This window comes from Callithrix jacchus, chromosome 7 (genome assembly GCF_049354715.1).
Source record: "Callithrix jacchus isolate 240 chromosome 7, calJac240_pri, whole genome shotgun sequence".
Taxonomy (NCBI): Eukaryota; Metazoa; Chordata; class Mammalia; order Primates; family Cebidae; genus Callithrix; species Callithrix jacchus.
The window spans coordinates 25,211,284-25,332,759 of NC_133508.1; the positions used below are offsets into that span (position 1 = coordinate 25,211,284).

Genomic DNA, 121,476 nt, shown 5'->3' on the forward strand with positions numbered 1-121,476 from the left:
GGGATTACAGGCATGAGCCAGTGTGCCTGGATTCAGGTGTCTTCTAGATATAAGCTTTTATTTCTCTTGGGTAAATACCCAGGCATGGAATGGAATGGCTGAATCATATGGTAAGTGTATATTTAACTTTGTAAGAAAAACAATCAAAGTGGTTGTATTATTTTATTTATCTTTTCTCTAAACATGGTACAGGAAGGCTGTATCGTTTTAGATTACCATCAACAGTGTATGGTGACGGTAATCTAAAACAGTGACTCATGTCTGTAAATTTAGCACTTTGGGAAGCCAGGTGGGAGGATCACTCAATGGTGAGACCCGCCTCTACCAAAAAAAAAAAACAAAAGGAACTATAGTCATCAAATTTATAGGCATATAATATTGGTAATATTTTCTTATTTAAAAAAGTAGAGATGGAGTCTCACTATGTTGCCCAGACTGGTTGCAAACTCCTGGGCTCAAGGATCCCAGGCCTCCCAAAGTGTTGGGATTACAAGCATGAACCACTGCATTTGTCCAATATGTTTTTATAATCTGTACAATCCGTAGTAATGTCACCTCTTTCATTGTTGATATTAGTAACTTGTGCTGTATTTTATCAATTTTTATTCATCTTCTCAATGAACCAGTTTTTGCATTCATTATTTTTTTCTAGTCTTTATTTTCCATATCACTGATTTTTCTAACATTTATTATTTCCTTTCCTTTATTCTATATACTTTGTAATTAATTTGTGCCTTTTTTATTGTTTTTTTTTTTTTTTTTAATTTGTTGGTTTTTAAGAAACAGATCTTGCCCTGCCTTGCCAAGTGTGTGGGAGCTGGGTGAGGCTTACAGCCGCCTGCTACTCCCCAGTCCCTGCATAAACTCTTCTGTGCAGCAGACGCAGTTATGCTCCTTCCTGGAATATTGCCCTAGTGGCCCAAGGACAGCTCTCCTGACCCCAGAGTGGCCTCTACCTACCCTGCATAAGAGCCAGAGCTCAGACCTGCCTGACCCAGCCCCCACTGGCTTAACCCCTCCACTCACCCTGGAGGACAGAAATTTTTGGGAGCCCCATGGCCCTGCCCATCACCTGAGATACCAGAATACCTCCCTTAGGTAACAGAAGGCAAACAAATCCTACTGCTGCTACCACAGCTGTGCTCTTTTTGCAAGCTTTTTTTTTTTTTTTTTTACCAACATGGCCCATTACAGCATCGCCAGGTAGAAGATCACTGCACCCAGAAAGGAGAAAACATGTGTATGACCTTGCTATCACCACTGCCTGCACCACCCTGGCTAACCAGGAGTTCCTGAGCCTGCCTACTACAACAGGCAACTGAGAAAGCCATTGTGCTAAGACTATTTAGACTACAACCAAGGAATCTCAGAGTCCACGTCACTCCCCTACGACCCTCATCAGAGCAGGTGCTGGTACCCGCTGCTGGGAGATTTGAGGAAAGGTTACATTATTGGATCCCTTGCAGATATTCCCCAGTACCAGTCGAGTATGGCAGCCCCAGCGGGGGCTAGATCCAGAAGAGGAACAGCATTCCCCGTAATTTGACTATTAGGGACTCCTACTCCTAGAGGAAGGAAGAATGCACCACATCAAAGGAACACCCCAAGGGACAAAAGAATCTGAACAGCAGGACTTGATTCTCAGATCTTTTGCTGGTAGTAAATTTCTTACAACAGAGACACAGCGGGGAAAGTCTGTAGCTCTGTCTCAACAGACAGGCAGCCCTGGTGCTTGAGCAGGGTCTTGAAGGAGACTTTTTTTCCTTCTTTCCGCCACTGCAGAAACAACTGGGGCTTCTTGCAGGGGAGCTCGACGTGGGTGGACCTATGTATACACAGCCTCTCTGGAACACTTCAGGGTGGCTGCATTCCCACCGGTGGAGCACCCTCCAGGTGTAGGCTGGCAAGAGAGGTAGCGTCACTCTATTCCTCTACCTCTTGGAACATCAACGTTCCTGCAGGTGAAAAGAGGTTCCTGTCTGTTCTGAATAGCTGGAACACTGGGTCAGAAGTATGTCTGGTGGTAGATTGCTTTCCCACTGGCCTGACCGGGAAGCTGAAGTGGCTTCTACCCTTCCCCCGATAAGATCTCAGTGCATTTCACTGAGAGCTCCCTCAGACACCTCTGTCAAGACCGGGACATCCGCCCACCATTGTATTGCATTTACCTACCTGCTTTCTCCACAACCAATTTCTATCCAGGTACACCTCCCCCACTGGCCTAAAGCCTGAATTATTCAACTCAGTAAATAAAATTCTGGGGAAATAAAAAAGTGTACACCATGGGTGAACAAGGTGAGTTTCAAGAGACCTCTGCCATTCTAACCCCATGGCAGGTGGTGAATTTGCTCACACATTAAGTGCATTGCTACTACAACCAGTATCTGAGAAAGCCATCATATGAAGACTCTATAACCAAGGAACTTGTACAGAATCTTCAACCCTGAAAGCACCAAGAGCCAAACTAGGCTATAATAAACTACAAACTTGAAAGTCACATCCTGGCCAGGCAAGGTGACTCATACCTGTAATCCCAGCACTTTAGGAGGCCGAGATGGGCGGATCACCTGAGGCCAGGAGTTTGAGACCAGCCTGGCCAACATGGGAAACCCTATCTCTACCAAAAATACAAAAATTAGATGGGCGTGGTGGCAGGTGCCCTAGTAACCCTAGTAAGCCTAGCTACTCAGGAGGCTGAGGCACGAGAACAGCTTGAACCTGGGAGGTGAAGGTTGCAGTGAACCAGATCATACCACTGCACTCCACCCTGGGTGACAGAGCAAGACTTGGTCTCAAATAAATAAATAAATAGAAAATAAAATAAAAATAAAGTCACATTTTTAAGTGGGGGGAAGGGGGAAGAAATAAAAAAAAAAACCCACAGTCAAACCAAAGATAAATTTAAGAATAAGAAAAATAGTTCTGGTAATATAACAAACAGCCTTCTATAATACCTTCAGAAGATCACAACAGCTCTCTGACAATGAATCCAAGCCAGGATGAAATCTTTGAAATACCAGAAATAAAGAATTCAAAAGGGTGATTATTAAGCTACTCAAAGAGATACTAGAGAAAATCGAAAACCAACATAAAGAAATTTAAGGCGGGGCTCCATGGCTCAAGCCTGTAATCCCAGCACTTTGGGAGGCCGAGGCAGGCGGGTCACCTAAGGTCAAGAGTTTGAGACTAGCCTGGCCAACATGTACTAAAAATACAAAACATAAGCTGGGGTGGTGGTGGATGCCTGTAGTCCCAGCTACTCGGGAGGCTGAGGCAGGAGAATTGCTTGAACCTGGGAGGCAGAGGTTGCAGTGAGCCGAGATCATGCCGTTGCACTCTAGCCTGCCATTACACTCTCTTTGAACAAGAATGAAACTCCATTCCATCCCCCCCCAAAAAAAGGCTGGGCAGGGTGGCTCACAGCTGTAATCCCAGCACTGGGAGGCCGAGGTGGTGGGATCACGAGGTCAGAAGATCAAGAGCATCCTGGCCAACATGGTGAAACCCCGTCTCTACTTAAAAAAAAAAAAAAATTAGCTGGGTTTGGTGTCGCACACCTGTAGTCCCAGCTACTCGGGAAGCTGAGGCAGGAGAACTGCTTGAACCCAGAAGGCGGAAATTGCCGTGAGCGGAGATTGTGCACTACAGCCTGGGTGACAGGACAGTGTAAGTCTCCGTCTCAACAAAGAAAAAGAAAATAAATAAATAAATAAATAATAAAGCCTCAAGATACAAAATGTTATTAGTCATAAGGAAAAACGGAGCCCTTAGACAAAGGATTTCTTAGCAAAGCAAATTTATTCTTGTGCAGGAGGGTGTTTCTTGCATGGCTGGTTGCTCTGGAGCACACAGAACAAAGGAGAGTAGAAGCTTTTATTTATTTATTTATTTATTTATTTTGAGGAGTTTCGCTCTTGTTGCCCAGGCTTGAGTGTAGTGGCCCGTTCTCAGCTCACTTCAACCGCCGCCTCCAGAGTTCAAGGGATTCTCCTGCCTCAGCCTCCTGAGGAGCTGGGATTATAGGCAAGTGCCACCACGCCCGGCTATTTTTTAGTAGAGACAGTGTTTCTCCATGTTGGTCAGGATGGTCTCAAACTCTCGACCTCAGGTGATTCACCTGCTTCTGCCTCCCAAACTGTTGGGATTACAGGCATGATCCCTGCGCCCAGCCCAAGAAGTTTTTATTTCTAACGTGACTCTCGACTTTGTGTCTTTTCCTTGTGAGCTGGGGTCGGACTACATAATCTAAACTGGACTTGATTGGCTAAACATTTCAACTTTCTTAGATAAGGTGGGCACGTGATGGGAGAGAGAGGAGGAAGGGGTCATCTGCGGTGAACTAGAGAGCCAGTATTTCCTAAATAAGGAAAGGAACCTGAGCTGATGCTGGTAATGCCACTGGTTCTGTGGTGTGCTTGGGCGTGTAGTAATTACAGTCAGAAAGAAGAAAAGAAGAAGAAAGAGGGTGGCCAGTATTGGGAATTAAAGAATAAAAGGTTGAGCAGGCTGTTGGAAAAGAAATTTTGCTATATCTCACATAAAGGAAAAATTTTCTTTTTCTTTTTTTTTTGAGAAGGAGTCTCACTCTGTAGCCCAGGCTGGAGTGCAGTGGCACCATCTCGGCTCACTGCAATCTCTGCCTCCCAGGTCCCAGTTCAAGCAATTCTCCTGCCTCAGCCTCCCAAGTAGCTGGGACTACAGGCACGTGCCACCATGCCCAGCTAATTTTTGTATTTTTAGTAGAGACGGGGTTTCACCATGTTGGCCAGGCTGGTCTGGAATTCCTGACCTCCTGATCCTCCCGCCTCCGCCTCTCAAAGAGCTAGGATTATAGCTGTGAGTCACCACACCTGGCAAGAAAAATTTTCTAAAGAGATAGTTTGAAGAAAAGCCAATCAGAACTTCTGGAAATGAAAGACACATTTAGTGAATTATGAAATGCAATGTAAAGTTTTAACAATAGACTAGAACAAGTAGAAAAAAGAATTTCAGAACTTGAAAACAAGGCTTTCAAATTAATTTAATCAGACAAAAACAAAGAAAAAGGAAACAAAAGAACAAAGTCTCCAAGACATATGAAATCATGTAAAACAGTCAAACCTAAGAATAATTGGTGTTCCTGAGGGAGAAGAGAAAGCAAAAAGTTTTGAAACTTATTTGAGAGAATAATTAAGGAAAACTTCCCTGGCCCTGCCAGAGATTTAGCTGTTCAAATATAAGAAGCTCAAAGACTTCTGGGAGATTTATCACAAAGACAACTTCATCAAGGTATGTAGTCATCAGGCTATCTAAAGTCAATGTGAAGAGCACGTAAAGGCAATGTGAGGCTGGGCATAGTGGCTCATGTCTGAAATTCCAGCACTTTAGGAGGCCGAGGCAGGTGGATCATCTGAGGTCAGGAGTTTGAGACCAGCCTGGCCAACGTGGCAAAACTCCCTCTCTACTGAAAATACAAAAATTAATCAGGCATGGTGGCATGCACCTGTAGTCCCAGCTACTTGGGAGCCTGAAGCATGATAATCGCTTGAACCTGGGGAATAGAGGTTCCAATGAGCCAAGATCATATCACTGCACTCCAGCCTGAGTGACACTGAGACTCCATCTCGAAAAATAAAACTACAAAAATAAAGACAATGTGAGAACAATGTGACAAAAGTACCAGGTAATCTGTGAAGAAAAATCTATCAGACTAACAACAGACTTTTCACCAGAAACCTTACAAGATTGAGAGATTGAGGTCTTATTTTTAGCCTCCTTAAACAGAATAACTGTCAGCCAAGAATTCTGCATGCAAGAAAATTAAGTTTCAAGATCATGCCACTGCACTCCAGCCTGGGCAATCGAGTGATGCTCTGTTTCAAAGAAAAAGTGTTCCCTTCTCACCACATCCATGCCAACATCTATTGTTTCTTGACTTTTTAAATAATGGGCTTTACTGAATTTGTTTATCAAATCTAGGAGTCTTTTGGAGGAGTCCTTACGGTTTTCTAAGTATGTGATTATATCATTGGCAAACAGCAACAGTTGACTTCCTCTTTTCCAAGTTGGGTGCCCTTTCTTTCTTTCTTTTGCCTGGTTTCTCTGGCTAGGACTTCCAGTAATACGTTGAATAGAAGTGGTGAATGTGGGCGTCTTTGTCTTGTTCCAGTTCTCAGGCGCATGCTTTCAACTTTTTCTTATTCGGTATGACATTAGCTGTGGGTTTGTCATATATGGCTTTTACCATTTTGAGATAAGTCCCTTCTATGCCTACTTTGTTGAGTGTTTTTATCATAAATGATGCTGATTTTTATCATATGCTTTTTCTGTACCTATTGAAATGATTATAGGGTTTTTGCTTTTAATTCTATTTATGTCATGTATCCCATTTATTGACTTGTGTGTGTTAAACCACTCATCCATTCCTGGGATAAAAGTCACTTAATTATGGCGCATTATCTTTTTGATATGCTGTTGGATTCTGTTAGCTAGTATTTTGTTAAGCATATTTGGATCTATATTCATCAGGAATATTAGTCTGTAGTTTCTTTTTTGTTATGTTCTTTCCTGGATTTGGTATCAGGCCGAGAATGTATTAGGGAAGATTCCCTCTTTCTCAATCTCTTGGAATAGTTTCAGTAGGATTGGCATCAATTCCTCTTTGAATATCTGGTAGAGTTCAGCTGGGCTTTTTTTTTCTGATTCAATTATGCTGCTTGTTATTTGTCTGTTCCAGGTTTCTGTTTCTTCTCAATTAATTCGAAAGCGTTGTGTGTTTTTGGGAATTATTTTCATTTCCTCTAGACTTTCTAGTTTGTGTGCATAAATGTATTCATAGTAGTCCCGAATTACCCTTTGCATTTCTGTGGCGTCAGGTGTACTGTCTCCAGTTTCACTTCTAATTGACTTTATTTGAATCTTCTTCTTTTCTTGGTTAGTATAGCTAATAGTCTATCGACTTTGTTTATCTTTTCAAAGAAGCAGCTTTTTGATTCGTTGATCTTTAGTATTGGTGGTGTTGTTTCAATTTCATTTAGATCTGCTCTGATCTTTATTTCATTTCTTCTGCTAGCTTTGAGTTTACTCTTGTTTCTTTAGTTTCTTGAGGTATTACATTAGTTGTCAACTTCTGATCTTGAAGACTTTCTGATGCAGCCATTTAGTGCTTGAACTTTCCTCTTAGCACTGCTTTTGCTGTATCCCAGAGGTTTTGACAACTTGTATCACTATTATCATTCATTTCAAGGAATTTTTAAATTTCCACCTTGATTTTATTATTAACCCCAAAAACATTCAGGAGCAGATCATTTAATTTTCATGTATTTGTATGCTTTTTAAAAAAATGTTCCACATTTGTATGCTTTTAAGGGTTCCTTTGATAGTTGGTTTCTAGTTTATTCTACTGTGGCCTGAAAACATACTTGTTATGATTTTGATATTTTTAAATTTATTGAGACTTGTTTTGTGGCTGGAGAGGATGTCAGAGAATATATCTTGCATAACTTAAATTTCTTAACAAGTTCTGAGACTTGTTTGACCACATAGAATACAGATGTTCCACATGCCCTTGAGAAGAATGTGTATTTTGTACTTGTTGAATAATGTTTGCTAAAAATATTTATCAGGTCGTGTTGATCTACAGTGTTATTCAACTCCACCATATTCTTACCGATTTTAGCGTTTTATATATAAAGGACTTGAGCATCTGCAGTTTTTGGTGTCCTTGAGGGTCCTGGAACCAGCCCCTGTGGACACTGAAGGATGACTGTATACTTTAATCTGGTCTCATTTTTTCCTCTGCTTAAAGAACTTTCTTTAACGTTTGGTAATACAGGTCTGCTGATGATGAATTTTTTCAGCTTTTGTGTTTCTGAAAACATCTTTATTTCACCATCATATAGGAATGTAGGTTGACAGATTTTGCTTTCAGTCCTTAAAGATGTACTCATTCTCTTCTGTGGATTTTTAAAAAATGTCTTTATACTTGGATTTATTGAACTTGGGTGTATAGTTTTCATCAAATATGAAAAAATTTTGGCCATAATTTCTTCAAATATATTTTCTGTGCCACATCTTTTTCCTATTCTTGGGGATTTCAGCTGCACCTGTATTAAGCCACTTAGATCTTATGATGCTCTGTTAATTTTTAAAAATTCTTTTTTTCTCTGTATGTTTCATTTCAGATAGACTTCTTTTGTTATGTTTTAAAGTTCACGAATCTTTTCTTCAAGAAATCTAATCTAGCAGTCATCCCATCTGGTGTATTTTTCAAACCAAACATTATTTTTACTCTGGAAGTTTGATTTGGGTCTTTAAAATGTATATTTTATGTCTCCACTTAGCTTTAATATTTTTAAATATCTGGAACAGTTTTAGTAGATGTTTTAATAACCATGTCTGCTAAATCTTTTTTTTTTTTTTTTTTTTTTGAGTCTGAATTTCGCTCTGTCTCCCAGGCTGAATTGCAGTGGTGTGATCTTGGCTCACTGTAACCTCCACCTCACAGGATCAAGTGATTCTCCTGCCTCAGCCTCCTGAGTAGCTGGGATTACAGGCATGGGTCACCACACCTGGCTAACTTTTGTATTTTTAGCAGAGATGGGGCTTTGCCATGTTGGCCAGGCTGGTCTCAAACCCCTAGCCTCAAGTGATCCACTTGCTTCTGCCTCAAAAAGTGCTGGGATTACAGGTGTGAAGCACTGTGCCCGACCCTGTCATAGGTGTTTCTATCAGACTCCCTCAGTACATGGATCCTAGACTTTCTCCCCATTCTTTGCACTTCACAAGGTACTAAATATAAAATCTCAGGTTTGAATCCTCTGAGATGCAATACTGGATGCAAGATGGTGAACAAATAGTATGTGTTCACTTATTGAAGAGAAAGGACACTGAGCCTAGAATTTTATATTGATGTGGTTTAGATTTGTGTCCCCTTACAAATCTCATGTCAAATTGTAATCCCTAGTGTTGGAGGAGGTGCCTGGTGGGAGGTGATTGGATCATGGAGGGGATATCCCCCTTTCTCTTCTGGTGATGGTGAGTGAGTTCTCATGAGATCTGGTTGGTTGAAAGTGTTGTAGCACCTCCGCCTTCTCTCTCTTTCTCCTGCTCCGGCCATGTAAGATGTGCCAGCTTCCTCTTTACCTTCTGCCATGATTGTAAGTTTCCTGAGGCCTCCCCAGCCATGCTTCCTGAATAGCCTATGGAACTGTGAGTCAATTAAACCTGTTTTCCTTATAAATTACCCAGTCTCAGGGAGTACTTTATAGCAATGTGAGAAAAAACTAATACAGATAGCCGGTAAATATATCATTCAAATATGAGAACACAATAAAAATATTCTTAGGCATACAAAATCTTAGAATTCATCACAGGAAGATCACATTGGAAATATGCTTGAAAGAAGTATTCCTATATGCAGTCATGCAATACATAATAAAAATTCAGTCAACAACAAACCACATATGTAATGAGGGTCCCATAAGATTATATTATCATTATTTCTCCTGTACCTTGTCTATAGTTACATACATGAATACCACTGTTACAATTGCCTACAGCACTTACTACAGTAAAACTGCTGTACAGGTTTGTAGCTTAAGAGCAATAGGCTGTCATGTGGCCTGGGTGTGTAGCAGGCTCTACCACCTAGGTTTGTGCAAGTCGATGATGTTCAGACAATGAGGAAATCACCTAACAATGCATTTCTCAGAATGTATTCCTGTTATTAAGCATTGCATGATTGCTTATAAATATTATGTGATGAAAAGGTTGGGAGATCACTGTTTTAATGGTCTCTAATGTTTACCCCATTTTGTCTGATCCATACTTTGCTAATTAGGGCTTTCTAGTGTTTTTCTTGTACACTTATGCAGTGACACTCTTTCTCTGTTGTATTGTTTTTTTCAATAGTAAATGGTTTTACATTTGTCCTTAATGAACTTCATCCCTTTTTTTCCTTCCTGATTCTACTCTTGTAAGGGTCATTTAGAATTTTGATCCTGTTCCCTTAGACTGATGAATGACTAGAGTATTATCTGTATTAAAATCTTTGGAGAAGATGAAGGGATTGTTAAAAATGGAGGTTTTCACTTAGGTCTACTTAATCTACACCTCTAGGGATAGGTCCAAGTAATTTATATTTATTCGTCTCCCAAGTGACTGGTAAACATTAGAAGCTTGAGAATTCTGTGCTAAGTGCAATCTTTCTGGAATGTTTTCGCTTTCCATCAACAAGTTCTCCAGTTCTCTGGACACCAAGTGGATGTTCAACAATTTAATTCAGTTCTAACACTAGCTACCTGGAGTTAGCATCAGACTCCAGAGGTCTGAAAGCTCAGTTCCCTAAGACTGCCTTCACTCCAGAGACCAGTCACAAATATCGGGTCCCCAGGTTATCCACCCTTCTACTCAACTTGGCTACAAATCTGTGGGTTCCCATATGCCCTAAGTTTCCATAATTTGCTAGAACAGCTCAGATAACTCAGGAAAATGTTTTTCTTATATATATAAAAGGAAAGATTTATTATTAAAGATACAAATCAAGCCATGCCGCCTTCCCTTCAGGTCACTGTGTTAACCAACGTGGAAACTCTCTGAATTTTCTTGTCTGAGAGTTTTTATAAAGGTCAGTCTCTAGTCCCCCAGCCCAGACTCTGGAGCTCAGTGGGTGGGTCTGAAACTTCCAACCCTGTAATCACTTGGTCTCTCTGGTGACGAACTCCAACCTAAGTCACCTCATTAGCATAAACTCTTAAGGGGTTTCTTACGAATAACAAAAGATGCTCCTATAACTCAAGACAATTCAAGTGTTGCAGGAGCTCTGTGCCAGGGACTGGGAGCAAAGACCAAATATATTTCCTATTGTATCATACCATTCTTTTATATCCTCATCTGAATGCCATCTGTATGTCTGTCTATACACTTTCTATGGTTTTATTAGTCTGCTTTCACACTGCTATAAAGAACTACCTGAGTCTGGGTAATTTATGAAGAAAAGGTTTAATTGCCTGACAGTTCCACATGCTGTACAGGAGCCATGGCAGGGAGGCCTCCGGAAACTTACAATCATGGCAGAAGGCAAAGGAGAAACAAGCACATCTTCACATGGCCTACGAGAGAGAAGGAGAGAGGGGAGAAGGTGCTGTGCACTTTCAAACAACCAGGTCTTGGGAGAACCCTATCAAGAGACAGCACTGGGGGAATGGTGCCAAACCATTAGAAATTGCCCTCATGATCCAATCACCTCCCACTAATCAACACCTCCAACATCAGGAATTGCAATTCAACATGAGATTTGGGTGGGACATAAACCCAAACTAGCTGTACATGATGGTTAGCCCTGTGTGGTGACGTGAGTACTAACTCAGAAGCCCAATAGCATTAGTTCAATCTGGCTTTGAACAAAGCTGTGTGACCCAGGGTAAGTGATTCAATCTCTCTGACACTTACTTATCTCTAAAATGGAGATGCCAAGTCCTATCTCAACGTTTTGTGCTAAGTACTCAATTAAGAGTTATTAAGTTTTCAGGCTGGACATGGTGGCTCATGCGTATAATCCCAGCACTTTTAAAGGCTGAGGCAGGAGGATCATCTGAGCTCAGGGGTTTGAGACCAGCCTGGGCAACATAGGGAGACCCCCATCTCCACTAAACTTTTTTCTAAAAATTGGCCGGGATGGTGATGTGTACTTATGGTCCCGGCCACTTGGGAGGCTAAGGTGGCTAGGAGGTTGAGACTGCAGTGAGTTATGATGATGCCACTGCAGTCCAACCTAGGTGACAGAGTGAGAACCGTCTAAAAAAAAAAAAAAATTATTGTTAAGTTTTTGTACAGTGATGAGTGCATGATCCACAGAAGATGCAACCAAATTGCTCATGAAATGTCAACAAACTTGAGGGCCTAGGCTTGAATCTTTCACAATATGCTTCGCTATGCTCAGGACAGATGTCTTTTGAGTACAACTATAAAGATTTGTGCAGTCACCCAGGAGCTATGTAGTGTAAGTTAATTTCTCAGGCAATGAAGAATATTCTTCACAGGGCACAAACTTGTTAAAGATAAAACAGATTACATCCATTTCTTTTTTCAGTCAACCAACTCTACCACTCAATATTAGGAGATGAGAGAAATCGCAGAGAGCCATTTTCATTGTAAAACTGTGTTGTTAGTTGTCAATAATCTGGTGTTTTAAAAATGTTTATTAATTGATTTGGGATTGTTTCCAGGTATAACATTAAATATATTATTATATAAGGTTCAGTTCACTCAGTTACATTTACTGTATTTAAGGAAGGCCCACTCTAGATTAGTTTCTTGCCCAAATTATTATGCAATTTCTTTCTATAAACATAGAAGTGCTTCTAAAATTTCAGTATGAGTTTACACTTACAGAATGCTTGACAAGTAGACAAGCAAAAATGATTTTCCTAAACTTTTCTACATTGCAAACTTACACAACGTAGAAATAAATCTTCTCTTTCTTTTTCTTGAGATGGAATTTCACTCTGTAACCCAAGCTGGACTACAGTGGTGTGATCTTGGCTCACTGCAACTTCCACCTCCTAGGTTCAGGTGATTCTCCTGCCTCAGCCTCCTAAGTAGCTGGGTCTACAGGCACGTGCCACCTTGCCTGGCTAATCTTTGTATTTTTAGTAGAGACGGGGTTTCAACATGTTGGCCAGACTGGTCTCAAACTCCTGACCTCAGGTGATCCACTCCCCTCGGCCTCCCAAAGTGCTGAGATTACAGGGGTGAGACACCACACCCAGCCTAAATCTGCTCTCTTAATGTCTTCGTAATCTATTCCAAACACTATCAGTAGGCAAACATGTATGTGTGCACAGTCTCGTGTTCTTTCTGTCATCTCCTAGATAGTATTCTGTAATTATAAAATCTATGCAAGCAGGCTTGTTTTCATAATTACATATTATGACCACTGAATAATCAACTCCTTCAGTAATTGTATTAATAAAAAATGTGCACGTCTTTGGGAGGCCAAAGTGGGAGAATCACTTGAGGCCAGGGGTTGGAGACCAGCCTTGGCAACTTAGTGAGACTCCATCTCTATACAAAATAAAAAGAAAATAATAGATTTTTAAAAAAAGAAAACGTGAAGAGCACATAACTTTTCTGTGTCAGATTGTATTTTCTGTCGGTCACCACCAATATACATCTTATTCGACTTGCTCTTCTTACAATGCGATGCTGCTGTTCTTCCATCAAGTGATGCCAGGCTGTGTTCCCTCCCCTTGAACTCTGGCAAAACTTTGTAACTGCTTTGACTAACAGAATACGGCAGAAGTGAGCCTGCTACATAAAAGGCAACATGGCTTCCACCTCCTTCTATCTCCCTCCACTTTGGAACCCAACCACCATATTATGAGGAAGCCCAGACCACATGGAGAGGCCACATGTTAGAGTTCCAACTGACAGCCTCAGCTAAGGTTCCAGCTAACAGCTAACATTAATCACTAGACAAAAACAAAGCCTTCCGACTAGAGCTTTCCGTAAATCATTCTATGATAATGGAAATGTTCTGTCTTCACTGTCCAATATGGTTGGTAACTTACGACCACATCAGGCCATCGCACAGTTCTAACATAGCTAGTGTAAACGAGGAAGTAAATTTTAAATTTTACTTGACTTTAGTTAATTTAAATAACCACATAATTGCTGCCACGTTGTGCAGTTCCGTTTCTGTTGGTTGCAGCCATCAGCCTTGGAGTCTTCCATCTGAAGCACCGCACGTCACCGAGCAGAAGCAGACTACCTCCAGTATGCCTTTTCTGCATTCCTAACTCTTGTTGACCCTTAAAGAGAGTAACTAATTACTGCTAATTTAAACTACTCAGTTTTGGAATGATTTGCTACAAAGCAATCAACAACATTTATTTATTTATTTTTTTACTATTTTTTAAAGACAAGGTCTTGCTCTGTTGCCCAGGCTGGAGTGCAGTGGTGTGATCATAGCTCACTGCAGCCTTGAACTCCTGGGCTCAAGCAGTCCTCCTAACCTCACCCCCCACCCTCCGAGTTGCTGAGACTACAGGCACATGCCGCTACCCCCGGATAATTAAAAAAAAAAATTTTTTTTTAGAGGTAGGGTCTTGCTATGTTGCCCAGGTTGGTCTTAAACTCCTGTGATTATCCCTCAAGTGATTATCCCACCTCAGCTTCCCAAAGACAGGCAAGAGACATTCCCAGCCCCTACCCCCAATTAACAAGGAATACACTTCCTCTGGTTTTTGTGGCTGTTCTCTACAGCAAATAAAAACTTGCAAGTCTTTCCCATCATTTTTTTCCCCAAGTGAGTTCACAGGAATCTCCCATCTTTTAAAAGCCTGCCAGCTATGACTGTATATGTCTTCTCTTCACAGCCAGGCTTCTTGAGTGACTCCGTAACAGCTTCCTCACTCACAGCTTACTTTGCTCCAGGCTCCCTAGGCTCTGGACGCAAAGGAGGTCACGGTAACGTTAGTTCAGGCTTCTTTCTCCCACTTGGGCAATGTAGGGCTTCATCACCCCACCCTGTCTTAAAAAGCCACTCCCTCCTGGCTGAGAAATTGCAAAAACCTATCTTTCTGAGAGGACTAGAAAAAGACCATCTTTTTAGGAAAAGGCACCTCTTTCTGAGGGCTGATGCAGTGCTCAGCCAGGGTCCACGGCTCCCTTTGACTTGATGTTTTTGTGAGGGCACCAGTAGTGCGGGTGCACAACCTATTGCCGTAACTGGGTTTCTGGGGTGCTCTAAGCTTTTTGGACCTTGTCTATCCACATTCCTCTCACGTGGCCTCTGGTCTCCTTGTGGATGTCTGTGGTGCATGACACCTCTGGAGGTTGGCATCTTGGGAAGTGCCCGCTCACCCACGGTGCTCCCCAAACTGCAGAGCTTGGGGTGCTAGCACAGAGCTACTTTCCTGCTTCTTCCCACCCCAAAATCCCCCCGTGCTCCTCAATGAAATGTGCAGAGTGGCTGGCCTGTCAGCTTTACTATGCAGCACAAAGATAACCATGAATACAGCTGTTTTTTTTTGTTGTTGTTTTTGGACAGAGTCTTGCTCTGTTGCCCAGGCTAGAGTGCAGTGGTGCGATTCAGCTCACTGCAACCTCCCAAGTTCAAGTGATTCTCCTGCTTCAGCCTTGAGAGTAACTGGGATTACAAGCACCTGCCGTTGTGCCCGCCAATTTTTCTTTTTTTGTATTTTTAGTAGAGATGGAGTTTCACTATCTTGGCCAGGCTGGTCTTCAATTCCTGACGTCATGATCCACCAGCATTGGCCTCCCAAAGTGCTGGGATTACAGGTGTGAGCCACCCTCTTCCCATCTCTGCACACCTCCTGTCAGCAGCTTGCAAAGTCTCCTCCTGGGATCCCCTTCTTCCCTTCCTGAAACTAGTTTATTGCCAGCTCTCAAGTGTCATCTTGGGATCCAGAGAAGCTTCATGAAAAGTGCCAAATGCTAAGTTTGCCCAAATTAGTCAGACAACTGGGTGGAGAGCGTGGTTTCGGGTTTCAATTTCCTAGAACACACTACCTCTATTACAAAAGGGAGGGCATATTTCCATGACTCCAGGTCTCTAGACGTGGGATAGCCTGCTTTTTCTCTCCATTGAGAAAACACAAGATGATTTCATAGGAGGCTGTTCAAATGCCTGACTGTGCTCTGAAAGTCTGTTTTCATAGTCTCAAAAGGCCTGAAACATGGCAAACCATCCTTTTTTTTTTCTTTTTTTTAATTGCATTTTAGGTTTTGGGGTACACGTGAAGAACATGCAAGATTGTTGCATAGGTTCACACATAGCAGTGTGATTTGCTGCCTTCCTCCCCTTCACCTATATCTGGCATTTCTCCCCATGCTATCTCTCCCCAACTCCCCACCCGCTGCTGTCCCTCCCCTATTCCCCCCAACAGACCCCAGTGTGTAGTGCTCCCCTCCCTGTGTCCATGTGTTCTCATTGGGCAAACCATCTTATATGCAAAAATTAAACAAGGTACAATGGGATTTGACTATTTGCCATTTACATCTTGAGGGTCCATGGGTCAGCAATGAGTACATTCCAGTCCCTATAAGGAAGGACCCATTTATGATGGGTTCTAATTTGTTTGGAAAATCCTAGAGTATTACTAATTATGTTGATTATAACTGACTCCAAACTTCCCAATGAAATACACACATACACACACACATATACACACACACGCAAACTCAGACATTTTCCACCTTACAAATCAGCTTTGGAACACTAAATTCATAATGGATTTGTTGTTAATCAAGTAATAAGTTTTTGCATTTTTGGTTCAGAGTGAATAAACTTGGTGATATTAACTAGACAGGAGTTTTGCAAGAGAAAAGGAAATACTATTTTTCCCGAGATGACTTCCTTGGATATCGCTGTTAAAATATTGTCTAGTAGGAAAAAATTGCAAGCATGATTAAACTTCTTGTGTCTTTAGTGAATGTTCAGCATTAACCGTACAAGTCCTCACACTCTTGTGAAGTGGATCAATTTCCTTTCTAATTTGAATAAACAGACTCTTCTCAGAAAGGATACTGAAGCTTACTAAAATTCAACACTTTTAAGAAAATATTTTCATACTATATACTCTATGGGTAATTTTACATTTAGATCCAAATGTGTGCCTGGATTTTTTCTAGGTCCTCTTACATAAACGTGGCATTGTGGAAAAAAAAAAAAAAACCATGCTCAGAATATTAATTTTGATATTTCAAGAAATTCGCCAGTCAGACACAATTATAAAGCTAAACCTGGGTACCAATGCTTCTGTGAAACAAAGCTAGAAGAGATTCCTTTTGCTGACTTATCCCTTGGGATATAGGGGTGTGGCTTGTTTTCGTCTCTGACTGAAACAAAGATATGCTGGAAAATCTTCTTTTACAACTAAAATTCTTTGTTCTTACAAGCAAGCTTAGGGAGAAAAAGGCAGCAGATCTAGCCGGGCTTAATCATTTGGTTATACTAGTACATATACTGGAGTTCATCCAAGTTAACAAAAATAAACTTACTGGATAGGTGCAGGCAGTCGTATATTTAAGCTACTGATTCACATACATTTTAATGGCTGAAAGTGTTTTAAAAATATGAAGGCAGGAAGAAAAACAGTAAGCAGTGATAAAACGTAAAAAGTTTTTTTATTCTTTATTAGTTTAAAGGAAGCTAGAACCTAATAACAATACGCCACATATGGTTCAGAACCAAACAAAAGCTGCTTAGTTATTTATTTTGCATTTGCATTTTGTAGGAAGTGAGAAGAAACCAGCTCTGTTGGCACTCATGTTTATTTTCAATTAAAATCCCCATGAATTAGGAAACGTCTCATAAACGAAGAAATTGGAAAAAACGCGATTCAGGAAAAACTTTCTTAAGGATGCTTTTTTCTTGTAGCACTTTGGATTTTGTGATCAGTCTTTTAAAGATATTTTAAAAAATAATTCATCCTCTGTCTTCACATTTATGGTGGAACGTAGCAGTGTCTTGTCCTTTCATGCAAATGAGAGGAAAAATTTATACTTGCTTAGTTTGGAGCATTGAAAGCACTCGCCCTTAATTCTGCCATTTGTTCATGTCCCACATGATTGAAAGGATACAGCTTAGAAACCAGGGCCTCGCTGCTATTGTACTTTTTTCTAATTAAAATTCAGAGAATTAAACACAGTTGAGTACATCCATGCATACATGACATACCTTCATCACATACCGGAAGCTCCAATCAAGAGCCCTGAGCAAAACCCGTTTCATAACATCATTAAGATTCATTGTACATTGAGTTTCAGAAAGGCGTTGTCAAAGAGGATAATAACGGCCTGTCAGAAATGCGCAAACAGAAATTTATATTAAATTGTCCTTTCCCTCCTTTTAAAATACAGCAGTCTATTAGTAGTTGCATTCCTGCTATATGGGGCTCAAGGCTTCAGTTAAAAAAAAAAGGTATCCAGCTTCTTACTATTGTAAGCTTATTACCGAAATAGAGTATACAAAGTTAAGTGAAAAATATTTGAGTAACTAGGTGGGGGTATTCCTGGGAATAGTAATCAAACATAATGTCTGAATCGAAACAAAGGAAGGCGGAGCTCAGGAGTTCGAGAGTAGAGAGTATTGCTGAGTCACAAGGCGGAGTGTTTAGTTTGCAACAAGTCAAATAAAAGCACTGCTTTCTTTTCCTTAAAAACCTTTGATACTCTTTATATTAACCTCAGAACATAAAGCGCTCTCATTAGAAGATTTTTTTCTTTTATATCCTGCTGAGTGAAGACGCCTGGGGAGACAACGTTGACAGCCGGCTTCCCGAGTACAATCGTATGTATGACGGTATCTGGGACTCGGGTGCCGAGAATTCATGTTTTTAGACTCGATATTTTTCTTTACCGTGCTCGTTGATCACGCATATGTGCTGAAACAATAAAGCCCCCATCAGTTTCTCTACAAAATATGAGACAGAAAAGGTGATGCAGTAATAAACAAATACCATCCTGTAATTGGCTATTGATCATTTAAATATAAATGTGTGTATTTATATGTGTGGGTAAAATCTAAAGAGACCCATTCAAATGCTAGACAAAAGGTTCTTTGTGGTTTTAGTTTGGAGCCCTATTCTGAAGCTGGCTCCCCAGGTCCCTAAAACCCAGAAATGCTGAGGGAGCAGTATGTTTAGTCCTGCTAGAAACAGAAGTCTCCTACTGGTAAGATGACAACTGGGTGAATGGAGAAATAACAGTGGCAAGCACAACATGGGCTCTTATTCAACCCTTTTCGGGTGACAAGAAATGGGTTAGGAATATTTTGATTGAAAGCAACAGAAACGGGGCCAGGCTAATGTAAGCAAAAAAGAAGGATTTGGCTGGGCATGGTGGCCCCTATCTGTAATCCCGGTACTTTGTGGGGCTGAGGTGGGAGCATTGCTTGAAGCCAGGGGTTCAAGACTAGCTTGGACGGCACAGTAAGACCCCATCTCTGCAAAAAGTAAAAATATTAGTCAGGCATAGTGGCGTGTACCTGTAGTCCCAGCTACTCAGGGGGCTGAGGTGGGAGGATCGCTTGAGCCTGAGACTTTAAGGCTGCAGTGAGCTATGACTGAGTCACTGCACTCTAGCCTAGGTGAGACCCTGGAGCGAGACTCTGTGTCTTTAAAAAGGGGGAAGGGAGAATTTATTGGTAGAATACAGGGGTAGCTCTCAGAATCAAAGGATGAGCTGGGCAATGAAGCAGCCGGAAGGCAGGAACAAGGGCAACTCCAGAGACTTTCGCCCATGGTGCCATCCTAGTGGCTGAAGTCTGAACACACTCAGTCTCTGTGACTTTTGGTTTAAGTTTCTAATTTCCAGGAGAGAGAGAGACTGATTGGTCCACTTTGGGTAAGCTGTCTACCTCTAGATCATGCAGTGTTGGTCGGGGTCACACAGCTGGGGTCCACGCTGGGGGTCCACGTTTGTGTGTTGAGATCCTTTACCCCAAAGAGGGAACCGTTATGAGCTGCATGCCACTGTAATTGAAACCTGCTAGAGTTCAAGCACGGACACAAACCAGTGTAGAGAATGTTGGCTATTGTTATGGTTGGTTGGGCACAGTCAATGACTATGGAGAAGAATCAGTGTCAAACCATAGTTCTGCTTTTAGCTTCCTATGTCTTTAGCACAAAACAGAGATAATCGTAATTTGCCTCCATCATCCCAATACCTACCTTGCAGAATAGTAGTGGGACTTAATTGGGAGTATGGATGCAACGTGCTCCCATAGTCCTGACACGGAAGATGATCAATAGCAGACATCACTAACTCGCATTCAATACTTTATTAAATTGTTAAGTTCTTATAAAAAGGGGGGTTAGGGTTTGCATGCAAGACTTACATTCAGATCTCTGAAGTATTCGTTGTAATCTAAGGCATATCCCACCACAAATAAGTTTGGAATCTCAAATCCAGCATCTTAGCAGAGAGAGAAAGAGAGAAAAAAAAGGAACAAAATTTAGATTATGTAAATGCACCATATGCTGCTGTCAGCAGTCAAACTAGAGGACCTTTCATTGAGGCAGGAGGGAGTGAGAAATGGTGAGCAATGCACAGGATGAGCCCGACAGGGACCTGGACCAGAAGAAGTACTCGGGAGGAAGGAGGGAAGGCAAACAAGCCAGCCTACAACGAAGAGTGGCTGATCCAGCGTGTAGAGTTGAGAAAGGCCTCAGGAAGCCCAGTGCATAACAAGAAATATGCATAAGTGAGTCACGTGGCCCTTGTGTTCTAAAGCAAGCAGTTTGCAGTGATACGATGCCAAAGGAAACACTCTCAACAACACAAAGGAAAGTTCAAGCCCAAGGCGTTACGATGCTGCATTATGTGAACAGGTGTGCGGGCCACAGCAACCAAAAAGCGGTTCTCCTGCTGTACTCAGTGTCTTAGCTGTTTAAAGGGCTGGAAAGCAAAACCTGGACAACAGATGAAAGGCGAGGGGATTGTTCAACTTGATTAAGAGAATGTGAAGTTTACGTTAATGCTGGTCTTTGGGTTCATGATGCAGAGGACATTAATGAGCTCTCTGTCAAGGGCAGAATGAGAGGAAATGGATTTATGCACAGTTCAAGGTACTTACAATAAGCAAAAGAAGAATTCATTGAAAAGATGATGATTTTTATCAGAGAGGATTCTCTTTTTTTTCCCTTTGAAACCGAGTCTTGCTTTTTCATCCAGGCTGGAGTGCAGTGGCATGAGTTCAAGTGATTTTCCTGCCTCAGCCCCGCGAGTAGCTGGGATTACAGATATGAGGCATCATGCTCGGCTAAGTTTTGTATTTTTAGTAGAGACCGGGTTTCACCATATTGGCCAGGCTAGTCTTAAACTCCTGACCTCAAGTGATCCATCTGCCTCGACCTCCCAAAGTGCTAGGATTACAGGCTTGAGTCACTGCACTTGGCTATTTTTTGAGAAAGGGTCTCACTCTGTTGCTCAGGCAGAGGTGCAGTGGTGTGATCATGGCTCACTGCAGCCTCTACATCCACAGGCTCAGCTGATCCTCTCCCCTCAGCCTCCTGAGTAACTGGGACTACAGGCATGCACAATTATGCCTGGCTAATACTTATTGGTGAGAATTCTTAAGGAACAGACGATAGCTCTCCTTCTTCAGAGGTCTTGAAACAGAATAAAGGGGCATTGGTCCAATGATTTTCAAACTTTTCAGTGTTTTGGAATCTTACAAGTTTGTTGATTACAGCATTATAGGTGAGAGATTTCACTGCTTACTTTGCGTGGAACTGTATCTGGGCAAAGTGATCTCCATGGTGATTATGACCAACGATGCTTTCACAAGAAGAAAACAACTGTTCCTGCTTACAGAAAGTACTGGAGGTGAGGGACTTATTTTCTAGGGGGTTGCATTACGGAGCCCCTTCCCAGGAAGCCTGTCTGATTCCTCCAAACTACAGAATTTCTTGAAAAAAAGAATCAGAGAGGAGAAGCAAGAGCAGAAGAGGTCAGACGTTACATTGAGCATCAAATGAAGAATCAGGAGAAAGGAACACAAAGTACACAGCCTCATAAATCCAGAGAGAAAGAAGGAACAGAGGCTCTGAGCTAAAGAATATGAAGCCGGGGTGCACCTGCAGTCCCAGCTATTCAGAAGGCTGAGGCAGGAGGCTTGAGGCCAGGAGATCGAGATCAGCCCAGGCAACAAAGAGATCCCATTTCAAAAACAAAAAAAAAGGGTGGGCGTGGTTGCTTATGGCTGTAATCCCAGCACTTTGGAAGGCGGAGGTGCATGGCTCACCTGAGGTCAGGAGTTCAAGACAGGCCTGGCCAACAGGGTGAAACCCCATCTCTACTAAAAATACAAAAAGTAGCTGGGCGTGGTGGCGGGTGCCTGTAGTCCCAGCTACTTGGGAGGCTGAGGCAGGAGAATTGGATGAACCTTGGAGGTGGAGGTGGAGGTGGCAGTGAGCCGAGATTGTGCCACTGCACTGGGCGACAGAGTAAGACTCCATCTCAAAAAATAAATAAATAAATAAAAGAAAAAGCAAAAGAAAAAATATATATGAGCAAATCCCAAGAAACCCTGTTTGTAATCAGGGTTGTAATAATGACTCGACAGGGAGCAATGCAATCCTTCCTTTAGGCAGGGCAACTCACACTGGGAAAATGAGAGCCCAGCGCCTATTTAGAAGACCAAACCTTGTGATGTCATAGCAGAAAAGAAGGATGATGGATCAGTAGGACAATCAGGAATCAAAGTGACCTATCCTTAGCTGGGAAATGCGGGCAGCTCCTACACTTACAATTGAAATAGCACATGTTACTTGTAGATCTAGTGCAAGAGTCAGGGCAGTGACTGGAACCAGATTGCCTGGCTTAATACTCGCCTGACACTTACAGCTACAAGACCTTGGCAACCTATTTAGCTGGCTGTGCTCAATTTCCTCATCTGAAAAATAAGTATAACAGCAGCTCCTACCTTTAGAGAGCTATTGTGAAGATGAAATGAGCTCATCTCTGTGTAGCTCTTAGAATAGTCTGGCACATCACAACCCTTCTTAGTGTTAGCTGCTATTCTTTTATTACTGTTGTTATTATAAGAAATTTGTCACTAATCGGATATGTTTGAAGAAAATGTTTTTCAACTTCAGTTAAAATCTTATCTATACATTGAGTATCCTGTACTATTTCCTTAGACAGTTTCTGCTTAGTAACCTCGTGCAACCTTCTCTTCATCTAGATAATACCTTTGATACTAGTAATACATGCGATTGGGTCTCTCTGCCCAGAACTGACATGGTCTAGAGTGAACACATCCAGCACATGAATGAAACTTGTTTTTAGAATGTAGAGTCACTGGCTAAATGTCGCTGGCCTGTCACCCATCCATTCTGTGCTTCTCTTTTGCTAATGTTTGTTCAGCTTGCTGAAGAGAACTGTAGCCAAATTGTCCCAGGGGCTTTGGAGCAAATGTAAGTTATAAAAATCAAGCTGAAGTCTGCCTATGCAAGTGAAAAAAAAAATCGCCTCTAGTATTAGAATAATAAACAATCAGGCTGGGTGTTTATCCTTCTCTGGGTTAGAACCGGGCTTATTATGGGGAGAAGCGAGGAGAGTGTCCTAGATGAGGAAGCCCTGCAGAACACACATCTGAAGTCAAGTGTGAAGATTATATCTAGAGATGTGTGCTCTGCTAATTCTCTGTGTTACAGAGCTTTGGTTTGGAGGTGGTAGGAAGCTGTCTTAGATTTCCCCTTCTGTGCATTGAAATTCAGGCTTGCTAAAGGTCACCATTGTGCATTGTCTGGTAACAGTTCCTGATGATGGCATGAGAATCCCTCTAAACCCCTAGAGCACCTCTCCTCGCCTGACCGGTGAGAACAGAGGCCAAGGTGGGATGCTATGTGACTGAGTCAGTCCAGCGGGATCAGGTCTTTCTCTACTCCCTGAAACTTTTCAGCTGACTTCTCTGAAGTATATTTTATGTGAAACATACAAATAAAAATACCCAATGCACAGAACAGAGTTCCTGTGAAAGATACAAATTAGAACATTGAAGACCCTCATTTTAAAGCGTTCTGTTTTCCCTACTAAGGTGGGGGAGACCATGAGGAATCTGTGGAACTGTCAGCCCAACGCGGTTTCCACTCCACATGTAGTGCTGTCAAATAGGAAACCAAAGATTCCTAAACATAAAATGAAACAATACAAGCATAAAGCAAACAAACAAAAACCCAAAAAAAACACTTACAGTCAGGTCTGAAGCCATCACTTCTGGGTTGTCTCTTCACCAGCAAACTACCATCAAAAAAGAAATGCTTTAGTGAAACCAATCAAATCTCTATGAATAGTAACTAGAATCAAGCACCATTAAAATATAAACTTGAAATACATTTTTCTATTGGGCACTATATAGATGGTTCTGGATAAAAAGAAGACAGCAGATGAGGCACAGTGGCGACATCTGTAATCCCGGTGCTTTGGGAGGTTAAGGCAGGAGGATCACTTGAGCCCAGAGATTCAAGACCTGCCTGGGAAATATAGTGAGACCCCCGTCTCTACAAAAAAATTTAAAAAATTAGCTGGGTATGGTGGCATAAACCTATAGTCCCAGCTACTTGGAAGGCTGCAGTGGGAGGATTATTTCAGCCCAGGAATTGAAGGCTGCAGTGAGCCATGATTGTACTACTACACTCCAGCCTAGGTGACAGAGCGAGACCCTGTCTCAAAAAATAAATAAAATATAAAAAATTTTTTTAAAAGGTAGCTGTCAGCCAGGCAGGGTGCCTCATGCTTGTAATCCCAGCACTTTGGGAGGCCAAAGAGGGCAGATCACTTGAGCTCATAAGTTTGAAACCAGCCTGGCCAACATGGTGAAACCCAGTCTTTACTAAAAACACAAAAATTAGCTGGTTGTGGTGGTGTGCATCTGTAGTCCCAGCTACATGAGAGGCTGTGGCAGGAGAATCACTTGAACCCAGGAGGCTGAGGTTGCAGTGAGCTGAAATTGCACCACTGCAGTCCAGCATGGGTGACAGAACAAGACTGTCTCAAAAAAAACAAACCAAAAAACATAGCTGTCCTAGCTACTCAGGTGGGAGGATGACTTGAGCCCAAAAGTTTGAAACTGCAGTGAGCTATGATTGAATCACTGCCCTTTAGCTTGGGCTGGGCAACAAGCAAGACCCTGTCTCTTAATAAAAGAAAAAAAAGGCCAGACGTGGTGGCTCATGCCTGTAATCCCAGCACTTTGAGAGGCTGAGGTGGGCAGATAACTTGAGGTCAGGAGTTCAAGACCAGCCTGGCCAACACGGTGAAACCCCCATCTCTGCTAAAAATATAAAAAATCAGCTGGACATGGTGGTGGGCGCCTGTAGTCTCTGCTACTTGGGAAGCTGAGGCAGGAGAATTGCTTGAACCCAGCGGGCAGACATTGCAACGAGCCAAGATTGTGCCACTGCACTCCAGCCTGGGTGACAGAGCGAGACTCTGTCTCAAAAAAAAAAAAAAAAAAAAAAAGGAAAAGAAGCGGGCAAAGCAATTGCAGGGAGGCTCATTTAGCTGCTCCTGGAAACAGCTAATGAAGGCACCCAGAAACACGGCAAAGCACGTCTTCTTCCCTTTCTTCTCTCAGGCTAGCAGTCAAGAGCTGTTTTTCAGTGTGGTCAAACTGTAATACCCCAGGGGAAAAGGGCATTAGTTTGGAATACATTATACTCTTAGAGCGTCCTCTGTTAGCATCCCTTCTGAACTTGCTTGGAAAAGCAGAAATCACCATGCTCTGAATATCCGACTCACCTGGCTACCTTAATCATGTTGGGTTTGTATTTCTCTATACTGCTGAGGAGTGCGTTCATGGTCCTCCCAGTTCCAACAACATCCTTTGTAGAAAGGACAGATACATTCAACAAAATGCATTTGAGCAGCATCACAGACTTTTCATCCAGGGAGATACTCCTGATTAATAATGCATTGTAATTAAAAATGCCATCCAATTTGGAGTCAAAGTAGTAGGAGGAGTTGGTTATGTTTTATTTAGACAAGCACTTCTTTCTGGAAGTTGAGTTTGGGGAATCTACTGGAGATTCTTTCCTCCTTGAATCCTTTAGCTGTGTGGTAGGGCCAAATTTAGCCTTTGGACAGCATGAGGGACTCCTCGTTGAGTATATTTGGACTTGTATATGCGCATTCAGGGACTAAATTTGTCCCTGAGGTTGTGTAACACAATACAAGGCGCATGAATTTTCATGGATATGTACATCTGAATACACTGAATGGATAAATGCCTCCCCCTTGTCCTCCTCCACTCAATGGGGGATTCTATGGCTGGGAAGTGAGAGGTGTCTGGACAGCAGCTGCTGACAGCCTGTGAATTCTGAGGGTCCACGGCTGCAGCGAGCTCAGGCTCATCTCTGCTGATGAGCTGCTGCACAATTAGAGGAGAATGGGCAGCGGCGATTTATTGTCCTGAGGACAGGAATCAGCTGTCGCGAGCTGATTATCAAAACAACAGGTCTGAATGTAGCCAGGGCTGGGCAATTCATTTGGTGAGAGGGTCTACTCTGTGGGTTATATGGAGCAAGAATTGCAGATACACATGGCACACACAGGCAATTGTGTAACAAAAGCTTGAAAACAGTTCCCCTGAATTTTTTGCAGTCTGATGAGACAAGTGCGCTCCTGAAGGAAATGTAGCCATTTGCTGTATTGGTCCACTACTGCCACAGGGTTCCCAAGTTGTCTTTTCTGTCTCTCTTTTTAAATAGAAAGACAAAAGAAAAAAAAAACACACACAAAAAACTATAGTTTTCCCCATAGCTTGCCATTTTAATTGATTGTGTTTATGATTTTGATGCTGAAAGTATTAGAGAATTCTCAAAATCATTAGACGTCCTTAGCAAAAACACTGAATTCAGGGTAAATGGAGTTTTAACCTTGGTTTTACTGTGAAATGAACTTGGTTTGGTGAGCTAGTTTCTTCTTCTTTAAACTTGTCTGATTCACAAAGAGGTGTAAAAATCAACACAGAGATATGTGGAACTGGATACAAAAAAGGATGAATTCCTCCACGAGCATTGTTGCAAAGCTTTTATTCTACATTATTTGAAACCCGGGATGCTAGTTGGCCCCTATTCATTAAACTTGGAGAGTGTGCACCCAGTGGGAACTCAAGAAATCCTTGGTCAATTTGATAACAAGGCTTACAGTTTACTCGCTGTTAGATTCCTTCAACCTCCAAGTGTGGAAAAGGAAATGCCAGCTTACCTCAACAATGAGAACATTCTGAAATAAACAAAACCCATGTTTTAGAATGTGATGCCAATCTGACTCAGGATACATACACATATTTTTTTTTTGCTTAAAGTTAGAATTTCACAATTTGCTTAAATGGTCCTTCCCCATCCATCTAATTCAAAGGACTAAAGGTGATCTAGGTTTTCCAGATTCATTTGAACAGGTTCCCTGGAATTAGTTGGTACAACATTAGTATCTATATTCAGGTTAGAAGCAAGCTTATCTTAGACCTGTCTGACGAGCTATCCATAAAGTCATCCCATCTCAATAATTCCTCCAAGGGCCCCCACCCCCAGCATTCCCTTGGGAGGCAAAGCTTGTTAAGAGTTTACCAGGAAAACAAAGCAACATGGACTGCTTCACTAATGGAGAGAGACTGTGCTTGGTAAACGCATCATGGGTTTGGCTGTGACAGCCTTACTCTTGCGCAGCCACCAAAATCCCTGGGGACTCAGGATTTGCTCTTGGATTGCCAACCTAGATGAAGAGGGTAGGCCAGAGAAAAGGCTTCGAGGTGCCTGGTCTGTATTTTTAGTGGGAGGGTTAGATTCCTTGCAATAAGCTCTCAAAGCATTCCTCTACTTCTCCCCTAAGAACACTGTGATATGGTTAGGATCTGTGTCCCTGCCCAAACCTCACGTTGAAATGTAATCCTCAGTGCTAGAGGTGGGGCCTCTGGTGGGAGGTGACCGGATCACGTGGGCAGGTCTCTTGAATGGTTTAGCACCATGCCCCTGGGTGTTGTCCTGATAGTGAGTTGCCCTGAAATTTGGCTGTTTAAAGGTGTGTGACACCACCCCTCTTTCTCTTGCTCCATATCTGTCTCCAGACCTGTGAAGTGCTGCTCTCCCTTTGCTTTGCCATGATTTTTTTTGTTTTGTTTTTGAGACAGGGTACCACTCTGTCATCCAGGCTGGAGTGCAGTAGAGAGCAATCTCGGCTCACTGTAACATCCGCTTCCTGAGTTCAAGCGATTCTCCCACCTCAGCCTCCCCAGTAGCTGGGATTATGGGTATCCACCACCACGCCTGGCTAATTTTTGTATTTTTAGTGGAGATGGGGTTTTATCAAGTTGGCCAGGCTGGTCTTGAACCCCTGACCTCAAGTGATCTGCCCACCTCAGCCTCCCAAAGTGCTGGGATTACAAGCAAGAGCCTCCACACCCAGCTGCCTTCTGCCATAATTTTAAGTTTCCTGAAGCCTCCCCAGAAGCAGGACAGATGTCGATATCACGCTTCCTATACATCTGCAGAACTGTGAGCCCATTACATCTTTTTCTTTAGAAATTACCCAGTCTCAGGTATTTCTTTACATTGTGAGGCTGGACTGATACACGCTGATTGTATTGCATTGGAATTTCTTGTTTGATCTCTGTCTTCCCCACTAGATTCTAATCTCCACGAGGTGGGGGAGCATGTTTACCTTGATTCCTACGACATTGCCAGAAACTAGCATAATGCCTGCATATAGATGCTTAATAAATAGTTGTTGAATAAAGCAATAATAACTAATTAAACTTATTAATGAGTTTAAACTGACCGAGTAATTGGATTAGGAGTGACCTGTCAATGCTGCCCCACCAAATTAAAATATGACTGTTAATATGGCATCCCAATTTACTAAATGGTGAGACTATTCTTTCAATGTAATGGTGTTTTTCTTTCTTTAGATGATCTTTCATTTAACCCTATGATTTGTATAATACTTTAAGAATCATGATTGGGTGCAGTGGCTCACGCCTGTAATCCCAGCATTTTGGGAGGTGAAGTGGGTGGATCACCTGAGGGCAGGAGTTTGAGACCAGCCTGGCCAACTTGGTGAGACTGCATCTCTACTAAAATATACAAAAATTAGCTGGGCATGGTGGTAGGTGCCTGTAGTCTCAGATACTCAGGAGGCTGAGACGGGAGAATCAATTGAACCTGGGAGACTGAGATTGTAGTGAGCTAAGACTACGCCACTGCACTCCAACCTGGGTGACAGAGTGAGACTCGGACTCAGAAAAAAAAAAAAAAAAATCAGATCAAATACTACACATTAGATAACTTACTTACGTTTAATGCAAGATTTAATTTAATAAAAATGTTAATCACCCACCCACCAAACCAAGCAGCAAAGAACTCTGTTAACTTTCCACCATAGGTCAAATGCATTCTTACCTGAAAGTACCTTCTTGGAACTGTTTTTCTCTCAGGTATGGCATTTTAATTCATTAAATCCATTGAAAATCTTAATATTATCATGGAAATATATAAGATTATTTTGTCCATTTTTGAAGCAGCCCATACCGTGGTACCCTCCACTCTAAGAGTCATGCTGCCGGGGAAGTCCCTTTGGTATTTTGAACACGGGTTCCTATGATCTTAATGATGAATTTGCAGCAGTTACTTGGGAGGTGCATTTTTAGTTTGATTGAGGTTTACCATAAGGCCTACAAACCAAACAGAATACTTGGAGAATGTTGTGGTTAATTTAATTTTCTGGCTCACAATCTCTTTTTGTTTCAACTTTAAAAAGAAAAACCTTTCTAAAATGTGCTAGTCTGCATTCCTGCCTAATTAGGTAGAGTGTATGTATTGATTGTAATTAAATATTATTTTGACAGTACAAAACCTTACAAAACAAGAGAGTCATCGTTGAAAAGATTAGCTTCAATTCTAAGACATAGTGGCAAGTGGGAAGTTCGGACCTGGATGTGTACTGATCCTCAGAAATGCTGTCAAAATTATTCAAATACATTTTAAAATCCAGGTAATGCAAACACTTGTTTAAAATAGATTGAGGCCAGGCGTGGTGGCTCACGCTTGTAATCCCAGCACTTTGGGCCACCGAGGTGGGCAAATCACGTGAGGTCAGGAGTTTGAGACCAGCCTGGCCAGTATATTGAAACCCTGTCTCTATAAAAAAAATACAACAATTAGCTGGGTATGGTGGCGCATGTCTGTTGCCCTCACCACTGGGGAGGCTGAGGTGAACCTGGGAGGTGAAGTAGTGCTTGAACCTGGGAGGTGAAGTAGTGAGATGAGATTGCGCCACTGCACTTCAGCCTGGGCAACAGAGTGAGACTCCATCTCAAAAAAAAAAAAATTCAAATAGATTGAAAGGTTTTAATAAGAAAACCACCCCTCCCATCACTTCACCTCTCTTCACTCCCAATTTTGTTTTCCAGAGATAGTCACTTTTAACTCTTTTAGCTATTTTTCTGGTTACTTCTTAATTTTTATTTTCTGGTTTCCTTCTTCTTATTTTAATCATTTGGTAATGATTCTTAAAGACCAAAAAATATATTTAGTAATGTTTCATATAGCTATTTCTGTACTTAAAGACATGTTTAAATCACATTGATTTTTAGGTTGCTTGTTTCTTAAAAAGGGTTTAAGTGTAAATGCACATTTTTACATTTTATTTTTATTTTTTAGAGACAGTATCTCAATCATAGCTCCCTGAAACCTCAATCTCCCAGCCTCAAATGATCCTCCCTCCTTAGCCTCCCAAAGTGATAGGATTACAGGCATGAGCCACTGTGCCCAGCTGTGTATTCATTTTTATTATAGAAAGTGCATATATTTCCTTATATATAAACATATACCTGTCAAAGAAAGTTTGTCCTTTCTATAATATATAAACAAAAAAAATTATAGAATGCTTGAAAACAGAAAAGTCTAAACATTTTCTAAATTTTTGAAACATGCTTAACTGTTTAAAGTATTTAAAAATGTTTCTGTACTTTAAAATAGATTAAAGGTATCATGACATTCTTTATTATGTGTAGCCAAAGTATTATAACATCGAACAAAAATGATGATAATTTCTTAACATCATATAAAGCTTAGGCCGGGCACGGTGGCTCATGCGTATAATCCCAGCACTTTGGGAGGCCGAGGTGGGTGGATCACGAGGTCAAGAGATCGAGACCATCCTGGTCAACAAGGTGAAACCCCGTCTCTACTAAAAATACAAAAATTAGCTGGGCATGGTGGTGTGTGCCTGTAGTCCCAGCTACTCGGGAGGCTGAGGCAGGAGAATTGCTTAAATCCAGAAGGTGGAGGTTGCAGTGAGCCAAGATTGTGCCATTGCACTCCAGCCTGGGTAACAACAGCAAAACTCCGTCTCAAAAAAAAAAATAAAATGCCTACCAGAGATTCAAATTCCCCCAGTTGTGCCTTTCTGCCCGTGGACGCCACCGAAGAAACATTGTTAAAGTCTCTCTTCTCCTTGTGGCCATGTCTAAGTCAGAGTCTCCTGAAGAGCCCGAACAACTGAGGAAGCTCTTCACTGAAGGGCTGAGCTTTGAAACAACTGATGAGAGCCTCAGGAGCCATTTTGAGCAATGGGCATTGCTCACAGACCGTGTGGTAATGAGAGATCCAAACACCAAGTGCTCCAGGGGCTTTGGGTTCATCATATACGCCACTGAAGAGGAGGTGGATGCAGCCATGAGTGTCAGGCCACACAAGGTGGATGGAAGAGTTGTGGAACCAAAGAGAGCTGTTTCAAGAGAAGATTCTCAAAGACCAGGGGCCCACTTAACTGGTCTTTGAGTGAAAAAAATATTTGTTGGTGGCATTAAAGAAGACACTGAGGAACATCACCTAAGAGATTATTTTGAACAGTATGAAAAAATTGAAGTGATAGAAATCATGACTGACCAAGGCAGTGGCAAGAAGAGGGGCTTGTAACCTTTGATGACCATGATTCTGTGGGTAAGACTGTCATTCAGAAACACCATCTGTGAATGGCCATGGCTGTAAGGTTAGGAAAGCCTTGTCAGTGCTTCATCCAGCCAGAGAGGTCCACGTGGTTCTGGAAACTTTGATTGTGGTCACGGGGGTGGTTTTGGTGGAAATGACAACTTTGTTCATGGAGGAAACTTCAGTGTTCCCGGTGGCTTGGTAGCAGCCATGGTGGTGGTGGATATGGTGGCAGTGGGGATGGCTATAATGGATTTGGTAATGATGGAAGCAATTTTGGAGGCAGTGGAAGCTACAGTGATTTTGGCAATTACAACAATCAGCTTTCAAATTTTGGACCCATGAAGGGAAGAAACTATGGAGGCAGAAGCTCTGGCCCCTATGGTCGTGGTGGCCAACACTTTGCCAAACCATGAAAACAAGGTGGTATGGCAGTTCCAGTAGCAGCAGTAGCCATGGCAGTGGCAGAACATTTTAATTAGGAAACAAAGATTAGCAGGAGAGGAGAGCCAGAGAAATAACAGGGAAGCTACAGGTCACAACAGATTTGTGAACTCATCCAAGCATGGCACCGACAGGGCCTCACTGTTACAAAGAAGATATGATTTAGACAAATACTTATGTGTATGGGCAAAAAACTTGAGGACTGTATTTGTGACCAATTATATAACAGGTTATTTTTGTTTCTGTTCTGTGGAAAGTGTAAAACATTCCAACAAAGGGTTTTAATGTAGCTTATTTTTTGCACCCATGTTGTTGATTGCTAAATGTAATAGTCTAATTGTGATGCTGAATAAATGTCTTTTTTTTTTTTTAATGGCCTTTGCGGAGGTTGCGGTGAGCTGAGATTGCGCCATTGCACTCCAGCCTGGGTAACAAGAGCGAAACTTCGTCTCAAAAAAAACGGCCTTTGTAGCTGGTTTGTCCAACCTACACTATGCATTGGATCTTCCCTTCTCTTTTAATTTAGAAAAGTCTCTTTTTCTATAAAGGAATACCATGTTTTATTACATTTCTCTCTCTCTCTCTTTTTTTTTTCTTTGCAAATGCTAGGGTGCTTAAGAATGATGCAAAATCAACTTTGTCTGTGTTATATAAATGTAACAACAAAGCCTGTTTATGCAGGCACATCTGCTTACCACATGGCTTATTGAAATGAATATTTTAAGCCTACTCTTGAGACCTACTGTGCAGAAAACAAGATTCCTTTCAAAATATTATGCTCATTAACAATCTACCTGGTCACCCAAGAGCTCTGATGGAGGTATTTACAAGGATATTATTTTCATGCCTGTTAACACAACATCCCTTTTGCAGCCCTAGAGTCATTTAGACTTTCAAGTCTTATTATTTAAGAAATATATTTTATAAGGTGAGAGCTGCCCATAGACAGTGATTCCTCTGATGGATCTGGGTAAAGTAAATTGAAAACCTGAAGAGCCACCGTTCTAGATGCCATTGAGAACATTTGTCATCCATGAAAGGAGATCAAAATATCAACACGAATAGGAGTTTGGAAGAAGTTGATTCCAACCCTCATGCATGACTTTGAGGGGCTCATGATTTCAGTGGAGGCTGAGGGTGGTGGCTCATGCAGGTAGCACTTTCAGAGGCCGAGACAGAAGGATTGCTTGAGCCCAGGAGTTTGAGACCAGCCTGGGCAACATGGCAAAATGCTGTCTTTACAAAAACTGCACAGGGAGGACCACCTGAGCCTGAGGAGGTTGAGGCTACAGTGAGCCATGACTGTGCCACTGCACTCCAGTCTGAGAGACAGAGGGGAAACTTGTCTCAAAAAAAAAAAAAAAAGACTTCAGTGGAGGAAGTACCTGCTGATGTGGCAGCAATAGCAAGAAACCTGAATTAGAAGTGGAGCCTGAAAATGTGTCTGAATTGCTGTAATCTCACAGTCAAACATGAACAGATGGGGAGTGGCTTCTTACAGACAAGCAAAGAAAGTAGTTTCTACTCTTGGTGAAGATTCTGTGAACATTGCTGAAATGACAACAAAGGGTTTAAAGTATTATATATACTTAGTTGATAAAGCAGTAGCACTGCTGGAGAGGATTAACTTCAATTTTGAAAGAAGTTCTACTGTGGGTAAAATGCTAACAAACAGCATCACAAGCTGCAGAGAAATCTTTCGTGAAAGGAAGAGTCAATGAAAGCAGCAAACTTCATTGTTGCCTTGATTTAAGAAACTGCTACAACCACCCCAACCTTCTGAAGCAACCAGCAGCCTGATCAGTCAGCCACCATCAACATCGTGGCAAGACCCTCCACCAGGAAAAATGATGACTCACTGAAGGCTCAGATGATCTTTAGCATTTTTTTAAGCAATGAAGCATTTTTTCATTAAGTTATGTATTTTTTTTTTTTTTTTTGAGACCGAGTTTCGCTCTTGTTACCCAGGCTGGAGTGCAATGGCACGATCTGGGCTCACTGCAACCTCTGCCCCCTGGGTTCAGGCAATTCTCCTGCCTCAGCCTCCTGAATAGCTGGGATTACAGGCACGCGCCATTATGCCCAGCTAATTTTTTGTATTTTTAGTAGAGCCGGGGTTTCACCATGTTGACCAGGGTGATCTCAATCTCTTGACCTTGTGATCCACCTGCCTTGGCCTCCCAAAGTGCTGGGATTACAGGCTTGAGCCACCGCGCCCGGCCTATGTATGTTTTTTTTAGACATAATGTTGCACACTTAGTAGACTACAGTATAGTATAAGCATAAGTTTTATCTGCACTGACAAATCAAAAAGTTTATGTGGCTCTCTTTAATGTGGTGATCTGGAACCAAATCCACAATAACTCTGAGATATGGCTGCACCTAAGATTAGCTCAAAGAGCTAGGGAGCCAACACTAATTTGTCTTTATATAATCAATATGTAACATTGAGGCCAGGTGCGGTGGCTCACACCTGTAATAAGGCAGGCAGATTGCTTGAGGCCAGGAGTTCGAGACCAGCCTAGCTAACATGATGAAACCCCATCTCTACTAAAAATACAAAAATTAACCAGGCATGGTGGCACACGCCTGTAATCCCAGCTACTTGGGAGGCTGAGGCACAAGAATTGCTTGAACCTGGGAGGCGGAGGTTGCAGTGAGCTGAGATGGTGTCACTGCACTCCAGCCTGGGTGACAGGGTAAGACTCTGTCTCAAAAAAACAAAACAAACAAAAATAACATGGAGACTGGCATCTAGTAGGTGCTCAGGAAATACCTGTGTAGTGAATCAACAATTTTGACCTCACTTCTTTCACTTACTCTAGTTCATTGTACTTCTGATTCATCCCCTCCATTTTTCCTTAACAGTCTGCAATTCCTCCTTAACCAAGCTATTGTCAGTGTCTATTGCTTTTCATTTTGCACGAAGCAATTTCCTAAAATTCGCATTTTTTGAGTAGGCAACTTCTCTTTTCAGCACACACTGTGCCTCCTAAACACTTCCAATCTGATAACTCTAATCAGTGCATCTGAGATGTTTGCCAGTTACTGTCTTAGTCATCACCTCACACCTAGCTCATTTCCTCCCAGAAAGCCAGTAAAATCTGCAGCCTGGGAGCTTCAGGCAATAACTCTGTGAAGAATCTCTTCAGTGTGCTTTCTCTGCTATTGCGTGATTCTGATCAAAACTAATCACAGGGGTTTCCTAACAAAAAGAAAAAGGAAGAAAGAAGAAAAGAAAGGAGGAAAGAATTGCACAAATTTACATGATATTCTTAAATGGGTTATTCTGACTTCTAGCATTTTAGAGCACACAGTGATTTGCGCCCCACACTGTCTCATCTGTAGCAGTGTAGTTTGGTGGTCGTGGTCACACTAATTAAGAGCAATGGCAGCAATGATATTGAGCTGCATCATGGACGTGGAGCATGAGTAGGAATGTGAACATAAACCCCATGGAGAAGGGAATGCAGTTTTGTGAATTTTTTGATAATTCACAAAACTTCCAGAATCATCAGTCAGTGGATATTTATTTCCATTATCTTTCTCAGCTTAGTCAGATGCAATAAAAAAAAGAATGATTTAAACAGTTAAGGCAGCCAAGGGGAACTTTTGGCAGGTTCCGATGCTTCATTCTGGCATTTAATTAGAATCTTAGGCCAGGCGTGGTGGTTCATTACTGTAATCCCAGCACTTTGGGAGGCTGAGGTGGGTGGATCACTTGAGATCAGGAGTTCGAGATCAGCCTGACCAACATGGTGAAACCCCCTCTCTACTAAAACATACAAAATTAGCTGGGTGTGGTGGTGTGCACCTGTAATCCTATCAACTCGGGAGGCTGAGGCAGGAGAATCACTTGAACCTGGGAGGCAGAGGTTGCAGTGAGCGGAGACTGCACCACTGTACTCCAGCCCAGGTGACAGAGCGAGACTCTGTCTCAAAAAACAAACAAAAACAAAACCCAAAATTATTTGTGGGTGGGTTTGGGGGTCATGTTTCCCACAATCTTGAGCTTAACCTGCACACTGTGTTCATGTTGGCAGTTTTGAGCATGTTTCCATGCATTTTATTTTATCCCACCCTTTCAGAGGTTTCTCTTGAATATGAATAAAATCCTGCTTTAATAGATAAACACATTTTATGAAGTGCCAGTATTAAATCAACTTTCAAAAAAAATCAGCCAGAGAATACATTGTATAGACAGCTTAAACACCAAATAAAATGCTTTTAACATTTTGAAGAGGCCATTTAACTTAATCATTGAGGGCTACCTTTATTCAACAGCAATGAACTATTTCGAACCATGATTCAGACAGCCTCCCTTGTGAGCCTCCTTTCCTTGGAAGGAGAGAGAGAGAGAGAGAGAGAGAGAGAGAGAGAGAGAGAGAGAGAGACAGAGACAGAAAAGAAGAGAGAGAAAGGAATTTAAAAAAGCAAAAAAAAAAAAAAAAAAGGAAGAGAGAAGAAAGAGAGAGAACAAAAAAGAAAGCAAAAGAAAGACAGGAAAAGAGAAAGAAAGGAGTTTCTCGGGGTTCAAAGTAAAAAAAACAATTATTTAAAAAAAAGAAAGAAAGGGAGAAAGAAAAGAAAGCCAGAGGTCGGGGGGTGGGGAGGCAAGGGTGGTTGTCTAGAGTCTCCTTTTTTCTAAATATTTTAATCCCATGTCTTCAAGGGCTCCAGAAAGATTATACAGTGATGGGTTCACAGTGAGTTACAGGTCCATAGTGCCCCTAACTCACAGCATGACAAGATTATATAGGTGAGCTATTTCCCCATGTTTTATAGAGTTCTTTAGTACACAAATTTAATTAAAAAAAAAATCGTTCTAGCCCTCCCTCCTTCATTTAACTCTGTCAGGGCTCCTTTGATACCACGATTCCTTCTCTTCCATTCTTACTTCGCTCCCGTAGTTCAAGTGCTCCTGCAGCCTCCGCCAACCCCACCTCCAAACTGCTCTCTCCCCTCTTTCAGCCATTCTTCCCTCTTGTCAGTTTCATTTTCCTAAAACACAGCTCCATGATGTCATCTCTGCTCAAATACTTTTGTGTCTCTTGTTTGCTTTGCTGAGCAAGTTCAACTCTTCTTTGGGACTTTGAATGTGTTGTGTACACCAAACCCCGTGTTTTCGGGGTTTTCTTTGCTTACCACTTCTCCGTTTTTGATGAATTTCCTTCAGGCATGCTGGTCCACTCCTGCCCACTGATCCTATTCTTTTCTCAATTACCCCTATTTTTATATTTTTTAAGTATTATTCTTGTTTTTATTTTTATTTTTATTAAGTATTATTCTTGTTGTAGGCTTTGTGGGATTTTCTTCAAAGTCTTCACCTATTTATGGAGGATTAGGGCTAATTTTTAGTGGGAGAGTAGGTTGCAGTATCATATTAAATTTTGGTGGGGTTTTTGAAGGTTTAATTTTGTTTTTTTGAGACAGGTTCTTGCTCTGTTGTTCAGACCGGAGTGCAGAGGCATGATCTCGGCTCACTGCAAACTCTGCCTCCCAGGTTCACACGGTTCTACTGCCTCAGCTGGGATTACAGGTGCATGCTATCGTGTCTGGCTAATTTTTGTATATTTAGTAGAGACAGGGTCTTGCCATGGTGACCATGCTGGTCTCAAACTTCTGACTTCAAGTGATCTGCCAGCCTCGGTCCCCAAAGTGCTGGGATTACAGGCGTGAGCTAATGTGTCTGGCTGGCATAACGGTTTTTAAATTTATTTGGAGGGAGTGATGGTTGTTTTTGGGTACATGACAGTGATAGCTACTGAGGAGTACCCTGAGGCTTGAGGATCAAGTGTTGCCATTTGGGGTGCCCTTCCCCTAACTTCTCTGTTAGTCACAAACCTTTCTATTCCAAGTTAAAGCTCACCCTCCCCTCTCTAAGACTATCTGAATCCTAAGGAATCCTACATTCTTCGGATTGCTTTAATCCCAAGGAAAGAGTCTTGTGTGGAAAGACCCATGGGGCTCTTCTTAGAGTGCCAAGCATTAAATAAGAGAAAGTATTTCCTGGGAACAAATTCCTGGCAGAGTAATAACATGATGATGTGTATTTTAAATGTAAGTTTACTGAATGACCGACAACTTGTATTATGACTATGGGAGAAAGGAGAAGTCACTGCGGCCTCAGCCTTCTAAGCCCAAGTGATCCTCCCACCTCTGCTCCCTGAGTAGCTGGGACTACAGGCTACACCACCGTGCCCGGCTACATTTTAAATTTCTTTTGTAGAGACGCAGTTTCACTACGTTGCCCAGGCTGGTCTCAAACTCCTGGCCTCAACAGTTCTTTCATCCAGTGCAGGTATTTATTGCAGTTTCAGCCTTGCTTCTACACCCTTTAAACAAGTACCCACTAACTGTTGGGTGCCTTTTCCTTTTGCTTTTTTTCCCAGCTAGTGTTCATGATGGAAAGATTTTGGAGCATCTCTAAAATGTATTTGTAAAATCTTGCCAATTCTTATTTAAAAAATTTTATTTTTTCATTGATACAAAATGTTGTATGTATTTATGGAGTACGTGTGAATGTTTGTTACATGCACGAAATGTATAATGAGCAGGTCAGGGCATTTAGGGTAGCCACTGCCTTGACTGTCGATCATTTCTATGTGTTGGGAACATTTCAAGTCCTCTCTTCTAGACACTTTGAAATATACAACACACTGTTGCTAACCATAGTCACCTTACCTTGTCATTGAATACTGGAGCTTATTTGTTCTATCTGACTTAATTGATAACATTTCATGCAGAGGCTGAATGAAGAATAAGTGAACAGGGTGGGCCATGTGAAGGCCTTTATTGTTTTTTATTATTTTTATTTTTTTTTTTTACCTTGTTCATGTCTCATATTTTAGTTTTTATGAAAATGGCTAACCAAAGAAGTCATTGTAGTAGCATGTTATTTATTTATTTATTTTTTAGGTGGTGGGGAGGGAGTCTGGCTCTGTTGCCCAGGCTGGAGTGCAGTGGCACAATCTCGGCTCACTGCAACCTCCACCTCCCGGGTTCAAGTGATACTCCTGCCTCAGCCTCCCAAACAGCTGGGACTTCAGGTACGCACCAGCACACCCAGCTAATTTTTTGTAGTTTTAGCAGAGACAGGGTTTTACTATATTAGTCAGGATGATCTCAACCTTCTGACGTCGTGATCCGCCCACCTTGGCCTCCCAAAGTGTTGGGATTACAGGCATGAGCCACTGCGCTTGGCCGAGCTTCCTACTATTTTAAGGCAGCAACTATAACTTAAATGCTAACAGACTCACTCCATAAGACAGAAAACCCTTCCCCAGGGCTGTAATGGGCATTTAGGTTTCTTAAACCCAGTGACAACTAATCATTTTTACTACCTATTGAATAGAAACAAATGGATTTTAACAGTGCCCCTATAGCTGAAAAACTCCACAAACAATACATAGTCTCTACCTACAGGATCTGTTGACGCATGCCAGAAATAGCTTCTAAAACACTTACAGTTGTGATGTTCAAACTGGGCTCTGGCTACTTCTGGTGGTTACTTTGTTATGCCAAGGCATATTGGCCTTTATCTTTTTAAGGAAAAGGAAATTTTAATAGCTAAGTGAATTTTTTTATTCACTCTTCCACCTCAGCTGTGTTGCATTCACTTCCTCAGTCCCCCGAATCTCTTTTTTTTTTTTCTTTTGAGATAGAGTTTCACCCTTGTCACCCAGGCTCTAGTGCAATGGCCTGATCTTGGCTCACCGCAACCTCCGCCAGCTGGGTAGAAGCGATTCTCCTGCCTCAGCCTCCTGAGTAGCTGGGACTACAGGCATGCACCACCATGCCCAGCTAATTTCGTATTTTTAGTAGAGACGGGTTTCTCCATGTTCATCAGGCTGGTCTTGAACTCCCAACCTCAGGTAAGTTTGGCCCACCTCGGCCCACCTCGTCCCACCTCGGCCTCCCAAAGTTCTGGGATTACAGGCATGAGCCACCGCACCCAACCTCCCTTTGAATCTCCTGTAAGGAAGCCCTCCTGCCTCAACAAAGAGGGTGCTCCTCCCTCACTCAGCACCTTTCTTGTCGACCTCTCAACTTAAGCAGCTGGTGGGTGTGACCAGGTGGGCTTATGTTTAGCTTTTCCCTCTGCTTTGTGTTCTCCTCCCCAAAATTAATCAAGGACTTTTTTCTAATTTCTAAATAAGAGGATTGTCCACTTGTTCAGTCACCAAATATTTACTCCAATTTGTTACGGACCAGGCAGGGTCTCTGCCCACTTCATGCTGACTTCCTGGTCAGGGAGACAGGCAAATAAAAATAAGCCCTAAGGTAAACACTGCAACTTGGGGAAAGGGCTCTAGTGGAAATAAGGTATAATATAAAGATTTTTTTAATTTAAAAATAATTTTTTTTTAAGAGACAGAGTCTTGTTCTGTCGCCCAGGCTGGAGTGCAGTGGTGCGATCATAGCTCACTGCAGCCTTAACTCTGGAGCTCAAGTAATCCTCCCTCCTCAGCCTCCCATGTAGCTGGGGTTTATTTTTGTATTTTTAGTAGAGACAGGGTTTCACCACATTGGCCTGGCAGGTCTTGAACTCCTGACCTCAAATGATCTACCCACCTCGGCCTCTGAAAATGCTGGGATTACAGGCATGAGCCACCATGCCTGGCTGTCTATGTGCAAATTTCTTCTTGGCATTCATTTGAGAATCTTAGAGTTGTCACTTTGACAGACTCCATAGCAGAAGCACAAGTAAGCTATTTCTTTTGTGAAATAAACCTGTAGGGCAATGTCCTACAATAAAATGCTAAAATGATGTATTATTTAAACACCACCCCAGGGTCGATAAAATTTACGCATTTCTTGAAATTACTTTGAGTATTTTGGCTTTCTAGCGTGTTGTTTATGCGCCAATGTAACGGTAACATCAAATGATGGCTTAGTGATGGATGCATTAACATCAGCAAGTTATTTCTGATTTTTATGGAACACAGTTTACTGCTAGACTGTATGTCAGGTCTACTATGCTGTCTTCAGAGCAGAGGAGAGTATGCTGTTTTGTAGTCAGAGTCTGAGGCGGGTGGATCACTTGAGGTCAGGAGTTTGAGACCAGCCTGGTCAACATGGTGAAACTCCATCTCTACTAAAAATACCAAAATTAACCAGGCATGGTGGTGCACGCTTGTAATCTCAGCTACTCAGGAGGCTAAGGCAGGGGAATCTTTTGAAACCGGGAGGTGGAGGTTGCAGTGAGCTGAGATTGTGCCACTGCACTCCAGCCTGGGGACAGAGCAAGACTCTGTCTCAAAAAAAAAAAGAGTCCTTGGGGCTCTATAATGATCCTAAGATTATCCCACATATTTTTATTTAATGTGGCTGCTATTCCTTTTCCCTACCCGGGCATTGCATAACAATAACAACCGCAAGAATGAGAGATTAAGCTTGTGTAATAGACTGATTCATTTTACTTAGAAAGCCGAAGCTGTTCAGGGATAAGACATACAAGCTAGGTCAGTACAGCTGAACAAAAACAAATTCCAGATTGCTTTTATTCACAGAAAACTTGCATTTCAAGTAACATTCCACAAACATCATATCCGTTAAGAAACAACCCGTCTTTCCAGTTTATTTATGTCAGAATCTAAACAGTCTTTTCACTTAATTATTAAGCACTGGCAGATTTGGAACTCCCAGTTAAAACTGGAGGTGTTCTTCCTATTATCTAATAGTTTACATTCTTCCTAATAGAGAGAAAAAGGCGAAGTGCTGAAATGCACTCTGAAGAAGTCATTTTCTCTTCCTTCCCCAAATTTTGTACATTTCAATGAACCTGTTCAAATGTCTTACTGAAGTGCCTAGGTGCGGAGGAGGGATGAGAGAAAAAAGGCATGAATAAATAAAGGAGAAAGCTTCCTTTTCAGAAGCTGCCTGGAAAGATGAGTCGAAAAGGATTAGAACAAGGTGGGCAAAGGGGTTTTGCTGTCTGAAATAAGATTGGAAGGAAGCGTGGAGAAGAAAGATTTGGTCTGCATGGTGTCTTGGAAGCATTCCAAAAAGAGCGTTTTAAAAAGGGGAGATCATTAAAAGGATTCACACAGCCATCTGTATGAATTGGAAAACCCGGGAGAGTGTCTGAAATGTCCTGTGAGTGCTGACCTGAAATGCAGGTCACCAATGCCCCCAGACATCAATGCGGCTCGAGCACAGTTACATTAACAAACCTTTCCAGCCAGTGTTGAAAGATCATCGCCTCCGATTATCTGCATCTCACCCATGGATTCGTCATTCTGCAAAAAAGGAGAAAAAAACAGGGAGATGATTTTACCACACAAGAAAACCTTTAAAGCACATTTTCTTGTCTACCCAGTTAGTGGCCGGAATGTGCCTTACAAACATAGCACAAATAGCTAATAGGGATTCATGGTTGCCTATGGTTACCAAGAGCTCTGCTCCTGCTACTGCCCTTGAGACAAAGCTTTCTAATGGCTGGCAGGGAGAGGCTGGGTGTGCAGCGAGAGTGGGAGAGTGGAGAGAGGACAGACAAACCTAACGAAGCAAAACGCTCAGGAAGGTGCCTGAGCCTCTCCTGGAGCAGAGAGAATTGGAGAAGGCAGAAATATGGAGCCCTAGGAATGGGCTGAGTATGTTAGCTTTGCCAGCAAGCCCTGACTATAGGCCTGCAGTGGAGTCAGATTCTGCTTCCCCAAGAGCCTGGAGGCCTCCTCTACTCCCCACCAGTGGAGACCCAACCCTTCATCTGGCATCCAGGGCAATTGGAACAGGCCATGAATCAAGAAGTATTGCACTTAGACCTTTTGACAGGAGTGATGAGGCCTCAGCCAGTTTCTGCAGTCCTAAGAATATGATGCTCAGAACTACATATATTCATACATACATATATAAAAATATATACTACAAAATATATGTACATATGTAAAAAATATATATGCACGTGTATGTGTATACACACACACACATATATATGTATATATATATATATTTTTTTTGAGACAGGGTCTCACTGTTGCGTAGGCTGGAGTACAGTGGTGTGCTCACAGCTCATTGCAGCCTCCATCTCCCAGGCTCAAGCAATCCTCCAGCCTCAGCTTCCCAATTAGCTGAGACTACAGACAGGCACATGCCATAATGCCTGGCTGATTTTTTTCTTAGTGTATTTTTATTTTTAGTAGAGCAAAGCTCTTGCTATGTTGTCCAGACTGGACTTGAACTCCCGATCCCTAATGATCCTCCTGTCTTGGCCTCCCAAAGTGCTGGGATTACAGGGATGCACCACCATGCCTGGCCTCAGAACCATATTTAGAAGGCTTTTCATTCTAATCCTGTTAGAGTTTACGACGATACACTTTCACGATGTTTATATATGGCATATTATGCTGTTCTAACGAAACCTCACAAACAAAATGCATTGTTGCAACGTGACCATCATAATAGAATGGCACAGAGGCAAAACAAGAAAGAGAACCACTTGTCTCCCAGCCTCGTTACAGACCCACATTAAAGGAACCAAAGCTGATATATTCAGGCAGTCGGCTTCATGACCAAGCAAGAATGCTGTGATGTTGCAATCCCTTGATTCTAACAATAACCTTGGGGAGAAAAAGACAATATAGGCACCATATGTGCTACATGCTGAACTAGGAAACATCTTTAGTTACTGCTGTGGACAGCTGTCCCTTTTGCTAGCTCAGCGCCTTCCTCCTTTATCCCGGCAAAGAGGTCCTACCTCTTCCTGGGGGGAGTCCATTTCACACAGTTCAGGTAGGGCCAGGCCTTCGCAGTGCAGGCCAACCAGCTGGGCCTGAAGCTATAGCCAACCTCAGATCTTCCAGCTACTCAAGCCAATTCCCTTAGGAATTTTCTTGGGGTGATTTGAATTGGACTCTCACTTGTAACTGAGTCTCTATCTAGAGGTACAATTACTTTGTTATGAAGTTGGTCATCTGGGAAGGGACAAAACAGCCAATCCACCAGTAGGACAGTTTTGCCAAAGAGAAACTTTTTGTCTTTTTTACCCTGCTGCTCAAACGAAAAAAAAAGACCTTAATATTTTTAACTTTTTTTTTTAAGAGACATAGTCTCACTTTGTTGTCCAGGCTGGAGATCAGTGGTAAAATCATAGTTCACTGCTGCCTCAAACTCCTGGGCTCAAGCGATCTCCTGACTCAACCTCCCAAGTAGCTGGGACTACAGGTGTGCGCCACTATGCCTGGAAAAGTATGTTTTTAACTTCTGCTTGGTAAAGCACTTACTCCTTACCGCGTGAATGGTTGGAGGGAGCCTTGTGCAGGCAAGGAGAGAGGCTTCACACACTAGCTCGCCCTGAAAATGACCCACCAAGTTAGATAAACCCAGTAATTTTCTTCTGATGGGAACTGATGTCAAAAGGAGAAAAATCAAAGGATATTCAGAATTGACAGATGTTTTGCTGTTTTCGTACATATATCATCAGATATTCACAAGTAGTCATGACAGTGGTTAAGGACTTGTCAAAAATGTCAAAGGAGAAAGTTTTCTTGTCACTGCTAGAGGTGCTGAGATCAAGGAATTAGCATAGGAAGAATTTCTGCACATTAGACTTAAATATGTTGTTAATAGCAGCAGGAAAAATCAAACTTCAGCACTCCCAGGTGACTGGGTTATACCGAATTGAATACAACTACTAAACCACCAAGTTTAATGTAACAATGAGATTTATACTCTGCCAGATCAGTGTAAATGTCACAATAATTCTACTATTATCATCTTCATTCTATTGATTAAAACCAAAAAACATCAGAAAGCTAAATGTGCTAAAAGTCATAAAGTATGCTGCCAAGCAAGTATTACTTAAGAAAGTCTTACTTCTTCCAAGTGTATAAACATGTTTTTTTTTATTTTTAATTGACCAAAAATTACCATATATATTTGATATGGTTAGGCTGTGTCCCCACCCAAATATCATCTTGAACTGCAGTTCTCATAATCCCCATGTGTTGTGGGAAACAACCCGTGGGAGGTAACTGAATCATGGGGAAAATTACCTTCATCCTGTTCTTGTAATAATGAGTGAATTCTTACGAGATCTGATGGTTTTATTAGGGGGGTTTTCCCCGACTTCACTCTGCACTTCTCCTTCCTGTCATCATGTGAAGAAGGACATGTTTGCCTCCCCTTCCACCATGATTGTAAGTTTCCTGAGGCTTCCCTAGCCCTGTGGAACTGTGAATCAATTAAGGCTCTTTCCTTTATAAATCACCCAGTCTCTGGTACATGTCATTATTAGCAGTGTGAGAATGGACTAATACAATATGTATGGGGTATGATGCGACATTATGATAGATTTTTACATTCTGGAATGATCAGATAAGGCTAATCAGCATATCCATCACTTCAGATTTTTATCATTTATTGTGTTTAGAACATTTAAAATCCTTTTTTAGCTATTTGAAATATACATTAGTATTAATTATAGTCTCTGTGATGTGCAATAGAACAACAGACCTTATTCCTCCTAACTACCTGTAACTTTGCACCCATTGACCAACCTCTCCCTTGTCCCCATTCTCCCCTGCTGCCCCCAGCCTCTGGCAAGGACTATTCTATTTCCTACTTCTATGAGTTCAACTTTTTTATATTACACATATAAGTGCAATTATATGGCATTTATCACTCTGTGCCTGGCTTATTTCACTCAGCCTGTTCTCTCAGTTCATTCATGTATATACAAGTTTTTAATATTAGATTTGTCTTTAGTTCATCTGGATTTTGTATCTTCCAAGTGTGATATTGTCAATGGTTCCAATGTCATTTATTGAATTATTATTTTTCCCTACTGGTTTGAGACATCATTTTGATCTTATCTTTATTCTTATATGTAAGGGTCAATTTCTCTATTTTTCTAATATATGATGTCTACTTCAACATGAATTCATCTAACATGTCCAATTAATTAATCTATTCCAACACCCAAATCATATTGCTATAATCATAGTTGTTTCTTTTTTCTTTTTTTTTTTCAAGAAACAGGGTCTTGCTCTGTCACCCAGCCTGGAGTGCAGTGATGTGATCACATCTCATTGCATCCTTGAACTCCTGCCTGCCAGCGATCCTCCTGCTTTGGCCTCCCAAAGTGCTGGGATTACAGGTGTGAGCCACTATGCCTGGACTTATCATAGCTTTTTAATATGCTTTAATATTTGGTAGGGCAAGTCCACTTTCCAGTTCTTTTTAAAAATTGTCTTGGGACTGAGGGTGTTGACTTGTACCTGCAGAGGCAGGAAATTTTTTTTTTTTAATAGAAATATTGGTCTCACTGTGTTGCCCAGGCTAGTCTCAAACTCCTGGGCTCAAGCAATCCTCCTGCCTCAGACTCCAAATTTCTTTTTCATCTTTCTCCCAACCTTTGACCCTGACTCAGTCCTCCCAGGAAACGGCTACTCCTCAGTCCTCCACTGGCACACAGCAATCTAGGCTCCTGGCTTAAACACTCCAGAAAAATAAGCCCTTTATTTCCCACTGGGATGGTGAAGATTAACTTAGAGGTTCAGCTTCTCCAGTCAAAGGCTTTCAACCAACCTTATTGTTTTCATTCCATTCCTTCCTTACTCCACATTCTAAGAACCTAATCCCGAACATTTCAGGAATTTTTGGCACAATACTCCTACTTCTCATTGATACTTCCCTCCGCAGGCATTTTGATGCTCACTTTCTCTGTTCAGCTCAGTCAGTGCCCCTCCTTAATCAGGCACATACCACCACGCTCAGCGAGTTTTTTTTTTTTTTCAGTAGAGATTGGGTCTCACTATGTTGCTCAAGCTGGTCTCAAACTCCTAGGCTGCAGTGATCCTCCTGCCTCAGCCTCCCCAGTTCCTGGGATTATAGGTGTGAGCCATCCCACCAGGCCTAACCATAAAACTTTTTTTAATGGTTCAAAGTCATCCTATATTTCCTGGATTGATGTTTGTGTTTTTTTAAATGAATGTCACTGGTTTGAAGATAGATGAGCAATCCCAAATAAAATAGTATAAGTAAGATTGGTCCATTGTTTTATTTTCTTTTGCTATCTTTGTGTATTTTTAAAGCAAAGTTATGCTAGCCTCATGTAATAAGTTGGTTTTTCTATGCACTAGAAGATTCTACATATAAATGGATTTAGCTGTTTTGCTAAGGTTCAGTAGAGCTCAAAGTAAGTTTTATTTTATTTTTGAGACGGAGGCTTGCTCTGTTGCACAGGCTGGAGTGCAGTGACAGGATCCTGACTCACTGCAACCTCCACCTCCCGGGTATGGGCGATTCTCTCACTTCACCCTCCCAAGTACCTGGGATTACAGGCGTGCACCACCATGATGGAGAAATTTTTGTACTTTTAGTAGAGACAAGGTTTCACCATGTTGGTCAGGCTGGTCTCGAACTCCTGGCCTCAAGTGATCTGCCTGCCTCAGCCTCCCAAAGTGCTGGGATTACAGGCTTGATCCACTGCGCCTGGCCAGAATACACATCATTTTAAGATGATTTAATGATCAAGCTAGAGAGCTCCTAATTAAAATGTTGCCAATGGCTCAAAGTGAATTTTTTTTAAAACTCTGAGCATTTGATAACAGCTCAGATAATCAGGATGGGTGAATTGATTCCAGCATTCCTAGCTTTCCAATCAGTGGTTGATGTGAGATGTGACTTGCAATTGGGTCCCTCAGTCTTTGAAGCTGCATGGAGCCAAAGTGGAAGACGATGCACAACTGGGGTTATTGAGGCTCTCGCGCCTATCCTTTGCTTCCACCAGAGCAAATCAACTTGTCTGGTTGTATATATATATATATATACAACTTGTCTTTATATATACATATACATATATACATTCACACACACACACACACATACACACACACACACACACACATATATACACACAACCAGACAAGTAGAGTTATCTCTACTTTATATATATATAAACCCCATCTCAAAATATATATATATATTCACTTTTGTCGTGCAGGCTGGAGTGCAGTGGCATGATCTTGGCTCACCCGCAACCTCTGTCCTGGGATCAAGTGATTCTCCTGCCTTAGCCTCTCAAGTAGTTGGGATTACAGGCGCGCGCCACCATGCCCAGCTGATTTTTGTATTTTTAGTAGAGACGGGGTTTTGCCATGTCAGCCAGACTGGTCCCAAACTCCTGACCTCAGATGATCCACCCGCCTCGGCCTCCCAAAGTGTTGGGATGACAGGCATGAGCCACGATGTCCAGACGTATTTATGAATTCTAAAGAAGACACTGGGGAGGAAATGTTCTGCTACCAAAAAACCTAGTTTTAAAACAATTAGGTTGGTGCAGAAGTAACTGTGGTTTTTGCCTTTTTTCAAATGGCAAGAACCGCAGTTACTTCTGCACCAACCTAATATTATGTTAATGTTTTTGTTTTTAATCCCTTGAAATTGACTTACCTTCTTCTCAGTTTCCTGTTCATTTAAATACCCATTTGCTGCTAAGATTGTTTTTGTGAACTCACGCTTGCACTCTCTGTGGGGTGAGAAGAGAGAACAGACAGCTGGTGTCCCACAAATTCAGGGACCAGGCTGCCTGGGTTCCGGCCACAAATCCACTTTTGGTCACTGACTTTGAGGAAGTTACCTAACCTTTCAGCGCTTCAGTTTCCCTATGCATAAAAAGAGGATATTCGCAGTTCCTAAGAGCATAGGGAGGATTAAACGAATTTGTACACATTAAATACCTAGAAAAGTGCCTGACATTTTATAATAAATAGTACATAAAGTATAATCTATCTTCTTGACATCTGCCTTTAGTAATTTTTTTTTCTTTTCTTTTCTTTTTTTTTTCAGACGGAGTCTTGTGCTGCTGCCCAGGCCAGAGTGCATTGGCATGAACTCAGCTCACTGCAACCTCTGCGTCCTGGATTCAAGTGATTCTCCTCCCTCAGGCTCCCAAGTAGCTGGGATTATGGGCTACTAAGCCCGGCTAAATTTTTTATTTTTTATTATTTTTAGTAGAGATAAGCTTGCGCCATATCTTTAGTCTTGCCTTTATTCTTAAGAAACATACACATCTGTGTGAATCTCCTAACACTGGTTTTGTGATTTATTCTTTGTTCATTCACATAGCAGATAACACATACATGTAAGCCGTGTGGTCTGTGGTTAGGGTTTACTGAGGTGGACTGACCCATGAGGCACATGGTTAAGGACTGCTATCTCTCCGGTGCCAGCACTCATTTGTGTGTTTCTTTGGGGTTTCTCAGTGAACCCCCAGTTCCCATGCTACAGCATCTGATGTTTACACTGAGCCATTGCCTGGGCAGAATTTCCATCATTCCACTTTGCTATTTTCTCCCCTCTTTCTTTCCTTCCTTCCTTCATTCTCTCCTTCCCTCCTTCCTTCCTTTTTTCCCTCCTTCCCTCCCTCCTTCCTCCCTCCCTCCCTCCTTCCTCCCTCCCTCCCTCCTTCCTTCCTCCCTCCTTCTCTCCCTCCCTCCTTCCCTCCCTCCTTCCTTCCCCCTCCCTCCCTCCCTCCCTCCCTCCTTCCTTCCCTCCCTCCTCCTCTCCTTCCCTCCCTCCTTCCTTCCTTCCCCCTCCATCCCTCCCTCCCTCCCTCCCTCCCTCCTTCCTTCCCTCCCTCCTTCCTTCCTTCCCCCTCCCTCCCTCCCTCCCTCCCTCCTTCCCTCCCTCCTTCCCTCCCTCCTTCCTTCCCTCCCTCCTTCCTTCCTTCCCCCTCCATCCCTCCCTCCCTCCCTCCTTCCCTCCCTCCTTTCTTCCCTCCCTCCCTCCTCCCCTCTTTCCCTCCCTCCCTCCCTCCTTCCCTCCTTCCTTCCTTCCCTCCTTCCTTCCTTCTTTCTGAGACAGAGCCTCACCCTGTCACCCAGGTAGGAAAGCAGTGGTGCAATCATAGCTTACTGCAGCCTCAGACTCTTGGGCTCAAGCAATCTCCCATTTCAGCCTCCCAAGTAGCTGGGACTACAGATGTGCACCACCACACCTAGCTAATTTTATTTTTAGAGATGGGGTCTTACTATGTTGCCCAGGCTGGTCTCAAATTCCTGGCCTCAAGTGATCCTGCTGCCTTGGCCTCCCAAAGCACCTGGCCCCACTTTGCTGTTTTCATTGTTTTTCTCAATGGACAGTGGTCACCTGGAGATCATCATGCTCTAACCCACTTTTACACTTATTGTTTCTCATTGGATCCATGTCAATTCTAGAGAGCTGTTACTTACAGTCTGTGGGGCATGGAGTGATCCTGAAACTGCTTTGCAGGTTGGAGGTAGAAGATCTGTAGTAGAATATGAGCATGGAGTTCCTGATACTTTTCCAGGTCTAGCTGCATTTTTATGTTGGGGATTAGGAGATACCCCAAATCCTTTCTATAAATCCCCCATTTTAGCTTGTGGGAATTTAAAAAAGAATTCACTGTTTGTGAGCACTCTAGTTTACAGGGAAAGTCAGTACTCCACAAATTTTGGTAAACATTGTTAAGTATCAATTCCTTGCGACCCCTCTCAGCATGGCCAATGAATACTGTTGTTCTGCACTGAGGGTCCTAGAGTTCTGGGTATAGGACATGGGGTTTGGTTCTTGGTCTTGGCTGGGCATGGCTCACACCACACCTCTCCACCTCTCTTCATGTGGGTAATTCTTATTCTTTCTTCAAGGCTCCGTTTGCGGGGGGTGGTGGCTCACGCCTATAATCCCAGCACTTTGGGAGGCTGAGGCAGGCGGATCACCTGAGGTCGGGAGTTTGAGACCATCCTGGCTAACATGGTGAAACCCTGTCTCTACTAAAAATACAAAACTTAGCCAGGTGTGGTGGCACGTGCCTGTAATCCTAGCTATTCGGGAGGGTGAGCCACGAGAATTGCTTGAACCCGGGAGGCAGAGGTTGCAGTGAGCCATAATCTCGCTATTGCACTCCAGCCTAGTCCACAGAGTGAGAATCTGTCTCAAAAAAAGAAAAAAGAAGGAAAAATAAAAGAAAAAGAAACAGACTGAGGCATCATCTCTTCTAGGAAGTTTTCCTGGACTCCGCCGGCTTCCTCTACACATGTGCCCCAATAACGCTATGCATACCTGGATGTCCGCAAAGCGCAACTGACCGAAATTTTCTGTGAATGTAGCAATTGCCGATGGAATGAAAATTCTTTCAGCACAGCAGCCAATTTCCATCCTAACTGTACCCTCCGTAGCTGGCACGTTGTAGCATTCAGCATTTGTTGAGCCAGACTGAAGCTTGTAAGTGTGCGTGTTAGCTGTATTTTTAATGCTTCTCCCTCACCCACTTTAGCCACTAAATGTTGGCAAGCAACACTTCCTCTGTTATGTCTGACCGATTCCCACCCAAACTACATTTCTTTATTCTCATTACTATTATTTTATTATCTCAGTTCCTGAAGAGCTCCTCAATATATCCTTTTTATTTTTATTTATTTATATATTTTTAGAGATGGGGGTCTCACTACGCTGCCCAGGCTGGTCTCGGACTCCTGGGCTCGGGTGGTCCTCCCAAGTAGCTGGGACTACAGGCATGTACCACCATGTTCCACATCCTCAAAACGTTAAAAAAGAAAAACCTAAATGCAAAAAGCCATGTGAATTCTGAACATTCAAAATATAAAAATATGAATTCTTGATGTTTTAATACCAGTAGTTCATTGGATAATGAGTAAAGGATACATTTTTCAAGTGAAATTAGCAATTTTAGCCAGGAAAAAAGATTATATATATATATATATAACTTATATATACATAAATATGTTTATATATAAACATATATATAATTTTATATATATACATATTTATATATAAACATCATAATATAAATTTAATATGAATATATAATAAATATCAATATAAATATTATATATATGTTCACTTGTACAATTTAGTTCATTTGAAAGTACACATTCATTTTGCATTTCCTGACTTTGGTGTGTCTAACTCTGGAAACATGATGTGACTTTCTTCCAAGCCAAAATGGCTTTCTGTCTAATGACAATGATTTATCACTCTATTGTGATTGGTGTTCTACTCCACCCAGTTTCCAAGAGGGGTCCTGGTTAGCTAAGAGTTATCCCCACTGCACAGAGAAAGGAGCTTTTCTTTATGAGAAATAAAGGGAGGATGGGTCAGAAGGAGGCACGCTATGATGGGAAGAAGCTACAGGCTAGTGGGAAGAAAGAAAGGCCACTACAAAAGAGGAAAAAGGGGAGGGGAGAAGGGAATGGATCTTTACTTCACTTTAGTTATAGATAACCCCGGGAAAGAGGAAACTCCGGGTAAAAACAGATTCAGCCACGTTGCTTTACATGAACTTTGTTTGAAACCTTGAAGCAGGATATCCTTCTGTTTTGAACCGTGGTATGGACTTCTTGTTTTGATTTAAATTATGTTTTTAAATCATGAAGCAGAAGGACAAACACACGGAGCCTCTTGACACATCTGAGTGACCCCAAAGACTCCAGCAAAGTTTATGTTTTAAAATGTGGTTGATGATATCCTAGTGGTGATCATTTCTTAATAGACCATTTGTTTTTCTTTTTTTCTCTCTCTCTTTTTTAAGACAGAGTCTTGTTCTGTTGCCCACGCTGGAGTGCAGTGGTGCAATCTTGGCTCACTGAAACCTCCGCCACTGGGTTCCAGCAATTCTCCTGCTTTAGGCTCCCGAGTAACTGAGACAATAGCCCTGTGCCACCATGCCTAGCTAATTTTTGTGCATTTCTATATTTTAGTAGAGATGGGGTTTTGCCACGTTGTCCAGGCTGGTTTAGAACTCCTAACCTAGTTGATCCAGCAGCCTTGGCCTCCCAAAGTGCTGGGATTGCAGGTATAAGTCACCACGCCTGGCTAAGAGACCATTTTCTCCACACAGTTAAAAAAAAAAAAAAAGAAGGTTTAGAATTATCACTTAAAAAAAATCAAATGAAAATGATTGTTCAACAGTAACAACATCTTAAATCAGCTCTCATGAAACTGTTTTAAGATTGCCAGGGGGTTGCCATTGTGTTGAGGAAGGACCCAGAGAGAGAAGTGGCAGCAGATTCCGTGCCATGGAGCCATGGAAACTTTCAGAACACTCACCCACCTTCGGCATTTGACTGAATCTATCTTCATTCCCACCCTACCCATATTTGGGCCCAAAAATACGTATTTGGTGTGTCACTTCTCAGCTCAAAATATTTCTGAAGATTCCCATGCCTGGAAAGTCTGATTTTGTCATAACAATGGGCAGAGCCACCCACAGAGCCAGGCAAGAGGAGCCTGCGTATCACAAATACCAAAACACAAAGACATTTATTGTTGCTGTTTTTCCTTTTGGTCTTATAAAGAAGGTTTTCTTTGGAAAGTTCTGTAACAGATTGAGCAAATGGAATTATTAAAAAGGACGTGCGTGCTGAAGTAGGCCTCCCCTCCTCTTTGCAGAGTAGAGTTTGTGTCGGGGAGAGCAGTGGTGGAGAAAAGACTGGCCTACCCGGGGACACAGGCAAAGGGAAGGGATGTTTTCCAGTTGGCCACCCTAAATCACCCAGGTAGGTGTCTCAGCAGGACGGGCCTCCCCAGATAATGATGCTCCCTTCAGCCCCTTGGGTCAGAAGGTATAGTCTTGGAGGCATCTGAGTTGGAAAAGAGGGGCATGGAGGAGAAGGACCTAGGTGCCCCAGAGCTCTGACAAGTTTCCTGGGTGAGTCCCATCCAGGGTGCAGGAAGGTCCTGTCCCCACCTGGGAGCCCTGTCTTCAGCTCACGCCCAACCTTCCCCAGCAGATACCGTGGTCTGCGCAGGCTCGCAGCCTGTAGGGTTGAGCCTGGCTCCTTTAGTCAGTCTCCAGATCAAGTGAAAACCTAAACTTGGCCATGAACAAAGTTATCAAGTTTCAAAACCTCAACTATTTCGGCATAGGGTATGTGGATCTGCCATTGTACTCTTGTCCTGGGCCCTATAAATGTTAGGGTCAAGGCTGACTCTCAGAATCATTTATTGGGCATTGAAATTTACCAAATGCCTGGCATGCTGGTAAGCATATTACTTCCATGAATCCTGACACAATCCTATGAGGTAGGATCCAGCAATCACACTCCTTAATATGTATCCAAATGAGTTGAAAACTTATGTCTGCAAAAAATTACCTAGATGTTTTTAGTAGCTTTATTTATTTATCTATTTTGAGACAGAGTCTCGCTCTGTTACCCAGGCTGGAGTACAGTGGCATGATCTTGGCTCACAGCAACATGCACCTCCCAGGTTCAAGTGATTCTCCTGCCTCAGCCTCCTGAGTAGCTGGGATTACAGGTGTGTGTTATCATGGTAGGCTAGTTTTTGTATTTTTAGTAGAGATGAGGTTTCACCACATTGGCCAGGCTGGTCTTGAACTTCTGACCTCAAGTGATTTGCCTGCCTTGGTCTCCCAAGTGCTGCGATTACAGTCATGAGCCCCTGTTCCTGGCCAACAGCTTTATTTGTAATTGCTAAATTGGAAGCAACCCAGAGGTCCTTCAGTAGGTGAATGGATGAATGAACTGTGATGCATCCATGCAATGAATTATTATTCAATGTAAATAAGAGATATCAAGCCATAAAAAGACACGGGGGAAACTTAAATACATATTACCAAGTGAAAGAAGCCAATCTGAAAGGCCACATAGTGTAAGATTCCAACTAAATGACATTCTAGAAAAGGCAAAACTATGGAGACAGTAAAAAGATCAGTGATTGACAGGGGTTAGGTGGGAGGCAGGGCTAAAGAGGCAAAGCAGGATTTTCAGGGCAGTGAAACCACCTTTCTGATACTACTCCAGTGCATTGATATCATCATACAGATCTAAACTCGTAGAATGTATATCACCAAAAGTGAACCCTAATGTAAACTATGAACTTTGGGTGATAATGATGTGTTAATGCAGGTTTTACTATAACAAATGTTCAACTCTGGCAGGGGATGTTGATAAGCGAGGGAGGCTATTTGGGGCTTTATGGAAATCATGTACCTCCAGACAGCTTTGCTGTGAAGCTAAAGCTACTCTGAAAAATAAAGCCTATTTTAAAAACAAACCTTGTGAGGCAGTAACAGGTACTGTTATCACCCCAATTTAAGTGATCTTCTTAAGTAACTTTGCCTAAGGTCCCACAGCTGGGAAGTGATGTCGCTGGAGCTAGGATGGAGATTTAACAGATGACCCCATCTTGCTTCAAAGCCTCCACCTGATCAACAGGTTCGGCAGCTTCTCTATTGGCCTGATCACAATGTACCTTTCACGGGTAATCCAGTGTGTTCTATGCATGGGTCGCTTGTGCAGATTGTGATTCTGTATGTCTGGGGTGGGGCCCGAGAGTCTGCATTTCTTTCTTTTTTTCCCCCTTACTCTTGGGGTCTCATTATGTTGCCCAAGCTGGAGTGTAATGATGCTATCATAGCTTGCTGCAGACTTGAACTCCTGGGCCCAAGTGATCCTTCTGCGTCAGCCTCCAGAGTAGCGGGGATTGCAGGTGCGTGCCGCCATGCCCAGCTAATTTTTTACGCATTTCTAACCAGCTCCTAGGGGATGGGGGTGCTGCAGGTCCACAGGCCACCCTTTGAGTAGCCAGGGTCTAGGTTCTACCCACACCAACTTGTGGGCTAAGTCTAATGCGTATCACGCTTTTTATCATCTTTGTATTTTAGATCTTTGTATTTTCTTAATACTCCCTCTGATATGGTTTAGCTGTGTCCCCACCCGAATCTCATCTTGAATTATAGTTCCCATAATCCCCATGTATCATGGGAGGCACCAGGTGGGAGGCAATTGAATCATGGTGGCGATTACCTCCATGTTGTTCTCGTGATAGCAAGTTCTCATGAGATCTGATGGTTTGATAAGGGGTCCCCCCTCCCTTTGCTCTGCACTTCTCCTTGCTGCCACCATGTGAGGAAGGATGTGTTTGTTTCCCCTTCTGTCATGACTAAGTTTCCTGAGGCCTTCCCAGCACCGCAGAACTGTGAGTCAATTAAACCTCTTTCCTTTATAAATTATCCAGTCTCAGTATGTCCTTATGGTGAGAATGGACTAATACGCCCTCTATCCGGAATGTCTCTCTGCCACATTTCTGCCTGTCAAAATCATGACCATGCTTAGATATCCAAATTAAGTTCCACTTTCATTATAAACTATCACCTGAACCTCACCCCCCCACCACTGTTGGCCAGAATTGCTTTCTCCAGCCAGTCTGTTTCCTTTGCCTGTGGTACCCATTCAGGCAGCCCTGGTTACTTCCTTGTTACACTAGCTACCCCTTGTTCATTGCATATGCATCTGTTCACTTCTGATGTGTTTTTTACGTTTTAAATTTGTGTATGTTTTGTAGAGACAGGATCTTACTATGTTGTGCAGGCTGGTCTCAAACTCCTGGGCTCAAGCAGCCCTCTGGCTTCAGCTTCTAGAGTAGCTGGGACTGACTCATTTCTGTATCTCTGCAGAGACAAGGGCCTCACTGTGTTGTCCGGGTTGATCTCAAACTTTTGGGCTCAAGTGATCCTCAAGCCTTGGCCTCCCAAAATGCTGGGATTACAAACTGAGCCACTGCCCCAGGCCCACTTCTGCTGTTTTGAAAGCAGCTCGAGGAGAGGGACTTTACATCTATCTCCTTAAAGACTCCTTAACACTGAGCAGGGCCTTGGACACAGAAAGGAATGTGGTATGCGACTCGAAGAGAGGCTCAGACCCTGCCCGGCCCCTGTCTTAAGCTCCCTGATGCCAGTCTTCTCTTCTAGAAAATGAGTCCAATGACATCTACCTGTTTGAGCTGTTGAGAGGTTTAATTTAAATGTCAGATTTAAACTGCTTTACCCAATAGGCCCTTGATAAATGTTTTTTGGATTGAGTTTCCCTCTTGTATTATCTGTAAAGGGGAAGGGAGCATACATGGGAGTGAATTAAGGGCAAAGCCAGACCTAGCACCGAGTGTCTTAGCTTTTATTCCAATGCTCTTCCCACTCTCCCAAGCTCTGCTGCTCTTTAGCATTGTGAGTAGCCCCCAGTCATTCATGTAGCTAAAATTTGTCACTATTTACAGAAAATCCCTAGAATATTATTTACAGGGTCCACGTTTTCTATACACATCACTGACCAAATTCAGAAATGGCTTAGAAAGAAAAGGCATCAATGTACCCTCAGGTCTTGCTTGGTAAACCATAAGACAACATAACATATGATTTATGTTCATAATGTGGTGATATCTCTACATAACCCAACACAACCAAACTTAAAAGCAGGTAATGGTTTCCAGATGCAATGTGGAAAAAGAAATTATTGTGATCAGCTGGAATAATTGACTTAACCAGTTACTTCCTGGGGCACTTTGGCAAACTCACTTGCTTTCTCATTTACTTTACCTGGAAAATGGAGATGCTGCTACCACTTGCCTGTTACTGTCTGAATGTTTGTGACCCCCTCCCCCTCCCCAACCCCACTAAAATTCAGATGTTGAAATAGAATCACCATGATGCTAGGAGGTGGGGACTTTAGGGGGTGATTAGGTCTTGAAGGCTGAGCCCTCATGAATGGGATTAGTCTCTTTAGAAAAGAGACCCCAAAGAGTTCACTTGCCCCTTCCACCAAGTGAGGACACAGTGAGAAGACACCATCTATGGCCATACACCCAGAACGTGCCTGATCTCATCTGAAAGTGGGCCCTCACCATGCACTGATTCTGCCAGCGCCTTGATCTGCGAATTCCCAGACTCCAGAACTGTAAGAACGAAATCTCTGTTGTTTATAAGCCACCCTGTCTTTGTAGCTTTTAGGGACTGAATCTCCACCTTACCTGCTTCTCTAAGTTACAGAAGGAGCAAACAAATTACTGATATATGCAAATGCTATGAAAAATGTAAGAAACTTTCTCTATGCAACAGATTATGAACAATATCATTAGGCATAAGATAGAGCTAAGGGGAAAAGGCAATTTCTTGAAATAGAAAGTGGAAGGCTTGAGAAAGGGCAAATGTCAAGTGTTTCAGGCATTATTACTTTTTAGACTTTTCCATTTTTCAGAATAAGAAAAGATAGTTTATTTGATGTACGCGTGTTGATTGGCAGTGCAGGCTTGCAAATTCCTTTAGTATTAAATCATGTCTTCAAAACTGGGTGGGGCGCTGAGTTATTAAATTTTTTCTTTTCCTCGGGAGGCTGAGGGCTTGGAAAGCTGGAGGCTCCATGTGAAATGAGTTGGGTGGTCTCGGGCAAATTCTGTGTAAACAGCATTGCTCATCTAAAAGTAGCACAAAACACTGCACATCTGTCTGTCCATACTATCCAAATAGAATCTGGACTCCATTAATGTGCCTGAGGAATATGTGTATCCTCTAAGAAATGCTTTAGTAATCACAGTGAAGAGGAAGTTCCAGGACCCCTAAGGAAATGAGACTCTGCTATACCAATTTGTTGGCATGAGCCTGGAAGAGGAGGGGGAGAAAGAAGCAAACCATAGTTTGTGTCTGACTTAGGCTGTGCCTCCTTTGAGCATGAGAAGTGGAGGGTTCGATATCAGAAAGTGCTATTCGGTACCGTAGTCTAGGCTGCCAATGAGCAATGCAAAATCATCTGGGGGGAGTGACCTCTGCTCTTGGGTTTTTGCAGGAGGATCTAAGAACAGCTCCTCCATGAGCTCTTTCGCTGAGGCTGCATATTGGACAACCTCTGAGCTCCGAATGTCAGGCACACCCACACTACGTGGCCCAGCAAAGGCCAGCGGCTATGGAACAGGGCACTTGGGTTGTCCAGTTTTTGCATTCAGATATTGCTAGTACATAACACATCTATTCTCTTCCTCTGCTGCTATCAAATATTTGTGGTCATTGGCTGATGAGCATGAGGGCCTTTGTTTTGTAAGGGAGGGAGGAGAAGTTTGATTGAATCGGGATGGGAAGAAAGAGGGAACAGGAGGGAGGGCGGTGTGAACTCTGTTCCCTGTCTGGCTCCTCTGGCATTGAACTGCTTTCATCAGAGGCTGTAAGATCCTGGGAGGAGTTAAAGGCCAGAAGCAGGCTATGTTCACAACCGTTTGGAGTCCCCTGCCTATGTGAGGAACCTAGCCCTGCCTGGCAGCTTTCGGTAGGCCCTTGGCACTGATGGGGCACTCCCTCAATAGGTGCCATCAGCAAAGTCTTCACTAAGGATCCTAGAAGAGGCTTCTCAGGAAGAACCAGAAAAAGTAGGAAATGCAGCAGGGGCTGGAGGAGGTACCAGGTGTTCCGTGTTAACTGCAGCTGACAGACTGATTTGTGGACACAAGGGAGGACCCATTTGGGAACGCTGGGAAATAACTAGAGAATAAAATCTCAGGAAAGTGGGAAGAGTTCAACCCAAATCCAATGTGCTTTGGGCATGGTCATAAAAGAACCCAATTTTGTATTTACTGGCCAGTTATGCCAAAGGTTAAAGCTACATAGAAAATGACACTAGATGTTAGAAATTTCAGTCATTTATTCAGAATCTATCTACTCTTTGTGATCACATAAAATCATTCACTGTAAAATTCATGACATATCATAAAACTCCATTGAATATGGGTATATATCCTTACATATATAAGATGTACCCTTAACATAATACAGTTTGTAAAGCTGATTCCTACTATAAAATAACCTTGTTTTTTAATTTTTAAAAGATTTGAAGGGAATGATTTTTTTTTTTTTTTTTTTTTTTTTTTTTTGAGACGGAGTTTCGCTCTTGTTACCCAGGCTGGAGTGCAATGGCGCAATCTCGGCTCACCGCAACCTCCGCCTCCTGGGTTCAGGCAATTCTCCTGCCTCAGCCTCCTGAGTAGCTGGGATTACAGGCACGCACCACCATGCCCAGCTAATTTTTTGTATTTTTAGTAGAGACGGGGTTTCACCATGTTGACCAGGATGGTCTCGATCTCTTGACCTCGTGATCCACCCGCCTCGGCCTCCCAAAGTGCTGGGATTACAGGCTTGAGCCACCGCGCCCGGCCTAGGGAATGATTTTTATTGCTGTAGTTTAAAAATGTGATTATACTTTGCATAAGCCCCTGTGACTTCTGCTTCTTGCCAAGATGGAGTAACAACCAGATTTATTCTCTTTACTTGACAAAAAGATAGGCTGGGCGTAGTGGCTCATGTCTGTAATCCCAACACTTTCGGAGGCTGAGACGGGATGAAGGCTTGAGCTCAGGACTTCAAGACCAGCCTAGGCAACATGAAACTCAGTCCCTCAAAATAAATAAATAAATAAATAAAAGAAAAAAATTAGGTATAGTTCCAGCTACTCGGGAGGATCACTTGAACCCAGAAGGCTGCAGTGACCTCTAATTGTGCCACTGCACTCCAGCCTGGGCAACAGAGTGAGACCTTGTTTCATTAAAAAGAAAAGATAAAATATATGAAACAACTGTTTCAAGATACAGCAAGCAATAAAGAGCAGAAGTCCTTGCAAGACAGGGACAGATAAGGTGTGCCCTATGATTGTCTCAGCTTACTGTCGTGCTGGAGTTCTCAGGCCACTTAACATCCTCCAGGTTGGTCCATGTTGCAAATGACAAGATTTCAGTCTTTTTAATGGTTGAGTGTATATCTGCTGCATTTTCTTTATTCATTCGTCTGTTGATGCACACTTAGGTTGGGTTCCACATCCTGGTGATTATAGTGAGTAACGTGGCAATAAACACAGGAGTGCAGGTATCCCTTTCACATACTGCTTTTGTCTCCTTTAGATAAATGCTCAGTAGTGGGACTGCTGGATCATATGGTAGTTCTATTTTTTTTTTCTTTTAAAGAAACCGGATCTTACTATGTTGCCCAGGCTGGTCTTGAACTCCTAGGCCCAAGCAGTCCACCTGCTTTGGCCTCCCAAAGTGCTGGGATTATAGGTGTGAGCCATTGAAACTGACCTCGTTCTATTTTGAATTTTTTGAGAAACCCCCATACTATTCTCCATAACAGGTATGCTACATTCCAAAAACAGCGTATAAGGGTTTCCTGTCTCTACATTCTCATTAGCATTTGTGATTTTTTTGTCTTTTTGATAACAGATCTTCTAGCAAGTGTGAGGTGGTATCCCGTCATGGTTTTGATTGGTATTTTCCTGAAGATTGGTGACATTGGGCAGTTTTTCATGTACCTGTTGACCATTTGTATACAAGTGAGTTCTTCACAGAAATAGAAAAAAATAATCTTTTCATTATTCTTATGGAAAAGTGATATGAAGGCCAGGTAGGTGATGCAGTCCTGCTCTGTGGTCACATACTTCTCCAGCGCTCCTAACTCAACAATTCAAATTTAGTAACAAATTGTGCATACTATAAATGCACTGGTCCACAAGCAGAAAGAGACTGGGGTATTTCACAAGGCAAGTGGCAATGAAGTCAGTAGACATTTTGGATTCATCTTTCTGGGGCATTAAAGACCTAAAAGCCAATTTTGGTACCACTGGCAGACCTGGGTACACATTAAGGATGCATGAAAGATTTTCAAACCTGCCACATACAACGTTTGATTTTTTTTTTTTTTTGAGACAGAGTTTCGCTGTTGTTACCCAGACTGGAATGCAATGGCACAATCTCGGCTCACCGCAACCTCCGCCTCCTGGGTTCAAGCAATTCTCCTGCCTCAGCCTCTCGAGTAGCTGGGACTACAGGCGCGCACCACCACGCCCAACTAATTTTTGTATTTTTAGTAGAGACGGGGTTTCACCTTGTTGACCAGGGTGGTCTCGATCTCTTGACCTCGTGATCCACCTGCCTCAGCCTCCCAAAGTGCTGGGATTATAGATGTGAGCCACCGTGCCCAGCTACAATGTTTGATTTTTGTCACTCCAGTATGTATTTGGCTGAGGGGTAGGGGCAGATGAAGTTTCTAGGTTCTCTTGAAACCCTGGGATTTAGCTATCGAGACAATCCACCCAAATTTTGATCATATAATATCAGTCTTTGTAATAGCACACCTGATCAAAAGAAAAACAGAAGTACCACATCCTATATTACATAATAATGTTATATATTTAAGAAAGAAAACTCACTTGAAATTCAAACACAATTTAAAAGTATCCAATCTTAAAAAAAAAGTTTTCATGAGTCTGCCTCTTAATAATTAGATAAACATATATAGTCATAAAAGTTTTGAAAACACTGATCCTTTCTTTTTTTCCTTTTCTTACTTTCTTTTCTTTCTCTTTCTTCCTTCCTTTCCTTCCCTTCCTTCTCTTCCTTTCTTTTCTTTGACAGGGTCTCGTTCTGTTGCCTGGGCAGGAGAGCAGTGCTGCAATCATAGCTCACTGTAGCTTTGAGCTCCTGGACTCAAGCAGTCCTTCCGTTTAGGCCTTCCAAGTAGCTGGGACCACAGGTGTGTGACATCACAACCAGTCAAGATTTTTTTATTTTTTGTAGAGACAGGGTCTTGCTAGGTTGCCCAGGCTAGTCTTGAACTCCTGGCCTCAAGTGATCCTCCTGCCTCAGCTTCCCAAAGTGTTGGGACTGCAGGCATGAGCCACCATGCCTGGCTTCTTCATTTTATTGTTACTAGAATAATATCTTTCATTAGCTTATAATAGTAGTAATAATAGCTAATCTAACCTTTATAGTGATGGATACTGTGCAAGGCTGTACTTACTCGACCTCATTTTCTAGATGAGAAAATGGAATCATTAAATAGTTGGTCCAAGCCCCCTCATTAACTGGCAGACCCTGAATGTGAACCCAGGCCTGCCCTATAGCAGAGCCCTCCTGTTTGACCATCATGCTGAACTTCAGGGAAATGACACATGTTGATTTGAAGCGACTTGGCAATGCTGGCGGTGGCAGTGCTCAACATGGGCATCCACAGGCTGCCACGTTATCGCGTCTATTGGAATATGCTTGGGTCAAGGCAGAGGAGGTGCAGAGACTGCTTGTCTCCTGATAACATTACTGTGGCCCTCAAAGGAAGTATGAAAATAGGAATGTGCTGCACGCCCTTTGGCCGTGGGAAGTGCTGCATAAGCTGTGAGTCACGCTCTTGGGCTTTGGCCTCTGGGGATGCTGACCACTGACCTTCACTGGGAGGGTCTGGACAGGCAAGGTGGGTTTTGCTCTGTCACGGTCATGTGTAGTTGGGGAGGAGAGTGATTTCTTTTTCCACTTCATGTGGCTCAGGGTACTGTGAAGGTACCTGGGAGCCAATCTAGGTTTGTAGATAAAGCTAAGTGGCCCCCACCCAGGTTCCTGCTCTGCGATCCCCAGGGCAGCTCCATTTTTGAGGTTTTATGGAAGACATCACTTAAAATGTTTCAGTGCTGAAAAAAAGTTTGAAAACTGCTCTCCTCCTGGGAGACAGCACAGGATAGTGGTTAAGATCGTGGCTTTGGAGTTTGACAATGTGGGTTCAAATCTAGGCTCTGCTTCTGTGGATTGTGTATGACTTGGGCAAATTAACCCCTTTGAGCCCCCAAATGTAGCCTGGCTCAGAGTGGGCATCAGGAAGTGGTGGTGACACACACCATTGTCTGGCCCCACCCATGGCTGGTGAGCTAGAGGGAAACCAGGTTAAACTCAGAAAGAGAGACAGAGATGCCTAGTGGTTCATGAAAGAAAACCCTGGGCCTGACTCCCAAACAGGCTTGAAGCAGTGAGGGGTTTGCCTATGTCATACCAGTCAATGTCTCCTAAGTTCACAAAACTGGATGCCACCTTAGAGAAAAGGCAATCCCTGTCTTGTCACAAACTGAAAACTGAGGTCTGGGGAAGTTGTGCTTCATACCAAGTTCAAATTAGAAAGCTGTATCCTGCAAAACATTCTGTTTCTATATCTGAGTAGGATTTTTCTTTCTTCTGGAAATCTCCACTTTCTTTTCCTTTTTTTTTTTTTTGAGAAGGAGTTTCACTCTTGTTGCCCAGGCTGGAGTGCAAAGGCGCTATTTTGGCTCACCACAACCGGGTTCAAGCGATTGTCCTGCCTCAGCCTCCCAAGTAGCTGGGACTATGGGCATGAGCCACCATGCCCAGCTAATTTTGTATTTTTAGTAGAGACGGGGTTTCTCCATGTTGGTCAGGCTGGTCTCGAACTCCTGACCTCAGGTGATCCGCCTGCCTCAGCCTCCCAAAGCACTGCAATTATAGGCATGAACCACCGAACCTGGCCTCCACTTTCTTACAGGAGTTTTCTATGCCTTAGTCAGAGAACGTGGAGGGTGGTGCATGGGGAGCCTGGCATGCACTTAGGGAAAAGAAACAGCTCTGGAATAGAAGTGAAAGAAAATCTGAAAACCTAGGAGGGCTACAACTGAGCTGGATTTATATACATATACATCTCGGTAAATACATATACATACATACACGCCTTCTCTCTCTATCCATATGTAGAGACTAATTAAAATATGGAAATCAACATCCCTTGATGCAATTTTTAAACCATTACAACAATAATCATGATATGAATACAGACCTTTCTGTATGCAAAATGTTTTCACATAATAATTTTCAGATACCTAGAAGTTATGTAAACGCATATTTAATCTAAAAATAAAATAAAAGTAATTCTTTCGCTGCACTGACACAGTGAAACATCTCCGGCCTCTGCTAACTCTGTGGCCACATGGTGCTCCCACCACACATGTACAGAGAGGAGCTTTTGGTCCTGGGAAACCGCGGCATGGAAGTCAACAGTAGGTGTTCTAGAGCAGGGGTCCCCAAACCCCAGGCTGTGGACCGGTACTGGACTGTGGTATGTTGGGAACAGGGCCACACAGCAGGATGTGAGTGGCGGGACAGGGAGCATTACTGCCTGAGCGACACCTCCTGTTGGACCAGCGGGGGCGTGAGATTCTCACTGGAGCGCTAACCCCGTGGTGAACTGCAGCATGCGAGGGATCTAGGTTGCGCGCTCCTCACAAGAATCTAATGCCTGATGCTCTGAGGTGGGACAGTTTCACCTGGAAACCATGCCCTGACCCTTCCACAGTCCAGGGAAAACCCGTCTTCCACAAAACTGGTCCCTCATGCCAAAAAGGTTGGGGATCTCTCTTCTAAGGATGCTTCACCAGTCTTTAATTGGGAAGAAAGGCCATTTCTTCACTTGCAGCCTCCTCACGAGAATCCCCGAGTTCATTAACTCAACCGCTGATGGTGCGATGCTAGGTTTAGTCTTAATGAAAAGGGAGAAAAAGATGAAAGCAAGTGCATCTCATTTGGAGACAGTTCAGCCGAAACACAGAAAGTATGTTAGTGTGTGAGGACACTGGGTGTTCAGTGTTCAAAGCACTAAACACTCTTTGGAGAAATCCTGAAATGTCCTCTATGAAATTCAAGATCTTTCCAATACCCAACAAAAGTACATCCTACTCAGCACATTCTTGTCAAAAATGGAAAAGGCTGGGTGTAGCTCACACCTGTAAGCCTAGAACGTTGGGAGGCCAAGGAGGGAGGATCCCTTGAGGCCAGGAGTTTAAGACCAGCCTGGACAACATAGCAAGACCCTGTTTCTACAAACAATTTAAGAATTAATCAGATGTGGTGATGGGAATCTTCTGTCCCAGCTACTCAGGAGACTGAGGTGGGAGAATTGCTTAAGCTCAGGAGTTCAGAACTAGCCTGGGAAACGTGGCAAAACCCATCTCCACAAAAAAACACAAAAATGTGCTGGGCATGGTGGCATGTGCCTATAGTCCTTGCTACTCAGGAGGCTGAGGTGGGAGGATCACTTGAGCCCAGGAGTTTGAGGCTGCTGTGAGCAATGTTGAAACCACCACACTCCAGCCTGACAGGGCAAGACTCTGTCTCAAAAAAATAAAATAAAATAAATCCTTGACTGGAGAGCATTCTGAACCAAGAGAAGTCCCCTCCTTGGAGTCAGTTAAAGGGTATTCCTATCCCTTTTCTAGTTACTAAGTCTAAACTTAAAAAAATAATAATAAAATAAAAAAGTACTCCTACTACCTGCGGTCCTTGTCCATCAGTAGGATGTTCACCGATGGCTTCTCTTCCCCTCCTCTCAGAATTAAGAAGGTTGTTGGTAATAAGGATAAAAAATGAGGCAATGTGATGTTTTGACAAAACCCTTTGATGGCAGGAAACCCTGTTAGCATTTTGATAGAGTGAGTCAGCCATCGAGGCCTTCAGGAGAGTGATAAGAGTGTCCCCAGTGTGACACTCCAGAATTTGATGGAAATTCAGGGCTTCTTTGTAAGAATGACTGTTTTTCCCAAGAAGTGCAAGCTAAAAACACAATGAGGTAGCACTTTTGGCCTATAACAGTGAGAAACATATTCAAGAAATGGAGTGATAAGTTTGTCTTATTTTATTGCAAGTGAAGGCATTCCTTTGTGACTGTGTTTGGGAAATGCTCTGAGATCGACTGGCTTGGGGTTATACTCTGGGAGCTGTGCATGGCTCTTCCCAGCTATCCTGTTTGAGTGGGACCAGACAGTAGGACCTGCTACGACCAATTTTTAACTAATATGTGGCTACGACGTGAAAAAACACTTTGTTTCATGAACTACTGTTGGATATATACATTAAATACATTAAATATACATTAAATGCAGGGAAATTTGGTCATAAGGTCTCAAAAGCTTTCAAAATGCATGTGGTCTTAAGAGCAAGCCTAATGTAATAATAAGAAATGTGCACCATGTTTTATGAGTAAGGATGTTTATCACAGCATTATTTATGGCACAGGGGGTCTTTAAGCAATTGAGATGTTCTGTGATGGAGGAATACGTGAAAAATATGTACAGATATGCATATCATGGGATGCTTACCAGACATTAGCAGTCATATATAAAGTACTTTTTTTTTGGATAAGTGTCCAATTCAGGTGTAGTGGTAGGAACTACAGGTGATAGGAACTCCATTTGAACTAACTTAAACAGAAAAGCTGTTAGCTGAAAAGAGTTGAGGCTGTGCACAGTGGCTCACACCTGTGGTCTCAACACTTTCAAAGGCCAAGGTGGGCAATTTGCTTAAGCCCAGAGTTTGAGACCAGCCTGGGAAACATGACGAAATCCCGTCTCTACGAACAAACAAAAATTAGCTGGGCCTGGTGGCCTGCACCTGGAGTGTCAGCTACTCGGGAGGCTGAGGTGGGAGAATCAATTGAGTTTGGGAGATTGAGGCTGCAGTGAGCCATGATTGTGCCACTGCACTCTAGCCTGGGTGACAGAATGAGACCCTGTCTCAAAAAAAAAAGAGAAAGAGTTGGACCAGCAGACTTAGTAAGGCAGTTCAAGTGACAGTGGCAATCTATAATAGAACCGAGGACCCAAATGGCTTCAGGTCTCCCTCTCCTTTTCTCTTTCTTGTCTCTGCTTCTCCTCACATTCTTGCTTCATCACACAAGAGGAATGAACTTATGCCTCCAAACTCCAGCATGAAAAATTCCAAGAAAGACTTGACTGGTCTGGCTTGGATGACACCTCTAACCCTGGACCAGTCATTGTGGCCAGGTATACGTAAAGCATAAGAATCAGCCCATGGGGTATGACATACTGTGAAGAACTGAATGCGTATGTCTTCCCCAAATTCACACATTAAAATCCTAACCCCTAATGTGATGCCATAAGGAAGTGGGGCCTTGGCGAGGCAATTAAGTCATGGGATTGGTTCCCTTATAAACGAGTCCCCAGAATGCTTGTCCTTCTGGACCCAAGAAGCCAGCCACATGCGAACTGGAAGTCCTCACCAGAACGCAGCCATGCCAGTTCCTTCATCTTGGACTTTCAGCCTCCAGAACTGTGAGAAATACATTTTTATTATTTGTAAGTCAACCAGTCTATGGCACTTTGTTACAACAGCCCAAACGAACTAAAATACATACCTTTCCTTCGAGTGCTGTGATCACGGGGCCGTGTGGGTCCCCTGTGAGTGCAGTGGGGTGAATAGAATCACACAGTTGGGGGTGACTGGAGAAATTGCTGGAACCAGGGAGCCACCCCTCAATTTGTGTCTCCCACAACTTCTGTTGATCATATTATTGGTCAGTGCTTGCTTTCCACAATAGTTGGACCTCTTGTTCTTGTGAGGTTAAAATGCAAGTTTGTCTTATTTTGTTGCAAGTAAAGGCATTCCTTTGTGACTGTGTGGTTGGGAAATGCTTTGAGATCATCTGGATTGGGGTTATATTCCTGGAGCCATGGATGACTATCCTGGCTATACTTTTTGAGTGGGACCAGACAGAATGACCTGCTGCCACCGACAAATGACCACATCCTTCACAAAACTTAGGGGGTAGGAACTGATCTTGGGAAAGAACTATTTACCCATTATATGGAAATCAAGCAGAGCATTTCTAAAACTGATTTTTAACTAACCAGAAAGTGGACTCTACCATGCTATCATCAGAGATGCCACATCTGACATCTGAACCATATACTTTAGAGACAAAGAAAAAATACATCATAGCTCTTTAAAATCCAAGTTTTCAAGATAATAGAGGCAGATGACGATGATCAATGATGGTCATTTTAAACGTGTTCCCACAACAATGAAATGCTCTAATTCAGTTAGAGAACAGCCAACAGTGTTGCAGGAAGTGTTCTGAGTTGAACAACAATGCTGCTTTTGTGGATTTCTTTATTATACAGACATGGGTATCTGTGGACTCTCATTTACTGGTATTGGTGGATTTAGGGCATTGGTAGAAAATGGATTGGAAAAGAACTCACAAATTTTATTTACTAAGAAAGTGGTAGATATGTGGAGACTGCTAACTGGTGACAGTTTAAAAATCATTAAAAAAAGAACTTAAGCTATTTCATCAATGGGCAGAATTCCACAGTTCTCCTAATTTATTGATGCAATCTCTCTTTTGAAAAGTGACCTACTTATTTATTTACTATTTTATTTTTTCCATTCTTTTAAAAAATTTTTTTTGGTTAATTTTTTAAAATTTATGTTATACTTTAAGTTCTGTGGTACATGTGCAGATCCTGCAGGTTTGTTACATAGGTATACACGTGCCGTGGTGGTTTGCTGCATCCATCGCCCGGTCATCTACATTAGATATTTCTCCTAATGCTATCCCTCCCAATTCCTCCTGTAGCCCCTCAACCCCCAGGCCCCGGTGAGTGATTTTCCCCTCCCCATGTCCATGTGTTCTCAACACCCACTTATGACTGAGAAAATGCGGTGGTTTCCTGTTGTGTCAGTTTGCTGAGAATGATGGTTTCCAGTTTCATCCATATCCCTGCAAAGGACATGAACTCATCCTTTCTTATGGCTGCATAGTATTCCATGGTATCTATGTGCCATATTTTCTTTATCCAGTCTATGATTGATGGGCATTTGGGTTGGTTCCAAGTCTTTGTTATTGTGAACAGTGCCACAGTAAACATACATGTACATGTGTCTTCATAATAGAATGATTTATAATCCTTTGGGCATATACCCAGTAATGGGATTGTGGGATCAAATGGTATTTCTAATTCTAGATCCTTGAGGAATTGCCACACTGTCTCCCACAATGGTTGAACTAAACGCTCCTACCAACAGTATAAAAGCGTTCCTATTTCTCCACATCCTCTCTAGCATCTACTGTCTCCTGATTTTTTAATGATCGCCATTCTAACTGTAGTGAGATAGTATCTCAATGTGGTTTTGATTTGCATTTCTCTAATGACCAGTGATGATGAGCTTTTTTCATATGTTTGTTGGATGCATAAATGTCTTCTTTTGAAAAGTGTCTTTGCATATTCTTTGCCCACTTTTTGACAGGGTTGTTTGTTTTTTTCTTGTAAATTTGTTTAAGTTCTCCACAGATTCTGGATATTAGCCCTTTGTCAGATGGGTAGATTGCAAAAATTTTCTCCCATTCTTTTGGTTGCCAGTTCACTCTATTGATAGTTTCTTTTGCTGTGTAGAAGCTCCTAAGTTTAATTAGATCTCACTTGTCTATTTTGGCTTTTGTTGCCATTGCTTTTGGTGTTTTAGTCATGAAGTCCTTGCCCATGTCTATGTCCTGAGTGGTATTGCCTAGGTTTTCTTCTAGAGTTTTTAAGATATTAGGCCTCATGTTTAAATCTTTAATCCATCAAGAGTTAATTTTTTGCATAAGGTGTAAGGAAGGGATCCAGTTTCAGCTTTCCGCATATGTCTAACCAGTTTTCCCAATACCATTTATTAAATAGATAATATTTTCCACATTGCTTGTTTTTGTCAGGTTTGTCAAAGATCAGATGGTTGTAGTTGTGTGGCATTCTTTCTGAGGCCTCTGCTTGGTACCATTGGTCTATAGCTCTGTTTTGGTACCAGTACCATGCTGTTTTGATTACAATAGCCTTGTAATATAGTTTGAAGTCAGGTAGTGCGATGAAAGTGGCCTATTTATTCAATACCATTTCCCACACTGTTCAATTGGGAGAAGTTAAATAACTTTGCCCCTACACAATTTCCCCCAAATATAAATTATTGAGAGAACCCAAGCCAATCTTGAGCAGATGTGAGAAACTGAACATTGCCCTGGTCTTGATTCCCAGTGGCTTAGCTCTGGGTTTGTAGCTTACACACTGTTCCATAACTAGGCTCAAAGAGGCAGAGAAACCAACAAGCCAGAAACTCTAAAACTCTGTGGCTGATATTTTAGCCTTAGGTAACTTAGAATTTTTGCATCTGAATTTTTCCCATCAACTTTTGCAACTCCATAAAGTTACCCTCTTACTCTGACTTATTAACAGAAAGGCAATACCTCAGATCCTTCTAGAATCTTGAGTGGAAACAGAGGGAGAAGGAATGTGTGAAAAAATAACTTGCTGAAAAATGATACAATCTTTTTGATACACAGGTCTTTATTCTTTTAAATATTCTCATCAACGTGATTCACTGAATGAAAAAATCATTCATTGAATAAAAAACATTTTACAAACCAAATCAAAAAATCTATAGAATATTGTTTGCAAGTCAGTGAGTTTGGGAAATTTTACTTCCTAAATTTTTAAATGTTTATATTTAGAATTAAAAAATAGATAACTTAGGTAAGTGCTGTTTACAAAGACTCAGGACAAACATTTTATGTAAATAAAAATCTACACATAAAGCTTGTACTTAAAAAGGAAGAACGCTGTTTACCGGGCAAGTCCCTAAGATAGGAGATTATTTCATGGCAACTTGTCACTAACAGGTGTTTACAATTAGATTTTGAAATTTGTGGTCTGAGCATAGAAACTGAAATTATCAAGATACAAAGTAATTACAACCCAGAAGTCATATTCTAGCATTGGAAATGTGTCTAGTTTTCTCAAAGTTTTCAGAATCATATGCTTCAGACATCATTACAAATCTAACAGAAAAGTATATTCCTGTACGTATGTGTGTATCACAAGGGCCACAATTATAATTCTTCTGTTTCTCATGGGGCCAGATCATGCTCTTATTTCTTGTTTTTTGAATGGCTGAGCAGGGTAACATCAAGTCAATAAGAAAAAAGAACCTGCAACTATGTAAGAAAGAAACTAAGCGGGTGTTTCTTTGTTGGCAGAATGTCAGCAATTCAGGGTGAAGGAACCCAGCAGGCCTAAGAGAGTGTAATAAAAATAGAAGTAATAGACGGAAAGTCTCATTTAAAGAGAAATGACCACAACCACCTCACCTTACTAACACACCCAAAAATGTTTTTTATTTTAAAGACTGAAACAGGACTGTAATCCCAGCACTTTGGAAGGCCAAGAAGAGAGGACTGCTTGAGCCCAGCACTGTGAGACCAGCCTAGGCAACATAGCGACACTCTCTCTCTACAGAAAGTTTTTTTTTTTTAAACAAGACAGGCATGGTTGTACATGCCTGTAGTCACAGCTACTCAGGAGGCTGAGGTGGGAGGATTGCTTGAGCCTGGGAGGAGGAGGCTGCATTGAGCTGTGATTTCACCACTGCACTCCATCCTGGGTGACAGACCCAGTCTCGAATTACTAAGTAAGTAAACAAAGAAGCTGAAACAAATTAACTTCATTTCTTATCTTTCACATGTTGTAATAGTCACATGGAGACTCTCTTATTGCTGTTATTGCTTGCTGTGCATTTGTGGTGAATTTCTCTTCCAGAACGTGCATGAATATCCAACTCTCCAAACCCAGATGGTCTAAAGGCACAGTGACTGTGCAGGTATCCACCCACAAAGGCCAAAGACCGTCGCTGCCATTCCTGCACCCTTTATCTAAGGCATGGGTGGTAATTAGGAGGTGGCGGTGAGCTGAGTGGAGGGCTGTGTCCTGGTGACAATCCCTGCACAGCTGAAGTGGTTCCTGGCAGTGAAAGCTGTGGTAGCAAAGGGAAGGGAAGAGGAAAGCTGATGGCTCATAGCAATCAATGGATTACTCATCAGAACTGCCAGGTTAGCTGGATGGAGGAGGGACATGATTGCCCAGGAATTTTTTTTTTCTCCTTAATCTTTAAACTGCTCTTTTGCAAAGCAGCGATCCACATTCTAGTTAGTCATTAATCTCTGCCTGGTTAGTTTGATTGGCCAACTCACAGTGCTGTGGATGGATATGCCAATGAGTCACTATTACAGGGCCCCAGTTTATTTTATCTGCTCCGTGGCCTCAGACTGCACCCTTCACTACAGCCGGCCATCCTGAACAAATACATGTCATTGGAACCTTGAGCAGAAATGAATTCTAGGAATTGTCTAGTTCAGGCCTTTGACAAATGAAAGACCCCGTCAACTTCTGCCCAAGACCTGGTGGTTTGGTGGGTCACGTCAGAACCAAGACTAGAATCTCTTCTTCATAAATCCATTCCAGTGCGAACTATCTTAGGAAAGGTGATTTTTCTAGGTGCTCCAGAGAAAGCTGACTTTTATATTTTATTTCACACTGAGACCAAAGAGAATGACAAATTCAGAGAACTGTCTTCTCTCACCACACAGTGACAAGGTAACAACAAGAAAAGTAGGCAAAATGTAGTCTAACAAGATTGCAATTAGATTTCCTTCTTCCTCATTGCCTTGGTACTCTGACATAATTATTGGTTTGGATATTTATTCATTTATTCTTTTGTCAAATATCTGCTGATTTTAAGAAGGCTGTGAAAGACTGGGTTAGATTATTTGGCTAAGTTCTTGCCTGTGAATTGAATAAGAAAATACGGGGACCAAGTGCGGTGGCTCACACCTGTAATCCCAGCACTTTGGAAGGCAGAGGCTTGTGGATCACCTGAGGTCAGGATTCTAGACTAGTCTGGCCAACATGGTGAAACCTCATCTCTACTAAAGATACAAAAAATGAGCCAGGTATAGTGATGGGCACCTGCGATCCCAGCTACTCAGGAAGCTAAGACAGAAGAATTGCTTGAACCTGGGGGAGGGGGAGGGTTGCAGTGAGCTGAGATCATGCCACTGGACTCCAGCCTGGGCAATAAGAGTGAAACTCTGTCTTAAAAAAAAAAAAGAAAAGAAAAGAAAATACGGGGATTGTTGTGAGAAACTATGATTGAATCATTCTCATTAAGTAATTATTTATTGTGTACCTTTATAAAGTGAAGACTAATAAAGCAAACAATTTCGAATGTTCTATTTGTTGTTAACTGGTAATAATTCTACACAAGGGTCTTCACTTCATGGGAAATTCATTAAGCTGAACATTCAAGATGTAGACACTTTTCTGAATGTATGTTGCATGTCAAAGTTTTTTAAAGGTGCAAATAATGAAAAGAAACTAATAGGCACAGCCCTAGTTCCTAAGAAACTTCTATTTTAACACAGTCATCCTATAATATTTATGGAAAAAGAAGTCCCAGGAGAGTACTGAAGTCCAGAGAGTCCCCACGGCTGGTTTGGGCAGAGCTGGGAGTAGGAGCTGGTCTTCTGGTTTGAAATTCTCTTCATTTGTGCTTTCGCTCCTCCTCAGGATAAAGTTCCTCTTTTTTTTTTTTTTTTTTTTTTGAGGTAGGGTCTTGCTCTGTCATCTAGGCTGGAGTGCAATGGTACAATCTCAGCTCACTGCAGCCTTGACCTCCTGGGCTCCAGCGATCTTCTCTTCAGCCTCCCGAATAGCTGGGACTACATGTGAGCACAACCACACACCAGCTGATTTATTTTTATTATTATTATTATTATTTATAGAGCTGGGTCTCACTGTCTTCTCCAGGCTGGTCTCAAACTCCGGGTTCAAGTGATTTTCCTGCCTCAGCCTCACAAAGGGCTGGGGTTATAGCTGTGAGCCATTGCACCAGTTGGAGTTCTGTTCTAAGGACTATATTTGAAGAGGGTCACTGAGAAAAATAGTATCATTTTATTCCTTCTTGGCCTTGTTCTATTCTTTCTAAACTATAAACTGAAAATTTTAGGCTTTCTTTGGACTAACTAAACTTTAAAGCACTAAAATTGAACAGAGGTACCTCGTGTGGATGAAGTTTATCTGATGGGAAAAAAGGGAGTTGTTTCAGTACCTGCCCTGAGTGGGCCACACATTTATACCACTAAGATTCTCTTTCTTCTAAAATGTTACACACATACACACACACACACACACACACACACACACAATCTCAGACTTGAAAATATTTGCAAATATTCTTAAGATTTATGAAGCGGACAAAAGCTAGTCTGTGGGAATGACCCACTTGTGAGGAACAGGTCACATTAACATATATCTTTATTGAGCTGTCCCTCCTCAAAGACATCTGTGTAATCATGCGTTTCCATCAAGAGCAAAGTACCAAAGGGTTCCTGCAAGGCTTTGAAGTAGTTGTGCTGGGTTTTGGGACAGCACGTCAGGGAGGCAGGCAAGTCAGCTACATGGAGTGCTGGGGACACTTCAGCCCCATGAACTGGTCACTTTGTATGCCACCTCATGGATCCCACCTCCCTGACTTAAGGTTCCAGGTCTTCTCTTCTGGAAACACCTTAAGAATACATCTGAACTTGTCGGGATCTCTAACAATACTGGAAAAAAGACTAAGTCATGGTTTAGAGAGACCACTCTTATTTGTTCCTTTACCTACACTACTGGTCCTGTCCATGTGCCCCTTTTCATCAGCCTGCCACCTTCTGTGGATTTCATCCAAAATCCTATCCTCTACCTTCAACCCCATTCTAAACTGTAAACTGAAAATTTAAGTCTTTCTTTGGACTAACTAAACTTTAAAGCCCTAAAATTGAACAGAGGTACCTCGTGTGAATGAAGTTTATCCGACAGAAACAAAGGGAGTTCCCCATTCCCTAGTCAATCCCCTCAATAGTGTCAATTTCCACCTTACACCAATGACTCCTTTTTTTACTTTTATCTCTCATCAAGATATCTCTACAGTACCGAGGTTCATCTTCCTAATGGCTTACTGGAAGTCTCCACATGGGTGTGACATGGGTCCTTCAAAGTCATTATCTGTAAAAGTCTCTGCTGGCCAGGCATGGTGGCATATAACTGTAATACCAGCATTTTGGGAGGCTGAGGCGGGCAGATCACTTGATTGCAGGAGTTTGAAACTAGCCTGGACAATATGGTGACACTCTGTTGCTACAAGCACCAAAAAAAAAAAAAAAAAAAAAGCCAGGCACAGTGGTATGCACCTGTAGTCCCAGCTACTCAGGAGTCAGAGGTGGGAGGATTGCTTGAGCCTGGGAGGTTGAGACTGCAGTGAGTTGAGGCCACACCACTGCCCTCCAGCCTGGGCAACATAGTGAAACCCTGTCTCTAGAGCATTTGTAAAGTGTCTTGTCTGCCATCTTTATCTTTCCTGCTGGACGATTTCTTTCTCTTCTGCTCCTAATCTTAGTGATTGCACGTTATCCATCATATGCCCAAGCTGGAAACCACAAATCTCTTCCTTTTATCAACTGTATTCCATCAGTTATTTACTAATTTAAACACCTAGAGGAATTAGTAGTTCTTGATTACTTATTTAATAACATGCTGAAGTCTCATTCATTCTTTATCATTATTTTTTGTTCCCATCTGCAATCCCCACTCCACCCTCCCCTTCCTAGCCTCTGGTAACCATCCTTCTACTCTCTCTCTCTGTGAATTCAATTGTTTTAATTTTTAGCTCCCACCAATAAATGAGAACATGCAACGTTTGTCTTTCTGTGCCTGGCCTGTTTCACTTCACAGAATGACCTTCAGTGCCATCCACGTTGCAAATGACAGGACATCCAGCCTCATCTTTGTAGATGTGCTCCTGTCACCTCCCATGCATGCCGTGCTGCATCCATCCCAGATCAGGCTTCCTCCTGTAGCCTTGGGCAACTATAGACATGACTTTCTGAGCCTCTGACTCCTCATCTCCTCTTGGCTGCGTGGAGAGCCCCACTCCACGTTCACAACTCAGCTGAAAAAGCCTGTGCCTCTGTCCCCGTGCTTTGTGCTTGTGCCTCACTATGGTTCTGATCACACTGCAAGTGCTGGACCACCCACCTTACGGGGACTGTGATATATTGAATATGAAGAAATAGTAAGAATTACACAAATGTGGGGTAACTCGAATGCTTACATCACACACACACACATATACACACACACACTCCCAGACACAGAGGGAGTATGCTGATACATGGAACAAATGACTTGTATGAATGAATAAATGGCTCGCGCCTGTAATCCGAGCACTTTAGGAGGCCATGCCTAGAGATTCGCTTGAGCCCAGGAGTCAGATGCTGCACTGAGCTATGGTCACGCCACTGAATTCCAGCCTGGGCAACAGAGCTAGACACTGTCTCTAAAAACATAAAATAAAAATGGAAAATTACTCAGGAAATGAGGTCTGACAGGGACTTGTATGAGTTATAATTTCTGCAGAATAAAAGTATTCACCTTAGGCTGAGCGTGGTGGCTCATGTCTAATTCCAACAGTTTGGGAGGCTGAGGTGGGTGGATCACTTGAGGTGAGGAGTTCAAGACCAGCCTGGCCAGCATGGTGAAATTCTGTCTCTACTAAAAAATATTGAAATTAGCTGGATGTGGTGTCCCACACCTGCAGTACCAGTAACTTGGGAGGCTGAGGTAGGAGAATCATTTGAACCCAGGAGATGGAGGTTACAGTAAGCTGAGATCACACTACTACATTCCAGCATGGGTGACAGAGCGAGACTCTGTCTCAAAAAAAGAAGCAAGTAAAAATCAAGTATTCATCTTATATCACTTCAAGGCAAATTCCTCAAAAAACACCTATGAAAATAGCAAGATAATCATTTTTGGCGTTATTACACTTCACTAGAGTTCTGAATATCCTGGGTAGCTTCACTAACATTATTGAAGAAGTTACATTCTTTCAAATGTAATGTCTAACAAAAAAATTGGAATAATTGTTTTCTTTCTTTTACTTTCTGTCCCTTTTTATTTTAGAACTACAATCAAGTTCATTTTGAAGCGAAGTATTCTAATTCATATAGAGAACACAGAATAAAGGACTATTTCATTCTAGGGCTTAGCAACAAAATGGCATGACCTTTGTCCTAAGAGTTTGATTTTCAGTAAAATTTCTTTATAGAGCTTTCTAGCAACTAAGTGTTTGGAACATTAAAATGTGGGAAAATTTTACTTGAGGGCAACGCTGCTTTCTAGGATATGGTCCAAGACATTTAAAATGAATGTTGAATGGGGCCTTTTATAGTAAGTTTCACTAAGTATTGCTAGATCCACACCAAAGTCCCCCAGGGCCCAGGGCTATATCATACTCTCATATTCCCACAATTGCGGCAGATACATTTTTGTTGCATTGGGTTGAACTGAACATGTCATGCCCTCTGTCTTTTATGGAATAAAGAACTGGAAGACTATCACATTGTATTTCAAGGCAATATTTTTGTCCAACAATTTTTTTTTACATATTTTGACATTTTTCACAATCTCAAGCAAGAAGAAATATATCACCCAGCAAACATAGTGTCCAGTTTCTTCCTGAAGACTGTGGGCACAGCCAGGGCTTGAAGACGGTGAGCCCTAGAATGGTCCAGGTGCCACTGTTCACCTCACTAGGACTCAGACCTAATTCTGTTCTGATCCTGGTAACTGAGACCGGATGTGGAAATGGGGAATGAGCACTTTGGAGGTAACCCCTTTTCCTTGAGAGCTTATTTGGAGATTCTCACAGGGGAGCACAGCTACGCATATACCTTTGACCGAAGACCAGTCCTCCTCTATGGGGGATGGTTGTCCTCTTCAACTGAGCATGCAGCTTTTAAAGGGACACACATGGAGCAGTGAGGGAGGAAGGAGACAGCCGCCTAACCAGCCAGATCAGCCAGATCAACCCTGGAGATCAGTGGGGTGACTGATGTCACAGCCAGATCTCCCAGACATCCCCTTTTTCCTACCTTTGATTCCAGCCACCTCAAGAAAACCAGAAGACCTCTGGCTGGGGTGAGAACGCAGGATGGAGGTCAGTTATTCTAAATGTAAACTCTCATCCTAGGAGGATCAGCTCTAAATAAGGCATCCAACCTTTCTGAGCCTCTGTTACCTTCTATGTTAGGTGGAGATAAGAATAACTACCTCGGGCCGGGTGAAGTGGCTCAAGCCTGTAATCCCAGCATTTTGGGAGGCTGAGGCGGGTGGATCATGGGGTCAAGAGATCGAGACCATCCCGGTCAATGTGGTGAAACCCCATCTCTACTAAAAATACAAAAAATTAGCTGGGCGTGGTGGCGCATGCCTGTAATCCCAGCTACTCAGGAGGCTGAGGCAGGAGAATTGCCTGAACCCAGGAGGCGGAGGTTGCCGTGAGCCGAGATTGCGCCATTGCACTCCAGCCTGGGTAACAAGCGCGAAACTCCGTCTCAAAAAAAAAAGGAATAACTACCTCAAGCCAAGTGGAATGGCTCATGCCTATAATCCCAGGACTTTGGGAGGATCACTTGAGGCCAGAGTTCAAAACCTGCCTGGGCAACACAGTAAAACTCCCAACTCAAAAAAAAAAAACCAAAAAACACACCCAGACATGGTGGCGTATGCCTATAGTCTCTGTTACTTGGGAGGCTGAGGCAGGAGGATTGCCTGAGTCCAGCATTCAAGGCTGCAGTAAGTTGTGATTACATCATTGTATTCCAGTCTGAGTAACACAGTGAGACTTTCATCGCAGGAAAAAAAGAACTATCTACCTCAAAGATAAAGAGATTGTAGAACTTTAAATACATATGTGGATATAAGCTATCTTTTTATTTTTAAAATATCGTTACCCTTTATCTCATGGTCCAGCTTTCATTTAATGGTTTGCAAGTCAGCTTCCTTTACTAGGCTATAGACCCTTTAAGGACAAGAACTGTATATAGCATTTTTTTGTCCGCCTAATTCACAGGATCTAGCAGAATCACTGATGCAGAGAATATCAGGAAATGTTAGCTGAATGGATGAATTTTAAAATATTCCATATATATTTTTAATTTGTATAGCTTTGTATAGAAAAAAAATCCCTTTGTTCCAATAGTTAAACATGAATATGCTATATACCTGGCAATAAGTTTAGATTTCACATGTTCTGGTTCCAGATTTTATCCTCTACATTGAGAAATGCCATTTTGCCTTATCATACCTCCTACTGAAATTTCATGATGCCCTTAGCACCTCAGTAATTAGGTAGGGTCTAAATTAGCAGCGTAGGGCCTTTCTCAATGCCCATAACCTGATCTTACTGACATATTCTAACAAGATACATAAATTTTGGCCAGATGCAGTGGCTCATGCCTGTAATCCCAGCACTTTGGGAGGCCGAGGCAGGTGGATCACTTGAGGTCGGGAGTTTGAGACAAGCCTAGCCAACCTGAGGAAACGCTGTATTTATTTAAAAATACATTAAAAATAATTAGCCAGGCATGGTGGTGCATGCCTGTAATCCCAGCTACTCAAGAGGCTGAGGTGGGAGAAACACGTGAACCTGGCAGGTGGAGGTTGCAGTGAGCCAAGATCATGCCACTACTGTGCAACAGAGTGAGACTCCATCTCAAAAAAAAGTGTTTTCATTTGGATAAATACATAGGAGGGTATGATTGTAGGTCATATTTGTAGGTGTGGGTTTACTTTACAAGAAATTGCCTGCCGGGTACAGTGGCTCATACCTGTAATCCCAGCACTCTGGGAAGCCAAGGCAGGTGGATCACTTGAGATCAGGAGTTCTAGACTGACTTGGCCAACATAGTGAAACACTGTCTCTACTAAAAATACAAAAATTGGCCAGATATGGTAGTGTGTGCCTATAATCCCAGCTACTGAGGAGGCTGAGGCAGGAGAATCAGTTGAATCCAGGAGGTGGAGGTTGCAGTGAGCAGAGATCAGGACATTGCACTCCGGTCTGGGTGACAGAGCAAGATTTCATCTTAAAAAAAGAAAAAAAACTGCTGAAGAGTTATAGAGTAGCTACACCATCTCACATTCCCACCAGAGGTGTAATAGAGTTCCAACTTCCTCAACAACAACGGTTCCTATCTGTCTTCCTGGTTATAGGAATCCTCTGGGTATGAAGCGGTATCTCTTTGTGGTTTTGATTTGTATTTCCCTGATGACTAATGATAGTGAAAATTTTCCCATGTACTCACAGGCCATTCATATTTCATTTTTGGTAGAGTGTCATTCACATCCTTTGCCTGTTTTAAAAATACTGGATTGTGTTCTTATAGAGGTACTGTAAGAATTCTGTATATCTGGATACCAAATCTTTATGAGTCATATGTTTTGCAAATCTTTTCTCCCAATCACTGTCCCAAACTTTGAAGTCATCCTTAACACCTCTCATTCTCTTTTACCTCATGTCCAATGCTTCCAGTTGTAGCTTAAAATGTATCCAGAATCTGATATTTCTCACCACCTCTACCCACCCACCCTGATCCATTAGCTCTCACCTGGATTACTGTGGTCACCTCTGAACTGGCCTTGGTTTTTTCTCCTATCCTAAACATGGCATCCTGAGCGAGCCCTTTAACCCATAAATCAGATCATATCACCTTTCTACTCAAAAACTTGCAAAGCCATCCCTTTACTAAGTCAAAAACTACAGACTCTTCGAGAAATAGAGAAAATTCCACTTACAATTTTTTGAAATTAGATTTGACAATAAGTTTAATAAAATCTTTTCACTAAATAAAATATAATGGATTTCAAGTGTGGCAACTAAAAGTTTTAAGCCCATTGGACACTGAAATGTCAGCAACTTTATGGAGAAAATATGAACTTTGCTAGGGCTGCCCAGCTTTTACAGAAAAGTCATCAAGCAGAATAATTCAATGCCAAAGCAGAGATAACCTTGTAATTAGCTTGCCCATGTTGGTTCACTTAAGTTAGTATCATATTGGAAGGTATAATATTGTCAAGGAATAATGTCAGGTAGTCGGGGTTCTTACTGTTCTTTTAGCTTGACTCTTTGGGTAAATGGGTGTGTGTTTGTTAGGTTTATAAGATGATTAATTGTGCAGTTTTTAAAAATTATATTTTAAGTTCTGGGGTACATGTGCAGAACATTCAGGTTTGTTGCATAGGTATACGTGTGCCATGGTGATTTGCTGCATCCATCATCCTGTCATCTACATTAGGTATTTCTCCTAATGCTATCCCTCCCCAACTCCCCCACACCCCCTGCTATCCCTCCCCTAGTCCCCCACCCCCTGACAGGCCCCGGTGTGTGATGTTCCCCTCCCTGTGTCCATGTGTTCTCATTGTTCAACTCCCACCAATAAGTGAGAACATGAGGTGTTTTGGTTTCCTGTTCTTGTCTCAGTTTGCTGAGAATGATGATTTCCAGCTTCATCCTTGGCCCCGCAGAGGACATGAACTCATCCTTTTTTGTGGCTGCGTAGTATTCCATGGTATATATGTGCCACATTTTCCTTGTCCAGTCTATCGTAGATGGGCATTTGGGGTGGTTCCAAGTCTTTGCTATTGTGAACAGTGATGCAATAAACATACATGTGCATGTGTTATTATAATAGAATGACTTATAATCCTTTGGATATATACCCAGTAATGGGATTGCTGGATCAAATGGTGTTTCTATTTAATTGTGCAGTTTTAAATTGTAATAATGTTCTCTATTGGGTATTAGTGATACACTTGTTCCTGTTAATTCCTAACGCTGTAACCTATTTCAGGCCCAAACTGATAATCCTCTGTCCCGGAGAATTGGTTAAGTACATTTCCACCATGGTCATGACAACAAAGAGGTTAGAATCAAGTCAAGCTTAATATCTCTTATCTGAGTATTTAGAAATTATCATCTCTACCAGAAATGATCCTTTCAAGTTAATCTCAATGATTTTCAATGCCCCTATTAGAATGTATTTTCATTCAGATTATATAGTCAGAAACTAATAAAGATAAGGCCACTTTGGCAATGATTTCAAAGCAAATTTTAAAATCCATTTACCTCTAATGGGGACTAGAATTTATATAAGTAAAGGTCAAGAAACACGCAAAGCAGTTGTGGATTCAAGGTGTACAAACAAATCTCTGAGTCTTATGTGAAGAAACAGGATTGCTATGTTTATTTTTAAATGGGGTTAGGAGATTTTTAAATTCAGGGACTGACGAAATTTTATTTTCCCTCTGGGGAAACTGCTTGACTTCTGGAAAATATCCATTTTGTCTAAATTCTTGTATATTGATAAACTGAATGACCATGAACTCTAATACAAAAACTGAAATCCAAAACTGGTACTGCCTGCCCTATGAATTTCTTGGCCAAAGTGATTTCATGCCATCGAGTTCCATAATCAAATCAGATAGAAAAAAATAAATAAATCATAGAACCAAGACTCAAAAGCATATATTTAAATAAGAAAACGAAGTTAATCATGGCCACAAGTAAACATTGTTCTAGGACACAGAACCCATTTGCTAAATTTCTCAATATTTTATTCAAGATTGAGGAATGTGACTATGTCTACTAGAAGTATTCCAATTTGGTCTGAGTTACTGTGAAAATAAAAAGAAAGTCATATTGTGCTCTCAAAAAATTATGTCTTAGGCATTTTCTATCTGCTTTCTATTTTGTGAACCAGGGAGAATAATGCCAACACCCACGTGCACTCAGAGATCTAAAGTAAAAATACGTAAGGGCGAGAAGAAAAACACAGAACAAAGGTGAGCTTAAGGCCATTTTGTGCCTCACAAAGATGTACTTCTTGGCATCTGGCAACACTCTCAGGCAGCAAGGTGAACTTTTTTGCCCTCAGCATCCCATGGGTGTGATATTATCTTAACCTTATACATGCTATGATCTGGCTTGAAGAGCAGAGTTTAAGAGAAGTCAGTGAGATTTATTTTGGAATATATCAAGAAAATATGGCCTTGAGACCTCTGCTCTGCTGCTTCCAAGGTCTAGGCCATAACAAATGCCTTTTAAAGAGCTTTATTAAAACTACAGCTCTAGCCAACCCCTTCTCCAACTAGGTTCATGTCAACAAATGCTTCTCACATTAAAACAAGTAAACCTCTACCTCAGGCCTACCTAAGATGTAAGAATAATCATAGTTGTTACTTGCTGATCACCTGTTTGGATGATACAGGACTAGGGGTCTTCCACATGCCAGAAAAATTTTTTTATTGCTCATAAAAAAATCTTCTCATAGGGGTCAAGGGTTGAAAACTACCTACTTTGCTCACTACCTAGTACTATGCTCACTACTTAAGTACTACACAGTACTATGCTCACTACCTGAGTGATAGGTACAATAGAACCATAAACCTCAGCATCATGCAATGTGCCCATGTAACAAACCTACGCATGTGTCCCCTGCATTTAATGTGAAAGTTGGAAAAAAAACAATCTCATGAGATACACGTGGCTGGCCTTATTTTGTAGATGATAACACTGAGTTTCAGAAAGGTTCGGTAACTTGGTATCAAAAATTAGCATGTGATATTGGAATGTGCACCAAATGCGTCTTTATTCTAAAGTTTGTGCTTATGGTTTCCACATTCTCTTCATTATACTTGCCTTTTCAAAGACTCCTGACATTTGGACAGGGAAATCGGTCCTTTTAGCTTCCTTTAACAGGTTTCCAAATAAATAGCAGCTTCAAAGGGCATATCTGCTCCACTTGAATGGTAAAACCAGAGCTTCTTATTTTCCTTTTCATGACCGTTTCTCACATTTGGCTTCCATATCCCTCTAGGCAATGTTAGAATTGTGCCCACTCCCAGGGGAGGAGTCATTTTCACTGTTTCACTCCACTTCCCATGACCAATTGTCCAGACTGGCTGCTACTGCTGACATGTCATCATTGGCTGAACCTGATTGGTTCTTTCTTCTTCCCTCTTTGTTCTTAAAGACACTTGAGCCCTTATCAAGGTCACCAACAGGATCCATCTTGCTAACTATGGTGGTCAATATTTAGTCTTCTTACTTGTTCTGTTAACTGCATTCGATGGTTGATCAGCCCTTGCTTGGCTTGGCTTCCAGTACATAATTCCCTGGTTACTCCTCCTCAGACTCCTTTACAAGTTCCTTCTTATCCTCCCAGTTTCTAAATAGTGGGAAGCTCCAGCATTAGTCCTTAGAGCATTTCTCTAGCCACCTTCACTCCCTGGATGAGCCATTCTTCAGCACAGCTTTAAATCCCTTCTATACACTGCCCACCTTTAAACTAGTATCTCTATCCTCCACCTCTCTTCCCTGAACTCCACACTGGTATATCCAACTACCTGCTTATCTTGGATGTTTAGGAGGAAAAATAGTCCAAAACCATACCCCTGGTTTGTTTTCTAAAGCTCCTCTTTTCACAGTCTTCCTCATTTTAGTAAATGACAACTCAATTTATACTCTTACTCAGGCCAGAAACCTTACAGCCATGTCAGTGTCCACCAAAGTAAAATTCATCAGCACATATGGGTGATGGCTTTGTTGTTACCTGAAAGATATATACAGAATCCCAATACTTCTCACCAGCTCCTCTGTGACCATCCAGGTTCAAGCTATTATTATTTTTGACTGCAATTACTGCAATATCTTTTCAGCCATCTCCCTACTTGACCTTTACCCCTTTCATTCTATTCTCAGCACCACACACAGACTTATTCTTTAAAATATAAGTCAGATCATGACACTCTGCTCTATACCCAGTGAAATCTTCCCACTTACTCGGAGCAAAAGGCTCCATATAATGGCCTGACAGAATCTACAAGATTTCACCTCTCATTGCTTCTCTAAGTCACCTTTGACTAATTTCTTTTCACTCTTCTCTGGCCTCCTTTGCTTTTCTTCAAATGTGTCAAGCACATTCCCGCCTAAGGGCCATTGCACTTGCTGCTTCCTCTTCCTGGAACTGACTTCCCCCTCTGTATGGGGAGCCTTTGTTTCTTTCAAGTCTCTGCTTCAATGGCGCTACTTACACCTTCTCCGACCACTCCCCAAAACCCCTACAGCCCATTCTGTCTCTTTTTCTCCATAGCATTTTCCACTTTTTGGTATAGTTCATATTTTCTTGTTTTATTTTCAATTTCCCGTCTGTTTTACCTAGACTGTAAGCCCCTGACATAAGAGTGTAACTATTTGGCCAGTGAATGGGCTGTGCAATTTAGAGCTTGTTGGAACCCTCAGTAGCATCATCTCTTTCCTGACAAAGCTGTCTCTTCCACCTAAACTTTAGATTTTCCCTTAGAGTCCAATTACCATGTATCTTCTCATTGCCTGTATGTAGATCCTCAGCTCAGTGGTGTCTTTAAGTATCCAGGCGCTGTCCCTTTCCTCTTTGCCATCCTCAATAGTTAGCTGCATTCATATGATTGTCTTCTTATTGTCCCAAGGAGATTGCCATAGTTCCAGGAGTCACTTAAAAACAAAATAACATTTTGCTAAAGAGAGCAAGATTTCCTCCTATAATCTCTTCTTCATCATTGAAATAAATCATTCCTTCTGGGAGGACTCTCAGCAGACTTCCCTTTACTGTGTCAAATGCCCCATTTTTTAAGTGTAAGGGAGGCTGGGAAAGCAAGCTGCTGGTATGAGCAGCCTCTGCAGTGAGATGCAGAAAGTGTGGTGGGGGTAGGGATGGTTGTTGGATAGGAAAAGCAAGTGCGTCTGCTGTAGTATACATATTTTTAACTTCCGAGAAATTTTCCTTCTCCTGTTGTCTTCTCTTCTTCTGTTACAGACTCTTGTTCTTGCTTTAGAGATACCAAAATTTTACTCTGTCTCCCTGGGAATGTTAAACATAATATTTTGATGTTTTCTTCTGTTTCTGGTTTTGCTTTATTTTCTTAGGGTTCCTTTTTTAGTTTTTTTTTATTTTTATTTTGTTCTGTTTCATCTGGTATTTCATGCTCGACACTGTTCTCCTTGTTTCTAAGTGAGACATCAAAAGAGCTGATGGGAAAGAGTTATGTGTCCATCAGGGAGCAGAGATTGATGACAGATGGATTTACTAGTGGGTTCCCATGAAGACAGATGTCCTTTACAGTTGGGGAGTCCCAAATGCAATAGGTAGAGGTCTTTTCTTCAGAACCATTCAGTTTCTTCAAAGAACATTCACTGTCTAACCTCAGTGCCTCATTGATGGGGGCTGGCAGTAGTCACATGCCTGGCTGCTAAGGAAGGGAACTGATTGTCTCAGAATCTCATATAGAAAGTTGAGCTGGGGCCGGGTGTGGTGGCTCACGCCTGTAATCCCAGCACTTTGTGAGGCCGAGGAGGGTGGATCCCAAGGTTGAGAGATTGAGACCATCCTGGTCAACATGGTGAAACCCCATCTCTACTAAAAATGCAAAAAATTAGCTGGGCATGGTGGCACATGCCTGTAATCCCAGCTACTCAGGAGAATTGCCTGAACCCAGGAGGCGGAGGTTTTGGTGAGCCAAGATTGCGCCATTGCACTCCAGCCTGGGTAACAAAAGCGAAACTCCATCTCAAAAAAAAAAAAAAAGAAAAAGAAAGTTTAGCTGGATATCCCCAAGCCTCTGTTTTACCTGGTGTCCATGTTTTTGGTACCTCTTTGGTTCGTTTTTTCTGAAAAATTAATCTTTAGTTTCCTGCAATAGTGTTCTACCACTATTGAGGCTGGGATGAGGCTGGGTGGGAGGGGAGGAGAGCTGTCACCTGACTTCCAGTGATGGAAGTGGGATGGAAGACTAGGGAGTCCCGATGATCTGTACAATGACATCATCTCATTGCCTGCTGTCCCTGATATCATTGGAGCACTGAGTCTCTCAAGGCCCCATTTAACTGGGTTCTTCTTTGGTGTCATTCTCTGCAGGCACTTGGGTCCAACTTAATGCCTTTAGGTTCATTATCTCTGGACTGTTGTCTTCTCTCTTGTTCAGTTTGTCATTTGAGGTCACTTTTAATTATATCATATCATATTATATATCCATGTCATTTTAGTGGAGAATGCAAATCAAATATGTGTGGTCAATATAGTTATTGTTTTTTAGAAATGGGGTTTCACTTTGTTGCCTAGGCTACAGTGCAGTAGGGATTCTAGCTCACTGCAGTCTTCAACTCCTAGGCTCATGGGATCCTCCTGTCTCATCCTCCCAAGAGCTGTGACTACAGATGCCACCACCATGCCTGGCTAATTTTTAGATATTTGTGGAGACAGGGTCTTGCTATGTGGCCCAGGCTGGTCTTGAACTCCTGTGCTCAAGCAATCCTCCCCAGTCAGCCTTCCAAAGCTCTAGTATTACAGGTGTGAGCCACTATGCCTGGTCCAATCTGTCCTTTTTAAACAGACATTCCAAGACATTAAAGATTACATAACTTCAAATCTGTCAGGGACTTTACAGATCCTGAAATCCAACCTCATCATTTTACAAATGAGCAAAGGAGAACCCAGAAAAATGAGTTCCTTGCCAAAGTGAATGGTGGTAATGGGGCCCTCTTTCCGGGAGGCAGTGTGGCTCCATGCTCTTGAATCAGCCTGTCTAGTTTTGCATCTTACCCCTACTCTCAGCCAGCTCTGTCTTAAACTGTCTGTGGATCACTTTCCTTACATGTAAAATGGGGATAATAAGTTGCCTAACTCATCAGGTTGTGGTGGGCACTAATGAAGTAATATTTATAAAGCACTTAAAATAGTACTTTCAAGAGTAATCAACATATTATTAGTTTAAATAAATCAAACTCAACTTTTAAAAATCCTATACCTTGTATTATTAAACTAGAAAGACATCTTAGGATATTTTAGAAGTAAGTCATTCTCTTAAAAATATCCTACAAGACTATAGTAACCAAAACAACATGGTACAGGTACAAAAACAGACACATAGACCAATGGAACAGAATAGAGATCTCAGAAATAAGACCGCACATCTATAACCATCTGATCTTTGACAAACCTGACAAAAACAAGCAATGGGGAAAGGACTCCCTGTTTAATAAATGGTGCTGGGAGAACTGGCTAGCCATGTGCAGAAAATTGAAACTGCACCCCACAAAAACTAACTCAAGATGGACTAAAGACTTAAATGTAAAACTCGAAACTATAAGAACCCTAGAATAAAATACCAGTTAGGACATAGGCACAGGCAAAAATTCCATGACAAAAACGTCAAAAGCAATTGCAACAAAAGCACAAATTGACAAATGGGATCTAATTACATTAAAGTGCTTCTGCACAGCAAAAGAAACTATCATCAGACTGAACAGACAACCTACAGTTGGGAGAAAATTTTTGCAATCTATCCATCTGACAACGGTCTAATATCCAGAATCTACAAGGAACTTAAACAAATTTACATTAAAAAAACAAACAACCCCATTAAAAAGTGGATAAAGGATATGAATAGACACTTCTCAAAAGAAGACATTTATGTGGCCAACAAACATGAAAAAAACCTCAACATCATGAATGATTAGAGATACACAAATCAAAACCACAATGAGATACCATCTCATGCCAGTCAGAATGGTGATTTTTAAAAAGTCAAGAAACAACAGATGCTGGTGAGGCTGTGGAAAAATAGGAATGCTTTTATACTATTGGTGGGAATGTAAATTAGTTCAACCATTGTGGAAGACAGTGGCAATTCCTTGGAGACTTAGAATCAGAAATAGCATTTGACCCAGTAATCCCATTGCTAGGTATGTACTCAAGGAATATAATATATCATTCTATTACAAAGATACATGCACACTTATGTTCATTGCAGCACTATTCATAATAGCAAAGACATGGAATCTATCCATATGCCCATCAATGATAGACTGGATAAATAAAATGTGATATATATACACCATGGAATACTATGCAGCCATAAAAAGGAAGGAGATCATGTTCATTGCAGGAACACAGGAGCAGCTCAAAGCTGTTATCCTCAGCAAACTAATGAAGGAAAAGAAAACTGAACACCACATGTTCTCACTTATAAATGGGAGCTGAACAATGAGAACACATGGACACAGGGAGTGGAACAATATACACTGGGGCCTGTTGGGGATGGAGGGCATGTGGAGGAACAACATCAGGATAAATAGCTAACACATGTGGGGCTTAATACCTAGGTGATGGGTTGATAGGTGCAGCAAACCACCATGGCACACATTTACTGTGTAACAAACCTGCATGTCCTGCACATGTATCTTGGAACTTAAATTTTAATTTTTTAAAAAAAGGAAATAAGTTATTCTAGTAGATGTGTTCTGCATAGAATAGTCTAAAAATACTGCTGATGGAAAAATATCCCTGAAAAAGTCTACAATAATCTATCCATTTCATATATATTTAAATTTATCCATTAAAAGAAACAAACATGGAATTCCATAATAGTGTTTAAAATATTTCACTAATCTTGTGAAATTACTAACAAGTCTAACTCTTACAAGAACACTACCTCAAAGCATCTAAAATGGTATTTTATTTTGCAGACCTATATTGACCTATACTGAAAGTAAGTAGCTTTTGCTTTAAGTATAGGAATAAAACTAGGATATGTCACTTTTCACAGTTAAGTATTTCTCTGCCTACCACACAGCAGTTACAATTAAAGGAAATTAATTGAGAATGGGGCCAAGATGCAAAACTAGACAGGCTGATTTAAAGGAAAAAAAAACAACAAAGGTGTCATTATCACTTCCTGAGTGATGAGTTCAGATATCGGTGGAGTAAGGAGTGTGTTTAAAAATCTATTTTTGTCGTAAGAAAGTATCTTAATACAAAGATGAGGGAGAATAGTATACATTTTCATTTCTTAGATCTCTTACAAACAAGCCAATGTGAATTTTGAAAGTGCGAGTTGGGGCAGCCTTCTGAGCCTGCCTTCCAGCTTTCCTTCCTAATTAGAAGAGGAGCCACACCCCAAAACAACACACAGAGGTCTATAGGGCACCAAAGCCCATCCCGGTCCTTCAGCAGGGACACCTGAGAGTCACAGAGCGGAAGGAGTCATTCCCGGCTTTGGTGATCACATGCTCACCAACACTTCCCACTGCTGTGTTAGATTAGCATTTTTAGCAAAAGTACTGCTGACTCATCACCAACTGCTGGTCTTTTCCTTTCCACTTCTGCCTAGTCATTCCTCTCTGTGGCGTGGGTTGTGGGGGCCCTTGACGAACTGTTGTGCCCTTTTCCTCACTGAGAGTCATCCTGTTTTTAATGACATTTTTCTCTAATGTGTCAATGTCTGTTTGAGTTCATTTCTGTTCTCTAGGAAAAAAAAAAAGCTAGGCAAACAAAAAATTTCAAAACTATCCTCCAAATGAACCCCAAATTAATAAGTAGAAAATTAAATAATTCTTGTCCTTGAAAGTTACAGATTGTAAGCATGTTGAAATTACCTAAGTGGTTAACATTAATATTGTGTTTAATAATGGCAAACTCATGGAAGAAAGGAATATACGCTATGGACTAAAATGACAATAAAACGATTAAACTCAAACTTTATTATAGTACAACGAGCATCATAAACAATTGTTAAAGGCATTATTTTTCCATAAATATTTTCCCCAAACCATTTGATAATATGTCAACTGTGCTTCTTTTCCCCCTTCAAATCCAAATTATTTCCTGGTAACTTTCCTGGCCTTTAAAGTGTACATATTTTATAAAATCCATATGGAATACGTAATTTCAAAAAGATCTTTATGGTCTTGATGCTAAATTTTATATTCCACATCAGTTATGAAATGTTGATAAAAATAACATAAAATAAGGATAATTATTAATATTTTGCTGCCTGCAATTATTTTCCTGCAGAAAACAAGAAATTATCTGGGCAGATTAATAAAATATATCATTAGATCCTTCTTGAGAAATATCAGGTATATATAAGTTAAAGCGATTAACAGCATTGATATGTTTTGGCTCTGTGTCCTCACCCAAATCTCACCTTGAATTCTAATAATCACCACATGTCATGGGAGGGACCCTGTGGGAGGCAACTGAATCACTTCCCATAGGAAGTGATTTTCCTTTGCTGTTCTCATGATAGTGAATAAGTCTCACGAGATCCGATGGTTTGATAAAGGGGAGCGCCCTTACACATGCCCTCTTGCCTGCCGCCATATAGGACATGATTTTGCCCCTCATTTGCCTTCCGCCATGATTGTGAGGCCTCCCCAGTTGTGTGGAACTAAGTTCCATTAAACCTCTTTCCTTTATAAATTACCCAGTTTTGGTTATGTGTTTATTATAGCATGAGAACAGGCTAATACAAGCATACTTTTTGTTTCTATACATGGCATGCTTAAGTTTCAGGGGATCACAAACTCTCAAATGATAAATGGAGGAAATGCAGGGTTGGAACTCTCTGGAATTGCTAGGCTGCCAACTGGAGCCTGACGCCCAGCAACTCAATGTTATGCTTCTCATGATGGTTTTGGTCTTTCTGCTCTGTCCTGCAGAACTGGGGGGCTTTCTTTTCCTGCCAGTCCACCTCCTAGGGTCTGGAGTCCTTTTCCTCTTCCACTGATCCAGGAGACAGACATGGTGTTAAAGGACCTGGTCTGGAAGTGACACAGACCTCCACTTCCTAGCTTTGTGTCCTTGGGTACCCAGCTAATCCCTCCGGCCTCCATGTCCTCACCTATGAAACTTCATAAGGATCTTGCAAGGGCTTAATGAACTAATACATATAAACCACTTAGAACAATAGTTGGCCATAAGTAGTCAGTGAATATTACGTTTTATTAGGAGTGGTACCAATGTACACAAGTGAGCTGATGCTGGCTACCTAGTGCTTGGAATTCTAAAGGCTATAATCTTTCCATCTTTCTGTTTTTTTGAGACAGAATCTCCTTCTGTCACCCAGGCTGGAGTGCAGTGGCACAATCTCAGTTCACTGCAACCTTCCCAGACTCCTGAGTGGCTGGAATTACAGGCACACGCCACCATGCCCAACTAGTTTTTGTATTTTTAGTAGAGATAGCGTTTCAACATGTTGGCCAGACTGGTCTCAAACTCCTAAGATGAAGTGATCCGCTTGTCCTGGCCTCCCAAAGTACTGGGATTACAGGAGTGAGCCACCCGCCTGGCCATTTCATCCATCTGTCAACTACTTATGACCTCTGCTGCACTGGACTTCAACTCTCATCTGTAGCAGAGTGAGTCCATTCCCCGAGTGGTCCGCTCCAGGGCTGGGTCCTGTTCCTGGTCCTGGATTCAACCTCAGCCTGCTGCAGTCAGCTGAGTTAAGCACAGCTCTGTAGGCAGGGTGATCTCTCAACACTTGGGTGCCACTATAATTTAATCATTACTTCTGTATCATTCTCTTATTTTCTTTCTCAGTGTTTGTTTTTCACAAGAAAAAACAAACTCTAACTAGAATCTCTATAGAGAACTAAATTTGAATATAAAGAATGTATATTAAGAAAATGCATGAATATTTATAAAATAAAACGATTGTAAGGAGTGATAATGCAAACTATTCAGATTAACCTTATTACATAAATGGGCTTTGGTTTCACTTTACAAAAACGATTTCACTTCATAGAATTAACTATCTCAGAGTAAACTTGCCTAGAGCAATGCTAGATGATCTCTTTTTAGGCCAAACGAAATACTTGTTTAATGCCGAGTTTCTTTATCCATACCCTGCTGAAAGCCCATAGCAAATACATCTTAAGAACCAAAGTCAAAAAGAAAACAGCTCCATCAGTACACTTTGTTTCAGTACACATAGAAACAAGACAGATGTTTCAGCATCTTTATCCAGAGGTCACATAGATATTTTGTTCTGGTTTTCATAAATACTTTGGATTAATTTTTAACGATTTATGTGAACTGATTCAAACCACCCATGCCTATTCCTGGTTTACTCTGTAGTTAATAACTCTCCCTTTGAAGTCTGTGAAAATGTTTTGAGGATGTTAATAATTACTTTAGACAGTAACATGGAAAAAATCTATAGCTTCAAAGGAAATACCCAACTGTTTGCAAAGAGTATTGAAGTGGTGTTACAGGACCCAACATTTTTAAATGACGAGCGTGAAGACAGTGTTTTCTGTTATATTTCAGCTGTTTGAACACTTGCAAATGAGATTGCTGAAAACGAGGAGGAGCCACCAATTTTCACTAACTCCAAGTTACACATCTTTTTTTGTTACATTATAATATCTCCCAAATCAAGATACATCTTACATACAATCCATGTCAAGTCATGGCTTAATTTAGAGCATTTTTTCTTTCTTAGTGGTATATAAAATAACAATCTATGATGTCTTTAGATTTAATGACATATGGCAAGTTTCAGAATGTTTTTTGGTCGCTCATCTCCCTCTTCTATTCCTTTATTTTCTCCTACTTTCCGATTCCTTTTCTTTTTGTTTTTATTAAAAGTGTGTGTGTGTGTGTGTGTGTGTGTGTATGCATGCGCGCGCACACGCATGTGCTTACCTATAATCCTACTTTCAACCCACCCATCTGGCACCCCCCAAAACTAAGGAACTCTTCTATCTTCAAAGAATTGGATTCTTTTTTCCTCACCCTAAGGCCAAGGTAAAACTTTGCTAAAGACAGATTTCCTGTTTCAAAAAGAAAAGGAGGCTTTCTTTTTCTTTTTTCTCTTAAGATGCTCTCTCTGTCACCCAGGCTGGAGTGTAGTGGCATGATCTCAGCTCACTGCAACCTCTACTTCCCGGGTTCAAGTGATTATCCTGCCTCAGTCTCCCGACTAGCTGAGATTACAGGTGCCCACCAACATACGCAGCTAATTTTTGTAATTTTCCTAGAGATGAGGTTTCACCGTGTTGCCCAGGCTGGCCTCAAACTCCTGACCTCAGGTAATCCGCCTCAGCCTCCCAAAGTGTTGGTATTACAGGCATGAGCCACCATGCCCAGACAAGAAAAGGAGGCTTTCAATTCCAGGCACCCTTGTTACTCGGAAACAGTTCAGCAAAGACTACTCACTAAAACTAAAGTCACTGGACCTGGCTTATCCATTCTGCTTCCATTCATCACTAGCACAGATTATCAAGGGCTGACTGACTGAAACCCTCCATTCCCAATTGTGGGAATGAGAGAGAAAATAATGTATTTAGCATTTCTCTTCCCTCAAGGGAGTAGGTTTGTGGCTAACCCTTAGCTCTAATGAGCTTCTTTAATACAAATGCCAGCTTCTCCAGGGGCTCCCATACCCCTGTGTGGCAAATGTCTCAGCCCTACTGTGGTCACACTGTGAGTTATATTTTAGCTCCAAAAATCTCTTGGTGTTACCAACATGAAACTCCAAACTTGATTAATTCAGTAGTAGACACAAAATAAGCAACAGGTAGTCTTATTATATTTGTATTACAGATAACGAAACAGAGATCTGAGATGTTTGGTAGCATGCCGAAGGTCAAGCAGTGTGTAAGTGGTGGATCTAGTATTTAAATCTAAGCTCAATGCCAAAGCCCAATAGAGATGTGTTGAGATAAATTAGGCTAAAAGGAAGGACATTTGACCAAATGAATAAGCATTATTTTTTCCTGAGCTTTATTTTGACATTTACCTAACCCAGTTAAGCCAGCTTTTATAATTGCTGGAAGAATGTCAGTATCCATAAATAGACAATTACCCCAAAATGTATAAAACCAAGTTGTGTCCTGACCACCTTGGACACATGTTCTCAGGATCTCCTGAGCTGTGCCACAGGCTATTTGCTCACTCATATTGGGCTCAGAATACATCTATTCAAATATTTTACAGAATTTGACTGTTTTCATCGGCAATACACACAGTATGGATGAATGCATTATGTTATGATTTATGGATTTACTAAGGCTATATATGATTACATTTGTAGAACATTCTGGAAAGGGCAAAACTTTAGGAACAGAAAACATATCAGTGGTTTTCAGGACTTAGGGGTTCAGGAGGTGACTGAAAAACACAAGGGCATTCTTTGTATTGTTAAGGAAACTTTTCTATATCTTGATTGTGGTGATTTACATGATTGTATGGATTTGTTGAAATTCACTGAACCATAAACTAAAAAGGATGGATGTTACTGCATGTAAACTATGGCTCAATAAACCTGACTTTAATTTTTAAAAGATTTTAAAAGGTTTTCTAAAATGCTGTTAACCAGGAGCAAATATAGTAAGGGTCAGGACCAACTGAAGGAGAAAAGTCTGGTACAAAGGAAGCACAGGGATTTAACCCAGAATGAAGAGAATCTAAAGAGAAAAAATTCTCAGAAGATAAAACCAAGAAATTAGAGTTGAGGTGTCTTCAAAAACCAGCTTCACTCTGGTCTGAGAGGTCATCAGGAAAATGCGGTGTTCTTAAATCAGAATTAATTTCCAGCTACTCTAGAACTGAGGCAACTGAGAGTCACATGAGACATAGGGAAGACAGATGGTGGCCCTGAAGACCGAGGTCCCCTGGTGTACACGCCCTGCATAATCCTCTTCACTTGAGTGTGGGTAAGACTTGTAAACATGGTGGGAATTCACGCCAAAGATTAGGTGACTAGTCAGGTGGCTTTGAGTTAAAGGCCAGTTCCCTGGGTGAACACAATCTAATCAGGTGAGCTTTAAAAGAAGGGCTAAGATTCTTCCATCAGACTTGAAGAAGCAAACGCTAATGGGTGTTGTGAACAACCTGTGGGGTAACTGAAGGAAACACCCAAGGACAAGGCCTAGGAGTGGAGAGTCTACCAACTCCAGCCTACAGTCAACAAGGAAACAGGAACTGAACTGGCCAACAACAGCCAGTGATCTTGAGAAAAGGACCGCAAACCTCAAATGATATCAAAATCCCAACTAACACATTGATTTCATCCCTGTAAGGCTCTGAGCTGAAAACTCAGCTACTCCAATGCCCAGATTTCTGGGCACGCGTGTGTGTATTAGTTTGAGCCACTATGTTTGTGGTGAGTTGGCCACACGGCAATAGAAGGCCAATTCAAAGAGTGATTCATGAATTAAAATGTGTCAAGTTAATCTAGTCAATGAGAATATTTTAATGGTTTCAATCCAAGAGGTCCTGACCCAACAGCAACTTATTTTTAAAGTCTTACTATGGATTAAATAAAAAAAGCATCAGAGAGAGAGGAGGAGAGAGACTAAGGAAACAACAGCTTTTTTTTTTTTTTGTCAAGGGTCTCACTGTCATCCAGGCTGGAGTGCAATGGTAACATCATAGCTCACTGCAGCCTCCATCTCCTGGGCTCAAGTGATCCTCCAATTTCAGTCTCTTGAGTACCTGGGACTATAGGCATACACTACCACACTCAGCTAATTAAAAATTTTTTCTTTTTGTATAGATAGGGTCTCACTATGTGGCCTAGGCTGGTCTCAAACTCCCAGCCCTAGGGAATCCTTCTGCCTTGGCTCCCAAAGTGTTAGGATTATAGGCATGAGCCATTGCATCTGGTTAGGAAACATCTTTGGAGAATAATCCCATTAATTCTTCCCAGTGGTGGCCACAGCGAGCCAGAATTAATGGGGTAAACTGGTGGAGGGGCCTTCTGCTGGAGCTCCCTGGCCTATGTTTCCTCACACGTGGCAATGTGCTGTCCCCATAGTTTTCCCTTCTTCACTTCCAGGCCACGGTTGCAGCCACCCAAGTACTAAGACTCCTCTCTGGCCTGGACACCCTCCCACAGGTCCCCAGGACCAACAGTGACATCCAGAGTAGAAACAACAAATCAGTGTTCACACTCTGACAATACTCAGTTGTGGGGCTGGGCACCAGGATATAACCAACTCGCTTTATCACCATAAAAGAAAGCATAAATCATTACTGCAGAGTCTTCCCATATATGTGAAAATAGAGAGAAAGTCCCCACCGCACACCCTAAATAATATCATTTGAATTCTTATAGTAGGTTGCAGTATTCTTGAAAATGAAAAAAAAGTACCCTTCTTTTTTATCTCAATTTTTAAAAATTGTACTCTTCATTTTCATAAATTATTGATTCTTTTATTCAAAAGCATTGCTATTAAATCAAAATATCACAAAATGGAACTTGTAATAACTTACCCTGTAACTTTTTAGTCTGATGAAGTCAACCTTCATAGAGACAAAACGATCTGAATTTCGGCTGATGTTCTTAAGGTGCTCTACGAGATCAGCACAGAATTTGTAGCCTCCTTTAAGCACACACAGGACCATGATGTCACTATATCCTATGTCTTTCATAATATCCTTAGCCAGCCGCTCAATTCTGAAGAAGTCAAGGATAAAAGATACATTAAGGCACAACTACTTCTGAGTATTTTTGTTGCTTTCATAAAAATGCATGGTGTATTATACATATTCGATTTCTCAGGGGAATATGGAGAAAAGCTTGGTAAACAGAAACCCACAGATAGAAAAGCTTTGTTAAGGTTGAACATAAGGTGTTTGAAGACTTCTTTTTTTTCTTTTTTTTTAAAGACAGAGTCTGGATTGGTCGTCCAGGCTGGAGTGCAGTGGCACAATCTCAGCTCACTGCAACTTCCACCTCCTGGGTTCAAGTGATTCTCATGTTTCAGCCTCCCAAGTGTAGTTGGGATTATAGGTACCTGTACCATGCCCCACTAAGTTTTCTATTTTTAGTAGAAATGGGTTTCTCCATGTTGGTCAGGCTGGTCTCGAACTCCTGACCTCAGGTGATCCACCTACCTCGGCCTCTCAAAATGCTGGGATTACAGGCATGAGCTACCATGCCTGGTCTAAAACATATTTCTGAAAGTCATTAAGGACCACATCATCAATGGGATATGGTCCTCAATGCCACAAAAATTATTAAGGTGTAAAATAGAATGTCAAAAGTCCTGATTGTTATTATTTTATCACTATAGAGCTCGGTTATTAATGCTTAAGGATGTTATGATGGTATCCGGTGATATTACACTCATTCTAGAGCAGAGAAAAAGGAAATGGAGAGTGATTCATCCACTTTACAACATTATAAGAGACAGAAGGAAAAGTCAAGCCCATATCAAAAGAATAACATGTATTTTATATTTGACAAATAACATTATGTTATATTTCACATTGCCCACGTGAAAGGCGCCCCAGAGTACAGTTGTAGGGGGCAGTGTTTCCATGGAACCCAAAGTGAAGGACGCCCCCTGGAGTTGTGCAATGTGATCTCCCAGCAGCCTGGGACTTCCACCTGATACGTCATTCAGAACTGTCCTTGTATTTTTTCCCCGTTGTTTCATGTCTCTAAGTCCGTTGCCCATACACCATACAACATTAAAATCTTTTTTTTTTTTGAGATGGAGTTTTGCTCTTGTTGCCCAGGCTGAAGTGCAATGGCATGATCTAGGCTCAGTGCAATTTCCACCCCGCCAGACTTCAAGTGATTCTCCTGCCTCAGCTTCCTGAGTAGTTGGGATTACAGGTGCCCGCTACCACACCCACCCAGGTAATTTTTTGTCATTTTAGTAGAGATTGGGTTTTACCATGTTGGTCAGGTTGGTCTTGAAATCCTACTTGCCTCGGCCTCCCAAAGTGCTGGGATTGCAGGTGTGAGCCACCATGCCCAGCCACAACATTAAAATCTTAAATGGAGGCAGGATCTAAGGCATATACTTAAAAAAAAAAATTCCCACTAGTACTTGAAATAGAATTAGATTTAAAATGGATTAACTAAATCATATAAATGTATATGTACATGTGTACACACAAATACATATGTAAATATTACATATACTCTACATATACATACATGATATATTTTACATATATGTGTATATACATACACATAGCCGTAAAGAATGGTAACCATGGTTTCAGGCAACATTTCTCAAAAGATGATCATAAAAAAATGTACATCAGAATATTTGGCATGTTCCTTAAGAGGGAACATTTGGGTCAAGAGCGGTGGCTCATGCCTGTAATCCCAGAATTTTGGGAGGCCGAGGCGGGTGGAACACATGAGATCAGGAGTTTGAGATCAGCCTGGCCAAGATGGCAAAACCTAGTCTCTACTAAAAATACAAAAATTAGCGAGGCATGGTGGTGGGTGCCTGTAATCCCAGGTACTCAGGAGGCTGAGACAGGAGAACTGTTTGAACCTGGGAGATGGAGGTTGCAGTGAGCCAAGATTATGCCACTGAACTCCAGCTTGCGCGACAGAGCAAGGTTCTATCTTAAAAAAAAAAAAAATAGGCAACATGTTTCAACATGAGGAAATAATGATGTCAATGTATCCTCTCCTGAAAAGCAGCTATAAAACTGGGCAAAACTGCCAGCAACAATCATCTCATCACACTGGAAATCAACCAAAGGCATACAACAAACTGAGAAGCATTTGATTATAAAAACACTGAATACTGGGTGGAAACAGCACGAGTCTGGGGCATTCTTGTGTGTGGATGCTCCCATCACCCCCTCATTCCCAGCTCTGTTGTTCAAACAGGTAGTTCCACCAAGGCGGAGCACTGCCAGAGGGAGCTCACCTGATCGGGAACACTGTAAGCTAAAATGGTCACATTGGTGGCAGGGTTCCATTATCCTGAGGTGCAGTCCCCTTTGAGCAATGCACTGGCAGGCTGGTTGGGGCTTTGATAGGAAGTTCCAGGGAGGTTAGACAGTCATAGAACAGGGCACACAAGTTCTTCATGCATCTCAAGTTGACCAGAGACTGTACATACGCACACTAGAGTGAGTTCAAGCCACTCACACATCCCTGGACAATGGAGGCTATGTACATGTGCAGAGAAGACACGAGAAAGCTCGGGGGGAAGTAGAAGCCAGAAGGATTTGAAAATGGTTGGAAATTTGAGTCTACTTTCAAGCCCCCATACCTCACCATGAGCAGAGAGTGGAAGACTGATTGGCTTGAAGTGATTGAGCACAATGTCTAAACAACTGTAGACTGAACACTAAGCTAGTCAGACACAGGGTGATCCCTGGAAAGTGAGGCTTAAAAATAAAAACAAGAGAAAAATGAACCTCACAGACATCAGAAGTCATACAGTGAGGTGGCTCTCTTAAGGTCAGGAGTTCAAGACCAGCCTGGCCAACATGGTGAAACCCTGTCTCTACTAAAAATACAAAAATCGGCCAGGCATGGTGGTGGATGCCTATAATCCCAGCTACTTGGGAGGCTGAAACAGGAGAATCACTAGAACCCGGGAGGTTGGGGTTACAGTGAGACAAGACTGGGCCATTGCACTCCAGCCTGGGCCACAAGAGCAAAACTCCATCTCAAAAAAAAAAAAAAAGAAAAAAAAGAATTTCACAGAGTGGAAGACAGAAAAAGGAAATAAAGAACAACGGCAATGAATAGAAAATAGTTATAAACACAATAGATACTAAAGTGTTATCAATAATCACTTTAAATATGAATTTAAATAGCATTAAAAGACAGACTGTCAGGGTGGATTTTAAAAAGATCTAACTGTATATTGCCTGTAAGAAACTCACTTTATGGCTCACATCTGTAATCCCAGCACTTTGGCAGCTGGATCACTTGAGGTCAGGAGTTTGAGACCAGCTTGGCCAACATGGTAAAAACCCATCTCTACTAAAAATACAAAAAGTAGCTGGGTGTGGTGGTGCATGCTTGTAATCCCAGCCACTTGGGAGGCTGAGGCAAGAGGATTGCTTGAACCCAGAAGTTGGAGGTTGCAGTGGATGGCGCTGATAGCTGCCTGACCATAAACATTTACTAAAAATCATTTAGTCGTTCACCTGCAATAGATGAATTTTCTACAGTAGTATATAAATTAATCACGTGTGTGTGTGTGTGTGTGTGAGAGAGAGAGACAAGGTCTCGTTCTGTTCACCAGGCTAGAGTGCAGTGGTGTGATCATGGCTCACTGTAGCCTTGACCTCCCAGACTCAAGTGATCCTCTTGCCTCAGCCTCCCTAGTAGCTGGGACTACAGGCACGTGCTACTATGCCTGACTAATGTTTTTTAATTTTTTATAGAGATGGGGTCTCACTACATTGCCCAGACTGGTCTCAAACTCCTGGCTCAAACAATCCTCTTGCCTCAGCCTCCCAAAGTTCTGGGATTACAGGGATAAGCCACTGTATCCAGCCCTGAAAATTACATCTTAAAATTTTTTTGAGACAAGATCTCACTGTATTGCCCAGGCTAGTCTCGAATTTTTGGACTCAAGTGATCCCCCGACTTTAGCCACTGGAATAGCCTGGATTACAGGTGCATGCCATAGCCCATAGCTAATAAATTTATTTTAAAGGCGAAGATGGACATTCTTGGGCCCCACCCCAGAATATCGATTGGAAATTTCTAGACATAAAGCTTAAGAATATGCATTTTTTAAAGTTCAGTGGATGATTCTCTTGTGTAGAGAAAAGGCTTAGGGTAACCCTACCCCAGTCAATCAGTTCTGGCTGATTTTAAATTAATTTAAAATTAGAAAGTTCAGGTAAGAAATGCAAGAATTTGTTTAAATTAGGAGCTTCCCAAACTAAGAAAACTATTAAGGGAAATCTCTTCTGAGACTTATGAGTAAGTAAACTGAGTACAATGTCTCCCTTTGCACAAAAAAAATGTTGGATTAATTGTTAAAGTCAAGCAGGTTTCTTTCCTTTGTTGTTGTTCTTTTTTTTTTTTTTTTGGCTGGAATTTCCAGATTTGCAATTGTTAATGTTTGATTTGATTTGTCAACTGAAAGACAAAAATATGGGAGATACAAAATTTCCAGTTTATTTGATCATGGAACTGTTCCCTCTCTGTGAGGGTGGGACTTCTATGCCATGGAAAAGCTATCTTAGGACATTGTTACTTTGAGGCTGTTACTTACAATAACTTGTGCCCGTCTATCCTCCTTCCCATATTACCATACTGCCTGAACAAATGTACAGGTAAACTGTTCAGTTTAAGCATAAATTCATTTTATTTCAAATTCACTGCCCTATATAAAAGTTATCTCTACCACTATAGAAAGCAGCTCAGGAATAGAGTTCTAAAGTATATTGCGGGATTCATGCAAAAGTGGGCCAGCCCAGTATAGGACCAAAATTGAAACAGGAAATCACACTCACCTGTCCACAATGATGCCATGAGGTATGAGGATGTATTCCAAGTCTCCATAATAGTGCTGTGGATATGTGAATAAATTCAAGTCATACCCTGGCCAATTGTCCATAATCTGCAAATCAAATTATTTTGGTTATGGTATTTTTCATCAGAAATTTATGTTAAAAACATAACAAAAGAATATCATTTGAAAACAGAATCCCCTCAACCTATGAAAAGTTTAGTGAGACAAGATTATTTGTTTCCACAACCTGATACGAGGTTCAGTGCTAAAATGAAGAGAACACTCCGTTCCCAACTATGGGCATCGTACAATATTTGTTTTTTTGTTTGTTTTCTTTGAGACTTTGAGACAGAGTCTTTCTCGGTCACCCAGGCTGGAGTACAGTGGGGCTATCTCGGCTCACTGCAACCTCTGCCTCCCAGGTCCAGGCGATTCTCCTGCCTTGGCCTCCCCAGTAGCTGAGACTACAGGCATGTGCCACCACACTTAGCTAATTTTTGTATTTTAAGTGGAGACAGGTTTTTGCCATGTTGCCCCGGCTTGTCTTGAACTCCTGACCTTGAACTCGTGCAATCTCGGCTCACTGAAACCCCGCTTCCCAGGTTCAAGTGATCCTCAGGCCACAACCCACTTCTTCCTGGAGGCCTTGCTGACTGCTCCCAGCCTCTGACCACCTTTCCCAAATTCCTGGTGCCCCTTGTAGCTCTCTGTCCTAACCAAGGCTCCCATGCAGGCTCCTTGAGAAGGCACCTGTCCCTTCCATCCCCTTGCTGACTCGGCCTGATCTGTTTGCTGCTGTCTTAGACACCACTCCTGCTCCACTGTGTGCTGTGACATTCCCTGCTTTCTGCCCTCCTCCTCAGGCAGGACTCAAAGCCAGTTTCTCTGTATTTATTTTCTGTCAGTGGAACGTGTAGGACAGTTCTGGGTTCTGGAATGCCAGGCAAACCAAATGCATGCTATTTCTCACCAAATGTATCTCTTGCCTGTTTTATTAAAGGGCATCTATACTTGCAGTTACTCAGACCAAAATCTTGAAGGTGTCACTGATTCCTTTCTTTCACTCCCCTCAGGCAATCCACTAGATAACTGTATCTTCAATTCCCTGGAAATTTATCTAGTTTCTTACCACCATCATTTCTCCCAGGACTGCCCCAGGAGCCTCTCCACTTGTCTCCCTGCTTCCACTTTGCAGCCACTCCATATGGAAGTGGACATGCTCCCTTAAAAATGCACGTCATAGCCAGGTACATGGCTCATTCCTGTAATCCCAGCACTTTGGGAGGCCGAGGTGAGAAGACTCCTTGAGGCCATGAGTTAGAGATCAGCCTGGGAAACACAGCAAGATCCTGTCTCTGTGAAAAATGAAAAAAGTCAGCCAGGCAAGGTCCATGCCTCTCATGCCTGAGAGCTACTCAGGAGGCCAAGGTAGGAGGATCACTTGACCCCAGGGGTTTGAGGCTGCAGTGAGCTATGACTGTGCCACTGCACTCCAGCCTGGGTAACAGAGCAAGACCTTGTCTGTCAAAAAATAAAAATAAACAAACAAAGGACATCCTATCATGGCAGCCTTCTGCTGAGATTTTTTTCAAGGGCTTATCATTTTACTCCAAGTAAAGACCAGAGTCCTCACTGTGGCTCATCAGGGATTACCTGTCTGACTCATCCCTGTCACTCTTCCTCTTCCCCCAGCTTCAGCCACTGTTCTCTTTCAAGTCCTCCTATCTGCCAATCATGCCCCTACCTCTCCAGCTTTGCACTTGCACCTCCTCTTGCCTGCAACATGCTTCCTCTAGATTTCCACAAGGCTGTCCTCTACTTCTCTCAAGTCTCCATTCAATGTCACCTCTGCAGAGAGGCCTTCCCTGACCTTCAGAGCATGTTTTACCCCTGGATGACGTGTGAGTGCTTGGGTGTGTTCTGTCGGAATATGAGCCCCTTTTGGCAGAGACTTTTTCTGATTCATTGTTGAATCTCTCAGTGCCCAGAATGTAGATCTGGAATATGGTAAGTGCTCAAAAATGTTGAATGAATGGATGACACAGTCTCCATCCTCTGGCTATCTGAAAAGCTAAACTCCAGCCTGAACTCTCAGTTTGTCTCCTTGTGTAAAGACTACCACTGTTCAAGGTTCTGGAGATTCCAATGTGTCATATCCATTGGCTGACTGATTGCCACATGGTATGTATCATCTATGTTGTTTTTGAAAAGTTTTTAAATTTTTAAAATATTTTTACTTTTTAAGACAGTTTCACTCTTGTTGCCCAGGCTGGAGTGCAATGGCACGATCTCAGCTCACTGCAACCTCTGCCTCCTGGGTTGCAATTCTCCTGCCTCACCCTCCTGAGTAGCTGGGATTACAGGCATGCACCACCATGCCCAGCTAATTTTGTATTTTTAGTAGAGATAGGGTTTCTCCATGTTGGTCAGGCTGGTCTCAAACTCCCAACCTCAGGTGATCCACCCACCTCAGCCTCCCAAAGAACTGGGATTATAGATGTGAGCCATCGTGTCCGGCCATCTATGTTATTTTTCAAGAGATAGGATCTCCCTCTGTTGCCTAGGCTGGAGTGCAGTGGTACAATCATAGTTCACTGCAGCCTCGAACTTCTGGGCTCAAGTGATCCTCCCACCTCAGCCTCCCAAGTAGCTGGAGATACAGGAGCGCACAGGCATACTCAGCTTATTTTCTTAAAATTTTTTGTAGAGACAAGGTCTTGCTATGTTGCCCAGGTGGCCTTGAGCTCCTGGCCTGAAGGGATGTTCCCACCTTGGCCTCCCTGGGATTATAAGTGTGAGCCGCCATGCCCGGACAATCTGCATATTTGAAAAGTGTCCAATTTTCTCTCCATCTACCATCAAACTGGCCAGCTAGTGGGACTGCTGGATTTGCACCAAGCTCCTCTGGCTGCCACCCAGAGAACTCCTTGTATCTACTATAATGTCTAACACCACAGCAGCTGACCAGGGTCCAGACTACTAGCTGTACATGAGGAAATTCTAGGAGAACCTCTGGCAGGTCACAGTAAAGACCAGACCAGGAGAACCCTGACTGGCCCCAGGTCCCAGGGGGATCATCCAGGTATACAGCACTTTCTAGCTCCCTTTCCAGACCACACATACTAACTACCCCATTTCCTGGAGCTCCTCCAGTGGTGATTCCATTAGCCAGTGGTCTTCTGAGTCCATTTCTCCAACCACATCAATCCTTTACGGACAGATTCTGGTTGAATCTCAGAGAATACTCTCCACTCCATGTTCAAGAGTTTGGCTCTAGCGCTTACCACTGCGATGTTAGGGAGATGACTTACCCTCTCTGAAATCCAGTTTCCCCTTGCTTTAAATAAGACACAATAAAACCTATGGATAGGGTTGTTGTAAGGTAATGTATTTAGAATACCCGGAACACTGCATGGTGTATAATACGTGATGCCTGATACACGATGCCAAAAAGAGGAAAGAGAATAAAAGTGCCAAAAATGAATACCAAAAATAAGAAACAATGATAAGAAAATGACAAATGAAACAAACCTATAGATTAAAACTATAACATGGATCCACAGCCCAGAGGCAGCACGGAGTCATGTGTGAAGAGCATGGGCGCAGAAGTCTGACCCATCTGGGACAAGTCTGCCAGTCATGAGACCTTGGGCATATTAAATTCTCTAAGTCTTAGTGTATTCCTCTGGGAAATGGAGTTTTAGTGCCTGCCGCATATGGCTATGGTGAGCATTAAATAAGATAACGAATGTTAAGACTCATATCAGTATCTGGTCTACAGTACTTATGCAATAAATGCTAATCATGTAGATGAACTGAAACATCCATCATTTAACAACAAATTATATGTTTTAATTCATCAAAAGAAGTGCCTTAAACTATGTACCAGTCTTATTATCTTAGTTAAAACTCTACATTTGGGGTTTGGCACAGTGGTTCATGCCCAATACTTTGGGACGCTGAAGTGGGAGGTTAACTTGAGCCCAGGAGTGCGAGACCAGCCTGGGTAACATAATGAGACCCCATCTCTACCAAAAAAAAAAAAAAAAAATCAGTCTGGTGTGGTGGCATGTGCCTGTAGTTTCAGCTACTTGGGAAGCTGAGGTGTGAGGATGGCTTGAGCCTAGGAGGTCAAGGCTGTAGTGAGCCATGATTGCATCACTGCCCTCCGGCCTGGGCAGCAGAGTGAGGCTCTGTCTCAAGAAAACAACATAAAAGTATAAAAGTAGAAAATATATATTTCTCTAAAACTGTTCTATAATCCAAATTGGCCATTATTTCCAATTAATCTGAAATAGTGAGTTTTCACTGTTGAGATGAAAGTCAGTTTGAGATGATGAAAATGCTAGTTTATGCTTTGTTAACTTCAATGGTGCATGCAAATCATGTTGTAAATCAGTTGAAACCTGCAGAAACAGAGGTTGCTATGAACTGGAGATAATTGTTATTCACTTGCTTTTTTAAAAATCAAAACGAGTCTTTAGACAGTTTCAGTATCACAGATAATATGCTCTACGTGAATTCAGCACAATGCTTTCTCTGTTCAAAACAGCAAAACATAGCCAGCTGGGGGAGGTGACAAACACATTAACTGAGTCATTTTATGCAAAATCCAAATCCCAGAACTAATTCTGATTCTCTTTTTCTCACTGAAGATGCACTGAAAACTTTCTAAATCATTAAAAAAGACTTGTGTATGTATACACATTTGCTTAGACTATTTTTTTGCACATATAAGGGAGAATACATTATATAAGGGTGAAAACACATATAAGAAGCTCATCTCTGCTCCCGTCCCTTGCTGAGCTCCATAGAATTGGTCCCACTCTCTCCTTCAGGCCACAGTTCTCATCTATCCTCCACCAGCAAGAAGAAGGGGCTTTTATCTCTTCACTCTGATTCAAGGAATCCCAGGCAGGAATTCTGGGGTTCTTGTCCCAGCCCCAGAGCCAGGGAGGGAGGTGGCCTAGGAAGGGCCACACCTCATAACCACACATCTTGAAAAGTGGGGACAAGTGGTTTGCTAGAAGATTCCCAGGTTCTGTTAGCAGAGGAACAAAGGAAGCTCGACAGCCCAGCCACCTCGTATCCACACACCTTCTTCTGTGGTGGGTTTGCCCCTCAGAAAGAAAACTCATTCCCACCTAGTAGAGCTGTGCTTTTGATGGAGCTATATCTTATTACTTATCTTGGATACTGCCATATTTTCATGGGGGTGACAGGAAGTCAGCTATAATAGAAACACAACAATCATCTCAGATTTTTCTCTTCTCCTCATTCCTACCAAACTCACTTAGGTAAGTGCCGACAGTGGCTCAGTTGATAATCCTTTGGCAAAACCCAAACCAGACAAAAACAAACAAACAAAAACACGTCTAATAACCCGATCCCCAAAAGCCAGTGGCTAGAGAAGATCTTTCTCTCTCCCTAAGAAGTAACAAGAGGTATCAACCAGGAATCTGGTGACTTTACTAGCTCCAGATCAACTGACAAGCCAACTCTGAGCAAAATTTCTGACCTTAGGGTCTACCTCTCTTATGCGGCAATTAGCATTTACTACCATTTATTGTTAACGGTATAAATGTCCCACCTCCTCAGTTCCACTGAAAACTATTTATAGGCAAGAGCATCTTAAATCTCTTAATATTCCCTTCTCTTGTACATACTTCTCATTTCATGCTTATATCATTTGACTCTACTTCCCTTGCATTCTTTATCAACAAATTTCTACCAACTCAGAATTTTCTTCTGTACCTAATTCCTGGACAATTCCTTGGGTGATTTATGCCAATACCTACCTGGACGATCCTTCCAGCTACTTCATCTTGTAGCTCCTTCACCTGCCTTGGCTCAAACTACATCCTTATTCTCCATTTAGCAATACATTCACATACCCCAGTCCTACAGACAACCCCAACCCCGAAATTCCACCCTGGAATCACAGCTTCCTATGTAGCATAGTGATTGAAAGCTGGTTCAAATCCCGCTCGTGCCATTTGCTACTTATGTGACCTGGGTGATTTACTCTCAGTGCCTCAGTTTCCTCCTCTGTAAAATGGGGAGTACCCTAGACCTCCCTTACAAACTTGTACTCAAGAAATGCTTGCTATTATCACCTTCCCCCACCCCTTTCTTGTGTGTTGGGTCTCATTCCGACACACAGGCTGGAATGCAGTGGTGCGATCATGGCTCAGCACAGCCTTGATTTCCCAGGCTCTGGTGATTCTCTTACCTCAGCCTCTCTGGTAACTGAGACTATAGGCATGCACCACCATGCCCGATTAATTTTTGTATTTTTTTGTAGAGACGATGTTGGTTGCCCAGACTGGTCTCAAACTCCTGGGCTCGAGTGATTTGCCCACCTTGGCCTCACAAAGTACTGGGTTAACGGGTGTGAACCACTGCTCCCAGCCACCTGCCCCCTTTTTAAAATGGCACTAATTTGATTTTTTGTATCCCACCCTTGAGAGCTTTCTATTCTCCCAGTAAACTTGCCCTCTTCAGCTCTTCCTTCCCTCCAGTCTTACATGCCATGAACTGCCTTCTACCAGCAGCGTGGGTTCACTCTGAATTTGCCTACTTATATCCAACTTGAGGTTAATCTAATTATTCCAAATTCTACTGGAGAAAACAGTGTAAATACCGGGACTATTTCCATTATACATGGACGATTTCCCACCCTGGTGGGCTCTCATGCAAGCACCAGGCCCCATGGCAGCTGGACCGGTTTCTACTCATTTTTTTGTTTTTGGTTTTTTGAGACGGAGTTTCACTCTTGTTGCCCAGGCTGGAGTGCAATGGCGTGATCTCGGCTCACTGCAACCTCCACCTCCCAGGTTCAAGTCATTCTCCTGCTTCAGCCTCACAGGTAGCTGTGATTACAAGCATGTGCTACCATGCCCAGCTAATTTTGTATTTTTAGTAGGGATGGGGTTTCACCATGTTAGGATTGTCTCGAACTCCTGACCTCAGGTGATCCACCCACCTCAGCCTCTCAAAGTCCTGGCATTACAGATGTGAGCCACTGCACCCCACCTTCTCCTCTCTTTATACCCTTCTCACTACCTCTTTGCATCTTTCACAAGATTACCTTGTTTCCAAGACGACCTCCACTGACACCAATAGATTGGGTTATTTACAGTGTTCTCTCACTTGTTTTTTAGACAGCAACAATTTACCTACTCCATCAGTTCATCTAGATTCACCTTATTTTTTTTAAAGTATCTAGAGGTCAGGCATGGTGGCTCACACCTATAATCCAAGCACTTTGGGAGGCTGAGGAGGGTGGATCACCTGAGGTCGGGTGTTTGAGACCAGCCTGATCAACATGGTGAAACCCCATCTCTACTAAAAATACAAAAATTAACTGGGCATAGTGACACGTACCTGTAATCGTAGCTGCTTGGGAGACTGAGGCAGGAGAATCACTTGAACCTGGGAGGCTGAGATTGCAGTGAGCTGAGATTACACTATTGCATTCCAGCCTGGGTGACAGAGTGAGACTCTGTCTAGAAAAAAAAAAAAAAAATATATATATATATATATATACAGTATGTTATGGTAGTACAAGTTGAGTACCCCTTATCCAAAATGCTTGGGACCAGATGTGTTTCCAATTTCTGACTTTTTTTCCCTTTGGATTTTGGAATACTTGCATTATACTTCCTGGTAGAGCGTCCCTAATCTGAAAATCTGAAATCTAAAATATTCCAGTGAGAATGCTCCTTTGAGCATCATGTCGCTGCTCAAAAAGTTTCAGATTTGAGAGCATTTGAGACTTTGGATTTTTGGATTAGTGATGCTCAACTTGTACTATATTTTAACCATTCTACCAATGGAGCGGTTGTTTAAAAGATTCTTCCTACTGATGGCTTTGTAATTGTTAAATAGAGTGGCTGTTTTCCATCATGGTTTCCAACTTGCTGTCCCTGTGGCATCTGACACTTCTGATGACCTCTTGACACCACCCCTCCTGCCCAACAATGCTCTGTTCCCAAGGCACTGACCACCCTGCCTGCCCTCCCACCCTTCAGCGTTCTTTCTCGGTTCCTTCATCCGGCTTCTCCTCCACAGGCAGCCTCTTACATTTCAGACTTTCCAGGCCTCCATCCTTAACAGTTGCTTTAATTGTTTTTTCCATATTCGCTGAGCACTCATGAACATTAAATATTATTCTTTCTGCTGATGATTTCTAAATCACTCCGATCGCTATTCCAAAGTGAATTTCAAATTGCCTAGAGTGCATTCTGACCTGTGGGCCTTACAGGCATTGCAGACTCAATTTGTCCAGAATGAACTTAATCATTTCCCTTTTTGTGTTTTGGTCCCCCCTCCCATCCCTCCCACCACTAGGCTTGCCATTCCTCCTGGGGCAACTGGAATGATTTTTGTAAAAGCATAAATCAGATGCAGAGGTTCTTTTGCACTTGGTATACGGGTCTCTGCCTGCAGTCCACATGGCTACTCCTGTATACCCTTCAGATCTTGGCTCAAAGGTCACCACAGAGAGGCTGCCCTGACCACCTGGACAAAAGCATCACTCTCCGCTTCTCCTCCAATTACCCTCTATCCTGTTACCCTCCTCCTATTGCACACATTCCCATTTGAAATTTTCTGTTTGCTTACATACTGCTTGCCTGTGTCTTCTCTGGAATGCAAGGTCATGAAGACAAGGCCCTTGTCTGCTGCACCCCCAGAGCAGCACAATGCATGTGAGGAATTAATAAATAAACCAACTCCTCATTCTTTAAGAAGGAAAGATCCTGCTGTTAAACTAAGCACCGAGCCCCACATTTCAGCCTGACCTGTTCTGAGTGTGACGTTTCCCTCGCCAACCCACTCACTTTAGTTCAGGCCATTCATATTCATAAACAGATTGTCTGTGAAAGACAAGCCGATCCCTGGAAAGAGATGGCAAGTTAGCCCTACCCACCATCCTCACCCTACCCACCATCCTCACCGCCGTTGAGTTTCACGGCGAACCTGACACAAGTTATAACCACCAGCTTCTAGGAAAACCACTACTCAGGGAGCCGGGAGGAAGTGGCCACAAGGTCAAGAAGGAATTAGGTCCTAGTACCCTGAGAGATGGGTACCCTGTGGCTGACACCGCCAGGAGGATTCTCAGGGTTAAAAAGGTTCAATTCTGGGAAACCAGCACCCCACGCCCTCCCATCCGGACACACTGCTAGATATTTTACATGCATCCTCCCAATTCGCTCCACAGCCCAGCTTGCTGTTCCTCCCTTTTACGAATAAGCCATAGGTCACTCAGGAGCTGCCAGCGTGTCCCAGAGCTCCTGCGGAGGCCTCCACAGCCCGAGAGTCCCAACCTGGGTACCAAAGCCCTCAAAGCTCAAACTCCGTCCACTGCAGCTACTTTATTTCTTAGCTGCCTTCAAAACCCCTTCGTGTTCTTTTAAAAACAAAACTTGAAGCCCGTACTGGAGGAGTCAAGAGGAGGCCTAGGAAGAAGGAGGCCTCCCGAGCAGCACGCGGGGGACTCCGGGGCCCCGCCCGGCTCACAGAAGCGGTGGCTCGAGGGGGTGGGGACCAGGCTGGGCGCCGGCGGGACGCTGCTGGAGCGGGCTCCCGGACTGGGGCCGCGGTGGGGGGCAGCTGGGAACTTGGGGTGAAGGGACTGGACTCAGCATTTAGTCAGATTAGGCGCGGGGAGGGGAGGCCCGGGTCTGAGGATGGAAGCGATCCCCTCCGGGAGGGAGAACAAAGCTGTGGCCAGCTCTCTCCCCAGACGCACTGGCAGGCATTTAATCTACAAGCAGAATGCCAGGGAGGGAGGGAGGGGAGCGGGGCAAGCCCTGAAATCGGGAGTTTGCATTTACCACGACGCCTCGCCCGTAGTCTGGCGCCTTCTCGCTGCTCCCGGCCATGTTTCTCCCGGGAACGCGGGAAGTGAAGACCGAGAGGGAAGGAGCTGGGAGGGCAAAGGCTGCGTGGGGGATGGGACGGTGACAGGGACCGGGCCGCCTCGCGCCCGGGGTCCGCCAGCTGGAAGCAGCGGCCTGGCGTGGATCCAAGGCCCAGGCGTGACGCCCCCTCCCCTGGCGGGGGCGCGGGGAGCAGCTGCCGAGCCGCGCCCACTCCCCCTGAGCGCGGGCCCCGGGGCGCGTCCCTAGCGGCTGCCTCTGTCGCCCCCGCCGCCGCCTGCCGGATGGTCGCCTGCAGCCCGCGGCCAGGCCGCCTGGCCCCGCGGGGACTCGGGAGCACAAGGCAGCCTGCGGAGGGAAGAGAACGTGTCCCCCAGCCCCTGCTTCCCAGATCCACTGTCCCAGCCCTCTGGCTAACAATCTCCTCGACTCCTCCCCTGCCAGATTTCATGCTTGAGGTTGTCCCAAGCAGAAGCGTGAAAGACCCTGCAAGCCAGGTGCTCTCTGAGGATGGGGGTGTCCAGGATGTATTTTTAAACCCCGGAGCCGCCACCCACTTCCCTTTACCTCGCCCACCTCCCTTCACCTCCCCCCACCTCCCTTCACCTAACCCCCACCTCCCTTCACCTACCCCACCTCCCTCCACCTCCTTCCACCTTCCTTCACCTTCCTCCACCTCCCTCATCCCCGGGCTTGGAGCTGGAAAGATTCCTCCCGATTGCTTTTAGGGTGGCCCCGATCTGCAGTGATCAGATCTGGGCTTTGAGACTCTGGCCGTTCGGCCTTTCATTTACTGCATTCAGGGGCGGAGGAGGAGAGATTTTTACACATTCTCTGCTTTACCAATTTTATAAGAACATCTGGTCAGATTGTAATTGTTCCAGGTTGCAGCTTTATTAAAGCAATCGCTCTCCTCTGATTAGAAATCCTTCTTTTATGAGTCTGCTGTTCATTTCGACCCTCTTCGCAGCCCTCTTGCATCTCGATGCCCTGGATCTTTGTCCATTCCTGCAGAGTCCTGCTTTTCCTGGGTGTGTCTTCATTCCCTAGGTCCCTGACAACGCAACAGCGTCTTTATTCATTCAGCCCACTTCGGATCGAAGCCCTGAACCCAAAGAGAACTGAACGCAGTTTTCTTGATGCAGGCCTCTTCCGTTCATCTTTGGATTCTGGCACGCAAAGGGGAGATGAATGCTGGTTTTTCCTGGTTTAGAGGGGAAATGGTTATTAATCGGTTTGACGTTCTAGTTTGGAAAAATAGTAGTCATTCAGACCTGCTGCCTGGTCCCGCTCAGCAGGGCTGGCTGTTCTTGTCGTTCCTAAGGGCCAGTGCCTTGGAGGGTGCAGCTCCAGGGATCCCTAAGATGAAGCATCTGCTTGGGAACTGCCTCACAGAAATGGGGGTGTTGTTTCCCAGCTCACTGGTAAACATTTTCTCTTAGTAATTGCCAAGGGCGTTGTTTTGAGCCATTTTTGTAGTCTGCCTCTTAACCTCTTTTCCCAAAGGTCAAGGACCATCTTCCATTTTCATTTTCAAAGACCAGGCCCAGGAACCATATTCACAAGCAAGTTCGCTAACATTTCCAGGAGCTGAAAAGTGCTATCATTAGAGTGATGATCAAACTTTAGAGTTCACAATACTCTCTTGGGGAGCTGGTTAATGCAGCTTCACTGGTTGAGAAGATCTGTGGGAGCACCTAGAATTCTGCAGAGACACCCAGATGTATGATGAGGGTGGTTCATGAACCATGCTTTAGGGGATTCCACTTACCATCTTATTGCTTGGTTATCAGACTTAGCCATGAGGGTCAGTATGGGTGCAGGGCCAGATTGGGAGGGTGGGGGTACAAGGAACTTCAAAATATGTCACAGGAGTAGTTGCCATACAGAAGTCAAAAAGCAACAACTTTGGTTCCAGCCTAGACACTGTGGAAGATTTAAGGGAAATGATAGATAAATCTTCTTCCCTTAGAAAGGCTGTTAGTTTAAACATAAAATCCAACAGGTTCATAGTGAAAAAATGTAACTTGATTTAAAGACAATGGGAATCTTATGAATGTGTGCTCAAGAACATCCTACATAGACTTATATAGAGCATCCTATAAAGGTCACAGAATGATGAATAAATAGTTTTTTAAAATCTAATTTATTTTATTATCTTTGTATATTTTGATAATATTTTGTGCAGTCTGATTACACTTTGATACTTTGGAGAGCATTAACATAATACAAGATAATACTTGATAACCCAAATAGGTATTTGCAAAGACCAGTATCCAGAAATAACAGCTCATCTGTCCAGGCTTTATTCTTAATCTTGCATTATGAGGATATAGAGGCAGATATTCTTTTTAAACCTCAAATGTCTGTTATAGTCTGTTCTCATACTGCTGTAAAGAACTACCTGAGACCTGGGTAAGTTATGAAGAAAAGACTCACAGTTCTGCAGGCTGTACAGAAAGTATGGCTGGGAGGCCTCAGGAAGTTTACAATCATGGCAGAAGGCAAAGGGGAAGCAAGTACATCTTACCATGACAGAGCAGGGGTGGGAGAGAGAGAGAGAGAGAGAGAGAGAGAGAGAGAGAGAGTGCGAGCGCATGGAAGGGGATAGCGCCACACACTTTTAAACCATCAGATCTCATGAGAACACACTATCACGAGAACAGCATGGGGGAAATCCACCCCCATGAGCCAATCAGCTCCCACCAGGTCCCTCCCCGAACACTGGGAATTACAGTTGAACATGAGATTTGGATGGGGACACAGAGCCAAACCATAGCCCATATCTAGTGGAATAGCTTTGGACTAGGACCTCTATTTTTCTGTAACAATGCATGTTACTTTAGTCAATGAGTCTAAGTCAATTACATCAGTGTAACGTACTTCAATTTTCTCATCTGTAATATGGAGCAACACATTTATTCTGTACTGTATATGAAAATGAGATTAATGTGAGATAACATGCAGGAGACTTCTTTGCAAAATGCTATAAATGGTAAGGTTTTATTAACCTGAGATACTATAAAAATGTATGACCAAATATTTGTAAAATGATTCCATGTAAAATGACAAGAAATAATCTTTTAAGACATGGTAGTGTGGCACCTATAGTCCTAGCTATTGGGGAGGCTGAGCTGGAAAGATTGCTTGAGGCCAGAAGTTTGAGGCTGCGGTGAGTTATAATTGCACCACTACACTCCAGGCTGGGTGACAGAGCAAGACCCTGTCCCTACAAATGAATAATAGTAGTAATAAAAGATTCATGTAGGGTGATCAATCAGGGATACTTATAGTCTAGAGATAATCTAGAACTAGTATGAGAATGAATACAGCAAAATGATAAAATTATTAAAATAATGGGATTTTCCATAAAAAGGGGTATTTTAGCTCAGACTGTTTATTTCCTTTTATTTTTCTTTTTCTTTCCAACTTTTATTTTAGGTTGAGGGTTATACATGCAGGTTTGTTACATGGGAAAAATGCATGGTGCAGAGGTTTGGTGTACAGATTATTTCATCACCCAGGTAATAAGCATATACCTGATATATAGGTTTTTGATCCTTACCCTCCTCCCACCCTCCACCCTCAAGTAGGCCCTGGTCAGATTGTCCATTTTCTAATAGTCCTTTGAAGGAGTTGTAAGAATAAAGATGCGCATCTTTGCAAAGTTAATAACCAGTCAATATACTTGTATTTTTCTATCATTCTCTTTATCACCTTTTAGCAGTAGGTTCCCTGTGGTTTTTTTTTTTTAGTGTTTATATCGTGTTTATGTTTTTTTGTTTTATTTTTAACTTATAATAGTTATGCATATTATTTATGGGGTACAATGTGATATTCCACTACATGTATACATTGCATAACGATCAGGATAACTAGCATATCCATCATCTCAAGCATTTTTCATTTCTTCGTGGTGAGAACATTCAAAATCGTCTCTTCTAGCTAATTTGAAATATACAACACATTATTGTTACATTTATCACTCTATTGTACAGTAGAGCAGGCATCCCCAACTCCTGGGCTGTAAACTGGTACCAGTCTGTGGCCTGTTAGGAACTGGGCCGCACTGCAGGAGAGGAGTGGCGGGCAAGAATTCTTACCTGAGCTCTGCCTTCTGTCTGATCAGCAGCTGCATTAGATTCTCAGAGAAGCACAAACCTGATGGTGAACTGCACATGGGAGGGTCTAGGTTTCATGCTCCTTATGAGAATCTAACTAATGCTGAATGACATGAGATGGAATCGTTTCATTCCAAAACCATCCCCCCTCAAAATCCATTGAAAATTGTCTTGGATAAAACCTGTCCTTGGTGCCAAAAAGGTTGAGACCACTGCAGTAGAGTACCAGAACTTATTCCTCTCATTTAACTATAACCTAGTACCTATTAACCAACCTCTCCCCCCTCCGTCACTCCTCCCCTCCTTTCACCTGACTCTGGTAACCGGTATTCTACTCTACTTCTATGGAATCAACTTTTAAAAATTCCACATGTAAGATCATGTAGTATTTGCCTTCTGTGCCTGGCTTCTTTTTTACTTAACATAATGTCCTCCAGGTTGATCCCTGTTGTTGCAAATGACAGGATTTCAATCTTTTTTATTGAGGCCTTATCCAAAAAAAATTCTTGTCTGAACCAGTGTCATGAAGTGTTTCTGCTGTGTTTTCTTTCTAGTAGTTTCATCATCTCAGGTCTTACATTTCAGTCTTCATTTTGAGTTAATTTCATTTTGTTTTATTTTGAAACAGACTCTTGTTCTGTTGCCCAGGCTTGAGTACAGTGGTTCGACCGCTGCTCACTGCAACCTTCACATCCCAGGTTCAAGTGATTCTCCTGCCTCAGCTTCCTGAGTAGCTAGGATTACAGGTGCATGTCATCACGCCCAATTAATTTTTGTGTTTTTAGAAGAGATGGGGTTTTACCATGTTGGCCAGGCTGGTCTTGAACTCCTGACCTCAAGTGATCCACTTGCCTCGGCCTCCCAAAGTGCTGGGGTTATAGACATGAGCCACCGCATACAGCCTAGAGTTGATTTTTTTATATGGTGAGAGAGAGGGGTCTAGGTCAAGTTTCATTCTTCCACATGTGGATATTCAGTTTTCCCAGCACCATGGTTCTCTGCATTTTAAATTCTGTAATTATCATGTGCCACTACCATGGTGAAAACACAAATATTTATAATTAACTGAATTCTCTTCCGGCCTGGAAACATTAGTCCTGGAGGTACATACTAATTTTTTTTTTTTTTTTGGCATTTTGGTAATTCTTTGATTTTCATCAATACAAATCTTTAATTGAAGGAACAATTCAATCTATCCACTGAATTGTTCCTAGCCAATCACCCAGTGACACTAGGTTGGAAATACAGAAAGACATTTAATCATATCTGCACTAGACTGGAAATACAGAAAGGCATTTAATTCTTTCTGAGTCTTGAAACATGAAAATAAATTAAAAAAAAACTTTCAGCCTGGGAATTGTGTTGAAATCCATAAACATCTGAAACATAGTGACTCAGATTGTTAGTCACAGAGTCACTGGTTAGAATCTGGATGAAATCCACTGTGGACAAAGGCCAGTAATAATGATGGTGATATTTTGCTTTTCCATAGTGCTGAACAAAACACTTTACAAATGGTACAAGCACAAAAGAAAGAGTAGCAAGATCGTTTTTTTCTGCAAGTGCTCAGGCTAAGTAGGAATCTTTCTACCTTTGAAGTACTTTGGTTTTCCCTCTACATAAATACAAAAGAAATGTAGTGGCAAATAATTGCAACAAAGCCCAACTTAAGCAAAGGCCTTATTAGTATTCAATTAGCATAGTAACCCGTCTTTCCCGGCCTCTTGTTTGAAGCAGACTGGATCTAATGTGTAGTCTTGGAGTAAAGAAAATAATGTCTTCAGAGTAGGTCTTACAAATAAAGTCAAGGCTACACTCAATTGTGTTTTGTATTATTATACTTTCGTTAGTCATTCATCTTCCACTGAAGAACACATAAAGAGTAGATCTAAGTCTGTTCTCTTGCAATAATGTCAGACATAAGGAATATCAGCAGTAAATGCTGGGCAGCTTCAGAGATATCCTCCCACTATCTCCCCATCTGACCGGAACAGGAATTGGATAGCTTCAGAGCAAAAGAATAATGTGTCCATGTGTTCCTCCAGATCTCAGAGTCCTGGCAGTCGACCTCAACTCTCTTGGCCACCATAAAGCAGTCATTGAAAGGACACAGCTGCAGGAACTAGGGACTAAGCAGTAAATAAATCCACAGGGCTGGAGGCAGAAGTCACATACATGACCCTAAAATAATGCTCTGTGGTTATGAGCGAACGGATTAGCATCTGATGGTGCTGTGGAGGCTTATGCAAAATTAATTTGTGCCTCAGCCAGTGCTGAGTTTCTAAGGGAAAGTTGTCCACTTCAAAAACAAAAACAAAAACAAAAAAATAAGGGGGCCTCCTTAGTCAGCGGCAACTTTGGCTGGTGTCCTGGGGAAACAACCAACTAGAATGGGAATGGAGCTGTTTATTCTCTTAGCTGTACGTGGATTCTCTTCAGATCACAGCTGATGTATAACAGCCACTGGCAATATCCCAAGACATGATCCAGTTATTGCCAGGTTCTGGGTTGCATCTTAGAGTTAAGGTGAGAGAAGCTTGGGAAAGAGGTTGAGAGATGCGGCTTGAGAGTGGGAGAGATGGAGAAAGTAAAAGCAACTGGACACTGATCTACAAAGAGCAACACTTCCCTGATTGTGTGTTTGATCCACTTTATGTTTGAAGAAGTTGGTGTTTTGATTCATTAGGTTTGAGAAACAATTAGATAAGCAAAGTTAAGCCGACTTCTATGTTGTAGGTCTTCTAGGAGTCTTTAATATATCAATATGGACTGCCAATGTTCAAGAAGACTGTTGTAAAATGCAATGTTCCCCAAGCTTTTTTTTTTCTTGACTATGCAAACCTTTCTGGAAGGTGTTTTATAAAGGTTTTAAAAATATTGCAGTATTATGAAATGTTTAAATCTATGCTTTTAATGTTATTCCAAGTAAGAGGTTTTACGTATTCTTAAAGATACACTAAAAGGACTAAATATTCTAAATATAATACTGTTTTCAAACTGTGCATAGATACTTTTTTCTTTGTAAAAGTATGTAATAGGAATTTAGATGGAAATGGCTAAGGCATTTCTCATGGTGTGAAATATCCTGGATTTGCAATTTGGGTTATTCTTCAAGTTGATAGGCAACTTTATGTTTTCCGAGAAGACAGGAAACTTATTTCCACCTCCCCATCCCCACCTCCACCCACCACCCCCACTCCCATTTTTACCATTTTCTCTCCCTCATGTGTGAACAAAATCAGCCTTCTGAATAGCAAGAGAGATGAAAGACATCTCCTTGTGGCAATTCCGTTTTGTCTCTTTCAGTGACCATGTGGTAGCTTGTAAAGGTAATTGTTTTTAGACATTGAAATATCCAACATGTGGAATATCCTAGTGAACCAAGAAGCAGAGCGGAGATGTGGTATTAAAGGTCATACAATGGTGTGGGCATACTGGACTCATGGTTCTTTCCAAGGAACTCTCCTGGTGGGAATCAATTGCAGCTCTCACACTGATAATCCTATAGGTTGCACTTTAAGAAACTGGGTTCCTTGTATTTTATTTATTTTTTGTTTTATTATTATTATTATTATTGGAGATGGTCTTGCTCTGTTGCCTAAGCTGGAGTACAATGGTGCAATCTTGGCTCACTGCAACCTTACCTCCCAGGTTCAAGCCATTCTCCTGCTTCAGCCTCCTGAGAAGCTGGGATTACAGGTGTGTGTCATGATACCTGGCTAATTTTTGTATTTTTAGTAGAGACAGGGTTTCACCATGTTGGCCAGGCTGGTCATGAACTCCTGACCTCAAGTGATCCACCCACCTCCGTCTCCCAATGTGCTGGGATTACAGGCATGAGGCACCATCCCCGGCCTATTATTATTATTTTTAATAGAGACAGGGTCTCACTATGTTGCCCGGGCTGGTTTCAAACACCTGGGCTCAAGCCATCCTCCTGCCTTGGACTCCTGAAATGCTGGGATTACAGACATGAGGTACCACACCTGGCCATTCCATATGTTTTCTAACTAGGCATCTCTTAATGACACTCCCTTCCTCAGCTGGACCTGTAGATTCATGGCAAGTCGCACATGACTCATAGCAGGTCAGTGTTTCATCTGTTCTGTTTATCACTTTTTAGAAAGAAAGTGCAAAGGTATTTTTCCATTTTAAATTAGCATGTACAAATTGTTTTAAATTGGGAAATATAGAAAAAACAGAAGTAAAATATGAAAGCATGTTAAACGTATTTTGGTGCTTTCTTCCAGTTTTGTGGTTCTGGAAAGTTTATCTTACCTAGTTGTGACGAAATGCTCCAGCCGTAGTTCTGTTCCCTTCTTGTCTGTTTCACATACTAAGCAAAATAAACATATAACACAAGTGTTTTTCCATGGCATAATAAATTCCTTATAAACATCATTTGAAATAGCAATGCCATCACTTACTTAACTGTTCCCCAGTACAGATATATTACTTCCAAATTTTGGTTTTAAAAATATATAAATAAATGTGTTTGTAATGAAACATTTATATGCATTTTAACTATTTCTAGAGGATAAACTCTCCAGAAATGGAATTTCTAAGTTAGAGAGTATAAATATTTTAAGGCTCTTGACATATATATTGTTAAATTTAGCTTACAATATGAGTGTCTTTTTTTCAATGGAAGAATACAGTAAATCTTATAAGATTTTTTACTGAAAGTGAATAAAATTTTACTGTGAAAACACTTTGACGTTAAAGGGAAGAGAATATTAGCTAACATGTTAAAAGCATAGTAATTGGAACTAATAAGAAAAGTCAGTCTGAATTTGTGATTAATTCTTTACACTATTTTAAAACAATGCAGTTTTATTGTTGTAGTCCATAAAGTAATACCTAGACTAATGAAAAGTTTATGGTGCTGTGTTTCAGATTTTTGGCTCCAACTCAGGCAGACTTAGCTTTAAAACCAGATTCTACCACCTACCACCTGATTTTGACCTTGGGCGAGTTTCTTATTTTCTTTGCCTTATTTTTCGTATCTGTTCAATGGAGATTATGCCAGTTCCTGCTTCTTAAGGTTACTGTGAGAATTAAAGAAGATAATGTATTCAGAGTGATGAGTACCTAAGGAGGCTCAAGACCTTTTACCCAGTATCAAAATAGAATCATTGTAGTGGAATTCCTGGTCAATTTAGAAGTTCTGTGTTACTAATAACGAACAGGTCAGTTAGCAGTTTTAATAAAAAGTTAACCCACAATCTGTAACAGCCTCTTTATGTAAATGAGCTAACATTCTTCCATGAAATTATATTTATGTCTTGTGTTAACTTGCTCTATACATGTTGTATCATACCTTTATATGTAAGTATGTAAAACAAAAGTAATTTACAAGAAAATCTCTGTCTAGTATAAGTGGTGATGGATTCTGAATTAAGAGCCCTATTTTTTAAAATTATTGCTTTATTATTTTTATCTTATATTAGGCAAAAAAAA

At 42.1% G+C, this 121,476-nt stretch overlaps 1 protein-coding gene and 1 pseudogene across 6 annotated transcripts; one reads left to right on the forward strand and one right to left on the reverse strand.

The window, feature by feature from the left end:
* Positions 1-17,111: 17,111 nt before the first annotated feature.
* Positions 17,112-112,639, reverse strand: PRTFDC1 (phosphoribosyl transferase domain containing 1). 6 transcript variants are annotated; one of them, XM_054258519.2, is made up of 10 exons: positions 111,851-111,926; positions 109,395-109,516; positions 102,010-102,116; positions 97,039-97,222; positions 42,059-42,124; positions 26,719-26,736; positions 25,252-25,334; positions 23,705-23,751; positions 19,844-19,920; positions 17,112-18,389 (listed from the first exon to the last, which is right to left on the reverse strand). In XM_054258519.2, the coding sequence occupies exons 3-10, from the start codon at positions 102,111-102,113 to the stop codon at positions 18,342-18,344; spliced, it is 627 nt and encodes a 208-aa protein (XP_054114494.1). In that variant the 5' UTR covers positions 102,114-102,116; positions 109,395-109,516; positions 111,851-111,926; the 3' UTR covers positions 17,112-18,341. The 6 variants fall into 6 exon arrangements, with proteins under 6 accessions (XP_054114494.1, XP_078185736.1, XP_008998303.1 ...); XM_078329610.1 differs by lacking the exons at positions 109,395-109,516; positions 111,851-111,926 and adding an exon at positions 112,562-112,639; XM_009000055.5 differs by lacking the exon at positions 109,395-109,516.
* On the forward strand, positions 30,840-32,270 carry LOC144576892 (heterogeneous nuclear ribonucleoprotein A1-like; annotated as a pseudogene).
* Positions 112,640-121,476: the final 8,837 nt, after the last annotated feature.

Bases quoted from the DNA above. Each gene is read 5' to 3' on its own strand.
- PRTFDC1 (XM_009000055.5), bottom strand. From the start codon at position 111,898: ATGGCCGGGAGCAGCGAGAAGGCGCCAGACTACGGGCGAGGCGTCGTG. The intron at 42,125-97,038 runs GTAAGTTATTAC...CCTTTTTTGCAG, and splicing joins TCAGACTAAAAAGTTACAGG to AATGACGAATCCATGGGTGA. The intron at 19,921-23,704 runs GTAAGTGTTTTT...CTCTCTGCTAAG, and splicing joins TGATGGCTTCAGACCTGACT to ATGCTGGATTTGAGATTCCA.